Here is a 144,179-nt window from a genome sequence, read left to right on the forward strand (position 1 = left end):
ATACGGACAAACACCACCTGCTCTATGTATTTTCAGCTGCACAGAGGCACAAGGTAAGGATGCTCGTTGTCCCCACTGCTGTTCGCCCCAGCGATCGAACGACTAGCAATCGCGCTGAGGGCGGCTAAGAATTGGAAAGGGATCCGGGGAGGAGACAGAGAGCACAGAGTCTCGCTCTATGCAGATGACCTGCTCCTCTACATATCGGACCCGCAAAGCAGCATGGAAGGAATCATGGCGCTCTTGAAGGTGTTTGGAGCCTTCTTGGGCTAAAAACTGAAAGCAAAAGCGAGATCTTCCCGGTTATCCCACAAGGGGGAGGGGCAGAACTGGTGGGGTTGACGTTTAACCAGGCCCGGCCCAAATTCCGCTACCTGGGTATCCAAATCGTTCGTGACTGGACAGGGATCCACAAGTGGAACCTGACCAGCTTGACGGAGGAAGTTAAAAAGGACCTGGAGAGATGGAACACCCTCCCACTCTCTCTGGTGGAGAGGGTGCAGACAATCAAAATGTCCAGGTTCCACTTCCTGTTTAGATTCGTCCCGATCTACATCCCCAAGGCCTTTTATCAATTCACTGGACAAACTGTTTGTGTGGGGCAGGAAGAACGCAAGGATCCTAAAGAGAGAACTGCAGAGAACGAGATCCATGGGTGGCCTAACCTCCCAAACCTGCAATACTGGGCAGCGACTGCAGAAAGAGTAAACAGGTGGCTAAAGGAGCCAGAAGCCGAATGGGTACTTATGGAGGAGGGCTCCTGCAGGGGGACCTCCATCAAGGCCCTGGCCACAGCGGCACTCCTATCCCTACCTAACAAACATTCAACGAGCCCAGTGGTGGTAGCAACACTCTGGTCGTGGAAGCAACTGCAACAGCATTTCGGGTTAACCGAAATGTCCGACAAACCCCCATTTTCAACAACCACAGGTTCACACCGGCTACTATTGACGCCATCTTTAAAAGGTGGAGACAGGATGGGGGGACGCTGACAGTTAGGGACCTGTACACCAACAACAGGGTAACAATGCTCGAAGATCTAACAGAAAGTTACAGCTGACGGTGGGGAAACAAACTTAGGTGCCTACAAATCAAAAATGTCCTACGAAAGGAAAAGGACGTACCCACGAGCACCATGGCAACCACTGCTAGAAGACCTGTTGGATGCGGACATCCAAAGGAAAGGGAACTGTGGTGATATGTACGGGCGACTGCTAAGGGGGGCCAATACCCAACTGGACGAGATGAGGGAGAAGTGGGAGGAGGACCTGGGGTTTGAAATAGGGTGGGGACTCTGGAGCAAAGCACTGCACAGGGCCAACTACATCTCTACATGTGCAAGACTAAGCCTAATGCAGCTAAGTACAGAGCCCATTTAACCAGAACCCGAATGAGCAGGTTCTTCCCGGAGGTGGAGGGTAAATGCGTATGGTGCCAAGGAGGCCCGGCCAACCACACCCACATGTTCTGGTCTTGCCCCAGACTTGCTGGGTTTTGGACATCCTTCTTCGAGGCAAAGTGTTGGGGATGAGGGTGAAGTCTTGCCAAGAATGGCAGTCTTCAGGGTATCAGACCAGCCAGATCTATTCATTGGGTTGAGGGCCGATGCCCTTGCCTTTGCCTCCCTAATTGCCCGCTGGAGAATCCTGATCAGCTGGCGGTCAGCAGCACACCCAAAGCTACAGACTGGCTGGCCGACCTATCGGAATTTCTAACACGTCACTGAGCAAAGAAGATTCTCCTGAATTCCCGAAGGGATTTATTTGTGACTATTTTATATTCATGGCCCTTAGCTCTAGTCTTACCCACAAGTTTCACACCGATTTTCACACCGATAATCCCACTTAAGTGCTGTTCCAGGACTGGAATTGCCCTTGGTCTCTTTTGGCGTCAGGAGCGATGCTCAGGAGTGATCCCTCTCCTTTTCCATGCACATTTATTCATGGAGGAGAGCTCGCAGGATTCTATTGGAATCCCGCTTCGACTTCCTCTTTTTGTCAGCAGGAAGCACTTAGCTGCTTTTGATCTGGTGAGGACCTGTCAATCATAGCAAGAGTGTTCATAAATATTGTGGTTGGCATCAAAGCAGGGTAACGGAGATGCTTTCAAGCATGGAGGGAAAGATCAATAAACAACCCACCAAGCAGCCACCTCTGGAGCAATACAACCGTCAATCAATGGCTAATGCAATGTTTGCTGTGTGAAATTGAATGGAAGATTTGCATTTCGAAAGATGTCGAGGGATTTCAAGCCCTTTGAAGTGTACTGGAGTTTAAAGTAAGCATCTGACACTTATAATAGCTGCTGCGAACAGGAAAGTGAAAATGAATTGATTTTTCACCCTAATGACTCTTTAACTTTCAGGCAGGGATCTCTGATGGAAAGAGGGTTGTGTCTGATTGGGGCGTCTATTGGGGATCTGATGGGGGGGGCTGGGGAGGATCTGATGGGGGACTGTCAGGTGAGGGGGCAGGATTTGCATTGTGGAGGGGAAGGGGGCATTCCAATGGACTTTGGGGGGCACCTCCGTTATGCACTGATCCCCTTGACTCACTGCGGAGTCCACCAAGTCAGGGCCATGCTTGAAAATACCTGATCCAATTCACGACCACTTGAATCCCAGCTGAGCGGCCTGGAGCATCATGGAGACATGGCGAATTGGGTTTCCAGCCTGTTAATCAAATGCAAATAGATGTCAATGACTCATTTGCATCTTCCCGCCGACGTGGAGCTTGTAGCTCGCTGGTGCTGCTGGCGGGGAACCAGAGCATTGGAATGGATTGGCACTTTAGGCCATCGCTCAATTCTCTGCCGGATTGGGAAACCCTCTACCAGCGCCAGGTGGCAGTAAATCCACCCCTTAGTCATTTTTTGGGTGGAAGTGAGGGCTTAAGTGGGTCGGTACAGACTCGATGGGCCGAATGGCCTCCTTCTGCACTGTATGTTCTATGTTCTAATATTGAAAATTTAAAACATCACCCTACTATAAGTAGGTCCTACTTTTGGTTTTCTTTCTTTTACCTTACGTTCACTGTGATATTTCATTACATAAGCCTCAGATTAGCACTGAGTCAAACAAGAGGAAAGGAGAAACAGGTCTCTTAACCACATCCTACCCACAGAAGTACTTAAAATGGTATTGCCACCACCACCCCCTGTGAGTTATTCTGCCCATTTTGAAAATGCTCAAATGTGCGATGTTACAATCAGTGGTGCGGTTACTTGTTTATCTTATTAGTGGTTCCCAAATTTGACACATTATTTGAAAACATAAGCTAATCCCGTGTGGCAACATAGTACTCCATAGCCACCAAGGTTTGGCTCTGTGTACCTTTTATTTGCAGTTCAGGATCAGACTTGTAGGCGCATGGTTTAATCTACCAGGTTGCTTTTGATCTATGGAAATTGGAGGATTTAACAGCAAAATATTGGGGACGTCTCACAGATTTTAGGGTCTTGAAATCCAAGAAAGCAAGAAGATAACCAGGGTATACATTTGTGAGGTTCTGCACCTTCTCCAACAAATGGAGTAATGCCTGCCTCGTTTTGGATTATTACAAGTTTCAGGTCTGCCTTAGATATTCCCTTGGATTTAAAACAGAAAATGCTGAAAATACTCGGCAGGTCGAGCAGCATCTATCGGGAGAGAAACAGAGTTGATGTTTCAAGTTGATAACCTCGAAAAGATGCAGATCTAATGGGTTTTAAGCAAATGGAAAAGGGGTGCGTGGAAGAAGGAAAAAAGGAAAGGTCTGTGATCAAGTGAATGACAGCAGAGATTATAGAATTTACAGTGCAGAAGGAGGCCATTTGGCCCATCGAGTCTGCACCTACCCTTGGAAAGAGCACGCCACTTAAGCCCATGCCTCCACCCTATCGCCTACCAAGTAACCCCACCTATCCTTTTTTTGGACACTAAGGGCAATTTATCATGGCCAATCCACCTACCCTGCACATCTTTGGACTGTAGGAAGAAACCGGAGCATCCGGAGGAAAGCCACGCACACGGGGAAAATATGCAGACTCCGCAACGACAGTAACTCAAGCCGGGAATCGACCCTGGGACCCTGGAGCTCTGAAGCAACTGTGCTAACCACTGTGCTACTGTGCCGACATTAAATGATAGCAGAGTTGGTGGTGCAGAGCCAAAGGGAGTGTTTATGGGACAAGTAAAGTAACAAAAGATGTGCCTAAAAGAGGTGTGAGTGACCGAAGGATGAGCAGCTGCTATATGAGAGCAAAAATAAAAATTAGTAAAATCAAAGTCTGCAAAGTAAAGGGGGGAAAATGGGGGCAGAGATTATGATCTGAAATTATAGAGCAGAATGGATTGCCAGCAGTGAATGCAGTATACTAAACTGAAACAAGTATGAGTAAATCACTGCTTATCTTGAAGGGCTGGGGCTTTGGAGGTTGAGGAGAGAAAATAGACAGGTGTTGCGTCTCCTGCACTTGCATAGAAAAGTGCCATGGAAACGGAGATGGCATCAGGGGTGGTTGAGAAAATGACCAGGGTGTAGCAGAAAGAATTGTCCCTTGGCAATGCAGAAAGGGCAGAAGGAGGGAAGATGGTGCTGGCATCATGCTTGAAGTGGGAGTCATACCAGAAGATGATTCTTTGAATATGAAAGCCGGAGGGTGAAAGGCGAGGAGGGCAAGGGAAGTCCTATCATGATTCTACGAGGGAGGGAGTGGGTGAGAGCAGCAATGTGAGAAATGGGACCGACCTAGTCGAGGGACCTGTCAACCCTGGAGGGGTTTATGCCTTGGTTGAGGAAAAAGGAAGACATATTAGAACAGATGTGATGGAGATGGGGAAACTGGGAGAATGGAATCCTGTTGGGGGCAGGAAGTGAGGAAGCGAAGTTGAAGTACTGTGGGAGTCAGTGGGCTAATAGTAAAATATTTGTTGATAGCCTATCCCCAAAAATGGAGACAGAATGTCAAGGAAGGGAATAATATAATAATAATCTTTATTGTCACAAGTAGGCATACATTAACACTGCAATGAAGTTACCGTGAAAAGCCCCTTCTGTTGAAAACTCACCACTATTCTTAGAAGTCCCCCGATACCAAAAAGGGCCGACATTCTTAAATGGTGAACAGGGATTCTCACTCCCTGTCTCCGATGCAGGCTTCAGTGGGTGCTATTCAGGTCAAACTATGTTTTCAAGTTATCCCCCAGTATAACCCATACCTTCACCGAAGATTTCATCTACTTACCACTTAGTAGCATGATCGCGATCCTTAGCATTGCTAAGTAAGTAAAGTAGACTTTGGAATAGCCATTTTTTCAGATTAAATTAAGTTATTTTATTATTATTTATTTTTTTTTAAAGCTGAAATTACTTTCTTTACAGAAAGGAAAAAGATCTTGCTTCTGGGTCCTTCTGGTTGGTTGAAGGGGACCTTCAGGCCCAACTTGACAATCAATCTTCTTTTTTAAAATCTAGTCTTCTTTAGATGTATTCACTGTTCTGCTCGGTTGCTATGTCCTATCTTTCCCATGTACCGAGGTATGAGAGCTGGCCTTGCTGGCTATCTCTGAGCTGACTCTAAGCTGACTCTGCCTCCTCTTTAAATTCTAGTCTTCCTTAGATGTATTAGCTATTTTAGCTCGGCTGCTTTGCCCTGTCCCTTTCATATGGCCGAGCTGACTGCAATCTGACTCTGAGCTGCTTGGTCCTTCTCTGCGTCTCCGCCTCTCTGCTTCTCTCTGAGTTATGGTAGTTCCTGCTCTGGTCTCTGGGTTTATATTCTCTTTCTACCAGTTATTAAGTTTTTATGACTTTATTGTAAAGCAACTTTTTTCACTTTGATTGTAAAAAGTATCTTTGATCTAAACATTCTAATACAACTAAGTATTCATTTTGACATGGCCTCACCTCTCAGGTCTCTGATTACATTGTTTCCTTTGTGATATTCAAAAATGCTTTGGTTTCAAGGGGTGTGAATTTTGGTTCCTGTCATTTCTATAGTTTTATTTTCCAATTGTGTCCCCAGCTCATAATTTTGACTTTTATTTTGGCTTTAAATTATGTTTCTCGTAAACTGATAGTCTCCAATTTTCTTTAATTTACCTGGTGTTAGCAGAATTTCACACCTAGAATTGTCACCAAATTCAACTGAACCTCATCCTTTCCTTTCCAGCTGCTTACTGAGATAGTTAATTCCAATGAAGGTGTGAACCATTGTTTTTAGCTTCATACAAAAATCCTGCTTGTTTTGTTTGCTCAGCCTGCTTGACTAAGGCTATCTGCATTTTACAATCCTCTCCTGGCAGCTGCTGTTAACCCTTTGTGGGATCTTGCCCTGTATTCTCTCATGTTTCTCTCAGACCAGATATTGCCAGACTTCCATGTTTCAAATGACACATCTTTCCATATTATCAATTACACCCGTCGCCGCATTCCGGCGCCTGCTCGGGTACACAGAGGGAGAATTCAGAATGTCCAATTCACCTGACAGCACATCTTTCGGGACTTGTGGGAGAAAACTGGAGCACCCGGAGGAAACCCACATAAACACTGGGAGAACATGCAGACTCTGCACAGACAGTGACCCAAGCCGGGAATCGAACCTGAGACCCTGGTGGTGAAGCAACAGTGCTAACCACTGTGCTATTGTGCCGCCCATGAGGGAAGAATCAGAGATGGACCACGTGTAGGTGAGCGAAGGTTGGAGATTAGAAGAAGGAAATGCCACTGATATAATATTCAATGTATGCTTTTGTACTCTCTTGGACACTTGTGCTGGTAACTTCCACAAGTGGTCTGAGCATGTTCCGGAGTCCACCTGTATTGTCCAACATCAGTTATACAATAGTTACCCATGGGTGTCCACTTGCAATCGGAACAAGCTATTGCGTCTTTCCCCCATGTCCTCACATGTGTCTTTCTGTTCTTTCTGAACACAGTGAAAATCATATTACTGGTTTGAAGTCGAATGTAAACCATTAAACTGCTTTATTTCTCAGGCAGCAGTGAACATACAGAGCGACAGTTGTAATCAAACCCCGCTTACTTCATCCAATATTTACTTCTTTCCTTGAAACATGAGGAAAATAAATAACGTACACACCCTGTCTCCTTTTCTGTGCTTGCTTTCGGGTTTTTGGCATTTTGCCCATCTTTCAAAACAAGTTCTGAATATAAAAACCGAACTCTTTATCTTACCTGCCAACTCCAGGCTTAGGCGTGAACCTTACAGTCTCTTGATTAAAACCTGACTGATTGCCTGTGTAATACTGCCATAACTCTGGTTTTGAAATTTGCTGACCTCAAACTTAAAATGAGCACCAAAGCATTCCATATTAGTAAAGGCAGAAGAGAGACATTCACTATGCAAGTGCAGGAGACATTGGGTACTTTGCATCTCCAAATCAAGGTCTAATGCCTATTAAAGCTGATGCCAGGGCATCTGCATTCGGGAAAATGTGGCCTACCCAGCAGTCTCTAAAGGGATTACCATAGGCTGGGATTACCATAGGCTGGGATTACCATAGGCTGGGATTACCATAGGCTGCCACCTCAGAAGTAAGTTTGCAAAAACAAATCCTTCAATGCATGTGGAGGAATGTTTCTCTCAGGTCCAATGCAATGCTGAAAATCATTGCGAGCTCCCAATTCTTTCTCCCCCTCCTTGATCTTTCCCTCCCTCCCAATTACTCCTTCCTCCTGATCTCCAGCCTCCATCCCATATTCCACCTCGATTAATTATGAAATAGTGAGGAACTCCGTGGATGGCGAGATTTTAATCAAACTGCTGGCAGCATGGCCTCTGCCTTTGGGGCTCACTGACAGACCTGTGATTTGTAAGATAATTATTTTGAAATACATTCTTTTGCCAAATGCTTCTGGGCAAGTATTCTTTCGGCTTATCTGAGAGAAAACAATTCTGGCACACCATTTAAGTTTGGGTTTGCATTTGGATGAAAGGAGTAAGTATGAGCTGGGGCACTGAAAAAGACCCTGATTTTGACTTTAAAAAGGCTTTTTTATGGGTCCAAAGTATCAATTTAACATTCTAGTTGATAAATTATGCCACGTGAAAGGCAGAATGTACCACCTCATTAAGGCATCCCAAAGTACTTTGCAAACAGTGACTTTTTGATAAATATTGGCCAAGACACCAAGTAGAACACCCCTGTTTTTCTTCAAAATTGTGGCAATTTTTTTGTGCCACCTACGCATGAGCAAAGATGAGTTTTCAGTTTAATGTCTCATCTGAAATATGACACCTCCAACTACAACGCTTTTTCAGGATTGTTTTGAAGTTTTTATTGAAGCACCGGAGTTCACCAAGGCTCAGAATGCAAGCTTAGAGTTTTGTAAGTGGGGAGTGATGCACGATCAATGACCACTAAAACGAGGTTGTAGTCCAACTGAAGGCTTTAATAAGCTAGATGTTTCCCCCAGCAGCTCAGGTACAGAATGAGGGCTGCTGGGACGGCACGGGTTCTTATACCCCGCCTATCAGGGCGGAGCTATTATACACTCTAGCCAATAGCAAGCATATTGGTTCTACGAATGGTACTTCAGCCTCTCAGATACCGTAATATCTATAATACCACATTCACCCCCTGTTAAAAAAAAGTCCAACGGGGGTGGTGGCCAGCAACTACAAAACATAACAACATGGTATAATTAGTTATGGAGGTACCGTAATACCTCCGTACAGTGTTTAGTAACTATTTACAAGTCTGGTAGCGATGTACATTCGGTGTTTTATATTTACAGATTACAGTTAAAATGAAGCAATCAGTCGATTGGTCCTGGCCCTGGTCGTCCTCTGTGATCGTCGGAGTCTCGATGGTGACTCCGGTGGAGGCTCGGGCGTCTGTGACTCCGGGAGCATGGCTTCGATCTCCATGGCAGCTTTGTCACCCCTAGACGGCGCTGGTGGGGAAAACGGCTGACCTGGGGAGGGAGCGCCTGCGGGGGGGCGTTGGTGGGTGGGGGGGCCTAGGTAGGGGCGGCGGAAGGACCGATCCTCCTGTAAGGTGCTGCGGTAGAGGGGAGGGTGGAACTGGTGGCTGGAATGTGTGTGGAGTTCCGGCGGGCGCCAGGTCCCGTAGGGAGACCGTATCTTGTCGGCCGTCGGGGTATGCCACGTAGGCGTACTGGGGGTTAGCATGGAGCAGATGGACCCTCTCGACCAACGGGTCCGACTTGTGCGCCCGCACGTGTTTTCAGAGCAGGATGGGTCCGGGTGCTGCCAGCCAGGTCGGGAGCGAGGACCCGGAGGAGGACCTCCTAGGGAAGACAAGGAGACGTTTGTGAGGTGTCTGAATGGTGGTTGTACAAAGTAGTGACCAGATGGAGTGGAGGGCATCCGGGAGGACTTCTTGCCAGCGGGAGACTGGGAGGTTCCTGGACCATAGGGCCAGTAGGACGGTCTTCCAGACCGTTCCGTTCTCCCTCTCTACCTGTCCGTTACCCCGGGGGTTGTAACTGGTCGTCCTGCTCGAGGCGATGCCCTTGCTGAGCAGGAATTGACGAAGTTCGTCGCTCATAAAGGAGGACCCCCTATCACTGTGTATGTAAGCGGGGAACCCGAACAGTGCAAAGATGCTATGGAGGGCCTTGATGACGGTGGAGGCGGTCATGTCGGGGCAAGGGATGGCGAATGGGAACCGGGAGTACTGGTCAATCACGTTCAGGAAGTACATGTTGCGGTCGGTTGAGGGGAGGGGGCCTTTGAAGTCCATTCTGAGGCGTTCAAAGGGACAGGAAGCCTTTATCAGGTGCGCTCTCTCTGGCCGGTAGAAGTGCGGTTTGCACTTCGTGCAGATTTGGCAGTCCCTGGTGGTTGTCCTGACCTCCTCGATGGAGTAGGGCAGGTTGCGGGTCTTGACGAAATGGAAAAAGCGAGTGACCCCCGGGTGGCAGAGGTCCTCGTGGAGGCGGTCCACTTGTGCAGTGGCACATATGCCGCAGGACAGGGCATCAGGAAGCTCATTTAGCTTCCCAGGACGATACAAGATCTCGTAGTTGTAGGTGGCGAGTTCGATCCTCGACCGCAAGATCTTGTCGTTTTTTATCTTGCCCCACATTATCAAACATGAAAGCCACCGACCGTTGGTCCGTGAGCAGAGTGAATCTCCTGCCGGCCAGGTAATGCCTCCAATGTCGCACAGCTTCTACTATGGCCTGGGCCTCCTTTTCGACTGAGGAGTGGCGGATTTCGGAAGCATGGAGGGTACGGGAGAAGAAGGCCACGGGTCTGCCCGCTTGGCTGAGGGTTGCCGCCAGAGCTACGTCGGATGCATCGCTCTCAACCTGGAAGGGGAGGGACTCGTCGATGGCGTGCATCGTGGCCTTTGCAATGTCTGCTTTGATGCGGCTGAAGGCCTGGCGGGCCTCTATCGACAGGGGAAAAACTGTGGATTGGATCAGGGGACGGGCCTTGTCCAGATAGTTGGGGACCCACTGGGCGTAGTAGCTAAAAAACCCTAGTCAGCGTTTTAGGGCCTTAGAGCAGTGAGGGTGGGGGAACTCCATAAGGGGGAACTCCATAAGGGGGCGCATGCGTTCAGGGTCGGTGCCTATAACTCCATTTCGCACTACATAGCCGAGAATGGCTAGACGGTCGGTGCTAAACACCCATTTATCCTTATTGTATGTTAGGTTAAGGATTTTATCGGTCTGGAGAAATTTTCGGAGGTTGGTGTCGTGGTCCTGCTGGTCGTGGCCGCAGATGGTGACATTATCGAGATACGGGAATGTTGCCCGTAAACCGTACCATTCAACCATTTGGTCCATCTCGCGCTAAAAGACCGAGACCCCGTTAGTGACACCAAAGGGAACCCTTAAGAAGTGATAGAGCCGCCCGTCTGCCTTGAAGGCAGTGTATTTGCGGTCACTAGTGCGGATGGGGAGCTGGTGGTAGGCGGACTTGAGATCCACCGTGGAGAAGACCTTATAATGCACGATCCTGTTTACCAGGTCGGATATACGGGGGAGGGGGTACGCGTCCAGCTGCGTAAACCTGTTGATGGTCTGACTGTAGTCGATGACCATCCTATGCTTCTCCCCTGTCTTTACCACCACTACTTGAGCTCTCCAGGGGCTGTTGCTCACTTCGATAACCCCTTCCCCCAGCAGTCTTTGGACCTCGGACCTGATGAAGGTCCGGTGCTGGGCACTGTACCATCTGCTCCTGGTGGCGGCAGGTTTGCAGTCCGGGGTGAGGTTCGTAAACAGGGAAGGCGGGTTGACCTTAAGGGTCGCGAGACCGCAGACAGTAAGGGCGGGTATAGGGCCGCCTAATTGGAAGGTCAGACTTTGAAGGTTACACTGGAAGTCTAAACCCAGGAGTGTAGCCGCGCAGAGGTGGGGAAGGACGTAGAGATGGAAATTTGTGAACTCCCTTCCCTGGACTGTGAGGTTTGCTAAACAAAACCCCTTTATCTCCACTGAGTGGGAACTGGAGGCCAGTGAGATTTTTTGATTAACAGGGTGGATGAGGAGGGAACAGCGCCTTACCGTATCGGGGTGTATGAAGCTCTCCGTGCTCCCAGAGTCAATTAAGCAGGACGTCTCGTGCCCGTTGATGAAAACGGTCGTCGTAGCGGTTGAGAGTGTTCAAGGTCGAGATTATCATAGATTATCATAGAATATCATAGAATTTACAGTGCAGAAGGAGGCCATTCGGCCCATCGAGTCTGCACCGGCTCTTAGAAAGAGCACCCTACCCAAGGTCAACATCTCCACCCTATCCCCATAACCCAGTAACCCCACCCAACACTAAGGGCAATTTTGGACACTAAGGGTAATTTATCATGGCCAATCCACCTAACCTGCACATCTTTGGGATGTGGGAGGAAACCGGAGCACCCGGAGGAAACCCACGCACACATGGGGAGGATGGGCAGACTCCGCACAGACAGTGACCCAAGCGAGAATCGAACCTGGGACCCTGGAGTTGTGAAGCAATTGTGCTATCCACAATGCTACCGTGCTGCCCGATTGATCCAGAGTCACCATGGCCAATCGCAGTAGTTGGGAATTCTGTTCAGGCAGTGTGTGGTCGGCCGAGCTGGGCTCCTGGGGGTTCATCCAAGGTGGCGTCTCCCATTGGTCGCACATGGCTGGGGGTGCACAAAATGGTGGCGCCCATCCCTCAAGTGTGGCGTCCGTGGAACAAGATGGCGGCGCCCGGGGTCCGCACATGGCCGTGGGATATGGGGGTGGCGGCGACCGCTGGCCACACGGGGCCTGTGGAGAAGTTTGTGCTGGCAGTCCGGATTCGCCGCTGGAGACCGCGGCCACCGCTCGGGCCTGACATACTGCCACGAAATGGCCCTTTTTGCCGCATCCCCTGCAGGTCGGGAAAGTAGACGCGGGCATTCCTGGAGGCCACGTCCAGGGAGCCTGCAAGAGCCCGTACCTCCCTAAGACCCATGGTGTCTTTCTCTAACAGGCGCTGGCGGATTTGTGATGAAAGCATACCTGCCACGAAAGCAACCCGGACTAAGAGTTCCGTGTGTTCGCTCGCCGAAACTTGAGGGCAGCCGCAGCTTCTGCCCAGCACCAGCAGTGCGCGGTAGAATTCCTCCAATGATTCCCCAGGGGTTTGCCGTCTTGTTGCAAGCAGATGCAGGGCGTAGACCTGGTTTACCGGGCGAATATAGTGTCCTTTTAGCAGCTCGATTGCTGCATCGTAGTCTTCCACTTCCTCGATGAGGGTGTAGTTCTCCGGGCTCACCCTTGAGTGCAGGACGTGCAGTTTCTGCTCTCCCGTGGGTGCGTTTTCTGCCGTCTCGAGATACCCTTTAAAACATGCCAGCGCTTAAAGATCGCCGCTGAGTTCGCCGCGTGAGGGCTAAGTTGCAGACACTCCGGCTTGATTCGGTGCTCATCCTTTCTTCTTAAAATCTAGCTTATTAAATTGATGCACGATCAATGACCACTAAAACGAGGTTGTGGTCCAACTGAAGACTTTAATAAGCTAGATGTTTCCCCCAGCAGCTCAGGTAAAGAATGAGGGCTGCTGGGACGGCATGGGTTCTTATACCCCGCCTATCAGGGCGGAGCTATTATACACTCTAGCCAATAGCAAGCATATAGGGTCTACCAATGGTACTTCAGCCTCTCAGGTACCGTAATACCTATAATACCACAGGGAGTTTGATAAAGTGGGAGGGTTAGAGGTGTTTCTTTCCCATTGCTTTTTTAAAAATCTTACTCACCCTTTAGGATTGGTTGTTATCCTATGATAAGGAGATGGGTTTGCTGTTTGGTGAGAATGTGGGTAAGTTCTACCCTTTACCTAGGGTTTAAAACAGTTCACAACTTGGTGGTTATTTAATAAAATATATAAAAAGCACCATAAATAAGTAAATAATGTAATTAAGTAATAATTTAAAACACATTAAGATGGCAGGGCAGGTGATGTGTCAAGGCTGCAGTATGTGGGAGCTTCTAAATAACATTGTGATCAAGGGCAAACACGTCTGTAATAAGTGTTTGTGGCTTGAGTAACTTTGGCTCAGAGTCATTGAGCTGAGACAAGGATGAAGTTGGGTGACGTAACAGACGGAGAAATAGCAGTCTTGGTGATGCCGTGGATATGAGTACCAACGAGGCAGGGATGTCCCATGTCCCCTCTTCGGTTTGCCCTGACGATAGAGCCCTTGACCAATGTGCTGATGTGCTCAGATTTATGGAAGGGGATAGTGAGGGGGGAAGTGGAGCACAGGGTGTCGCTGTACGCCAATAATCTGCTGTTATATATTTCGGACACAAGCTCTTCGGTGGGGGCATAATGGGTCTGCTTAAGAGATTTGGGGCGTTTTCGGGATATAAGGTGAATTTTGGGAAAAGCGAGTATTTTGTGGTGTCTTCTTCAGGGGTGGGGGTTGGAATGGGGGGGTTGCTGACTGGGGTGGCAACAACCAATATCAGGGATTTAGGGGTGCAGGTAGCCTGGGATTGTGCGCAGCTTCGTAGGCTGAACTTTCCAAGTCTTGTTGGGAGGGTGAAAGCGGATTTATTAAGGTGGGCCAGTCTTCCCCAGTCGCTGGCAGGTCAGGTGCAGGCAGTTAAGATGAACATTTTGCCGCAGTTTTTATTCTTATTTCAGTGCCTACTGGTCTTTTTGCCAAAGTAGTTTTTTAAGGGGGTGGACAGATTAGTTTTGTCATTTGTTTGGGCAGGGACGGTGGCCAAGATTAGGAAGGTGGCACTTCCGAGGGGCCAGCAGTTGGGCCTTCTGAACTTGTTGTATTATTACTGGGCGGTGAACGCGGAGGTGTAGGGCTGGAGTAGGGAGGCGGAGGCTTTATGGGTGAGGATGGAGGCGGGTTCTTGTAGGCACCGCTTCTGTTTGCCCCAGGGAACTATTTGGGAAGTCCTGGTGGTGGTTGCCATATTGAGTCTTTGGAGGCAATTTCGGCAGCACTTTAGGTTGGAAACAGGGCCAAGGTTGATGTCTCCCCGGGGGAATCATGGATTTGAGCCGGGAGGGTGGATGCAAGGTTTCGGGGATGGAAAGAGAGAGGGGTGAAGGAGATCAGGGATTTGTTTTTGGAAGGGCGGTTCGCAAGTTTGGAGGAGTTGAGGGAGAAGTTTTGGTTTCTGCGTGAGGAGGGTTTTCGGTATATGCAGGTGTGGTACTTTGCTAGAAAGGTTTCCCCGACCTTTCAGATATTGCCTGCCTCCTCATTGTTGGAGAAGGTGCTGTCGGTAATGGGTTGGAGGGCGGGATTGGGGATGGAGCTGGGGGAGGGAGTGTGGTGTGAGGTCCTGCGGAAGGGGAATGCCTTAACCTCGTGCGCAAGGCTGGGATTGATACAGTTGAAGGCGATGTACAGGATGCATTTCATATATCATAGAATTAACAGTGCAGGAGGCCATTCAGCCCATTGAGTCTGCACCGGCCCTTAGAAAGAGCACCCTACTTAAGCCCATGCTTCCATTCTATTCCCGTCAGCCAGTAACCCCACCTATACTAACCTTTTGGACACTCAGGGCAATTTAGCATGGCCAATCCACCTAACCTGCACATCTTTGGATTGTGGGAGGAAACCGGAGCACCTGCAGACATGAGGAGAAAGTGCAAACTCTACACAGACAGTCACCCGAGGCCGGAATTGAACCCGGGTCCCTGGAGCTGTGATGCAGCAGTGCTAACCACTGCGTTGTGCCGCCCTTGGATGAGCCAGCTGTTTGAGGGAGTAGAGCAGTGTTTTTCAAACTTTTTTTCCGGGGACCCATTTTTACCAACTGGCCAACCTTCGGGACCCACCATTTTTGTTTACTTTTAATGCGACAGGTGAGCCTGCTTGGCCCTCACGGTCTCACTTGCTTTATCATTCAATGGTACATTTCTGTATGGGTTGTTCATCAGAGGTCCTGGAGCTCACAACACCACTGCTTTGTCCCACTGTGGATTCTCCTGAGCCACTCTCTCCAGCAGGTTTAGTTGTGACCTGGCCTGTTTGTGTCTTTGGCCCTCCCATCCTTATTACAAAATGATCCATTTTAAATCTTACAGTTCTGTTGCTTGTTTGCTGCTGACAAAATGAAGGAATCGCAATCGCGCCCAGAGCACATGACATCAATGTTCGGGGCTTGTGGACCGCTCTCTACCGTCGCTTCAGGCAGGAAGACTGCATTGAATTTAAAAAAAATCTTCTCCTGGGTCAGCACGCTGACGTCAGAAGACGGTGTTTCTCTCTGGACTCCGGCATTTGCATTGATGAGCGGGCACGCATGGGCAGCATGATCGGCATTCTGAAATGCCGGTCACAGCCATCATTTTTAAAGCCGGTTGCAGCCGGCATTTTTGATAGCCAGTTGCTGCAGCCATTGCACATTAATTCCTGTGATCGGGGATACCACGATGGATAGCTCCGTGACTCTCCCGACACCCGTCCCCGACCCACCCACAGGTCGCGACCCTGACTTTGATAATGACTAGGGGAGCCTGGGATACTTTCAAACAATGTGGGAGGGGCCCGGCTAATATGTGCATATGTTCTGGTCTTGCCCAAAGTTGGAGAAATTCTGGGGGTCGTTTTTCAGCACCACGTCAGCCATCCGGCATGTGGATTTGAAGTCGGGTCCCCTGGGGGCCATATTCGGGGTGTCGGACCTGCTGGAGTTGCAGACAGAGAGGGGGGAGGGGGCAGATATTTAAGCCTTCGCCCCGTTGATTGCTCACAGGCAGGTTCTGTTGAGTTGGAGGTCAGCTTCTCCACCCTGTGCCTCGACATGGTTTGGGGGATCTAATGGAGTTCTTACATAATAATAATCTTTATTAGTGTCACAAGTAGGCTTACATTAACACTGCAATGAAGTTAATGGGAAAATCTTGAGAAGGTGAAATTTGCCCTGAAGGGGGCAAGTGAGGGGCTCCGCAACGGGTTTATTTTGCATTTCGGAGAGCTAGTTACGGTCAACTGTTAGGGGGGAGGAGGCAAGCATGGAGATTGGTACAGTGCTTATTGTATTTGAGGGTGTAATGTTTCTGTCTTGTTTTGTAAAACGGTAAAATGTGAAAAATTCGAATAAGAATCATTTTCACAACGGAAGTGAATAAGAGTACCTGTATTCCAGGATTACCCTGGAATAATGAGCAGTAGGTGAGAGCAGGAACGGAAAGGACTTTATGTGGTGCAGCCAGATCTGGCAGGGAATGACTAAATCTGTTCAAGTGTGTGGTACTCGGACTTGAGGGAGCAGAGATGAGGGTTGTGCCAGGGTGAAGGGCTAAGGTCAGAGAGAGAGTCGTGGTTTTAACGAGGTCAAAGGCATTGAAGATAAAGATGGAACAACAAAGGGGTAAAAAAAGAACATGGCAAAGAGAGAATCGGTTTATGAATGGTCAGGCTATTTGAATTTGCTCTTCAATTTCCCCTGCAGTCGATTGAACGCAGAGGCAGCTACCCATCCCCGGCCCGGGCAGGGAGAGGTTCACGGGCTTTTGAGGGTGTCTGTTCCCCAAGCCAGCTTGGCTCTTTGTTGCTGCCGGGCTGCTGCTGATCAGAGGGGCGGAGGCTGGCGAGGGGCGGCGGCTGGCGAGGGTGCCCCCAGGGCCGGGTTATTGGCTGCGCGCTGTCAGGGACGGGAGGAGGAGCGGAGGCCGGGGCGGGAGAGAGGGAAGGGCTGCAGCAGCCTCCGCCCCCCCCGGGCGCAGACGGCGAGAGATTAAAGGGGGTGGAGGAGGAAGGCGACGGCTTCTTCTTCTTCCCCCCCCTCGCTGTCCCCGGCCACCAGGACCCCATGCCTCCCGGTGTGAGATGCCGGGGAGTCGGTGCACAGAGGCGGCAATGGAGAGGGAGCGGCTGAGCATGTAAGGAGGCAGCCGGGAAGGGAAAAGGCCTGCGTGTGCCCTCCTCGACATGTCGGAGAGCGCGGGCAGCGTGAAGACGGTGAAAGTGTGGCGGGAGGCCGCGCTGCGCTGCAGGAAACTGCGCAGCGACCTGCGGCAGCTCGGCCTGAGCGGCCTGAGGCTGCCCGACAACCTGGGCCAGGTGCACGTCCTCAACCTGGCCAACAACTCGCTGCAGGAGCTGCCCGAGGGGCTGGACGCCGGCTCGCTGGCCAACCTGCGGGCCCTCATCCTGCGGAGGAACCGCTTCTGCCGCCTGCCGCCGCCGCTGTGGGCCCTGGGCCAGCTGGACGAGCTCGACCTGGCCCACAACTGCCTGGGCCAGCTGCGCGGCGAGCTGGCCTGCCTGCGCCGCCTCCGCAAGCTGTGCCTCAGCCACAACCAGCTGCGCCTGCTGCCGCCCGAGCTGGGCCTGCTGGGCCGCCTGGAGGAGCTCGACCTCAGCTTCAACCAGCTGGCCCAACTGCCCGCCACCTTCGGCCAGCTGCAGGGCCTGCGCACCCTGGACCTGGACCACAACCGCCTCACCCACTTCCCGCCGCAGCTGCTGCAGCTGGGCCGCCTGGAGGAGCTGGACTTCTCCGGCAACTGCGTGCGGGCCCTGCCGCCCGAGATCCCGCGGCTGCGCTCCGTCAAGATCCTGTGGCTGAGCGGCCTGCAGCTGCCCTGCCTGCCCGACACCTTCTGCCGCCTGGGCGCCCTGGAGAGCCTGATGCTGGACAACAACGCCCTGCGCTCCCTGCCGCCCAGCTTCGGCGACCTGGGGCTCCTCAAGATGATCAACCTGTCCTCCAACCGCCTGGAGGACTTCCCCGCCGCCCTGCTGCAGCTGGGCAACCTGGAGGAGCTCTACCTCAGCCGCAACGGCCTGTCGGCCATCCCGCCCAAGATCTCCAACCTGGGCAAGCTGGCCGCGCTGTGGCTGGACAACAACAAGGTCCGGTACCTGCCCGACTCCATCGTGGAGCTGGTCGACCTGGAGGAGCTGGTCCTGCAGGGCAACCAGATCGCCATCCTCCCCGATTCCTTTGGCAAGCTCTCCAAGGTCAGCCTCTGGAAGATCAAGGACAACCCTTTGATCCAGCCGCCCTACGAAGTCTGCATGAAAGGGATTCCCTACATCGCGGCCTATCAGAAGGAGCTGGCCCTGTCCCAGCCTGCGGTGAAGCCCAGGTTGAAACTTGTACTGATGGGCTCCAAATGCGCTGGCAAGACATCGCTGAGGCGCTGCCTGGTTGGAAACATGTCGAGTCTCCCTGCAATCCACGGCAAAGGGATCGAGGTGACTCCGTGGGTGGCCGATGCGGAGAAGAATTTAACCTTCATTGTCTATGACTTGGCTGGGGACCAGAACTATGATCTTATCCAGCCCTTCTTCCTCTCTCCTGGCGCTCTTTACGTCCTAGTAGTCAGTCTGAAGGCTTACGCCTCCGATCGGTTTTACGAGTTGGTTGGGTATTTCTTGCACCTGCTCGGGGCCCGGGTCCCTCATGGCGTTGTGTGTGTGGTGGGTGCCCATGTGGACCAGTGCAATGAGAAAGAGGTGGAGGAAAAATGCCTGGACATCCATCATCAAATCGCCCTCCAAGAGAAGCGAGACGTTGAGGTCATGCAGGCTGTGGCCGAGAAGGTGGACGGGGCCCTGGGGCAGGAGTTTGACCTGCGAGCGACTAGCCCACACGCACCCTTTTATGGAGTTTCTGATAAGAACCTGAGGAGGAAGAAGGCTCAGGTACAGTACCTATTGAACAACCGCCTTCAGATACTGTCCCCGGTTATCGCTGTGAGCTGTCAGGAAGACCACATTGGAATTAACCGGTTGAAGGACAAGTTGCTTTCGGTGGCTGAACACCGGGAGATTTTCCCCAATCTGCACCGAGTCTTGCCCAAGTCCTGGCAAAGGTTGGAAGAGCTGCATTATAAACCGCAGGAGCTCTGGCTTTCCTGGTGGGACTCAGCCAGGCTGGGATTACAAGCTGGTCTTACAGAAGACCGACTCCAAAGCGCCCTGTCCTACCTGCATGAAAGTGGTAAGCTGCTGTATTTTGAGGACAGTCTGACTCTTAAAGAATGCGTCTTTCACAACTTGACCAAGCTGATCGACATCCTGAATGTCTTCTTCCAGCGCGATGCCTCTGTTCTGCTCCAGAAACTCTTGGCAGATGCCAATATCGATGAGCTGAGGGCAACACAACTCCATCATTATGTGGAGGGGTTCCTGCTCCATGGGCTGCTCCCCCTGCATATTATTCGACTGCTTCTGAAGCCACACATCAAAACTCAGCAGGATCTCCATCTGATCTTGGAATTACTGGAGAAGATGGGACTCTGTTATTGCCTCAACAAACCCAAAATTACACCTCTAAATGGTGCAGCAGTTTGGTTCAAGTTCCCCTGTTATGTGAAAAATGAAGTTCCCCATGCGGAAGCCTGGATCAATGGGTCCAACCTCACTGGACAACCATTTGCAATTGAACAGCTTCAAGTGGAATACAGTTTCCCCTTTTTGTTCCCACCAGGCTTATTTGCCAGATATAGCGTTCAGATCAACTCTCACATAGTACACCGGTCTGATGGCAAGTACCAGATATTTGCTTACAGAGGCAAGGTTCCAGTGGTGATCAGTTATAGACCAACCCAAAGTAGTCTGCAAGCAGACACCTTATCTATTGCTAGTCATGCTTCATTGCCAAATATTTGGACAGCGTGGCAAGCCATAATCCCTCTGGTAGAAGAACTAAATGTGCTCCTCCAGGAATGGCCGGGGTTATACTTTACTGTGCATGTCCTGTGCTCCAAGTGCCTTAAAAGAGGGTCCTCCAATCCTCACACTTTTCCAGGTAAGAGTTTCCGATAATTAGATGCAACTGTCTCAACATGTCACATCTATGTGTGATTCATTAAGCTTTCACTTGCATGTTTTATTTGTGCTTTATATTCATTAGACCGTTCCATTTTATGTTCAAAAGTGGGAAGTTATACTTGAAATTGTGAAATGTTGCAGCTCTCGACCCCCTTGCTGATTTTATAGCTACATAACCATGTTTGCTAATGCCACTGTCGATGATACTCCAAGTGTGGTCTATGGATCATTGGTGGTTCACGAGGATCCTGCATGTGGGCTGGTCCAAAATGCCAGTTACTTTTGAACAGCGCCACAGCCGAGGCCAGACGAGGGAGAGCAGAATCCTCATCCCCACCACCCGGGTGATGATGTACAACCAGAGCGTTGACTGTGTGCGAGCACAGGTAGCAATGAATGAAAGCAACAGCAATGTAGTTTCAAAAGGAGATTTGGTCACTGTTACAATATCTAACTGCGAGATTGGATTTGCATCACTTGGGCTGCAAACAAGAGGAACCAGCTGAACATGGAGCCCAATATAAGCCTCGAGTTCACAAACCTGGAGCCAAGATATCACCTCATTGGTGTCTCATCAAACGCAACCTCATTCTATTAATTGTGATGAGTTGTTTGCATTGGGAAGTAAATGAGGTAGAATCAGTCAGTGATTGCAGGGTCTTGTCCCGCCTCAGGTGTTCCATGGACAAAATTGTTTGCGAACCATTGTACCGAGGTGGCACAGAAGGGAGCCAAATGTTGCAAAATGACAATTGATAGACTAAGTCAGAGGTTTGCAATATCTTTGCTTCTGAGGCTTTTCATTCCACATTGTAAAAATTATATAGACCACCTGTAACCTGAAACCTGTGCCGCCCCCACTCACACCACATTACTGCTCCTACTGTTATCCTGATTCCCTCACTAGCTGTTCTTTGTACATGTCAGTCCAGGTTCACTGTTTCAGTCAAATAAACTTTGTTCCTCAGCCCCAATATTTTTACAATAGTAAACAAACATGTACAATTAAAGTGAAAAAGCCAATTGCTGACAGAAGTATCCAGGAGGTTAAGAAGGTTATAGTGGGACACTTAAATCTCAATGCAATCACGTAGAGTCAACATGGATTTGTGAAAGGGAAATCACATTTGACAAATTTATTGGCGTTCTTTGAGGAAGTAACAAGCAACATTGATAAAGGGGAACCTGAGGATGTGGTGTGTTTGGATTTCCAGAAGGCACATGATAAGGTGACAAATCAAAAGGTTATGATGCAAAATAAGAGTTAATGGTTTAGTGGATAATATATTAGCATAGATAGAGGATTGGTTAGCTCACAGGAAGCAAAGAATAGGCATTAATGGATCATTTTTGGGTTAGCAATATGTGACGAACGCAGTGCCACAGGAATCAGTAGAGGAAATTAACTATTTATAATTTGTATTCATGACTTGGACAGAATGTATGATTGCTAAATTGCTGCTGATGCAAAGATAGGTAAGATAGTAAGTTGCGAAAAGGACATATGGAACCTACAAAGCCAAACAGATTAAGTGAATGGGCAAAACTTTGGCAGATGGAGTATAATGTGGGAAAATATGAACTTGCCCACTCTGGCCAGAAGAAGCAGCATATTATTTAAATGGTAAGAGATTGCAGAACACTTTTGAGGTAGAGAGGGATCTGGTACATGATTCACAAAATTAGTATGCAGGTATAGCAAGTGATTAGGAAAGCAAATGGAATGTTGTTTATTGCAAAGGATTTGGATAGAAAAGTAGTGATGTTTAGACACTGTTGTACAGGGCATTGAGGAGACCACATCTGGAGCACTGTTAACAAGAGAGTCAAAGATTATCGGGGGTAGGGAATGTTAATTTGAGGCCACAATCTGATCAACCATGATCTTATTGAATGGCTCGGTGGGTCTACTCCTGCTCCAAATTCATATACTCATTGAACAATATTTTATTAAAGGCATTTTGCGCATATACATAGAAATATCAGAAAACCGATACAGAAACATGGGTCAGCCACAACCCCTGATAACTAACCCACAACTCCCGCCCCTTAGTTTTCCCTCATCTCTTTCACCCCCCCCCCCCCTCCAGAAGAAAAATCAGGGGGAAAAAACTGGCTCCTCCCCGCCCCCCCCCCCCCCCCCCCCCCCCTCAACCCCTCTCACTGCCTGAAATTGATAAACAGCTTCCACCTCCAGGTGAACCCCTCCTCCGCTCCCCGTAAGGCGAAGTTAACCTTTTCCAAGTGCAGGAATTCTGCCAGGTTGCTCACCCACCCCTTTGGCAGCTCTTGAATCCCGCCAGTTCAACACAATCCGTCTCCACCTATTAGGGAGGCAAAGGCCAAGACACCAGCCTCTCTCCCTAACTGAACACCCGAATCTACCGACACTCCAAATATCACTCCCTCGGGACTCGGGGCCATCCTTACACCCAGAATCTCAGACGTTATGTCCGAGAACCCCTTCTCCGCATCCATAGCCACCACCCCTTCTAACTCCTGCCCCTCTGAGGGCATCGTAATGACATTGAGCAACCTGCGCACATTTATCGACGGCTGCCATTCCTTTACAAATTCCGTTTGGTCCTCTGCTACATCCCTGGCATACAGACAATAATATTTTATTCCTGGCAACTGCAGGACAATCTTGAAGGTACAATCCTAGCTGGAGGGCAACATTGGGTGTAAACAAGCAAGTCTGCCAGGTAGATGACGACTGTTAACACTCAAAAGTTTGGCACGCAAGTGAAGGATGAATGAGGTCAGACAGCAAAGGGCAACCAGCAGCCTTTTAACCAATCTACGTGTGACTTGACACTTTCAAGGCACCAGGGAAGAAAATGGCGGGGGGCTGTAGGCTGCGGGAGGAGGGATATCATGCATTCTATTTAAATGAGCTTGCAACATGCTTCTAACTTTCTGATAGTGCCACTCCTAATGGGTTCCAAATGTTCCACACTTCTTTGTCTTCCATGAAAACAGCAATTTGCTGCTTCACTTCAGCACCTCCTTCCAGTTGCCCCTTCTTCATTTAACTGGCAATCGCCACCATATGTATCGCAAATGTACTATAAAAAATCTAATATAAGACCGGACTGCTGTTGGCAACTGCATGGAAATGCCATTGGCTAATTTAAGCAGTAGAAGAACCATAGAAGCTCTTGAGGTGCAGACGGAGGCCATTCGGCCCATCGTGTCTGCATCGACCTTCTGAAAGCGCACCTTACTTAAACTCCACACACTCATCCAAGGCCAGAATTGAATCCAGGTCTCTGGCCCTGTGAGGCAGCAGTGCTCACCATGGTGCCACCATGCTGCCCTGTTGTTGCAGGTGAGGATGTGATGGGGGAAGGATTCAAGGAGTGAAGACAGCAGAGAGCTTGATCTGAGCTCAATGACCTGAGATTTCTGTCTCTTCTCATCGAGTTGGGGCCTGGGCACAGCGGCACCTGTCAATCGTATTTGGGAGGGGCAAACCGAGTCTGACTCCAGGCCAGAACTGTCAGTTTACAAAGCGTTTAACTCAGTTTTGTATTTTCTTTCCTCGGGTTGCATGCAGCAGTGGTCATGAGACTTCCCCTTTAATTCCAAGAGGTTCCAGGACAATTCAACAGGGTGACAACTTTAGCAGCGCACAAGAGTTGTGAATTTCCATATAGAGGTCTCCTCTTTTCCCTCATGGTAAAATATGGGATATCTGCAGGAAAGCTGAAAATGGCAGCAGACAGACACCGGCTAGGCTGTGCTGCTTCTTCCCGGAAGTGACTGATTAATGTACACGACGTGCCGGATCCCCTGCGAACCAAGTCCACGTGTTCTGGTCCTGTCCAAAATTAGTGGGGTTTTGGAAGGATGTTACGGATGTATTGTCTCAGGTGATGGGCCCTGATTTCTCCATGGGTAGCTATCTTCGGTGTGTCTGAGGATCCTGGTGTCATGATGGAAAAGGGGGCCGATGTCATGGCTTTCGCCTCCTTACTAGCTCAAAGGAACATTTTGGTTAATCGGCGTGCCGTAGAACCGCCAAGCACTGGGTCATGGGTACGGGATCTTGCTGAGTTCCTTCATTTGGAGATAATCCAGTTAGCCATTAGAGGTTCGGATTAAGGGTTCTCCGTGAGATGGCCTTTTCAAGAACTACTAGGACACTGGAGGGGGGATGGGAATAGTAATTTTTGATTAAGAGGTGGTGGGGGGGGGTTCATTATTTTGTTTTTTTAGGAATAAAAAGAAAATATATTTTTGTTGAGGTTGTACTTATTGGTTCCTATTGTATTGTTAATATGTTAAGTGGTGTGCGTTTTTTATATTTTTTATATTCTCTCTATATGTTTGGATATACGTTCAATAAATGATCTTTCAGAAAAGTGCCCTGCTTCTCTTCAGACTTGTTGACCTCTGGGTACAATTAGTCATCAACATTCATCAGTATTCATTAAATTCATTTTTTGAATTTAGGATGAGGTGCAGATTTAATCTATAAATTGGAAACCATCTGTTTGCTGGCCTGAACTATTAAGAATCCTAGGGTTTAGTGAGGAGTTTGAAATTATACGCTGTGATTTTACCAGCCCTTGGGATATGGGCTGGGAGGCAGGAAGCTGGTAAATGGCAGAGGACGGCATTGGGAGGAATGCGAATGGCCAATTAAGGTTAACATGCCTATTGATGGCCATTTCTATGCCTCTGCCAGCATCCTGCTGTTGGGCAGGTCATCTGGGACATTGAGGCATGCCCAGAGGCTCCCCAGGAGTTGCCTTTTTTTAGTAATGCTCGATGGTTCACTAAAGAGACTTTTCGCAATGGCTTGGGCGGTGATTGTATAGCTACTCGTAAAGGGCAGCAATAAGGAGAAATAAGCAGCAACCTGCTCATCTGTCGAGCTTTCAGTGATATTGAGAAATTGCCTGGCAAATTGTTAGTTTTCACTTCAACCTGAGGGGCACGATAGTTAAAATCTCGCTGTGGTGGAGGAGAGCTGAGCGGAGAACCGAAGGTTGGAAGAAATGAAGAAAGATATTGGATTGGACGTGTAGGGGGAGAGGACTCTGGTCTGTTATACTGAAGACCTCTTTGCAGGTAGAACATGGTTGTGAGAGGTTTGAACTGCAGGATATCTGCAGTAGTGACCCATTGATTTCTACAGCGCAGAAAGAGGCCATTCAGTCCATGTTGCTTGTGCTGGCTTGTTACAGCAATCTCAAACTAATCCCAAAGGCCCATTCTCCTGCCATAGTCCAGTGTCCTTCTACACTTCAAAATATTTATCCAATTTTCATCAAGATTCATTGGACTCGAGCCTTTCCATGTGGCAAAGCATGCCGTGCTCCAACAAGTCTGCACAATTTCGCCTAACCTCACTCCTTACTCTCATGGGGCCATTTTAAATTAATCATTCCCCATCAATGCCAACGCAACCAGTGGAAATAAGTCTTTTGTCAAAACTGTTCATTTCTGTCAAATCATCTCTTATTCTTTCTTGTTCAAGTGGAAACAGTCTCACTGTCTGGACAGGCACAACTACAGAAGTTGTGGGGATGCGATGGCGTAGTGGTATTTTCCCTAGACGAGTAGAAGAGCGCCCGTATAGGCCAGAGCCAGGTGAAGAGCGGCCTTGTGCAGTTTTTTGCTTGGGGATTTTCTTTAAAGCTCATCGGTATATATGCATGTATGTGTGCGTGTGTATGTGTGCAATTTTCCAATACCTTTCTTCTCATGATGTCCCAAAGGGTTTAAGTGCAGACATTGTACATAATGTATTAAAGCTGCAATGAGATGAATGATCAGTTGATCTGTTTCTGGTGCTGTTGCTACAGGGAGCAATGGTAACCCAGAAAACCAGGAACAACCTGCTATACATATACTACTAGTAGGAAGGTTTCCCCCCATATTTAGTGGTGGGTGGAGCCTTGTTTCGATGTCAAGCAAAAGGCAGCAACTCCTGCCAGTGCGGCAGGTTCTCAACACTTCACTGATGTGTCAGCCTTGATAATGTGACCAAGCTCAATCGTGAGATCTTGAACCCATGCTCTTCTGTCTCGGGTGAGATGCTGCTAGGATCTGGAATTTGCAAATGCATTCAATTGCTCCCTGCTCAATCTCTAGGCGATAGCCTGCAGTTCACTCAGATGAACGTGAAAAATAAAAGCTGTGTGGAGGAGAGGAACAGGCAGTTGGATGAAGGACAAATTTGAGAGTCCAAACTGAAGGACATAGTAAAAGGAGCAGCCCCTTAAACGGAAACCGCAAATGAAGCATAAAACATCAAATCTAAATGTGCTTAAAAGGGTAGATAAAGCATCCAAGACCCTGTGACTCCATCTGGGCATGGAAGGTCTCGATAGTAGCCGTGGGAACTACATGCTTCCCCCTCCAGGGACACCCAGCCATGGTAGAGGGCAGCTTGGTAGCATAGTGGTTAGCACAGTTGCTTCACAGCTCCAGGGTCCCAGGTTCGATTCTGGCTTGGGTCACTGTCTGTGCGGAGTCTGCATGTTCTCCCAGTGTCTGCGGGGGTTTCCTCCGGGTGCTCCGGTTTCCTCCTACAGTCCAAAGATGTGCAGGTTGGGTGGATTGGCCATGATAAATTGCCCTTGGTGTCCAAAAGGTGGGGTGGGGTTACTGGGTTACGGGAATTGGGTGGAGGTGTGGGCTTGGGTAGGGTGCTCTTTCCAAGGGCCGGTGCAGACATGATGGGCCGAATGGCCTCCTTCTGCACTGTAAATTCTATCTATGAAATGATCCTGCCGGTTGCCTGCTGCCTGGACCTGTTTCTGGCAAGTTTGTCCAGGCCCAGGAACTGGTTCACGGGGAGGTCCTCCTCCCTCTCTGGGTGCTGATTTGACTCCATTGGTCATTTTATTAAACCCTTGTATAAATCTTTGTGTGTGTGTGTGAGAGAATACCTGAACTGTGATTCCGATCCAGCATACATGGGTGCTCGTTGCCTGGCTTGGCGCGCACGGTTGCTTGTCATCTGGACCAGCATAATTATTGGAGGCTGTGAGAAGGGAATTTGATTGGTCTAAAGGTCCACTTTGAACAGGCTGAAAGGATGTGCTTGTTTGGGTATTTTGCCTGATGACCTCAGTTTAATGGTTAACTGTTCCAGATAGGGCATATGGTGTGATGGATGATAGTTTCCGTTTTAGTCCTCCTGTGTCTCATTGTTCAGTGGCTACTGGCCCAAAACTGAGTCCTATAGGCTGAAGTGTGTTTCCTTCTATGCTTAATCTTTGCTGTTGTGAATTGCAATGGGCCTGGTGAGTTGTCACGGTACAGAGGCTTCCCAATGATGTTCAAGTATAGTGACCATGTTGTTAATGCCAAACCATATTCGGCAAGTTCTGCCTGTACGACACTTAAACTGCCTCATTGCAAGCATTTGTTTTTGAGCTGCATGGCCAGTTTTCTTTCTCTTTCCCCTCCCCCACTGCACTGCTGCCAACATCCATTAGTTTGCTATATTGTTCGTTTTGGTGTCTGGCTTTGTTTTCTACTGAGGAATGTATTAGGGAGGCACTGACCGAGCAGACATTCCTTTGGAAAATGTTCAGGGGGGCTCGCTGCTTTCAATTTAAGGATCAGACTAAATGTTGGTCTTCATTGAAAGCTTTGATCAGGAATGTATTCTTTGTGGTCACTGAGTCAGAACCAGGTGCAGAGTCGCAAGGCTTTTAAAAGGGCTGTAAATTACAACACGGTGACATTTCTGAAGGTCGCCGTGGCTTCATGCCCCACTCCAGAGACTTGAATGAAATGAAATGAAAATTGCTTATTGTCACAAGCAAGCTTCAATGAAGTTGCTGTGAAAAGCCCCTAGTCGCCACATTCCGGACGCCTGTTCGGGGAGGCTGGTACGGGAATTGAACCCTGCTGCTGGCCTGCCTTGGTCTGCTTTAAAACCCAGTGATTTAGCCCAGTGTGCTAAACCAGACCCTGAATGCATGGCTTCAGGTTTTAATGAAAAAATAATGATGTCTGAAGGATGCACGCTGTTATTAATACGTAAATTGGCCAGCGAACTGTAGTGAGGAAGAGAGACTCTGAAATGCGAATTTACATGAGTTGCTGGTAACTTTGCACAGCATTAGCTTCACTAAGACAGCTTAACTTCTCTATGGTTTTCATGAATTTGCAATGGCTAATAAATTGGCCTTTAAACTTGGCATAAAGTAAGTTTGGGCAGCCCGGTCGCACAGTGGTTAGCACAGTTGCTTCACAGCTCCAGGGTCCCAGGTTCAATTCCTGGCTTGGGGCACTGTCTGCGGAGTCTGCACGTTCTTCCCGTGTCTGCGTGGGTTTCCTCCGGGTGCTCCGGTTTCCTCCCACAGTCCAAAGATATGCACGTTAGGTAGATTGGCGATGCTAAATTGCCCTTAGTGTCCAAAATGGTTAGTTGTGTTACTGGGTTATGGGGACAGGGTGGAGGCGTGGGCTTAGGTAGGGTGCTCTTTCCAAGGGCCGGTGCAGACTCAATGTGCCTCCTGCACGGTAAATAAATTCAATGATAAGTCTTGTAATGACAACAAGCACCTTCTTAATGAGAATTTTAAATTGCCAATCAATTTCTCTTGCCTAGAAATTCAACATTTCTCAGTGTAGAGTCTCATTGTTTCAAGATATGAATGGTTTGTTTTAGATTTTAAAAATATCAAATTTTTAAAAATAAATCTTTTCCTACTTTCCTATCCTTTATCTTTCTTTCTGTCACCTAATTAGACATTTTCACCTTCTTAGTGCTTTGTTCATTTCTCAATCTGTAAATCTCATTAAGTAGATATATTCTTTTCTCTGTTGTTCGCTGAGATCCTCCACTGCATTATCAGCTCACACTTCCAACCACTTTGTTAGCAAAAGATTTATAAGACATAATATAGATGGGCAAGTCTAACAGGAGATGGGGTCATGTCAACAGATGCCCTGTTCCAACATCTGCAAATGAGTGGCTTGCTAGTCCATTGCAGAGGGTAGCTGATGGTCAACCACTGTGTGGGTCTTGAGCCATAAGTGGACGTGACTAGGATACGGACCGCAGAATATCTTCGCTAAAGGACAGTAATAAGTCAGTGAATCATAGAATGGTTCCAACACAGAAGGAGACTTTTCAGCCTGTCATGTCTTGCTGGGGTCCTCTCGAGGAGAATTTTACCTCATGCCATTGTCCTTTTCCCCCATAACCACACAATTTTTTTCCTTTTCAGATAATTCCCTTTTGAAGGCCGCAACACGCTCTGCCTTGCTCCACAGATGAGGAAGGATTGTTTAATGACCACCGTTACTGATGCTAGCTTTTATTTCCAGATTTATTCCTCCAGTGGGATTTGAGCCCACGTCCCCAGAGAATTAGCCTGGGCCTGTGGATTATGAGAGCAGTGAAATTACCACCAGGCCAGCACCACCTCTCTGCCTCCCCACACCCCAATACCCAAGTGCAGTTGGTGAACTGCACTGGTCAGGGTTGCTGTCTTTCGGTTGAGGTGATAAATTAACCTTTAAGGTAGATGCAAAAGATCCCATTTAAAGAAGAGCAGGGCAGTTCTCCCCAACTTCCCTGGCCAACATTTATTCCTCAACCAGCATAGTTAAAACAGATTAACTGGTTATTTACAAAACAAGAATAAAGTATTGCAGGGTCATGTTATTTTTCATTGCCATATGAGGGCCCTTGCTCTGCACATATTGACTGCTGTGTTTTCCTACCTTGCAGCAGCTTCAAAACACATGTTAAGAATGACCATTTGGCTGTGAGGTGCTTTCTGACATCCTGAGTATGTGAAAGATTGTTAATGAATGCAAACTTATATATTGCATTTTAACCCCTATAAACTTATCAGTTAGTAGGCACTTCACTTGAAAAGCAGCAAGTTATAACGGGTGCCATTGGAGTAGTCTGGCGCCGCAGTGTCAATATTGCCTTCAGAGATGGGTGTGTTTGTGCTGTGTCATACTCACTGGCTAGAGGATGCATCCAAGGCGCCAAAAATGGAAAACAACTGAGAAGTGAACAATTACACTTAAAGCTGCCCAATTATGTTTAAAAAAATCAGGCCTAATTAAAAAACTTATTTATAAAACACTGGTTAGTATAGTTATTGGAATAAAATTTATAATTGGAATGTTTAAAGCTAACTAATTTTTCTGTTCCTCCAGTGTCCTCGGTGGTTTGTGATGTCTCTAGGTTGTGCATTCAGCTACACGGAGGCATTCACCACAACATTAATTTAAAATTAAGCACCATAATAACTTGCATTTTATAGCGTCTTTAACATAGTAAAATGCCCTAAGGCATTTCACATGAGCTTCACGCTTCATTTCGTATAATCAGATCAAACTTTACTGAACCAAAGAAAATATTCCAATGGGTAAAATCAATGATGTAGGCTTTAAGGAAAGTCCTGAAGGAGGAGAGAGGGGTGAAGGAGTTTAGGGAACAAATTTTAAGGGTTGCGGCCTCGACAGCTGAAGGCTTAGCCATTAATGGTACGGCCAGGAGAAAGAAGAATGAGCAAGGGGTCGGAATTGGAGGAACGCAGAGTTTGCAGAGGGTTGTAGGCCCGGACGAGACCATGAAGCGATTAGAACACTGATTAGAATTTTTTAATCAATGGTTGACTGGGAGCCAATGTAGAGGGGTGAAGGGCCAGTGGGACAGCAAGGTTTTGGGTGAACTTGCTTGGTTACAACAGTAACAGAACAAGTATTCTATCTACTACTGAAGATTTGTTATTGTTATTGTATATCAGCCTGGTGCAAAGATCCAAGGGAGGAGATCCACACTTTGATTCACGATGTGGCGATTGACTAATTTTCATTTCTGTTCACGGCTGAACTTCAAACCATTTTTACTTTGCTGCGGGTCTGGAAATGGCGCGGCAAGCCAAGCAGGAGCCACCATCGTGAACAAGCAGACTGCAGCTACAGGTTTCACTTGGATGAATGCAGTGACAATGCACCTTTAACGTTCTGCAGTTCACCTCCATATCTGATGACTAAAAGAAGCTATGCGACTGTTGACAGCCATACCGTTGCACATTGAGCACACAGTGTTGATTGACTGATGTTGATTGACTGATCCTCACTGTCAGAACTTCCTTTGATCTAGATAACCTTGAAATGAAATGAAATGAAAATTGCTTATTGTCACAAGTAGGCTTCAAATGAAGTTACTGTGAAAAGTTAAACCTTCCACACTTCCGACACAAAGGAGTTAGGACATCCTTCCATCTGGGACCTGGCATTGAGTTCATCATTGAATAATACAACTTATAGCTCTCTGTCAGGGCACACTCAATCAGTTATCGAGAAAACACAGAGCCAACTTGCCCACAGCAATATCCGACCAACATCAATGAGATGAATAGCCAGCTAATCTATTGTTTGAGGAGCATTATTAGCCAGGGCACTTGGGAAGACTCTTGGTGTTTGGATAATGCTTTGGGGTTTTTATGTCCAACCAAGAAGACACATAGGCTTCATTTTACCGTCTTATTCAAAAGAGAGCACCTCCAGCAGTGCAGCACTCCCTCAATATTGCATCATAAAGCAGCCTGCGTTATGTGTTAAAATCTCTGGGTTGGAACTTAAAACCCGTTGACTCACAGGCAAGAATGCTGCTGCTGAGAAAAGAATCATAACTGGTGCAGTACAGAGTGCTCTCATGCAGTTGGGTTTCGGAGTAAAGAGTAGAGGGATCAAGTCTGCCTTTTACGATGCCTGAGCTGAGATGGTCATGATGAGATTCAGTGATAGGTGGAAGGAGAAAGTTGCTCAGAATTGAAAAATCCACAGTTTTATTCAGCTCAAAAATGCAAAACTCTAGATTAATTTGGTTACCAGGTAACTAGTACTTTTAGGAATATCTCCTTTTGGATATTTTAGCTTTTGAACTGATGGATAGGAGATGCCTGAAGATGGATTGGATTGGATTTGTTTATTGTCACGTGTACTGAGGTACAGTGAAAAGTATTTTTCTGCGAACAGCTCAACAGATCATTAAGTACATGAGAAGAAAAGGGAATAAAAGAAAATACATAATAGGGCAACACAACATGTAACTACATAAGCACTGGCATCGGATGAGCATACAGGGTGTAGTGTTAATGAAATCAGTCCATAAGAGGGTCATTTAAGAGTCTGGTGACAGTGGGGAAGATGGCCAATGATCGAGCTCTGTTACTGGAATGAACAGGTTGACTCTGGGATGGGATTGTAGCATTTTGCATTGAGAAAGATTCTTTACTGGCAATGGTGTCACACAAGTTCTTTTCTGGCAATGGTGTCACACAGTCCCTTCCATAAAAACAACAGTTTCTGGAATTAAGGAGCAATAATCTAATATAGTGTGTCATAGGCTGGCAGAGTGTATTTTAAATGGCTTACAAGAGTCACCTGAACCTGAGATTCTGCTTCTGACTATTTCCCAGATACTTTATTGTGTAAACATTAGAATGATGGGGGCATATATGATTTAGAGTTTGTATTCGCAATGACACTTGAGATTGAGGTAAGGTGATGAGCAGCTAGAAGGTAATGTGTACATTGTGCACAGTAAATTGTTTTGACTAACACATGCAGGCTGCATCCATCTGGGGATCTGGCACAATATGCAAAAGCTGTTGATGGTTTCTGGCAGTTTGACATACAAGGAAGGGATACCTAGTTACTTTGGGCTGACGCTTGGTAGGTGGTAGTCTCCTGAGATTACCGCTATTCAATATCAGAAAACAGAACTTTGGCTGCTGGAAAGATATTTCCTGAAGTCTCTGAATTGTTGCATCTCAGCTGTGCAAACTTTCAAGGGAGATAAGTTTACCATCATTTTAGACTGGGTCGTTACTGTTACAGTTAATTGAGTTCCGAGTGGTCCTATATTCTATTTTATTTACAGTATAGAATCAGGCAGCCCTGAGTGAGGCCGCTCAGCCCATCGTGCCCCTTCTGGCTTTTTGAAAGAGCTATCCAATTAGTTCCACTCCCTGCGCTTTCCCAATGGTGCTTCAAGTATCCATCTTCTCTTACTCTTCCTGTAAATCTTAAATGTCCTAGCTTTTGTCAAAGAGACATCGATTTAAGATGAAACGTAAGAGATTTATGATAGAGAGGCATTGTTAGCGAGAGTCTGTGGAATTCATTACTGGAATTAGAAAATGATGCAGAGCCCGTAGCAATGCTTCGATTATATAGATAATTGAAGGAAAGGATAATGGGATGAGCATCTGGACTGGGTCCATTACTCATGCGGAGGACCGACACCAACATTGATTTTTTGAGTCATTTGGTAACTTCTAGGGAATTATAGTCAGGTTTTTCATACAACTGTACAGAAAGGAAGGGGAATATTTATGCTAGCTCTCTAAAAGAACTATTATTCCCTATTTTTCTTTACCTGTTCTTTTCCCAGACCCCATTAAATTTTTATTTTTCAAGTCACGATCTGCTTCTGAAAGACTATGTTCTCTAAGCTCTTTGTGAAAAGAGGCCAATGATTGGATTTTTATTCACCCCCCCCCCCCCCCCCCCCCCTGTCGAGTTGAGAAGTGGGGAGGGAAGGGGGACATAGAAAATCCAGTGGGTGGCCTTCCAACAGTCTACCTTTTAAGTTCCTTATGGACCTTTTGAGTTCCTTATGTGACCAATGAATGGCCTCCTAGAGGAGATGGTGGTGTAGCGGTCATGTCACTACAGTATTAATCCAGAGGTCCAGGCTAATGCTCTGGGGACATGGATTCAAATCCCACCATGGCACCTGATGGAATTTTAGTTGAGTTAATAAATCTGGAATTGAAAGCTAGTCTTCGTAATGGCGACCACAAAACTATCATCGATTTGACATATCAACCCAACTGGTTTATTAATGTATTTTTGGGGAAGGAAATCTGACCACCTGGCCTGGTCCACATGTGACTCCAGATCCACAGTGGTGTGGTTGACTCTTGAGTGCCATCAGAAATGGTCTAGCAAGATACTCCAATCTAGGACAATTGTGGATGGGCAGCACCTACATTCCATGAAATAATAAATAAAAAAGAACTTAAAGGGCCTTATCCCTCTTCTGGTATTTTATTGATGTTGTTTGGGGTGGTGGGAGGGGGTTGGTGGGAAAGGGCCATGCCAATCGCAAAGCCAGACATCTGGAGCTGTATAGGCTATTTGGGGATGGGGGCCCCTTTTGCGGGCCCTGAACCGATCGGAGGCCCTCTTCCTCAGTGTCATACCCCCCTCCCCCCACCAGCCTCTTTCTACCCGAGCTCTCTTGCCCCTCACACCCTTTTGAGAACCCCTGACCCTGGACCCTTTGGTAGGTTGGGACTGCCAGTAGTCCCAGCAGGGGCCACTGCTCCCAGTTGGTGCTGCTGGGACAACAGAGTTGCAGGGCATCCGATTGGTAGCTCGCTGAGACGGGATCTCTTCCTGAGAAAAATTATAAACTTTGCTCCCAGCCTTAAATTGATGAAGGATTGCCATTGGGTTTGTGGGAGGGCTCCCCCCCCCCCCCCCCCCCCCCCCCCCAAGCCCCCAGACCTTTATAGCCTGGGCTACAGGGACCACAACACTGGGTAAAATCAAGCCCCAAGTCTCTTGTAATGTTGAATCGTAGTTGTGGGATTGAAGCCAGTAGAAGACATTGAACTGAAATGAATTAGCCACAAAAGAAACAATGGAATCCTTATCGCATGACAGCAATGCTGACCTTAAATCACATTTTACAGTGAATTACCTAATTTGCTTAGCGATTATGCAGTGGCTACACTTTCAGCAGCAACCTGTATTAAACCATGCTTTAATGTAATAAACTTTGCATGGTACTTCACAGAATTATAAAACAAAATAATACACTTGAGTCACCAGGGTCAGCAGCTATTTCAGAGGCATGTGGTGCTGGAGGAGATTGCGGAGTTCGGGAGGGGCAAGCCATGAAACGCGTTTAAGATTTTTAAAATCAAGATAATGCTTGATCAGGAACCAATGTAGGTCAGTAGGAGATGGAAGGGGACTTGCTGCAAGATAAGACACAGGCAGCAGAGCTTGGATGATCTCAAGTTTATGGGGGGTAGAATGTGGGAGATCAGCCCGGACAATGTTGGAATAGTCACGTCTAGAGCTAATAAAGGCATTTGTGCGGTTTTCAGCGACAAATGAGCTGAGAGGTAAAGTCAGGCGATGTTAGGGAGGTGGAAATAGGCGATCTTAGTCATGATGAGAATATGTGGTAAGAAGCTCATCTCGGGGTCAAATCTGACATTTAAGATTGAAAACAGTCTAGTTTAATCAGGCTCTTGGGGCGAAATTCTCCTACCCGCCCCGCCACATTTCTGCGCCGACCGGCCGGCGGGAGTCTCCGTAACACCGGCCGGTCAATGGGGTTTCCCATTGTGGGGCAGCCCCACGCCGTCGGGAAACCCCCCGGTGCCGGCAAAACGGAGACTCCCGCCGGCGGAGAATGACGCCCTTGATTAGGAGAGGAATGAAGTCAGTAGCTAGAGAAGGAATTTGGAGTGGGGACTGAAAATAAAGAATGTTTGCAATCTTCGCAATATTTAATTAGAGGAAATGTCTTCTTATCCAGTACTGGAAGCTGGCTAGGCAGTGTGATAATTTAGCAACAGTGGAGGAATTGAGAGAAGGTGGCAAAGGAGAGCTGCATCATCAACCTTTGGATGATATCAGTGAGGGGCAGCATTTAGATGAGAAGTAGCAGAAGACCAAGAATAGATGTTTGGCGGACATCAGAGCTAAAGTAACAGGAGCAGGAAGAGAAGCCATTGCAAGTGATAACTCTGGTTATGATTATAAAGATAAGAATGGAACAGTGAGAGCACCCAGCTGGACGAGTGGGGAGGCATTGGTGTAGTAAACTGTGTCGATGGTTGCAGACAGGTCGAGAAGGACAAGGAAGGATACATTTACCTTTGTCGCTGTCACAAAAGATATATTTGTGACTTTGATTAATGAGTCATTTTAGTGCTGTGTATCACAACCATCGTCCAGGTGAGGTTCTCCAAAGGTTGTTGATCTGAGCGACATCCTTCGATTTGTCATGATCCGCCTGGGATACCCAAAAAATGTTATAAACCCGGGCGAGGGAGGATGAGCTGGCTCCCTCTTTATTCAATCCTCTCTGCTGGTAGCAACAACATTTTAATATAATAAGGTTCTCTTTCCCGTGGGTAACTTTTCCAGACCCAATAGTTATGTTTAAAAAGGAACCAATTTAACCAGATTTCCTTGAGTTAAAGATGCAGTAACTTTATTAACTAGTGAGATAGTAAGGAGAAAAATGGTGTACATATGCATCAACTTTGATATGGATTAGAAGTGAGAACTGAGTCTGATAGTAAATATGAATAACAAGGTATACAGAACAGTCCTTGACTCGCGAGGAGTAGGTGATGAAGTGTGAGGGCCTTTACGATTTGATTCCAGAGTGGAGTTGACTTCATCAGGCGAATAATTGGTTCTTCAATTCTAGAGTTCTGTGGCTTGGCAGAGAAATTCCCCAGTTCTTTTTTCAGCTGCGATCCTTTTGCTGCTTGGGGCTGACTTCGACAGTCAGAGAGAGAGATATGAGATTGGACAGCACGGTAGCATTGTGGTTAGCACAATTGCTTCACCGCTCCAGGGTCCCAGGTTCGATTTCGGCTTGGGTCACTGTCTGTGGAGTCTGCACATCCTCCCCCATTGTGCATGGGTTTTCTCCGGGTGCTCCGGTTTCCTCCCACAGTCTAAAGATGTGCAGGTTAGGTGGATTGGCCATGATAAATTGCCCTTCGTGTCCAAAATTGCCCTTAGTGTTGGGTGGGGTTACTGGGTTATGGGGATAGGGTGGTGGTGTTGACCTTTGGTAGGGTGCTCTTTCCAAGAGCTGGTGCAGACTCGATGGGCCGAATGGCCTCCTGCACTGTAAGTTCTATGATAATCTATGATATACATGCAAAAATGTGCTCAGCTGGCTGTTTCTGTCACTGTATCACAAAACTTTGGTGTTGGTAGATTCATTAATTGTTTGGTGTCTTTAAGAAATTAGTTGAATATATGGATAGGAAATTGAATGGTTGTTAAAGAAAATACCGAGTGTGCAAAAATATAGTCACTGTTTTTGATAATGAATGAACTGTTGAACTTTTAAGGTCATATCTGCAAAATACAGACATTGTTTCAATGAATATTCCATGTAAACTGTACATAAAGAAACATAATATGAATAAGCCATTGTTTTAGAAAGACATTTATCAAAATTACACAAGTAACTAGCGAGATTGAGGGCTAGCCATGACGCAAAGACTAGCCGTGAGAAAGTTCGTGAAGATATTAGATCATGTCAGGGGGACATTAATTAATCTTGAGTAAATGACTAATGTTTAATTAACTTATCACCTTTTAAGTGATTGATATCTTTTTGAACAAATGAGGGAGCCTCAGCTGAGAATTCGAACCAATGAAAAATAAACAAGGGACTAAACTATAGATAAGGATTTCCTTAAGAGTAAGATCTAATGATCAATTGTTCTGTTCTGAATTCGTGCTTTCCGGAATTACTGAAGCATCCGCTAAATTACTTTTGTTTTTACGTGATTTCTTTATATTTTTCTTCTGTTTATGTTTTAACGCTTTTCCCTATGTCCTGACAAGTTGTATTATTTAGATCTAAGTTTTGATTCAGTTCTTATGCAAGTGTACTAAAGTGAATATTTAGCAATAAAGTCGTATTTTGGACACCTCCAATCATCCAGACTGTTTACCCTTGTATGGAAGATAAATAAGAGATCCTACAGTGTGAAAAAACTTTCAGCTGCTTATCCTTATAGAGCCCACACAGACACACTGGGATAGCTCTTTCGGCTAGCTTTTAACTCTTTCTTTCTATATTCCAAATGAAAAACAGAATCCACTACTCCGTCTAGGCATTACATGCAGGATCTTTTAAGATGAGGTGGCCATATGTTCCTTTGTTTTTACCGGAGATAGTAATCAGAATCTGGCTGCTTTTAGAAGTACCTGGGGCGGGATTCTCCGAACCCCCGCTGGGTCGGAGAATCGGCGGGGGCTGGCGTGAATCCCGCCCCCGCCAATTGCCGAATTCTCTGGCATCGGATATTCAGCAGGGGCAGGAGTCGCGCCGGTCGGCGGGCCCCCTTGGCGATTCTCCGGCCCGCGATGAGCCGAAGTCCCGCTGCTGGAATGCCGGTCCCGCCGGTGAGAATCAAACCACCTCTCTTACCGGTGGGACTAGGCGGCGCGGGCAGGCTCCGGAGTCCTGGGGCGGGCGGGCAGGCTCCGGAGTCCTGGGGCGGGCGGGCCTGTGCCATGGGGGCACTCTTTTCTCTCCGCCCCGGCCACAGCCTCCACCATGGCCGTCGCGTAATGACCCCCCCCCATCTGCGCATGTGAGCGGATGACGTCAGCAGCCGCTGACTCTCCCGCGCATGCGCGGATTTACGGCCGGCAAAGTCCTTTCGGCCCCGGCTGGCGTGGCGCCAAAGGCCTTTCCCGCTGGCTGGCCGCACGCCAACCACTCCGGCGCGGGCCTAGCCCCTTAAGGTGAGGGCTTGGCCCCTAAAGGTACACCCAGGTTCGATTGTGGCCTTGGGTGACTGACTGTGGAGTTTGCACTTTCTCCATCTCTGCATGGGTTTCCTCCGGGTGCTCCGGTCTCCTCCCACAGTCCAAAGATGTGCAGGTTAGGTGGATTGGCTATGATCAATGTGTGTGCGGTGTTACAGGGATAGGGTGAGGGAATGGGCCTAGGTAGGGTGATCTTTCAGAGGGTTAATGTAGACTGAATGGGCTGTAGGGATTTTATGCATTCCATGGCAGGGGGAGCTTGAAAGTAAGTTTGGCTGGTGGGATGGTGGAAGCAACTTATTGGATTGTTAGTGGCAATCACACACCCTCTGAGAAAATGTTTATTTAAAAGGGTTAATTTGAGTTCATGGAACAAACATTGTTTTGTGTTTAAAAACCATTTGTCCATAATTGCTGTATCACACCTGGAGAACAAGCCGTGTGCTCAGAAAAGCAACAATACATTAAAGGGGGAGGTTGGTTGAACTCCATGATACATTTTGGGGTTCTGAAAATGCCTCGCCCATAACAGCTATCAAAATGAAATTGAATAAAAAGGAACACATAGTGAGGTTATGGGGAAAGAAGTGGGACTAATTGGGTTGTTCTTTCAAAGGTCTGGCACAGACACTGGGCCAAATGGCCAACCAAAATGTAAGATACTATCATTCCAGTAAGTAAAGGCTGTATATTTTTACGAGTTTGTCTTTTCCATAATTGGTGTTCCTTTTAAACTGGGTAAGGATCACAACAGAATCAGGGGGTCATTTTTATCTTCTGAAATTCCTTGCATGCCTTCGGTTAAACTGTAAAGATTGAACTCTTTATCTTTTAAATATCTTATGACCATAATTACTGTCTCCCAGAATGAGTATTCCATGAAACTCCAAAGTAAGCACTACTGCAAAATCTCCCTTGTCGGACATATGCCGCCTTTTTGTTCTGTTCAGTATTTATTGCCACTGAATGTCTGAAATTCCAGGAGCAAAGTGGTTTCTGAGATGCTGCTTGTCATGAAGACATTTAACAATTTTGTGTTCTCAGTTGGGATTAATCCTGTTTTTTATTCATCTTTAACGGGCGTGTGGTTGCTAAGCACCAAGGATTTCATGATTGACCTTTGAAGCTGTACTTTGTTACCACATACACTGCTTTTTGAGTTATTAAAATCTTCAGTGCTATCGATCCACCAATTTATTAAATTGTTTAAAAAAAGAAAGACCTCAACTTGTCCTACAACTCTGAGCTCCTTTTTCCTGCATTCCAACCACTGTTGTACTGGAGGAAACATGGCAGCTGATTTACACACAAGATCCACAAACAGCAGTGAGATAATTGACCAGGCAATCCGTTTCAGTGGTGTTGGTTGAACAATACAATTGGTCAGGACACTGGAACACACCATGCTCTGAAATCAATTCTGTTGATTCCGCTCAAGAGGGCTTCTGACCAGTCGCGGACCCCCCTCCTCCCGGTAATGTTGGCGCGTTAACCTGGATTATGTGCTCAAACCTCTGAAGTGGGATTTCAATCCACAGCCCTCTGACTTGGTGAGCGTGATGCTGACCATCATGTCAGCTGCAATATTTTTTTAATAGAATTTTAAAGTTCCCAATTCTTTTTTCCCAATTAAGGGCAATTTAGTGTGGCCAATCCAACTACCCTGCACATAATCGGGTTGTAGGGGTGAGACCTGCGCAGACACTGGGAGATTGTGCAAACTCCACACGGACAGTGGCCCAGGGCTGGGATCGAACCCGGATCCTCGGTGCCGTGAGGCAGCTGTGCTAACCAATGCACTGTCGTGCTGCCCGTCAGCTGCAATATTACACAGATTTAACAACTGTGTTATCAAAACATATTCACCCGTGTCGGTTGTCATGGTTTGGGCTGCAATTCTTGCTATCTTAATCCCATGCAACCTGTCCAAATCCCTAATTGTACCGATCCTGTGCCACAAATCCAGAGAACATCAAGTTTCTCCGTGAACGCAATTTTAGCTGTTTATTTCTGAAATCTCCAAGTGTTTCTCTAATTAAAATGGACTTGCCTTTTATGTGGAACTCTTCCTGATCTCAGGACATCCCAAAGTGTTTTACAAGTTCTTATGAAGTGTAGTCACTGGTGCAGGTGTTTCATTACATTTTTATCCCCATTTCTGAAACTGCTGCCTATTATTTTCTTTGGGGGGTGGGTGTAGGGAGGGTGGGGGGCATAACTCGTTCCTTCTGTACAGCTGCATAAAGTCAAATAGATTCTCTGCAGCATCTTGGATTTCAGTAGGAATTACTTTTGTTGCATACTGACCATAAGATTGTCTGTTAATCAACTGTAAAAGGTTACAGCGGTGTTAATTGTTCCAAGTCGATGCATATCCTGCTGAATCGGCAAGTGGAAGAGCCTGACACCATTGGCACAAAAGCTGATCTGAAGCTAAGGGAAGCTCACACATAAATTAAACTCAGTGCCTCTGGCACGCGGCCAAGGCAGCAATGTGACTGAGTGATGTTTTAGGGAAGTTATACCCCGAGGCTTGCTCTTACAGGCCAACAACATTTCAGATGATTTTCCTGATTTACTTGCTGCTGAGGTACAAAAGAAAGAAAGGTTTTCACTTATTTTGTGTTATTTGCAACCTCGGGCTATCCTGCAGCACCTTGGAGCCAATGAACTATTTAGGGTAGGTACTGTTGTAATGTAGGAAACATGGCAGCCAATCTGTGCACATCAAGATCCCACAAAAAGCAATGAGATAAAAGTACAAGTTATTTTTCTAATATTGGCTGAATGATAAATATTGTCCTCTGCTCATTTGAATAATGCCACGGGATCTTTTACAGCTACCTGAGATGGACTCAGTTTAACAGCTCATCTGAATGACACCATTGAACATCAACCTAATAATAATCTTTTATTGTCACAAGTATGAAGTTACTGTGAAAAGCCCCTAGTCGCCACATTCCAGCGCCTGTTCGGGTAAGGCTGGTACAGGAATTGAACCCGCGCTGCTGGCCTTGTTCTGCATCACAAACCAGCTGTCTAGTCCACTGAGCTAAACCAGCCATTAGGCTGTGCGCCTTTGGCCCGCACTGCGCCTTCAGTCAACAGCTTTCTGACTGAGACAAGAAAGATGCTCTTGAGCTACAGCTGAAACTGTGGTATCCATTTGATATCTTGCAAATGCCCCATCTTGCATACCTGTGATGATGGTCTCCAAACTGAGACTCCCAAGAGTTTTAATACAAGAGCAGCACAAACCTTGTGCAGGGGATGTGGAGGATAGATAGAAATGGCAGCGTTCGCCTCTTCCTAGGTAGCCAATGCCCTGCTCAAAATAACAGGCATTTATTGGAAGAAAATATATGTTAATTTTTATCAGGGTGTTTCTCTCTTTCTCCCTTTATAAATCGCTTTTCTCCGCCCGCTCCTCCACTTTTTATTGTGTTCATTGAACAGAGGGACACGGCTGAAAATAATCAAAAAAAATAATTGCAATTGATTATATTTGATGGGCTGTGACGTGCAGTGGAACACTTTTAGCAAAGGATTACCTTGGGCAAAAAGTGACACACTGGCCACAGGACCAGTGTGATAGGAATTCAAAGAAGGTTTGATGTATCAGAGCCATGTATAGGTAAGTGGCTGGTGTGTGTGATGGGCAGGCTGGAACTTTACTGGAAGTAAGTAAAGCTGTACACATTGCACAGAAATGATTGCCTTGCTGGACACTGCAGGGGACATGGCTTTCTCTTCTAGTCCATTGTTATCATTTAAATTTGTACCTAATTATTCAGCCGTTCTCATGTACACAGTGACAAGCTCCTTCTACTCATCACCAGTGACTGAACGATCAAACTCTCGCCCTTGCGTCTGAAGATTGTGGATTCAAGTCCCACTCTAGAGAGTGACATAATCTCAGCTGACACGTCACTGCAAGACTGAGGGAAGGAAGCACGGCTCTATAGATGCACTGAATTTTGGATGAGACATTAGACCAAGATCCATCTGCCCTCTCAAGTAGATGTGAAGGATCCCATGTTATTTAAAGTTTGAAGCTGTCATTGTCAGATAATTTGGCAATACTGTTGCTTTTTGAGTTTTAAATACAGGTTTTGTCCATATGAAGGGAAGCTTTACTAAATAGGGTTATGATGAGTCAAGCAACTTCTAAGTACATAAATAATGTATAAACGGAAGTCTCCAGTTTTGGTTTTGAGCCCCGCTGGCTGCATCCTAGCACATTGGCCGATTGCACACTGTAGTTTTACTGACAAAAGGCCAACTCGATTAGCTTCTCTGTGGCAGGAATCAGTTGGCACAGCCTCCTTTATGGACACCTCATTCCACTCTTCCTGCTGTCCCCCTCTCTTTCACCTCTCTTTTCACCCTTCCCCATGTTAAGGCCTGGTTGAAGGAAGGATTTGCAGGCCTAGCTTCAGCAAGGTTCTTTGCTTTCTGGATGCATCAACGGAGTTATTGTCCTCTTAGTTGGAGGGGTTTTCCACTGAATTGGTTCAAACTCATTTCCCAACATCAGTCAAGCCTCCTCCTTGACTTGTTTAAACTGCTAACCATTTCCTTCAATGCCTTTCAAACTTCGGTATTCACAACTTCCATTTAACACCAGCAATCTTGTGACTTATAAGTGTACTGTAATATCTCAAGTCACTTCCGACTCCTCAGCACCTCCACACCAAAAGCTGATTCATTGCTGGTCATTCCTCAAACCCATGCTGCGATTTGATGGAGAATTCTGAGTAATCTTTTTGGCTGATGACCAAAACATTCTAGCTGGTGGCCATCAAATAAATCTAATTTTGGAATGTTTCTCCTTCCCCTCGACTTCCATCCATTTTAAAAACTGTGGTACAATTCCATGGATTTTAAACTGAACCGCCTTCATGGGCGGCACAGTGGTTAGCACTGCTGCCTGACGGCTCCAGGGACCCAGGTTCAATTCCGGCCTCGGGTGACTGTAGAGTTTGCACTTTCTCCCCGCATCTGTGTGGGTTTCCTCCAGGTGCCCCCACAGTCCAAGGATTTGCAGGTTGGGTGGATTGCCCATGTTAAATTGCCCCTTAATGTCCAAAAGGTTAGGTGGGTTTACTGGGTTACAGGGATAGGGTGGAGGCATTGGCTTAAGAAGGGTGCTCTTTCCAAGGGCTGGTGCAGACTTGATGGGCTGAATGGCCTCCTTCTGCACTGTAAATTCTGTGATTCTTGAGTGGACATTAAAAAGTTCCATCTAAGAGCAAGGGGATTCTCTCTGGTGTCCTGGCCAACATTCGTCCTTAGTCAACATATGAAACGGATGATCTGGTCGTTATTATGTTGATCATGGGAGTTTTCCCGAATGCATATTGGCGGATGTATTTCCTTATTACAACAGTGACTCCACTCCAAAACCACCTCATTGTTTGTAAAGTGCTTCGGGAAGTCTTGAGGTAGTGAAAGGCACTCTGTAAATGCAAATCTGTCTGTCTTTTCTTTAAAAGGTGCAGTAAATCCCTGTCCTTTTCTCACGGTGCACAGTTCCTGTTCTGTTTGTATGTGGGACACCAGAGATGGTACTATACAGGCACTTTGAACAATACATAACACTGCTTGCTGCCTACTCTGTTGCCGGTTTATGACCTAGTTACAATGACCCAATTTTCAGGGAGCCAATCGTGCTTTGGAAGAATTTGCTACTACCTTTTAATTTCCCTTGAGGAAATGGGAGTGTCAGTTTTAACATAATGGAATGTAGTTACTACAGCCAATGGTTTGGAGGTTTGTATGTCTGCGGGCCACATTTCCTGGCATGGCCGGTTTTACATTGTGAAACTGTGTCGACAGGCATTCATTTAGCTGCGGGAGTGGATGCCACGGAAGTTACGGAATCCTTTGGATCTGAATAGCAGCCGGGCGGCGATGAATGCCTACTGGATACTGGTGCACAGCACAAAACTGATGATAAATTGTCAATCCTATGAAGAAAACCAGGGGTAAATTTTACAGCCTGCTGCCGACGTTATTGAAGGACGCATGTAAAATAAATCGGGTGGCCTGCTTCCTGCCCAACCTCGACTTGTCAAGCACGTTACAGGGGTGGGTCAGGTGACAAGCAACCCGCCTGTCCTTGGGACTATTGAGGCCTTTAAATGACAAATTAATGACCACTGAAGGATCTCATTCCATTTCCGCCACAATAATATCTGGGGCAGGGGAAGGCTGAAGGAAGACAATGAGCTCGGCAGATTTCACTGAAGGGACTAAACGTGGGCATGAAGGGCGGGGTGTGTCTTTTATGGGGGGTCCGCTGTGCCTATCATCGGCAATCTTCAAGATGGCGTCCACTTTGTGCGCCTCAGGACTCCCTGTAATCTCAGCAATGGCCATCATTGTGTTCTGACACAGGTGGAGGATGGGAACAGAAATCTTACACTTAGAATCATAGAATAGAATCATAGAATCACTACAATGCAGGAGGAGGCCATTCGGCCCATTGAGTCTGCACCGACCCTCTGAAATAGGCCCCACCCTATCCCCATAACCCAGTAACCCTGCCTAACCTTTCGGGCACGAGGGAAAATTTAGCATGACAATCCACCTAACCTGCACATCTTTGGACTTGTGCAATGTGAGGCAATCTTCTGAGATTAATATTTAGGTACACTGTTGGGGCACAGAAAAGAGAATTGACTCTAGTGTCTCTCGTGAGCTCAAGGTCTTGATACCTGAAGTCAGAAACTGTTTGATTCCTCAGCACTGCTGCCCTTCCGACTGAATGGGAACGTTTAATCACTTGCTCCATGAAAGAATTATTAGAAAATTGGGAGAGGTATCAATCAAATGGGGAGTTTGAATATTGTTGGTGTTCAGGGCTTGCCTAGTCCTAGGAGATGTCCTGGGCAGCACGGTAGCAAAGTGGTTAGCACAGTTGCTTCACAGCTCCAGGTCTCGGGTTTGATTCCCGGCTTGGGTCATTGTCAGTGTGGAGTCTGCACGTTCTCCCCGTGTCTGCGTGGGTTTCCTCCGGATGCTCCGGTTTCCTCCCACAGTCCAAAGATGTGCAGGTTAGGTGGATTGGCTATGCTAAATTGCCCTTCGTGTCCAAAAAGGTTAAATGGGGTTACGGGGATAGGTGGATGGGTGGGCTTGAGTGGGGTGCTCTTCCAAGGGCCGGTGCAGACTCGATGGGCCAATTGGCCTCCTTCTGCACTGTAAATTCTGTGTTTCCTCATCTTGGGGCAACTTGATAGGAAAGCATCGTTCCTTGTGAATCAGACGGTAGAAGGTTTCATTTCTACCTCTGTTTGATTTACTTATGGATGGTGGTGCTTAGAAATGAACGCTTTACAACACAGCGTAATTGAGACGTTGTGATACCTTAATTACTTCTTTCTTAGGAACACGGGAAATAGGAGTAGACCGTTTATCCCTCAAACCTGTTTTGTCATTCGATTAAATCGTGACCTATCGGCTCCACCATTGCTCCTCTCTTGATATCCCCAGTTAATAAATATCTATTGTTTTGATTTGAAGTTTTAAGTGCACCCACAGCTTTTTGCAGAAGAAATCGTCAGATTCCCACTCCCCTTTTACATGAGAGAGTGCGTCCTAATTTCACTCCTAAATGGCCCAGCTCAGATTTTAAGGCCGGAATTTTCCGGCCGTAAACGCCGGTGGGATCATCCAGTCGTGGGTATCCCCACGGCAAGGGGTGCATTTGACGGGAACCCTTCCGTGGACAATACCTGGACCAGAAGATCCCGTCGCCGACCAATGGCGGGCCGCTTTCGCCACAGCGAAACAAGCGACGGATTGCGCAGAAATCACGCCCCCTTGTTCTGGATTTCTTCATTAAGGCAAATAGGCTGTCCCTATGTGCCCTATAAAATCACATTTATCAGGTTTAAATACAGTTGTGAATTGTTAATTAAAGGCAGTGTTTCAGACTCCAGTACGTTGACTGTAAGGAGCCGTGTTTATCCTTCATTCCAAGTGAGAAATGTTTTCATTTTGTCTTGAATTCTTCAAGTTCTGCTCTGATAAGCAATCCAAGCTCTAGTATGGAGCCTTACTAAATATGGTTATTTTACAGCCCATATTTGGATTTATTAGTGATGATTGATGCCTTCAGGTGGAAGTGGGAGAGTGCGAGTCCAATTTGGTTAAGCGTGTTAGTGATAACATTGACATGCTACGCCAGGGGTTGTGTTTTAACCATTTTTGGTAGTTTTCTGTGAAAATATTCTGGCTGCTTTACAGGCACAGGGTGTACTGGATCCCTGGCTCTCCAATTAATCATCTCTGAACATTAGCTTGAATAGGTTCCAGATTGTAGCCAGTAATCAATAACTATATTGTGACTGTGGTAGTCTGTCCCTGCTTTCTACCCCCGGCAAGTTCATTGAGGACTGTTAAAGATAATCACTTTTACACACCTATCTCATTTTCAAACACCTTAGGCGAGATTTTCCTGGAAATCGGCAAACGTGGGTGGGAAGTGGTGTTGAGCCCGTTGACGACAATGGCAGCTTTTCCTGCCGTATAGTGCAGCACTTCGTGCCAAATATGTTCAGCCACAGGTTTCGCGCCGTATCGCTGGCAGGGGGGCCTCTGATTCGCCCCACCCCATCATCACCTCAGTGCTGCAATCAGTGGTGCGCCGTATTTAAAGGCCACTCCAGCGCTCACTGACCACACTTCGTTGATTGTCGGGAAGTGATGACTGCCAAGAAATCCTCCCTAAGTTTTGGACTCCTCCCTGGGAAGAATGCTCAGTGAAATAGATGCCCAATGTGTGATGCCTTCTACCCATGCTCAGGAAGAAAACCAACGAGCAAGGTCACCAACTCAGCATGGAAGGTGGTGGTTATTGCGGAAAATAAAAAATTACAGTGTAGAGGTAACATATTGGCGTGGATTGAAAATTTAGCTAGCTAACCAGAAACAGCTGACATAAATGGGTCTTTTTCTGCTTAGCAGGGTGTGATCAGTGGTTTACCACAGTGCTGGGGCCTCAACTTTTTGCAATTTGTGTAAATGACGTGAATGAAGGGACTGAAGCTGTGGTTGCAAAATTCGCTAATGTCACAAAGCTAGGTAGGAAAAGAAATAGTGAAGAAGACGTAAGGAGGTGACAAAGGGATGTAGATAGGTGAAGTGAGTGGACAGAACTCTGGCAAATGGAATATAATGGGGGCAAATGGGAAATTGTCCATTAAAAAAAAATAATAACAAAATTTAGAGTATCCAATTAAGGGACAGGGGATTTACCACAGGGGATTTAGCGTGGCCAATCCACCTAGCCTGCACATCTTTGGGTTGTGGGGGTGAAAATCCACGCAAACACTGGGAGAATGTGCAAACTCCACACAGACTGTGACCCAGAGCCGGGATCGAACCTGGGACCTCGGCGCCGTGAGGCAGCAGGGCTAACCCACTGCGCCACTGTGCTGCCCTGGAAATTGTCCATTTTGGCAGGAAGAATAAAAAAGCATATTATCTAAATAGTGAAAGATTGCAGAGCTCTGAGGTGCAGAGGGATCTGGGCATCCTAGTGCATGAACCACAACAGGCTGGTACACAGGCAAAGCAACTATTTAGGAAAGCTAATAGAACGTTATAATTTATTGTGAGGGGATGTGAAGAGGATGTTTCCTTTTGTTGGAAAATCTTGAACTAGGGGTCACTGATGAAAGAATTTTTAAAAATCAATTTAGAGTCCCCAATTTAAAAAAAAAAAACACGGATTAAAAACAGGGGGTCGCACATTTAAGACCGAGATGAGACATTTCTTCTCAGAATCGTGAGATCTGGAACTCCCTTCCTCAAAAGACAATGGAAACCGAGATTTTGAATATTTATAAGGCAGAGCCAGATAGATTCTTGTTTAACATGGGGATGACAAGGGGGTAAAAGAGAATAGGCAAGAATGTGGAGTTGTGGTTACAATCAGATCAGCCATGATCCTATCGACTGGCAGAGCAGGTTTGAGGGGCCAAGTCCCTACTCCTGCTCCTAGTTTGTACATCTGTATGTATGTCCCCTTCAACATCCTCCTCATGGGAGGAAAGGTGAGCTTCTCCATTTCCTCAGGCAGTTCCTACCCCTGTTGCAGCGGCAGGTTTTGTTGGGTGCAGCAAGCAACCACAATGTGTGAAATCCTCTGAATTTTATTGCAGGGCTCCATCAGACCAGTTCAGGCACCGGCACCTCATCTTCAGAATCCCTGTGGTCTGCTCCACCAAAGTGTGAGTTGCAGCATCAGCCTCATTGTGACTTGTCTCAGCTGCACTCTGTGGCCTCCGCACCAGCATCATCAGCCCCCTCTTCAGTGGGTAGTCCTTGTCCCTGAGGAGCCAACCCTGCAGTCGCTGTGAACCCTGAAACATGTCAAGGATCTGAGAAGGCTCAGATGTAGGAATCATGCACACTCCCTGGGAATCGAGCACACACCTGGAGGAGGATGCTTTTTGTTTGGTTGCAGACCAGCTGAACATTCATTGAGTGAAAGCCCTTGCGGTTTACATTGTTCACGTCTTAATGCCCCAGAGATTTGAGTGCCACATGAGTGCAGTCGATATCACCTTGCACCTGTGGAAAGTAAGGGATTTACGCAAAGTCCATCACTCTTGCATCCTGGCTTGCCAGATCGCCAGTCAAAATGAATGTGGTTGTGAACCCTCGCGAAGATTGCGTCTGTCATTTCCTGGATGCACTTGTGTGCAGAGGCTTGCAAAATCCTGCAGGGATCACCTGTGGAACCCTGCAAGATGTAACTGGTGTAAACATTGAGCGCCACAGTTATTTCAGTGACACTTGCAGTCGATGTCTTCCAAGTCTCTGTAGTCCAAAATCCTGCAGCAGGTGGCAGCTGTGACTAACCAGTTCCCTGGACATGCATCCTCTTCGGCGACACTAGTTCGTGAACATCTACAGGTATGGTAAGTGCCATCTGTAGAACCTGGGTCTTGCGAGGTGCTTCTCAAGTGACGGCTCTCTGGGATCCATCCTTTGCGTGCAGAGCAGGCCCTGCCACCCTTTCCTCTTCACGGTTCTGCCTTTGGCGAGCCAGGTGCCTCCATTGATCGTGACTCTTCTGTTGCCTATGAGTAAGAAGAATGATAGCAAGATCACCAAACTCCATGTTTTGTATGTTCTGCAGTATCAAAGAGAGAGACATGATGATTAGCTTGTGTCTTCTAAGTCCACTCATTTCTCATTCCTCGCCTGAAGCTGCCTCTCAAAGCCCACTGACTCCATGTCCATGACCCCCACATGGATGTCCAGTCCTTCATTTGCATGCTGATTGTCCAACACACTACACCACCCTTATCCCTCGCCACATGGCCAAATAGCCACAACTTTGGTCACTCTACTGCATCCTGAGCTCTCATCTGAGGTGCAGGCATTATGCAAAGCTTCACTCCCAAGTCTTGCGCTCAACCTGGTCAATGGGGAGGCAATTGTCAATACGCATCTCAGCACACAGCCAAGGGTAAGAGTGTGTCTTTGTCAACTCTTGAGGGGAACGTTGTTGCTTGTCCAGTTGACCAATGGTACATGCATACTGCGGCAATCAGTGATTTTATAAGTCAGTGTGCCAGGTGTTAAATGCTGAGCAACAATCAGTGGCACTCATACACATAAATAGTGCTTGAGTGGGCATAATTGCGTGATACAGGCATGTCAATTGAGCCTCAGCTGCAACTGGGAAATGGTCACTAACATGTCTTTCCATGAGCCATGTCCTTGTCAACATCCTGCCTTCATAAGAGCCCCCACCACTTCCCCCAGATTTGATTGGAACCGTTGATCTATGAAGACTACTCACCCACCCATCACAATCCCCAGACGTCCCTTACCGGTGGCAGGGGCGCCTTCCCCAAGCTGGCAGCCGGGAGTCCAGTACCCTTCCAGTGTTACCCTGATCTCGCTCAAGTCAAACCTGGTCACCTCCCTGTCTGAGCAGTTACCCCCGGGTCAGTCCTTTCAATACACGGAGCCGCACCGCGAGTACTGCACTCACCTCCGAGCTCGCCTCAGAGGATTGCTTGTCAGGCGCATGCCTCTTGAAGCTAGTCCTAATTCACGCTACTTTGGATTGATTTTTGATGGAGGGGTATAATTCTGGTGTATAATGAGATGCAAGTGCATTCAAATGGGGTTCCCAATGTTAAATGGCAGGAAATGAGGTCTGCCATTGGTGGGGAAGGCGACTTGGGCCTTCTCGTGATATTTTCCACTCCTGTTGCCAAGACTGCCCTCGGCTGACGGGAGGGGAAATTCCTAGCCCTTGTGCAAACTGCTGGATGAATATGGAATGGTAGTGTTGTGGTCTGGTAATCCGAGATGAAGTAATCCAATTTGACTAAAGCACTGGTGTGAAACAGAATTCTGTAAATCTGGTTCTCTCTGGGCTGGCACCAGGGAAAAGTGATCACGGAAGCTGCTGGATTGTCATAAAAATCCAGTTTGTTCACTGATATCCTTTGGGGAAGTTGCTTCTTAAGACCCCCCTGGGCAACCAGGCAGCAATAAATGCATTCCACGATTGAAATGTTAAAAACCTGCAGCAAGAAAGCTGAACATTATGATGCATTTATGAGAAAACGGGGTAATAACCAGGGGGAAAGACAGTTCTCTTATTTTCATTTGGTGCTTGCACAGTTCGAAGTGGCGTATACAATGACGAGATTAATGGCAGAAACATTGATGTCCAAATTTCTTACAACGGCAGTCTGTGTATTAGGCTCAATCATACACAATATAGTGTGGAGATGGGTGGCAGCTTACCACCCCTAGAAGGAGTGCGTATTGGACCTTTTGAACATGCCAGCCGTGGAGTTAGCATCACCAGACGTGAATGGGTCACCAGCCAATATGTGGCTGCCGTGTCTAAAGGAGAATAGTTGGCATACATTGATCAAACGACTGTCTCTTCTCCATCAGTATAACGTAGAATTTACAGTGCAGAACGAGGCCATTCGGCCCATTGAGTCTGCACCGCCACTTGGAAAGAGCACTCTGCTTAAGCGCACGCCTCCATCCTATCGCCGTAACCCAGTAACCTCACTCAACCTTTGGAGACTAAGGGCAATTTAGCATAGCCATTCCATCTACCTGCACATCTTTGGACTGTGGGCACATCTTTGGACTGTGGGAGGAAACCTGAGCACCCGGAGGAAACCCACACAGACACGGGAAGAATGTGCAGACTCCGCACAGACAGTGACCCAAGCCGGGATTCGAACCTGGAGCTGTGAAATAACTGTGCTGACCACTGTGCTACCGTGCTCCCCCATCTGTCAGTTGCACCATGGATGCTACACCTTATCCTCCCCCCATTCTTTGGGGAGGGGAAGTCTACACTGGGTAGACATAGTAGGCCAGAAGGGACGGGTTAAGTGGCATACATCCGCTCATGCATCCTGTCAACATTGCAACCTACAGAAAGTGCAGCAATGGAGACCGGGCAGATCCCTTGGAACTAAAGCTGTTGGGATATGTGGGTGTGGAAAGGTCACTTTCTCCATGGCGCAAGTGTTCGTGTTACAAACTGGGCATAAACCAAACATTGCATCCTGAGCCTCTGCGGACATTACTGCAAGAGCTTAGTGCCCGAACAAATAGCTGATCTGGACCTCCAAGCAGCCAATTCAAATAGCAGTGCAGCTGTGAGGTTCCTGCTAATTTAGGCCTTAGAGCTGGCCAGGCCTCTGTCCAATGTTTTATGGAGCACCGCCTGCACTCAAGGTAGTCCGATTGCCACTCCTGAATCGTGACCTGTGAGGCCGCAGATTTCTCAATGACTGTCTGCTTTTCATATTAGGGCCATTCTTGCAATGTTTCAATCATCTTGGGTCAGTTCCACAATCTTACACATGGCCTCATTGTCTCAGGCCAATAGTCACAGCTGTGTGACCTCCGCATCTTAGATCTTCTGAATCAAGGTCTTCTGAGTCATTTATTGGCAGAAACTGAGTGTAGGTTGTCGGTGAAGTTCTAACACCTGTTGACATGCCCCGTGGGAGCCTGTGTTTGTGGAGCGATAGTAACCAGATTTTTTTGCAACAATTCATATTCGATTCAATCCAGACAGAACACTTATGAGCAACTAAAGCACAAATGAAAGTGGAGCAGCATCAAATGCAAAGTGTCTTAAAAAGCATAGAGAGAGCAGTAGGCCGTTCTGTTCCGCCATTCAATATGTCAGGATTGTTCCGCCATCTCAATACCATATTCCCGTTTTCTCCCTAATTCCCACTTTCTCCCCATATTCCCGCTTTCTCCCCATACTCCGTGATGCCATTAAAATAAAAAAAAATTATCTCTTTCTTGAATATATTAAGTGACTTGGCTTCCTTAGTCTTCTGGGATAGAGAATTGTACAGGTTCACTACCCGTTTAGTGAAGAAATCTTTCTTCATCTCAGTCCTAAATGGTCTACCCCATATCCTGGGCTGTGTCCCCTGGTTCTAGGCTCCCCAACCAGAGAAAACATCCTCCCCGCACCTGGTCTGTCCAGCCCTGTTGAATTTTATATGTTTCAATCAGATCTCCTCTCATCCTTCTACACACTAGTGATGCCCAGTCGAACCAATCTCTCCTCATGGGATAGTCCTGCCAACCCCGGCATCAGCCTAGTTAACCTCCACTGCACTCCCTCCATGGCAAATCTATCCTCTCTTGGATAGGGAGACCAAAATGGCACAGAATACTTCAGGTGTGGTCTCACCCAAGGCCCTGTATAACTGCAGGAAGACCTCTTTTTTTCATGTTTTCATCCGTATTTTATCCTATTAAATAAAAATGCAGCACGGTAGCATAGTGGTTAGCACAGTTGCTTCACAGCTCCAGGTCCCAGGTTCGATTCCCGGCTTGGGGCACTGTACGGAGTTTCCATTTTCTCCCCGTGTCTGCGTGGGTTTCCTCCGGGTGCTCCGGTTTCCTCCCACAATCCAAAGATGTGCAGGTTAGGTGGATTGGCCATGCTAAATTGCCCTTCGTGTCCAAAAAGGTTTAAGTGGGTATACTGGGTTACGGGGATAGGGTGGAGGTATGGGCTTCGGTAGGGTGCTCTTTCCAAGGGCCGGTGCAGACTCGATGGGCCGAATGGCCTCCTTCAGCACTGTAAATTCTATGATTCTATGAAATCCTACCCCAGGATGGCCAAGGAAGGTGCATTCATAACGTAGCCAAACAGGTTGAGTATCACCCGGCAAAATCCTTCCAACACACACAGTAAGAGCAGGAGAGACTCCTGGTCAGCCACGCTTGATGTGTAGTGGTACACTGTTCAAGCTGCAAACCTCTGCCGACCTGTTCCAGGGAGAAAAATAAGAAAGGTGCCACTAGCTGGAATTAAGCCAGCTCGCAGCAGGTCTTGCTACTTCTGCTGCCACAGATGCTTCAATTCCAGCTGGCTGTCACCATCACAGTTTTAGTACCCTGAAGGGACAGAGATGCAGCAGTTTTGTAAAAGCTGCAGTCATTGTCAAGGGCATTTCAGAGAAATGAGAATGGAGAGAACGAAGGACAGGGTTCCACCGGAGAGAATCAGAATTGAAAATGAGCACAGCAGAGGAAGTAGATGAGAAAGGAATCATTCCAGACAAATGGGTTGGGGCGTGCATACAAACCGGAAAAAGTACTGCTGCTGAGGTCGTATTATTAGGCAAGCAGCCGCCTCGAATTGCAATCCGGGTGACCAGAAAACAGTTGAATATAATACAATTGCTATAGAGTGCCTGTCTGAATTAGATGTGTTCTCTCATGGGGCCTTGGCATACTGTCGCAATGCAGTTATTGGCCATGTTTAACAGTTGTGTGATGTGTTACAGACCAAGTTATTTCTTCCTTTTATAGGAACTTACAGGGCTCCTTTTTATTAACCTCTGCAAACCGATGAGACTTGCTGCTTGTAAGCATTGGGAGAATTAGGCAGCTAAATATAAATCCCACTCTGGCTGTCAACTGTGCCAGCTACAAAACCTTTTTTAAATTTTGTTTTTGGCTAGATGCCGGTGTTTCAAATTGGTATGTTTCATTTATAATAAAGAGGCCTTAAGTATTTTACATGTATTTCTATATTAACTATATTAAAAATCTCACGTCAATATGCACTTCCTGACCATAAACCCTCTATAAATTTCCATCTGCTTTTATAATGAAAACTGTCCGTGTAAACTGGTCATGGTGTAATCCCTTCCACCAAGAGACTGCTATAGTGTTATTACTGGCAGCAGGGTAACTGTAGCATGATCAATTTAGTTAGCAGTTTATGTTAAATATGGGGAAATTAGGAATTTATAACTGAAATATAACAAGGGCCTTAAAATGAAGATTGAATTATGTCTTTGCGGTCTGGACTAATTCCCCGCCCCACTCACCCTACCCACCCTTTCATATCCATTTCACCCGAGGATTAGACTTGGGCCTTGACTCCTCATCCACGTAATGGCAGATTGAGGAGTATGATTTAATACCAGAACTGCACATTCTCCCTGTGTCTGCGTGGGTCTCACCCCCACTACCCAACGTGTGCAGCGTAGGTGGATTGGCCACGCTAAATTGTCCTTTATTTGGGGAAAAAAAATAGAATTGGGTACTTTAAATTTATTTTTTTAAATACCAGAACTGAAGCAAAAGCAGTTCAAAACCAGCAGATTTGAAAGGGCAGTATTTTAGGTGTGTTTGTGGTAGCAGTGGTAGCACTCTTACCTCAGTCAAAAATAAACCAGGTTGCTCATCTCCAGTAAATCTCAAGACCAAATCTGAACTTGTGAAGTCTAATAAAAGAAGAAAATACACGATAATTAGCATTTGTCAGCTTGGTTCTGTGGGAGCACTCCTGGTCTCTGAGTCAGAAGTTTGAGAGTTCAAGTCCCATGACAGGACTTGGATGCGTTGCAAACTGCAATTAAATGAATTCCTGGATGTTAATCACATGACTTGCCCCCACGCTCCAGCCATTAGTTGGTCAACACACCCATCCTTATGACACACTGCCTTCCTATGCCGAGACGACTCATTACCCAATTGGATGATGCTCGACTGTCAACGAAACAGCCTTTTTTACCCCCCCACCATTTTCATTTTTACATCTGGTAAAGAAAAATATTCAAAGAAAATAACACACAAAATCTAGTGCCTTGAAAATTTTTCCGCAGTGTTGCACACAGGAGTGTCCTGAAGATTGATATCCAATTCGGACAGTTTCCAACCCTAGGACTTGACCACACACATATGCTGTGGAGAGATAGTGGTGTGGTGCTAATGTTACTGGACTAGTAATCCAGAGCCCTAAATGAATATTCTGGGACATGGATTCAACTCCCCTCATGTTAACTGGTGGTGTTAGAAATTCAATTAAAAATGAAAGATTGTAATGGTGACCATTAAATATCATTGTTGTAAAAACCCCTGATTCACTAACATCCTTCAGGGAAGGAAATCTGCCTTCCTTACCTGGCCTGGTAGATCCACAACAATGTGGTTGACTCTGAACTGGCACTTAAATGGCCCAGGCAGTCACTCAGTTCAAGGGCAACTGGGGGTGGGAAACAAATGCTGGCCTTGCCAATGACGCTCACAACCATTGGAAAAATGCTCAAATTTATCACAAGGGACACGATTTCTCAGTACAATTGAGCCTCACTTGTGATCCTATGAGTGGTCTCTGAAACATTGGGTTTTCTGACAAGCAAGAGTGCTGTTGTGTGAGTAATTGGGAGTGGGAGGGAGGTAACAGCCTTGGGTTAAATGCTGTGTAGGCAGGGGGTCTACTGAATCCTTAGGGTTTTAACATCTGGCGATCTGCTGCGCACACAGTATTGGTGATAAGAGAAATCTTGAATCTGCAGCTTTCTCTAGGGGTACATCTCGGACAGACCAAAACGTAAATTAAGTTAAATATCAGAACTGTCAATGATCAATGTACTTTACTTAGGCCAATTTCAACAAGTTAAAAAGAGCAGTAGCTCAGGTAGATTGGATTTTAAAAAGATGGCAAATGAGAGTACATAAATCATGGGAAGTATTTAAACTGAAGATAAGGGAACAAAGCTTCACACAATTACATTTGCAACTAAGGGATAAACAAGTACACTGACCGACAATACACTGATTAAAATATTTCTAAACAATGCACGCAGGTAAAATCAAATGCCAATAAGCCAATAAACAGATATGCATGTATGCATTTATAAATAACACACAGATATAAGTGTATTGAGAACTAACACAAGTGCTCGCAAAAATTAATATGTGCAGTTAAATTAATTCAAGTGTAAAAGAGATGCATTTATCTAACTGACAGACTGGTGCATATAAATTCAGTAATATGATGATAAACCTTCTCCCCTCCACCGCTCTCTCTGCTCAGCATCCAGCAGCTGGGAGACATTGGTTCTGCAACCGGTGTCTTTTGCTACAAGCTCATTTGTCTCTGAGAAAACATGGCACTAAATCCTGCCTCCTCTGATCATACCCAAATTTGCTTGTATGTATATTCATTCATGGGAATCGCTGGCTAGGCCAGCATTTACCCCCCCATCCCTAATCGCTCTTGAGAAGGCAGTGGTGAGCTGCCTTCTTGAACCTCTGCTCCATCCTGCTGCCCAGAACCCACTGCGGGCGAATTGCGTTTGGCGGGACATTGAAGATCCTGCCAGCGGGAAAGACCGATAAATCCCATACATAGCCTTCGGAAAGACCCCTGGCCCTTTGGAGATGAAATAAGCCATTTCTGAGATTTAGAAACCATCTGTCAATCTATATTGGATGCTACGGGGAGGGGGGGGGGCATGTTAGTTTGATTGGAGTATCCTATGATTCCCCCCCCCCCCCCCCCCCCCCGCAGCTTCTTTTGCAGCGGCAGAGGTAGCCCGCCATCTGGTCCCGCGGAGTTTCCCATTGCTTGCACCCTCTGCCACCAGGGAACCCGCGATGGGGGCTTGCCGGCGGTGTTACCGAAAGACCCTGCCAGTGGGAATCGCTGGAAAATCGCGTCTCGTAGCACTTGTTTCAAGAGGTGCAGGCGATTTCTGTCCTGTCCAAGTCATTCACTTTGCTAACATGGCTAGGGACAGACTGGTCATTTATCGCATTGTAGATTGTGGGCCCTTGCTCTGTACAAATTGGCTGCTCTGTTTCCCCGCACTGCAACAATGAGTACACACGGGGTGGCACGGTGGCCCAGTGGTTAGCACTGCTGCCTGCGGCGCTGAGGACCCAGGTTCGATCCCGGGCCCGGGTCACTGTCTGTGTGGAGTTTGCACATTCTCCCTGTGCCTGCGTTGGTCCCCCCCCCACAACCCAAAGATGTGCAGGATAGGTGGATTGGCCAGGTTAAATGGGCATTAATTGGATACTCTAAATTTATTTTTAAAAAACATTGAGTACTCACTTAAATGGCTGTAAATACAAATTTGTTCTCACAGGATCATCAACATTCACTTGTGTGGACTTTCCACATAAAACAGGGATCTCCCTGCCCCTTCCTGCTGTCCAAATTGTTTATAGGTTTCTAGAATTCCATACTCTCATCCAAAAGATAGTTGTTCGATCCTGGAGTGCGACTGGGCACTAACTGGCTTTTTTGTTTTGAGGGGGGAAAAAAAGAATTGTAATAAATTTGAAAGCTAATTTGTGCTTCTTTCTGATTAAATAATTTCTTTTTGAGACATTGTTGGCTGAAAGAATTCACAGTTTTTTGACGGTGTGAGCGAACCACATTAACATTGACCTGTTACCAGGACAAATCCAATGTTGCACCAGCTTTGAGAACAGGGTTATTGTAGAGATCTACCATGCGGATTTAGTGGCACTTGCGACACTAAAACTCAGTAGAAATTTGAGTTAAAACTTCTCGGGTGCAAATAAGAATCATTTATTGCCTCTATTTGATTACAAATAAGTCCGGCTAGCAAAAAGGACTTAAAAGAGGAGCAACTTGTACACAACTTAACTTTCAAAATAATACAGAAATGGTTTCTTGCTTACGGCAAAACAGCTTGCATTTACTTGAAGAGTTAGAGTGGAAAAGTGAAAGTATATAGACAGTGAATAGTTTAGATCAAAGTATAATATATGAATAAAGATGGCTGTATGGGCCCTCACGGTTATACAAAATCATATCAGTCTTTAGTCATCTATCTACACCCCTATGTAATCCGAATTGGTTTGGGTTAGAATCAAATGAGTTTGATTTGACGGTTAGCTGTCAATCTTCAATGTGCAACATTAGTTTAAATGTTTCATGTTTGAATACTTGTGCTTGTTATGGAATGCGATTCTGTGCAGTTATCGCGACCAGCTTAAACTGGTCTTCTGCTGACTTAGCTGTTATCCGTATTGTGAACAATGGTGCCTTCATATTACTATGGCGTTGCTATACTGTTGATCTGATAAATGGTACAGCACAAGTATAGTGTCAAACTGTCTTGCAAATGTATTTGTTAGCTCAGTAAAAGTGCTGTTTTAATCTATAACGGGATTATGCTGTTTTGTGTATGTTTTGAGATGGCCTGAGGTTATGAGTGAATGTAAAATGGGTAAATAGCTATCTTTTACCTATCAGGTGTATTAGAAAATAGTTGGTTTCTACAGCTATTCAGTTTCCTCTTGGGGAATATTCAGCTTAGTTCGCCAATATTCTCCAGTTATTTTATATGCACCATGCTTTAACAAAAAGGCAACTTTATAACTGGATGCAAGAAAAAGAAGTTAATATCAGCCAGATTTATTCTGTCACTGATATTGATAAAAGGCCTTAATTGCGAACAATCCCCTTTTTTCTGTGTCTGTTTGGGAGAACTTCTCCATTTATCTCTCGGTAGAGCCGTATGCGGAGATTGCTGGAAGCACTGGTGTCCAGTGTCTCATTACATTGGATGCCCCAAGTAAACCTGACCCACTGTTGCAGCAACTCAACCATTTCAAGGTGTTTTTGTTACAATGTTGTACTCCTTTTGGAAATCTGACACAGGGAATTGCTGTCCATTCGTTGGTGACTCCAGAGCCAAGCCTCCGATTGATGGAGTGTCCAGTTTCTCGCCAATAGCTCTCTCGCATTGATGGATTTCGCAGCCTGACACCAGTGACGCTTGTTTTGTTGCAATCTCACGCTCTGTGTATCACTCGCCAAAGCTGAAACCTTTTGCCCCGGGTTAATCTGTCAGACTAACTTTATTATTTCCTGTCAGACTTTGCTGACAGAGCAGTCTTTGTAATAAAGGAACATTTGAGACCAATTTGGTTTTCATTGATTTCCTTGCGATTCTATGGATTTTTCTGATACAGTTCACGGCAAAAGGGGGTGTTCAAAGCTTCCTATGAGAAACTTCCATATCTCTGGCTGGGGAGAAGCAGTAGGAGGAGAGCCGACCACCTTAATAGATGGTGAATAGGGTTGGGAGAAGATAAAACCTTGTCGGGTTGTGAGTATTCAAGATTAGGAGTGAGATTCTCCGACCCCCCCGCCGGGTCGTAGAATCGCCGGGGGCTGGCGTGAATCCCGCCCCCGCCGGTTGCCGAATTCTCCGGCACCGGAGATTCGGCGGAGGCGGGAATCGCGCCGCGCCGGTTGGCGGCCCCCCCTCCCCTCCCCCGCGATTCTCCGGCCCGGATGGGCCCAAGTCCCGCTGCTAAAATGCCTGTCCCGCCGGCGTAGATTAAACCACCTACCTTACCGGCGGGACAAGGCGGCGCGGGCGGGCTCCGGGGTCCTGGGGGGGCGCGGGGCGATCTGGTCCCGGGGGGTGCCCCCACGGTGGCCTGGCCCACGATCGGGGCCCACCGATCCGTGGGCGGGCCTGTGCCGTGGGGGCACTCTTTTCCTTCCACCTTCGCCACGGTCTCCCCCATGGCGGAGGCGGAAGAGACTCCCTCCACAGCGCATGCGCGGGAATGCCGTCAGCGGCCGCTAATGCTCCCGCGCATGCGCCGCCCGGAGATGTCATTTCCGCGCCAGCTGGCGGGGCACCAAAGGCCTTTTCCGCCAGCGGAAATTAGTCTGGCGCGGGCCTAGCCCCTTAAGGTTGGGGCTCGGCCCCCCAAGATGCGGAGCATTCCGCACCTTTGGGGCGGCGCGATGCCCAACTGATTTGCGCCGTTTTGGGCGCCAGTCGGTGGACATCACGCCGATACCGGAGAATTTCGCCCTAGATTTTTTTGTTTATTCCCCTCAAAACACCAGTGTGTAGACCAGACTGGACTGAGACAAGGTCGACCGTTGAGTCCATTTTGGTTCAGCCCTTCAAGGAACCTGCAGTCCCACCATTGCCGGATCTAATTGTTAATTAATTAACAAGGTTAACTTTGGTCTTCCTTCGTTTCGAGACTGGAAGGAAGGAAGGGGAAGCAATTGTTTGTATACATATCTGATCATGCAAATTATTGTTGAAGTCTGGCACCTGGAGGTTGTGGTCTGGGAGGATCCTGTACATTGAGGGATATTTTCACATCTCACAAAACAATGTTCTTTTGGAAATTTGAATCAATTTACAAGACATAAAAGGCTTCTTACGACCTCTGGCCGGTCATATTCCTGGAGGTTTCATCATATAACCTTCCACTTCTAGCCGCCCCACCCAGTCAAACAGTTCTTTAATGGGGATCAGCTGCAATGTGCACAGAAGTGATCAAAGAAAGTGGGGGGAAACAAATGTTTTGTTTAATGCCCCAACAATGTTTCTCCTGGGTCGCTGCCAGCAGTGTCCAAGAGATTAATGCCTGGAGCTGGTGGGAGAATACTGGAGGGTTTGTTGATGAATAGTGTTTCCTCACATTTAAAACACTGCTTTGGAAATTAAAGCCTTCAATTGCTTAGTAGCCAAGAATCTTGTTATTAATGGAGTTGTCTTTGTACTTTTTCTCTCTATTTTCCAAGAGAAGAGTATGAGACAGTGGCAGGATTCGTAGGCTGATTGACAGACCAGACAGAATATTCATTGTAGAGCTGTAACCATCCAGCCAGTAGGCCAGTTAGCGCTGTATGGCAGGAGGGTTTTATAGCCACGCAGCTCAGACAATGGTCAAGGACACATGCACCCACCAGATGCAAGGTATCATACTGGCTGTAAACCAAGAATTTAGAGCTGAAACTCCAGTCCCATTCACGGTCACTGTCTGGAGTGGGATTCAAACCCTCTGTATTCTGACTCAAAGGAAGACTGCAGCCAAAGACTAGCACATTAAAACTGGAAGGAGCCTGCGTATGAATTAAAATTTGTTCCTGTCAGACATTCTGGTTGGAGCACTTTTTAATGATATAGAGGACGGCGTTCAAGCAAGGGTGATTTATGCTGCAGTAAAACTGATATTGCAGTTTGTAAATTCTGCCAAATAAATCTCACAGATCCAAATAGAATCATTTGTGTGAGGGAAAGTATTAACATTGTGTATTATATTTTATGTCTGCTGGATATAGGTGATGCTGGCACCTGGAAAACTAATGCATAACACGAAGCTCAACAATTCTGTATAAAGATGCCTCATTTAAGAATTTTCATTGCGTATCTATTTGATTTTTAACAGTACAATAAGGACATTAAAAATCATTTTTTGTTCAAACATTCATTTTTAGCTAAAATAACACTGAGCATGTGTCCCAGTGTCTTGGCTCATTTGCTATATATCCTCTCTCAGGGAACATCGGCAATGGAAATTTCCTCAATTCTGTCTCCAATTAAGTCAGAAATTGGCAGCAGTGCAGAGTTCCTTAATGTGCTCGCTGGCTCCTTGCACGTATTAATGTGACTTTTTACCTACATTCTCAGTTAATGGGCAATGTTAGTGATTTTACATGTCTGCTGGGAGTCTCTGATTGCTGGATGGGATTTAAATTTACTGCAGTGTTTCCTGCATTTACTATAATGGTATGATTGTGTTTATTTGTGTTTATTCAAGTTTTGATTCAGTATTATAAAATAAATTGCATTTGTATAGCACCTTTCATGATGTCAGACTATCCGAAAGTGCTTTATAGCCAAAGATGTACATGTGAAGTGTTATCACAATTGTGTGGCATGGGGAAAAGGCAGGGAAATTACTCTAAGACATAACGCTCATTTGGAGAGTCAGTGCGGACACAATGGGCCAGGTGGCCTCCTTCTGCACCATAACAATTCTGTGATTTAGGAAACACAGCAACCAGTTTGGGCAACATGAACAAAGAAACGTACAGCACATAACAGATCCTTCAACCCGCCAAACCTGTGCCGATCATGATACCCTAACTTTTTAAAAAACCTTCTGCCCTTACTCAGTCCGTTTCCCTCTATTTCCTCCGATTCATGTACCCATCCAGATGCTTCTCCAGTGTTGCTTATGTGCCACATCCTCTGGCAGCGCGTTCCAGGCACCCACCACTCTTGTGTGAAAAACGTACCCCACACATCTCTCTTAAACTTTCCCCTTCTCACCTTGAACCTGTGCCCCCTTGTAATTGACACTTCCATCCTTGGAAAAAGCCTCTGACTATCCACCCATCCTATGCTTCTCATAATTTTGTAGATTTCTATCAGGTCTCACCTCAGCCTCCGTCTTTCCAATGAAAACAATCCTAGTTTATCCAACCTCTCCTCATAGCCAACACCCTCGAGACCAGGCAACATTCTGGTGAACCTTCTTTGCACTCTCTCCAAAGCTTCCACTTCTTTCTGATAATCTGGTGACCAGAACTGCACGCAATACTCCAAATGCGGCCCAACCAAGGTTTTTACAGCTGCAACATGATTTCCCAACATGATTCTCCAACACCTGTACTCAATGCCCCAGCTGATGAAGGGAAGCATGTCATATGCCTTCTTAATCACATTGGCCACCGATGTTGCCACTTTTAGGGAGCTGTGGACCTGCACGCCCAGATCCCTCTGTATGTTAATGTTCCTAAGAATCCTGCCATTTACAGTATAATTCATATCTGGATTTGATCCTTCAAAATGCATCACCTCGCATTTGTCCGGATTAAACTCCATCTGCCATTTCTGAGCCCAAGTCTCCAATCTATCTATATCCTGTTGTATCCTCTTCAATCCAACTCCGCCAATCTTCTTGTCATCCGCAAACTTACTAATCAGACCACCCACATTTTCCTCCAGATCATTTAAATATACTACAAACGACAGAGGTCCCAGCACTGATCCCTGCGGAACATTACTAGCTACAGACCTCCAATCCGATAAACACCCTTCCACCGCTACTCTCTTCTATAACCAAGTAAGAAGTCTTACAGGTTAAAGTCCAACAGGTCTGTTTCGAATCACTAGCCTTCTTGGAGCACTGCTCCTTCCTCAGGTGAATGAAGAGGTAGGTTCCAGAAAAATATATTTAGACAAAGTCAAAGATGCAAGACGATACTTTGAATTCAAACCCTGGTAATTAAGTCTTTACAGAGCCAGAGAGAGGGGTAATCACAGGTTAAAATGGTGTGAATTGTCTCGAGCCAGGACAGTTGGTAGGATTTCACAAGCCCAGGCCAGATGGGGGGGGGGGGGGGTGTGTGTGAATGTAATGCGACATGAATCCAAGGTCCCGGTTGAGGCCGTACACGTGTGCGGAACTTGGCTATAAATTTCTGCTCAGTCCAAGCCAGTTCTGTATCCACCTAGCCAGCCCACCCCGAAACCCATGTGATTTTAGTTTTTGTACAAGTCTGCCATGTGGATTAACCCATGAGGGTTAATCTCCCAAGATATTACAGCGAGAAACCTGAATGAAAAATCATAGGCTTGTCATTTCAGTAGACTCTTTGTTATCGAAGATGATGCCAGGGTGGGGACTGATGTCTAATGTTTGACTAACAATCAACAGTCATCCAGGCTATTCGCTGTCCAGTGAGTGTGGGAAGGTGGTGGGCTGCAAGGTTGGGTGTGACGAGCTGCCAATGCTGGGGTAAGCTGTCGGAACTGGAACTTGTATGATCAAACCTTCAGGGATACATCCAACCACAGTTAGCAATCCTAATGCATGACAGAGAGCCAACATTTCTCCCAAATCCGGTCTCCAGTTGTAGCAGTGTCCTCCCTCTTCGTTGCACTAATTTCCAGCGTTTTATACATGTGCTTTGAAAACCATTGACTGTGGTTCAATCCCTGGTTTTGCGATCAAATTGGCTGGAATTCTCTGACCGTTGAGATTCTCTTTTCCTGCTGGCAGCGCACCCCAGACCGTGGGGTTCAGGGCGGTGTGGGGTGGCTTCAATGGGAAATCCCATTGACAAGCGGCGGGAAGATAGAATCCTGCCCCCAGCGAGAAGCATGCGGTGAACCAGAGAAACCACCCCTTTGTGACACTTGGACTGCAGTGATCTGTTCTGTTGAAACTGCTTGAAAGGCTAAGGAAGCAGTAGTTGGATTAATTTCCTGGACTATTTAAAAGATTCCTTTGCTAATTACATCTTGTCCCAAATCGGTAATTGCCAGAACATTTGTTGTTAGGAGTTGCCAAATGTCAATCAGACATGACCATTGCCCAACAAGGAAGGTGCTTCAGAATGTTGGTCTGTTTGTTCAGCCTGAAGGAGGATAAAGGTACCTGTTGCTGAGCACTTCTCCAGTAATGAGTGCCTTCCGGAAAGGACTGACCTCCAGGACTGACCTCAATGGTGCTGGTCACTGCAAATGATCTAATGTGGCTAATAGAGTATAGTTTCTCCACTGTCTTCCCCACTCAAGAACAGGATTTGTTGCACATTGAATTAATTCCTTTTTGTTTAGACCCTGTAAGAGTAACAGAACCCAATACGCAATATAAGATTTTGGGACTATAGTTTACTGTAAACATGTCTGGTATTTTCCAAATCTAGCCCATACCATATCCACAACATAAAATACCCACATTTAAAATGAGCAGTTGCTTACATAGGATAACCAGTTATTCAGCCCAACTAGTCCAGGCCAGGGTTTATACTCCACTTGAATATTCTCCCATCTATCCTCATCTAAATCTATCCTTGTAATCCTCCATGTCCTTCTCTCTTAAAGCCTTATCTAGTTTCCCTTTGGGTAAAGAATTGTCTATTGGATTTTTGGTGACTCTCTTGTATTGATACTTTCTAGTCACGCTTTTCCTCTTAAGAGGAAACATTCTCTATATCCATTTTATAAAAAACCTTTCCAATTTTTGAAGACCTCAATTGGATCACTCCTCAAGAGGAAGGAGACTCAGCCTGTCAATCCTTTCTTGATATGTGTAGCTATGCATTTCGGGTATCACTCTTGTAAATCGTCTCTGAACCCCTTCACTGCTGTCTTTGTGTCATTTGTATAATATGACAACCAGACCTCCATGCAGTACTCTGAGTTGTCAATCCTCCTAAAATGGCTCCATGTTTATCAGAATCGGCATCGTTCTCCCAGTGGCCAACTTCATCAACAACCACCAAGATGGGGAGGAGACCACAACTCCCATCAAGTGGGGATGTTGTTCAGCACCGTTCGTGATTCCTCAGATAATGAAGCTAAATGCAGCTACACCTGGACAATATCCAGGCTTGGGTTGATAAGTGGCAAGTTACATTCACGCCACATCAGTGCCAGGCAATGACCATCTCCTACAAGAGAGGATCTAACCGTCGCCTCTTGACATTCAATGACGTTGCCATCGTTGAATCCCCCACAATCAACACCCTGGGGGTACATTGGTCAGAAACTTAACTGGACTAGCCATATTAATACTGAGGCTACCAGAGCAGGTCAAAGGCTAGGAATCCTAACTCACCGCCTGAGCCCCCCCTCCAAAGCCTGTCCACCATCTACAAGGCACAAGGAGGGTAATGGGATACTCTCCACTTGCCTGGATGAGTGCAGCTCCAACAACACTCAAGAAGCTTGACATCATCCAGGACAAAACAGCCAGCTTGATTGCTCCCCCCTCCACAAACAGTCAAATCCTCCACAACCGGCGGACAGTGGCAGCCGTGTGTACCATCTACAAGATGCACTGCAGTAACTCACCAAGGTTTCTTAGACAGCACCTTCCAAACCCACGACCACTACCATCTAGGAGGACAAGAGCAACAGATACCTGGGAACCCCACCATCTGGAGGTTCCCGTCCATGTCTCTCACCACCCCAATTTGGAAATATATCGCTGTTCCTTCGCTGTCGCTGGGGCAATATCTTGGAACTCCCTCCCTAACAGCACAATGGATGTACCTACAGCTCAAGAACTGCAGCAGTTCAAGAAGGCAACTCACCACCATCTTCTGAAGGGCAACTAGGGATGGGCAATTAAACCTGGCCTAACTAGCAACGTCCACATCCCGTAAATAAATTTAGAAAAATAAAATGAGGCATTGCCACTCAGTGACATCACATCCAGAGCAGAATTGCCTAATCAAATTCAAACTTTAAACTGAAAGAAAAGCCAGACGGAGTCCGATTGGCTGGGCTTTTAGCGGGCTGCGATGAGATTGGTGGGATTTGAATTTCGTTGAGGAATTGGGCGCAAGCAGGGAGCATTAGGCCATGTCCACTGGGTGTGGGCGGGGGTTGTGATCACTTAATTTCATTGAAAACACTGGAGATTGGCACTTGTCAGTGTCACCACGTTCAATCAAACCATTGACCAATGTTTTATTTATCCCTACAATTAGTATTAAAGTAATGGCGCTACATTAGTAGGCAAAATTAGAGGGAGACGATGGTGTAGTTACTGGACTAGCAATCCAGTGGCCCAGACATGGGTTCAAATCCCAGCAGGCAGCAGGTGGAATTTAAATTAAATTAATAAATCTAGTCTCCATGACAAATCCAAAAATGAAACACTTGTCCAGACATATATATGCATGCACACAAGCTATTTCCTACCCAAACAAATCACAGACGTATTCTTGCACACAGAGCTTTGCTCATAAAGTATTAAACACATTCATTGCACAGGGACGGCACGATGTCCTTCAGGGAAGGAAATCTGCCACCCTTACCTGGTCTGGCCTAGATATGACTACAAATCTACCAGGACTGCCCACTGCAATGTGGTTGACTCTTAACTGCCCTCAAATGTTCTGTTCAAGGGCAAATAACAGTGGGCAACAAATGCTGGCCTTGCCAGCAATGCCCGCATCCCATGAAAGAATGAAGAAAAAATAATAATAATTTTCATGACTTTTCAGAACATGCATGAAATGCGGAGCTCCCAAAGTCTGACCGCATTGTGAGACTAAAGTGTAACATGGTACAAGATTAAGAACAATAGCCCAATCCGTGAAATTGAAGACAAATCCTCCATCAGAAATATTTTAAATTAATTTTGAATTTTCACATTGTAATTTGTCAGATATTCAATATGGGGTGGTAACACGCACCATCAAGTCTGACAAATGTTATACCAGCCATCAAGAGAGCAGGGACATCACAGTTGCATTAACACCCCCACTATGAGGTGGAGACTATATATGGGTGTGATATTTTTTACACAAGTTGTTGGTGTACGCAGAGCAATCCATAGATGTTATGTTGTGCACTAGAGTGCCTGTACGTAGCATAATCTTTTGGGCTGCATGTGTGGTATCTTATAAATGCAGTGCCCGTATCCTGTATACTGTATGGTAGTTTGAGTACACAGTCCCTGTGTCGTGAATCATAAAATTCCTACAGTGCAGAAGGAGGCCATTCGGCCCATCAAGTCTGCACCGACCCTCTGAAAGAGCACTCCCCACTCCCCCACCCTATCCCGTAATCCTGTAACCCCCATCTAACCTTTCGACATTAAGGGGCAATTTAGCAAGGCCAATCCCGTAATTTGCACATTGATGCGACCATCAATTCACTCGAGACGGGAGTAGAAGTAAACTGTGGCTTTAATCAACTTAGAATAGTGCCTGCCTACGACTGATCCAATACTGAGAACCACCTACAGGTCGACTGCTCTTTATACCTCCCTTCAAGGGGAGGAGCCATGGGCGGAGCCCATACAGGCCCCAACATGTTTCCCTATGGATAACGCCATACAATGGCCCATAGGAGAAGCCCACAAGGGCAACAGCATAGTACAGATACAAATACAAGGGCAACAGCACAGATACAAATACAATAGTGGATTATTGGCATAATACATTCACCACATTCACCCCCTGTTAAAAAAATGAAGTCCGTCGGGTGTGACTGGTTCATTAGTTTAGCCGGTCCGACGCATGGATTGTGCGCTGTGCTCGCCGAAGCTCTGGCGTAGTTGCTGGCCCGGGTGTCGAGCTCGTCCGTGCTGGCATCGGTAGTGAGGGTGCCGGTGTGGGTACAGACGTGGACTCCGGGAGCGTCTCTTCTGGAGCTTCATTCCTGTGGATCGGTGAAGGGGATGGCGGGTGGGAGGGAGCGCGGGAGCCATATAGGGGCGGGGGCGCTGGTCATGGTAGGTTGGGCGGGATATGGTGGGGGGGGGGTGGTGGTGGTGGTGGAACCGGCGGGCGCCAGGTCCCGGAGGGGGACCGTATCCTGTCTGCCATCGGGGTGTTCGATATAGGCATACTGGGGGTTGAAGTGTAGGAGCTGCACCCTCTCCGGCAGAGGATAGGACTTATGGCTCCTGACGTGTTTTCTGAGTAGGACTGGCCCCGGTGTCTTCAGCCAGGACGGATGCGAGGCCCCTGAGGTGGATCTCCTAGGGGAAACAAATAGGTGGTCATGAGGGGTCGTGCAAAGTAGGGACCTAATAGAGTGGAGTGCCTCTGGGAGGACCTCCTGCCAGTGAGAAACTGGGAGATTCATGGACCGCAGGGTCAGTAGGACAGTCTTCCAGACCGTAGTGTTCTCCCTCTCCACCTGCCCGTTTCCCCTGGGGTTATAACTGGTAGTCCTGCTCGAGGCGATGCCCTTACTGAGCAGGTACTGACGCAGTTCGTCGCTCATGAAAGATGAACACCAGTCACTTTTTATATAATTGGGGAAACCAAACAAGGTGAAGAGACTATGTAGGGCTTTAATGACGGTGGACGTGGTCATGTCGGGGCAAGGGATTGCAAAGGGGAAGCGGGAGAACTCATCAATAATGTTGAGGAAATATGTATTGCGGTTATTGGAGGGGAGGGGCCCTTTGAAATCGATACTGAGGTGCTCAAAGGGCCGGGATGCCTTCACCAGGTGGGCCTTATCTGGTCGATAGAAGTGCAGTTTTCACTCCGCACAGATCTGGCAGTCCCTGGTCATAGCTCTGACCTCCTCGGTGGAATAGGGCAGGTTGCAGGCCTTGATATAGTGGATAAGACGGGCGATCCCTGGGTGGCAGAGGTCATTGTTGATAGCCCGTAGTCGGTCATCTTGCGCGCTGGCGCATGTGCCGCGGGACAGGGCATCTGGGGGCTCGTTGAGCTTCCGAGGACAATATACTATATCGTAATTATAGGTGGAGAGTTCGATCCTCCACCTCAAAGACCTTGTCGTTCTTGATTTTGCCCCGCTGCGTATTATCGAACATGTAGGCTACCGATCGTTGGTCGGTGACGAGAGTAAACCTCCTACCCTTGATGCAGCTGAAGGCCTGGCGGGCCTCAATCGCCAGTGGGAAGATGGTGGCCTTGATCAGTGGGCGGGCTTTGTCCGCATAGTTGGGGACCCACTGGGCATAATATGAAAAGAACCCGAGGCACCTCTTCAGGGCCTTGGGGCAGTGGGGGAGGGGGAGTTGCAGGAGGGGGCGCATACGGTCAGGGTCGGGTACTAGAACCCCATTTTCCACGACGTAGCCGAGGCTGGCTAGTCTGGTTGTGCGGAAAACGCATTTCTCCTTGTTGTACGTGAGGTTTAGGGTTTGGGCGGTTTGGAGAAATCTGTGGTCCTGCTGATCGTGGCCGCAGATGGTGATATTGTCCAAGTACGGAAATGTGGCCCGCAGCCCGTACCGGACCACCATTCGGTCCATTGTTCTTTGGAACACCGAAACCCCGTTCGTGATGCCTAAGGGGACCCGGAGGAAGTGGAAAAGGCGGCCGTCTGCCTCAAAAGCCGTGTAGTGGCGGTCCTCCGGGCGGATTGGGAGCTGGTGGTATGCAGACTTCAGATCCACCGTGGAGAACACCCAGTAGTGTGCGATCTGATTTACCATGCCTGCAATCCGGGGAAGGGGGTACACATCGAGTTGCGTGTACCGGTTTGTGGTTTGGCTGTAATCTACAACCATCCGGTTCTTTTCCCTGGTCTTGACGACCACCACCTGAGCTCTCCAGGGGCTTTTGCTGGCCTCCATGACTCCATCCCGCAAGAGTCGCTGGACTTTGGACCTGATAAAAGTCCTGTCCTGTATGCTATACCGCCTGCTTCTGGTGGCGACTGGTTTGCAGTCGGCGGTGAGGTTTGCGAAGAGTGGGGGAAGGTCGACTTTTAGGGTCGCGAGGCTGCATATTGTGAGTGGGGGTAGTGGCCCCCAATCTTCAGGGTTAGGCTCCTGAGGTTGCATTGGAAATCTAGTCCCAATAGGAGAGGAGCGCAGAGGTCTGGGAGCACATATAATTTAAAATTGGCGTACTTAGCCCTGTATTGCTAGGGTTGCGGTAGTGCACCCTCTGATTTGCACCGAGTGCGATCCAGACGCGAGGGAGGTGGTTTGGTGCGCCGGGAAAATTGGGAGCGAGCAGCGTCTACCATGTCCGGTTGAATGAAGCCCTCTGTGTTCCCGGAGTCGAAAAGGCTAGGCGTCTCGTGCCCGTTTACCTGGATGGTCATCATGGAGCTCCGGAGGTGCTTGGGTCGCGACTGGTCCAGGGTGACCACCCTGAGTTGTGGGTAGCTGGCGTGGTCGGAGGTGCTGGGGCGGTTCTGCGTTGGCTGCCCTTATTGGGCGTACGCGTCGAGCGTCGTAGCAGATGGCGGCCAAGATGGTGGCCCCCTTTGGTCAAGCGTGGCGGGCGGTGAGGAAGATGACGTTGAAGATTGCGGCCCCCATGGATTGCACGTGGCTGGCCACGTGGGGGAGGATGGCCAAGATGGCGGCCCCCGTGAGTGGCACGTGCTGTGAGGGCTGGAAGATGGCTGCCCCCACGGATAGTACGAGGCTGATGACGCATCTGCAGGGGGTGGAGTCGGCAGACACGCTGCCACACTGCTGGCCTGTGAGTCTGAGGATCGGGCCTGTGAGTTAGAGTTCTGGGACCTGGCCAGGCAAACTTTGGTGAAATGTCCTTTTCTCCCGCAGCTGCTGCAGTTCGCGTTACGGGCCGGGCAGTTCTGCCGGGGGTGTTGGGACTGGCCGCAGAATTAGCAGGGTAGTCCTCCATGGTGGGCGGGCGGCCGCGCGGCACAGGCCTGGGGTAGTCTTTGGTCGGGGGTCCACAAGGGGGGTCACGCGGTCAGCCGGAACGCGTTAAGGCTCTGGAACGCTACTTCCAGAGAGGAGGCTAGCTTTACCGTCTGATGAGGGTCCCGGGTTCCCTTTCGAGTAAGCGCTGTCTCACATAGTTGGGCCGAACTCCCGCCACGTAGATGTCTCGGACGGCGAGTTCCATATGTTGAGTGGCCGTAACGGCCTGGTAGTTGCAGCTGCGTGCGAGGGCTTTGAGGTCGCGTAGGTAGTCTTCTAGCGATTCCCCGGGGCGCTGGCGGCGAGTGGTGAGGATGTGTCGCGCATAGACCTCGTTCACGGGCCGTACATAGAGGCGTTCGAGCATCACGAGGGCGTCTGCGTAGGAGGCGGCCTTGTCAAGTTGAACAGAGATTTGATGGCTCATCTGTGCGTGGAGGAGGCTCAGCTTCTGTTCGGCGGTGATGGAAGGTGTGGAGGAGGCTGGGAGATAGGCCTTGAAGCAGAGGAGCCGGTGCGAAAAAATTTCTTTCGCCTCCGCGGCCTGTGGATCGAGTTCCAGTCGGTCATGTTTGAGGGCCGATTCCATTGTTGCATTTATCAATTCACTCGAGACGGGAGTAGAAGTAAACTGTGACTTTAATCAACTTAGAACAGTGCCTGCCTGCGACTGATCCAATACTGAGAACCGCCTACAGGTCGACTTCTCTTTACACCTCCCTTCAAGGGGAGGAGCCATGGGCGGAGCCAGTACAGGCCCCAACATGTTCCCCTATGGATAATGCCATACAATGACCCATAGAAGGAGCCCACAAGAGCCCACCTAGCACAGATACAAATACAAGGGCAACAGCACAGATACAAATACAATGGTGGATTATTGGCATAATACATTCACCACACATATCTCTGGACTGTGGGAGGAAACCCGAGCACCCGGAGAAAACCCACGCCGACATGGGGAGAACGTGCAAACTCCACACAGATAGTCACCAAAGGTCAGAATTGAAACTAGGTCCCTGGCGCTGTGAGGCAGCAGTGCTAACCACTGTGCCACCCCCAACTTAATATGGTGTGTGTGTAAAAAAAGTTTTTTAAAAATATGCAGTCCTTCAAACAGCACTGCTGTCTTAATTTCATGGATTACAAACCCAGCATATGGCATGGCCAGTTGAAATGCTTAGCACGTAACAAATAACAGTCCAAGAATCAATATTACTTTAAGAAAGCTTTTATTCGCAAAACAAAGCAGCTGTACGCTGGTTTTTATGCTGATACACAAGTGGTGTATATTCTCAGAACTCCCTTTGTTGGAGATGGCGTGTCAGGGATCCGGTTTACCTCAGTTGTCCAGACAGCTGGTTGGTGATGCAGAGCGAGGCCAGTACCATGGGTTCAGTTCCCGTACCGGCTGAGGGTTATCCATGAAGGCCCCACCTTCTCAACCTTGCCCCTATTTAGGTAGAATTAATTTTGGTTGGGTCACCTTTTCTGTACAGCTGAAAACTATTCCTCATTGTATCCTGGCTCCTCTGATTAAAAAAGGATGGTTTGTTCCGTTGTGAAGGTCCGTGTGTTTGTAAGTGTGCTAAGTGTTGATGTCTTCCTGTATATTAGCTATTGCTATTAGACATTTTCTCTGTATTGATGCAAATGCCAGAGGTATAATGACTGAACTGTGTTGCTTTAAAGCTTTGCTCTCTTCTAATGTATCATGGCAGGTCAGCGAGCAGACCACGCTCTACATTTGTTGGATTGACAGGTTAATTAGGAATTGGCAGTAACTGGGGAACAGATACATTGGATAAGGAGCTGAGGCAGCACAGCATTTTAAGATTGGTTTACAACTATAAAAAGAGTGTATGTGATCACAGGAGGTAGAAAGTGTAGATTATCTTAATTATAAGAATCAGTGGTTTTTTTTTAATGAAATATTTTTATTAAAGTTTGCATTTTTACACTTTACAAGAAATGGATGAAACGGTTTTAATTTACAATTTACACATTGTTCAGTTTTGGCACCCTCCTCTCCCCCTCCCCTTTTCTGCTGTCTCCGGGCCCTATCCTAGGCCCTTATCTTCACTGTAGAGAGTTTGTTCTGACATTTGCTTTACTCTATAGCTTTGTGAAGGGACCCTCTGGGCCTCGTGTAGGTCTCTCCCTGGGTTTCCCTTTGGCGTTTCGTTGGGTCTCTTTCCCCCCCCGTTGCCCCCCTCGTTCCTGTCTGCTTTCTGTTATAAGAATCAGTGATGACAATTTTAAACTTTCCTATACTAGCTTGAAGTTGTTCCGTTATTTTAGGTTTATTTTAACTCGCAGCTTTTAGAGAAAATTGCACATGCAGAGATACATTGGAAGAGATTGGGATAGCTATAATAAATCAGACCAGGACTACGAGTGATTAAAAAGTGCAACACTTTCCAGAAATTTCTTACTAGTCGGTCTCCAATAGTGTTACACACAGGGGAATTGGTAGAGTCGAGCTTGATAAGTGGAATTATAGGGCAGGGGATCGATGGGGCATGTGCAAGATGCTACTCACAGCATGACTCTTATAGAATACTTGTGAGGGTTCACTTGTGTCAATTTGAGAAGTGGAGCTGGTTGGAGCTGAGAGACATCTCTTCAGGAGATGTGAGATGCCAAAGTGAGGTGGTAGGAATCGGTGGGAGTAGTTTAAATTTAAGAAAGTTTTCTTGGTAAATTTCAATATAACTTGGCTGATATGGTGTGTTACTGAACTAGTAATTGCAAGAGGACTGGACTAATAATCCAGAAAACAAGAGTTCAGATCCTACTCTGGGTGTGGGCTGTTTGAGAACTTTAATTTGGTTTTTTTAAATCTGGGGATAAAACGATCAGAAAAAGTGACTGTGAAACTGTTAGATTGATATAAAAACCCACATATCTTTCAAAGAAGTAAACCTACCCTTCCAACCCTATCAGGCATATATGATTCCAGCCCCATGTCAACGTGATTGACTCTGAACTGCCCTTTGAAGGAAGTGGCCACTGCGTGGTATCAAATGGCTGCATGAAGGCAGCCTACCACTAGGTTCTTGAAAGCAATTAGAGAAGGGCAATAAATACCAGCTTTGCCAGGGCACCCACGCCCTAAGAACTTTGTTCCCCAGCTACTGTGTATTAATTCTGTCTGTGACTAAATATTAGAGGTTGTGCAGTTGATGCAAAGTTTACCATTTTCAGTAAAACACATCACCCTAAAGCTGCTAACTCCTCTCACTGCTTCAATGAATTTATTGCTACAGAGAAGGAATCCGTCTGTGATGGATCACATAACCAAGTTCCTGGCAACCCGGTCACGTACGCTTACACTAAAAGCGCAAGGAGCTTCCAGAAGATTCTTGCATATTCTGAATTCTCTGGCCGAGTTCCCAGGCAGAGCAGGATTTCAGTGGAGCTCATAGCTACAGTAATGGAACATCCACAGTCCCGGATCTGGCATCTCAAATGGAACATTCCAGTCAACTGGAAGAACAAGTTCCCTGTAATTCAAACAATGTCTGCCTCTTCCCCTCGCACTTTCAGAAAATTTCTCAAAAGCCATCAATTTTGCCTAAGCTTAGGATCACCTCTCCTAAATTCTCCCTCATCCTGCTCTGTCTGAAAATTCGGATGAAGCAAGAACCTTCTGGAAGTTCTTGGGCCTTCACTGTAAACAAATTTGACAGGTTGCCACAAACTTGGAATATGTCTCATCCCACTAATACACCCTTGAATTATGACACCTATAGAAGATCATATGCTAAAAGTCGCAATGTAAAGGAGTACTGTTCTCCTGACTTCATTGTTAGCATTAGCACCAGATGAAAGTTAGATGAACTGGTAAGTTCACGTTGTTCCAGCTCCCTTTCCTGGCCCCATGTGGCCACTCCCTGGTGCTGTGATAAGAACACACACAAGAGGAGCAGAAGTAGGCCTTATGGTTTCTCAAGCAGATTCTGACCGATCTTGGATTTCAGTTCGACTTTCCTGCCAATTCCAATTTTCCTTCATTCCCCCTAGTCCAAATATATTGAATGTACTCAATGACGGCGAATCCCCAGCCCTCTGGAGTAGAAAATTCCAAAGATTCACAACCCTTTGAGTGGAGAAATTCCTCTTCCCTCCACAGCGCTACTGAACATAAGTGAAGAAAAGCTGTGAAGAAGAGCATGCAATGTGTCAGTTGCATGCAGCCCAGTTAAATAGGCCGGCTCCAATTGAAATTGTCTGCGGGGGTGGGGGGGGTTGGAATTCAAGATGGCAGCTGGGCACCAAGCTTCCTTAGGAGCTCCTCACAGTTCACATCTATCCTTCACCATTCGGTGCCTTCTTTGCCCTTCCTCCCCCAATCGCCCTACCCATTGATTCTAATAACGGGTGCATTTTAGCTTCTGTTCAGAGGTCTGAACGGCCTCTGCCTCCTAGTTTAAAATCTTGGCCGCTGCTCATGCCTATTAATTTATTTAATTCTCTAAGTGGTGGGCATTAACTAGAGTACGTATAAAGAAACACATACTGAGCAGAATCTTCAAGTCCTAATGCAGCGGGAAGCTTGGCGGGTGCGGAAACTTAATTTATCGTGAGGCCAGAAGGTTTCCCGAAGGTGAGTTGAACTTTAGCAATTAAGTTCTCTAGTCTTTAAAGGTGGGTTAAGCATCCCAGTGAACAATGTTGGAAAGTCCTTTTGCATGCATTAGCGTGTCATGCGTATTCATTAAAAAACCAGCTCAAAGAACAAAGAAAAGTACAGCACAGGAACAGGACCTTCGGCCCTCCAAGACCATGCTGCCTGACTAAACTAAAATCTTCTACACTTCCTGCGTCCGTATCCCTCTATTCCCATCCTATTCATGTATTTGTCAAGATGCCCCTTAAATGTCACTATCGTAATAGCTCACCGGAATTAAGTTCCCCAATGTCCGAAATTAAAATGTTCACATGCGTGACTGCACTATACCTGGCAAGGTGAACGTCTTCCACGATTAACAGTGAATTTCTGCTGCATTGTCCTCTTTGGGGATTGTCTGTAAATGCCAGCCCATGCTGGAGGTGGCAATGCAAGTTAAATGGAGGATGACCAAGAAGGGAGGGGATTTGCCATGCGGATGCACAGTCAATGAGCTGACCAGAGCTCAGGGCGGATGCACAGCTAATGAGTTGACCAGAGCAAAGTTACGTGTGGTCAGCTGTCCCGCCCCACCCACCCATCCAATCACTCCAACCTCCGCTCATGTCACTGAACTTCGGCTCCCGAACAGAAGATCCTGGCCATTGAAATTGCCCAGACATAGGTGTGATTGCGGTCGGAGGCTTGTGCTTTACTGTTTCACTCTGTAAATAAATATAAGAATCTTGCAATAAAATGGGCATCCCAAACAGCAATGTGCACTGCTGCTGGCGTACTGGCTGCACTGCTGCTGGTGTATTGGCTGCACTGCTGCTGGTGTATTGGCTGCACTGCTGCTGGTGTATTGGCTGCACTGCTGCTGGTGTATTGGCTGCACTGCTGCTGGTGTATTGGCTGCACTGCTGCTGGCGTATTGGCTGCACTTCTGCTGGCGTATTGGCTGCACTGCTGCTGGCGTATTGGCTGCAATGCTGCTGGTGTATTGGCTGCACTGCTGCTGGCGTGCTGGCTGCAATGCTGCTGGTGTATTGGCTGCACTGCTGCTGGCATACTGGCTGCAATGCTGCTGGTGTATTGGCTGCACTGCTGCTGGCGTATTGGCTGCAATGCTGCTGGCGTATTGGCTGCAATGCTGCTGGCGTATTGGCTGCACTGCTGCTGGCGTACTGGCTGCATTGCTGCTGGCATACTGGCTGCATTGCTGCTGGCGTATTGGCTGCACTGCTGCTGGTGTATTGGCTGCAATGCTTCAGAAGAAGATGAAGAAGATTACTCTGTACCTTATTCCTTTTGATTGCCCAGCCGAAGCGTTTGAACTATGTTGAACTGAATGCTGTGGGCGACCATGACTATTCTGAAGACACTGGCTAGTGAGTGCTGAAGGGCCTTCAGATCTGTCCAGTACCTGAAACACAGCTTCAGCATGCCAATGGCATGCACAGTGACATATGGTTGTCGGATTACTTTTATTACATCGCTCCTTTGCTTCATTGGTTGGATTCTTCATGAGAGTCACCTGGTTTCAATGGGTGTTCCTAGTCTCCGAGGGGAGCAGCTAGGTTCAAGTCTAGTTCAGGGAGGGTGGACTGGTGCAGGCTGTAAGCATCAGGGCAGCATCCTGGGAACTTTGCACGCATCTGCCTAAATCTCTCTAATCCTGCCTACCACTCAACCACTCATCTCTTTTGTTTTCTTTCTTCTCCACCTTTCACTGCCTCTGTGCTTACTTAAGGTCTGATATTTCTCTAAATTTTCCCCAGTTCTCCACAGATGCTTACAGACCTGCTGAGTATATCAGCATTGTCTGCCTTGATTTCAGATTTCTGCAGCATTTTGCTTTTATAGAGTCATAGAGGTCCACGGCACAGAAATGGTCCCTCAGCCCATCACGTCTGCGCTGGTCAAAAACAACCACCAAAGTATTCTAATCCCAACTTTGTCTATAGCCTTGTATGCCTTGGCATCGCAAGTGCACATCTAAATACTACTCAAATGATATGAGGTTCTCTGCCTCCACGACCCTTTCAGGCAGAGAGTTCCAGACTCCCACCACCATCTGGGTGAAAAAGTGTTTCCTCACACCCCCACCAATTTACGTATCATCTGTGAACCTACTGATCAACCCTCCTACATTCAAGTCTAAACCACTTATATAAACCACAAACCGTAATGGCCCCAACACTGATCCCTGCGGGACCCCACTGGACACAGGCTTCCAGTCAGAAAAACACCCCTCGACCATCACCCTCTGCTTCCTGCCACTCAGCCAGTTCTGGATCCAATTTGCCAAATTTCCTTGAATCCATGGGATCGTACCTTTGCTCTCGGTCTACCATGTCGGACCTTATTAAAAGCCTTGCTGAAATTCAAGTAAACTACATCAAATACATTGCCCTCATCTACACACCTGGTCACCTCTTCAAAAAAATCAACCAAGTTGGTCAGACATGACCTCCCATGCTGACTGTTCTTGATTAATCCCTGCCTCTCCAAATGCAGGTTAATTCTGTCTCTCAGAATTGCTTCTATTAGTTTCCCCACCATTTAGTGAGACTGACTGGCCTGTAGTTTCCTGGTTTATCACTTCAATTCTTCTTGGATAATATTACCACATTGGTAATCCTCCAGTCCTCCGGCACCTCTCCTGTGGCCAGAGAGGAATTGAAAATAATTGACAACGCACCTGCTATTTCCTCCCTTGCCTCACTCAACAGACTTACCTTAAACATCTTCATGTGGCTTCATGCCAGTTGCACATTGATGGAGTGGAAACACTTGAGGTTAATGAATACTCCTGAGTAATCTGGGGGTTATCGTAATTGCTCCACGTGTGCAGATGGTGTCTCCTGCACCTGTGGGAAACCCAAGCACCAGCTCATTCGGACTGGCATCCTCAGTGGCATAGTGTACATAATCACCTACCCAGGCAAACATGGCATCAGCCACCTGTCTTAAGCATTTGTGTGCCACTGACTCTACAAAGATCTGACGCAGCCCTGGAAGAAACCAAAGGTAAGTTGAGAGAAGTGGTGGCTTCGACAGTTACTGTAAAGTTACCAGATCATCTTCCAGCGGCCTGCAAATGTCTGTCGCCCCCTCGTCACGAGATCCTGATCCTTCTGAGACATTGTTGATACATATCCAGGAGACTGTTCCTCAGCCGGTACACCTCGCATTGAGTGCATTGTTGCCTGTGAGCTCTGCCTCTCTGCTCATCCCCTCTCTCCTGTGGAGCAACAGGTTTGTGAGGAACAGGCTATTGCTGATGTTGGTGTTGACAGTGGCCACCGTGGCCCTTGTCTGTGGTCCATAGTTAAATAGTGTAAGCGGCACCCATGCTGCTTTGATAGATCACAGCCCAAAATGTACAAAATTCCCAAAGTATCCTCTTAGTATAATATAGTGAGCAAAATCCTTTCACACAATTGGGAATCAAAGGAGCTGTGCTTTCAGTATAAATTGGGATATTTCCCTGTCGTTTCTTCAGCGCCCTCAATTGTCACTGCCTTGGTTTCACTGGCAACTTCCACGAGGCTTGGAAAATCACAGGATGGCTTGTCCGGGACAGCAGCAGATGTATCTAAAAATGAGGTGCCAACCTTGTGAAGCTGCAACACAGGACTTCTTACATTCCAAATGGCAAAAGCACCTTAGAGCTAAACGATCCCACAACCAACCATTCACTGAGAGAGGAGGCTCCTCAAATATCCCCATCCTCCATGATGGGGGAGCCCTGCATGTGCAAAGGTAAGGCATTCGCAACAATCTTCAGCCAGAAGTGCTGAGTGGATGATCCATCTCGATCTCCTCCTGAGGTCCCCAGCATCAAAGATGTGATTCTTTAATTTGATTCACTGCACGTGGATATCAAGAATCGACAGAAGACCATGTATACTGCAATCCTCGCAGCATTCTGGCAATAGTACCGAAGGTTTGGAAAGCAGAACTAGCACACCCCTAGACTGTTCCTGTACCTCTTGCAATATTGGTACCCACCTGACAATGTGGAAAATTGCCCAGCTATGTCCTGACACAAAAAGCAGAACAAATCTCACTGGGATTATTCTCACCCCATCAGTCTACTCACAAGTCATCAGCAAAGTGATGGAAGGTGTTGACGACAGTGCTTTCAAGCAGCACCTACTCGGCAAGAACCTGCTCACTGACTATCAATTTGGATCAATAAGTGGCAAGTGACAGTCACGGTACACTAGTGTCAGGCAATGACCATCTTCAAAAAGAAAGAATTTAACCATCATCCCATGCAACATGGTGGCACAGTGATTAGCACTACTGCTCACAGTGCCAGGGAACCAGGTTCAATTCCAACCTTGGGTGACTGTGGAGTTTTCACATTCTCCCCGTGTCCGTGTGCGTTTCCTCCGGGTGCTCCAGTTTCCTTCACAGTCCAGTGATGTGCAGGTTAGGTGAATTGGCCATGCTAAATTGTCCTTTCATATCCAAAAAGAGAGTTGGGGTTATGGGGATAGGGCGGGGTGAGGTAGGGTGTGCTCCTTTGGAGGGTCGATACAGACTCAATGGGCTGAATGGCCTCCTGCACTGTCGGGATTCTATAATTCAATTGCATTACCGTAACTGAATCCCTATAATCAACATCCTGGGCGTTACCAATAATGAGGCACAGAACTAGATTAGCCATATAAATACTATGATACCTCAAGAGCAGGTCAGAGGCTGGGAATTCTTTAGCGAGTAATTTGCCTCCTGACTCCCCAAAGCCTCTCCATTAGGCACAAGACTGGAGTCACAAGACACTTGCCTGGCTAAGTGTGGCTCCAAGCCTGGCTAAGTGTGGCTCCAACAACACTCTACACCATCCTGGACAGAGCAGACTGCTTGATCGATTTTCCGGGGGCGGCACGATGGCGCAGTGGTTAGCACTGCTGCTTTACAACACCGAGAATCCGGGTTCAATCTCTGCCCTGGGTCACTGTCTATGTGGAGTTTGCACATTCTTCCATGTCTGCGTGGGTCTCGCTCCACAACCCAAAGATGTGTAGGGTAGGTGGATTGGTCACGGGAAATTGTCCCTTAATTGAAAAAAAATTGGATACTCTAAATTTTAAAAAGTGATAAGACTTTCCATCCACCAACCTAAACATTCACTCCCTCCAGAAGTGTATGAAATCTACAAGATGCATTGCAGCAACTTGTCCAGGTTCCTGCAACCGTACCTCCCAAACCCACAACCACTAACACCTGGGCACGCAAGGGCAGCAGATACATGGGAGCACCACCATCTGCAAGTTCCCCTCGAAATCACTCACCATCCTGACTTGGAAATATATTGCCATCCCTTCACTGGACTGCCTCCCTAACAACACTGTGCATGTAGCTACACCACATGGACTGCAGTGGTTCAAGGAGGCTGCTCACCACCACCTTCTCGAGGGGAAATAGGAAGGGGCAACAAATGCTGACCTTGTCAGCGACACCCACATCCCATAAAAAAAATTCGAAAAGTGAAATCCCACAACCCATGTTGGATTTAACATATTGAAATCCAATCACCCACCTCTCCCCAGTGGGCGCTCACATACACCCTAGGGCCCTGCAATAAATGTGAAAGTTGATGAGTAGGAGCCGGATTCTTGAAGTTCTGTCAATATCGCAATTTTAATCCAACACCTGTTCCCAAACTCACTCATTTCCCCCCCCCCCCCCCCCCCCCCCCATAAGAATTCCACCCCATATTAACACTGCATCTTTTGTTCAAATGTTGCACTCAATGCATTCAGTTTATGGGAGAAAGAGCTTGCTGAGGGAGGGTGGGGGCTGGTTGCTGGAGAGACTTTCTCTGCTATCAGGATTCATTTTTCTAATTTGATGTAAGACTGCCAGGCTAACATATTAATTCTTGTCCTGATTAATTTGGGTGACATGCATCAGTTGGTCCACAATAATTTGACCTTCAATGTGGCAGTCCTTTTCTGGCTCCAGTACCCAATGGCATAGTGCGTATACCTGTAAACTAGTGGGGTGAAAACTGTGAATTCATTTACTTCCGAACTATGGACAGGTCATGAATTTTGCTATTGCAATTTTAAGTATCGGGTTTCCATAGAACTTCAGAACTCTTTCAGTCTCTTCGGGGATAACTTTCCATCCCTGCTTTTGGGGAGCGGGAACGGTGGAGAGGGGGCAGAGAACCCAGAAGGGGAACCAAAATCAGTGTTTTTCAAACATTTTCTCCCGGGACCCACGCCGGCCGACCTTTGCGACCCACACCTGCCGACCTTTGCTGCCCACACCACTTTTGCTTACCTTTAATGGCACTGGTGACCCTGCTTGGTTCTCACAATTTCACTCCAATCAGGTTCACAGGAGGAGAGGGCAATGCGCATATCCGGTTCCTTTGTGCTGACTTCATCTTTGTGAGAACAGAAAATCCAACCGCACACATGTAGGTCATCGTGAAGGGCAACAGCAACAAAATGCTTGTTTTACTCAGCACTGGATACCCCTGGGAGATGCTACTCCAGAATGCTGAGAGCCTCATGGACTTGTGGCGTGTTTTTAACTTGCTGTCGCAGGTGAAGTGCAGAAGTTCAGCCTCCTCATTTGGAGTCAGCTGTAAGTTAATAATTGACTCTGGGGTCTCAAACTCAAAGGGATCTTTCACCCACCTCTCTTCTCTTTCAAAATCTGCAACTTCTCCTCTGGAAAGTACTGACAAAAACTGTTGATCAGTGCATCCAATAGACAATGGCCTGGATTCTCCATGCCCGCGCCGGATCCGAGAATCGCTGTTGACGCCGAAAATTCCCGCCACGCCGCTCCGACACTCTGATGCGATTCTCCGGTCGGAAGTCGAGCGGTCGATGCGGCGCCGGCCGGGGGCTGTTGAAAGAGGACCCCCGCATCGATTCTCCCGCCGAGTTCCGCCGGGATCGTTCACATATGGTACCACCCGGCGGGTGCTCGGACCCGCGGCTGCAGTGGCCTTCCTGGGGCGGGGGGATCAGACTCCGGGGGGGAGCCTCCATGACGGCCAGGCCCGCGACCTTGGGGGGGGGGGGGGCGGCCCTACCCTACCCTACCCTACCCTACCTTCTTCCACATGGGCCCGCTGTATCGTTATGCCATGTTGCGCGGTGCTGGTGTGGAAACGGCCGCCACGCGTATGCACGGACCGGCGCTGCGTGGAGCACTCCGGTGCCGTGCTGGCCCGCTGTAGGCCACTGAATCGCTGGGCCAAGAGGCCAGTTGACACCAGTGTGAAACACTCCGGTGTTTACGCCAGAGTCAACACTTAGCCAGGATTTTGGAGAATCTAGGCCAGTAAGTCTATTGGGAGTTCCCTCACTAACACTGTTTCCTTCGATGTGTCGTAGCAATGTGGGGAACATGCAGTAGTTTTGGCTTTGTACTGGCACTTGCGAAACTTTCAATGACTTTTGGAAAGCATCTGTTTCTTCACAGTGCCTAAAGCAATCATCATTCTTCCCTTGCAATTTGAGGTTCAGTTTGTTTAGAAGTGAAAAGTTGTCTGCATTGTAAGAGATCGAGGGTGGAATTCTTCCCCCCCCCCCATGCCGGGTGGGAGAATTGCCGGGGCGCCGCATGAGTCCCGCCCCGGCACCCGCACGCATTTCTCCCCCCCCCCCCCACCCCCAAACCGGCGCGGCGAGAATCACGGCTGGCCGCTCAGAGAATCGCCGTTTGTAACGGGCGAGCGGCGATTCTCTGGCCCAAATGGGCCGAGCGGCCTGCCCAACACGACAGGTTCCCACCGGCGCCGTCCACACCTGGTCGCTGCCAGCGGGAACAGCACGGGAACGCTGGGGGAGCGGCCTGGGGAGGGGAGTTCCTGCACCCGGGGGGGTGACTCAAAAGGGGTCTGGTCTGCAATCGGTGCCCACCGATCGGCGGGCCGGCCTCTCTGAAGGAGGACCTCCTTTGCTCCGCCGCCCCGCAAGATCCATCCGACATCTTCTTGCCGGGCGGCCGCGGGGAGGACGGCAACCGCGCATGCGCCATGCTTTATACTGATTTAAGTTTTATCTTTGTTGTGAATGTAGGCTGTTCACCAGAGGCCCTGGTGGTCTGTACAGAGCTAACACTTGCACTGCTCTGTCCTGCTATGGACTCTCCCGAGCAGCTGACTCCAGTAGATTCAGATGTGAGATCTTGATCAGCAGCTACACTGCCTATTTGTGTCTCTGGCCATTCCTTGTAACACAATGATCCATCTTCATGGTCCCCTTGCCTTCCTTGGCAGCAGCTGGAAAATGGAAGAAGCTCTCCTCCCTGATTTCACACCAAAAGCATGCATGTACAGGGCTGGTGATGTCAAGTGGACGTGCAGGGTGCATGACCTGCTCACTGCTGCCACTTCTGGCTGGAAGATTGCATCATTTGCATTTAAAAATTGTAGCGGCTGGCCGCCATTCTCAATGTAAAAGCTGGTAGTGACCATTGGGCGCTTCGGCCTCGATCGGGACCACTGCGGGAACACCACGACCGATCGCTCTGAGACCCTCCCGATAACTCCCCGCGGGTCACAACCCACACTTTGAAAAACCCTGCCCAAAATGGCTATTAGGCCGGCGGGATTTCCCCACTTGATCCCCCGCCAATGATGTAATAAAGTCAGGGTCTCCATTTACATCAAATTTATAATGCAGATCAGGCATTTATTCCTGATTGTCCCCTCCATTTTGGACTGTCCATTCATGCCAACGTGAATCCCTCACAGCATGCACCTGATGAACAGAACCCACCAGAGGCGTACAGATGAATACAGCCATGGGGGCGGTGATGGGATTGGGGGTTCCATTTCTGTGTTGAGTAGGGGGGCTGGGATCCATGTCTGTGGGATGTTCTTTTTTTTTTACATCGGGACGCCCTTTAAAAATGGCAGCCCGATCTTTCTCCCATCAGCACCATGTCATGGGACCCGCCCCTTATTTTATTTTTGACTTGAGTTTCAAAAAATATGGTAGAAAAAGCGAGCCGAGCAACCAGTGGGTTATTCGCCACTTTTCCCACCTGAGTTGACACATAGCTAAAGACCGCCCTCTGTATTTCCACTGTCCCTTCTCCATTGTCTCTTGAAGTTCTCTCTCAAATATCTATCCTCTTCCCTTTCTAAAAATGACCAAGGATTTTGTTCCAACCAATGTTTCTGGTCAGGTATTCTGTGTACTCACAGCTTTCTGAACAGGGAACAAAAATCATCTTAACTTCCCTCTTCCGTGTTTGCAGCATCACCTTAAAAGGAAATATTTCAGAGCTGCTCTTTGACGTTGTGACTAGGAACAGTAGATATTAATTGCTCTTGTGGTTTTAGATGATCTATGAATTCCTCAAGTCAGATTGTGGCCTTCTAATTATTTCTGCGTATCTGTGTAATTCACGTGTAGCCATTGCTTATCCTGTAATCAGTCCCTAACACAGGCTCTATATGTTTCCTTGTAGACATTTTATATTTAAATCTGAAATCACATGCTTGTTAGTCACCAGCTAGAATATTGTACAGAGAAGGCTTGGCCAATCTTTTTGTGTGGGGGCCACATTTCGGGGACCATGAGCAGATTTCAGAAAGCTGAGGTTAAATACAACATTAAACGGTAATTTTTTTTTAAAAAGCTGACACATGAAAAGAAACAACTTGCTTCTCAAGAGAGTGTCAAAACAATAAATTTATCATTTTTTAAAAAGTAATAAATAAAAATGACCATTTAGAGAGTTCCCAAGGCAGTAGGAGGTGTAGACAGAGTTGATGGATGGGAGGTGGGTTTGCGTGATGGACTGGGTTGTGTTCATGACTAGTTTCTTACGGTCTTGGGCCGAGCAGTTGCCATATCAGGCTGTGATGCAGTCAGATAGGATGCTTTCTATGGTGCATCTATAAAAATTGATAAGAGTCAACGTGGACATGCCGAATTTCCTTAGTTTCCTGAGAAAGTATAGGTGCTGTTGTGCTTTCTTGGTCAAGGCGTCGACTTGGGTGGACCAGGACAAAATGTTGGTGATGTGCATACCTAGGAATTTGAAGCTGTCAACCTTCTCCACCTCGGCCCCATTAATGCAGACAGGGGTGTGTATGAAACTTTGCTTCCTGAAGACAATGACCAACTCTTTAGTTTTGCTGACATTGAGGGAGAGAGTGTTGTCGTTGCACCATTCCACTATGGTGTGTGGAGCTGGAGGTGAGTGAGAACCCCTCGACTGGAAGTGAGCCATTCTGACAGAGGCCTATGTTATTTTAAATGCAAGGATTCGCAAGTAACTAATTATGTGCTACCTTGACAGCATTTAGCCACATGTTCAAACAGAGGCATTTACCTTAACTGCAAAAGGGAGGGCTTTAACGTTGCTATTGGTTTCACCTTCTCTCTGCCCCAATGCACACCCGCCACCCAAACTTGGCGACCGGGGAAAATACGTCAGTCAGTGACACAACTGCCAGGGCCAGCAAAGCTGCCACAAGCGCAGCTGGGAAGAGAATAGACCAGGCCATTGAGCCAAGAGATTGGCTCGTGTATATTGTTACAGCAACATGTGCAGCTGTAAGAACTGATCCAGTACGAACAGGATCAGCCCATTTGCCTGTCACTGCAGGATGTGGGAAATGAGGTTTGTTTTTCCTAAGTTCCGTGCACAATGTGGGGAAGTGCTGTGTGCTGTGAGTTGCTTTATTTTTCACTCGGATAACCCTTTGAAAAGATGAAAGCCGTGTCTGTGAATGGAACCATGTCTCGCATGGACCTGAGCACTACGGCCTAAGTGATCAGTTTATTGATAAATGGAAGTCGAGTGCAAGTTGTTTAAAGAAAAAAGAATTGGCAGAGTCATGCCTCTGATTTGGCAAGTTTATTTCGAATCCCTTGTCGAATGACTTGCGAGGGATGTTTTGACTTATTTAAAAAGTCAATGGGATAAAACATTAAGAGGTGGGCCCCATAACATATTGCTGGCAGAGCAGCCTCTGATTTGCCTGCCCCAACAGCAACTTAATAGCTTGAGGATCAGGGCGCTATTTTTAAAGGCTATCCCAGCGGAAAGGAGTTGACCCTGGAACCCACCCTCAGCTTTGACCCCTGGCACTGCCTGGGCATTGACTCCCAAGCAGTGCCAGGGTATGACTCTCTTTCCCCCCCCACCCCCCTCGAGCGATGTACTCGCGTCTTTGGAGACCAGTCAGGTTTCAGGCCTTTCTGCCGTCATGATGATGTGAATGGTTTTTCTGACGAGTGAGGTGGGGATTGGGGATTCAGGTGTAGGAGCCTGATAATGATATGTTAATGAATGCAAATGATGTCCCCAAAGCTGAACTTCAGAAAATGTGGCAAGTCACTGATGGAAGGAGGGGCAATCGCGCCACATGTCCATGTCGATGTAAAATGCGATTCGCTCATTCTCAAGATATCTTCCACTCCCATTGCCGAACTCACCCAGCGCAATTAGGAGTGGAAAATCCAGGCCGAAGTGTTCTGATTTCTTCATTTAACAACTATATTCCTTTGACATTAAATATACTTGCTCGTACTATTATATAATATGTGTACAGCATACACACACGAAAAGTGTTTATCTTCCAAAGCATGAACTGCTGCATTTTATTGACCTAGAAAACATTAAATTGGCAGGTAAGGAATTGGGACAGGGGACAGTTGTTTTGCACTGTGTTGAGGGGTAAACTGATAGAAGCTTTTGAGTTGTAGGGTTTTGATGAAGTAAACCACTTCAACTCAAATCATGGCTGATTTGTGGCCGATCTCCATATACCTGCCGTTGGCCCATTTATTATCTTTGCTTAACAAAAACCTATCTTGGATTTTAATTTAACAACTGATCTATCTTCAACTGCCGTTTGTGGGAAAGTGTTCCAAACCTCTACCCTTTGCATGAAAAAATTCTTCCTAACGTCTCTCCTGAATGGTCAAGCCCTAATTTTTAAACTATACCCCCTAGTTTTAGAATCTCCAACCAGTGTAAATAGTGTACCTTTATCTACCTTGTCTTTCCCTGTTAATATCTTAAATACTTCGATCCGACTGCCCCTTAACCTTCTAAATTCTAGTGAAAACAGGCCTAATTTATGTAAAATCTCCCCGTAACTTAACCCCTGTAGTCCAGGTATAATTTTTGTAAACTTGCATTGCACTTCCTCCAAGGCCAAAATATCCTTCCTAAGATGAAGGAAGAGGGTATAGCAAAATATGCTGAGATATGGGGTAGATGGAATTGGAGGAGGCTTGCGTGGAGCAGTTGGGCCAAATGACCTGCTTCTGCGTTGTCGATTATTTGCCATACTGACAGGTGTAGGATTGAAGAGGAAATTGGGATTCAACTGGATGACTTGTGCTTAAAACAAAAACTCCTTTCCAAACATGATGGGCTGATTGAGCTGTTGGCATCCTGGAGCATGTTATCTGGAGAATTAACTGAAGTGTGGGGTTTGGCATCTTAAAAGTTCAAATTCGGAGTTTAAAATTAGTTATTTTAGAGATTGGTTATTTGATTCATGTGAGAGATCTCCGCAACATGCTGCCCTGTTTGACGGTAAACAGAGATTCAAGCAGAAAACGGACAAAGGCAGTTGGAATTCACCCAGCCTCCTTCTGTACTGTAACTATTCTCTGATTCGATACCTATCCAGTTTATTGGACGCTGACAGCATTGCACTTCCGACAACTGGTGAGCAGCAAAGTCACCTAGAAAGGAGATTCTGTTGCCCAGATTAGTTTGAGTATAATAGGGAGTAGCCTTCCACTTAAAGAAGAACTTGAATTTCAAAGCACTATACAAATGATTACTTTTGTAGTGCAGTCACTGTTGTAATGTAAGGGAACATGGCAGCCATGTTGTGCATAGTAAGATCCCCAAAACAATAATGAATTATTGACCCATTTTTAATAACATTGGTTGAGAGACCATTGCCACCTGAACACTGCAAGAACACCCTTGCTCCTCTTCAAAATAGCCACAATGTTCACCTGAGAGGGAAGACTGGTTTATCACCTCATGCAAAAGAAGATGCATCTGACAGTCCAGCATTCCCTCCCGACTGCACTGAAGAATCAGCTGGATTATCTGCTCAAACCTCAGGACTGGGACTTGAACCAACAATTCTCTGACCCTGAGGTGAGAGGTTGACCACTGAACCCTAGCTGTCATTTGGAAGGTTGTCATCTGACTGATCCCAAGCTGAAGGCTGTGTAAGATCAGGCAGTGCAGTTGTCTCGGAGCTCAAGACAATGGGGATGTTCAGGTGCAGACAGAGCTACTGATTCAATAATGATGTTTGACATGAGCAGCCAGCAGAGTTTGGGTATATGTAGCCTATCGCCAGGGGTGTAGCACTCCCATGACTGTTGATTGACTCCATATGTTGGCAATGCTTCTAATCGTGAGAGGCGCATGTTCCCGACTGTGGCTTGAGGGCCAGAAAACCAAGGCTTCCAGCTGGGAAGCTGCATATTCCAGCATAGGTCTCCCACAGGGTTAGCTGGCATTGGTGCAGAATCTTGGGCTGAGCTGAAATGGTGGTCCGTTGCTGTTTGCATGGTGGTGCTCTGAGATGCTGCCCATAGAACAGCCCCAGGAGGTTCTATACCAGAATCCTCATCATGCTGATTCCAGGGATGACGGGACTGTCATATGAGGAGAGATTGACTAGGTTGGGATTGTTCTCGCTGGAGTTCAGAAGAATGAGGGAGGGATTTCATAGAGACTTATAGAATTCTAACAGGACTAGACAGGGTAGATGCAGGGAAGATGTTCCCGATGGTGGGTGTGTCCAGAACCAGGCGTCCCAGTCTGAGGATTCAGGGTAAACCATTTCGGACAGAGATAAGGAGACATTTCTTCACCAAAAGAGTGGTGAGCTTGTGAAATTCATTACCACAGGAAGTAGTTGATGCAAAAACATTGAATATATTCAAGAGGTGGCTAGATATAGCACTTGGGGAAAATGGGATCAAAGACTATGGGGAGAAAGCAGGATTAGGCTATTGAGTTGGATGATCAGCCATGATCGTGATAAATGGAGGAACAGTCTCGAAGGGCCAAAAGGCCTCCTCCTGCTCCTATTTTCTATGTATCTATGTATGCTGGTTTTCTCTCAAGTAGATTCTGCAAGAAAACCCAAAAAAAGTTCCCAGTACATTGCCTTTTTTATGACTTGATACTGCCATTGTACTTTCGTTCAGGGGTTGTGATCTTTTGGGATTGTGGCTCCCTTTACAAGGCACTCCCACCCATAGAGGCACAGTGTTACATTTCCAAAGTTCAAGAAAGCTTGAATGAAATAGCGAGTAGTGATAAAGAATTTGGGGAAAAAAAGAACCAACGGTGACGTGAAGAAAAACTGAGTGGTTATGATCTGCAATGCATTGTCTGAAATGGTGATTGAGGCAGAATAAATCATGGCTTTTCAAAGGAAATTGGATATGCACCTAAAAGGAAACAATTTACAGGTCTACTGGGAAAGTGCACAGAGGTGGGACTAGGTAAATTGTTCCTGCAGAGAGCCAGTGCAGGCTAAATGGGCCGAATAGTCATCTCCTGAGCTATAACTATTAAATGATTCTATAACGGGAATATTCTCTGGCAATTAAGATGCGAAAGTGAAGTTTTCTGGGATCTATACTGGGCCTCAGCTTCTCACCATATGTAATTAATGCCGAGAGACTTGTGCATCCAACTTTGCAGGTAACACTACAATAAGTTGAATAGATGGGAGCAAGAAGTTACAAAGGGACATTGATTGATGAAGTGAATGGGCAAAACCATGGCAAATGGAGTTCAATGTGAAGAGGTGTGAGGTCATCCAATAGGGATCTGAGAAGGCTGGTGAGGCACTAGGAATTGTGAAAACGCAAAGGATGTAGGTGTCAGTGTACACATTAACTAAAAACTCATACATGGGTGCAAAAAGTATTGAAAACGGCTAATGGAATACTGCCATTTAGCTGAAAGGGGCTGGAATACAAAAGTGAAGAGGTTATACCTCAGTTGATCGGATTTGCATTGACGAGGGTACAGCACATATTCGCCAGAATGATGCCAGGACCGACATGGTTAAATTAGGGTGACAGGGTTGCAGAAACTTGGTTTTAATCCCTCGAGTTTAAACGGTTGAAAGGTCACATCCCATGTGTTTACCTCCCAGTTGTGGCTTTATAAATAAAGGGCATTTCAGTATTTCGTACAATCTTTAAGCCTCTTTACCTTCACTCATTTTAGTTTTAAAAAAAAGTGACCTGGGCGGCATGATGGGCCAGTGGTTAGCACTGCTGTCTACGGCGCTGAGGACCCGGGTTCAATCCCGGCCCGGGTCACATCCGTGTGGAGTTTCCACATTCTCCCCGTGTCTGGGTGGGTTTCATCCCCACAACCCAAAGTTGTGCAGGTTAGGTGGATTGGCCATGCTACATTGCCCCTTAATTAGAAAAAAAAATTATTGAGTCCTCTAAATTTAAAAAGTGACCTCTTTTACTAAGACCCCAAAATTCAAAAACTGCTCCATTTTTCTTTAAACATTATTTTGTAATTGTGACTATTGTACAGAGAGAAGAAAGATTCACTGGAGACCCTAAAGCAGGATCCTGAAATACCCTAAACTAGACTGTGCGTAAACCAGGGATTATGTGATTAGAGCCCTTAACTGTTTCAAATTGGAACGGCACAAGAATTAGAAAGTGTTGCCCTTCTTGATCTTGAAGGATCTTGATGGAGCTTGTATCCCAGAGCCCTGTGAATCCTTCTACACTCATTGTTTGCAGAGTTTTTAAGACGCACCTATGACTCCTCTCCTATCATGAACTCAGTTGGCGTGCTGGAAATGCTCCTCTTAGCGAACAGAAGGAGATTTGATAGAGGTCCCCATACTGTCCCCATTGGCAGAAAGGTAGAAAGAACCAGAGGAAACTAATTTAAGGTGATTGGCTAAAGAATCAATGGAGACATGAGGAAAAACCTCTTTACACAGGGAGTGACTGGGATCTGGGATATGCGCTGCCTCAGAGTGTGATGGCAGATTCGATTGTGTCTTTCAGAAGGGAATTGGGTACGCTTTGAGAAAAAGGGGGGGGGGGGAGTGTGGAACTAACTAAGTTACTCTTGCAGAGACCCACGTGGATACAAAGGGCTGAATGAGCACCTCCTGTGCTGTAACCATTCCACTGGCTGTCATGATATTCAGGTAAACATCATGGTACAAACATACATACATACTGATGGACAGATCAACGGACCAATCAAAACACACACCACACCACAGGCAAGAGCATACACAGTACAAAACCGGGAACACAACACTTCCTGGGCTTTCCAGCAGGAGACAGCTCCGGGCACAGAGCTCACAGCAAGCCACTCAGACATCCACCATGTGCTGAGTGCCACTCCAGGATAGTGTTAGGAATAGGTCCACAGATTCAAGGGTTATGATCGAACCTCGGTCACCAGTTTACCACTGTAAATAAATGTTAGTAATAAAACTGAGTTGTACCATTCGCAACCGTGTTCGTTCGTCTGTGTAGCAGAGTACCCAACACATCACTGGCATATCTCTTTTTTACTTCCATTTAAACATTAAATCCTCAGAAATGCCGAGGAAAGCTGCATCGTATTAAAAAAATAGGAATACAAAGGTAGCAAAAGCTCTGGCTGACCGAGAGCTTTTTCGTGCTCAGTACATTAAAAACCTTGACAGACCAGTAATTATTGCCTCATTACAGCCTTTGCATTTCCCACAATGCACACAGTTACTTTTAAAGGGCATAGTCAACTGCTCTTGTGTAGATAGCAAAACAACCAAATGGCTCACAGGAAGATCCCACTGTTGACGTATCAGGCCAGTTGATGTGTTCCGGCAGCATTTTTTAACGGAAGAAGTTTTAAATACATTTATGGGATGTCAGTGTCGCTGGCAAGTTCAGCATTTATTGCCCATCCCTAATTCCCCTTCAGGTGATGGTGGTGAGCCATCTTCTTGAACCACTGTAGCCCATGTGGTGTATATACACCCACAGTGCTGTTAGGCAGGGAGTTCAAGGATTTTAACTCCGCGACAGTGAAGAACCAGAGAGATCATTCTAAATCGAGACAATGTGTGACTTGGAGGGGAACTTGCAGGTAGTGGGGTGTCCCCACGTGTCTGCTGTCCTTGTTCTTCCAGTTGGCAGAAGGTGGTGTGAGGCAATGGCTATTTAAGGTAGTCAATCAAGCAGGCTGCTTTGCCCTGGATGGTGTTAAGCTTCTTGGGTATTGTGGAACAGTACTTATCCATGAAGAAGTGAAATATTCCATCACACACCTGACTTGTCGCTTGTAGATGGTGGACAGGCTTTGTTCTTAGATCCACAGTATGGCTGGTCCTTTAATGTTTCTGGTTGATGGTAGCCCCAGGATTTTGTTGATGGGGGATTGAGCAATGGTAATGTCATGGAATGTCAAGAGCAGTTGGTTAGATTTTATCTTGCTGGAGATGATCATTGCTTTATCTGGGGAGTTGCCATTGGCACTGAACGTTATACAATTACCAGCGAAGATCCCCACTTCTGAGTTTATGATGGAGGGAAGGTAATGTAGCAGCTGGAGATAGTTTGGCCTAGGACACTGCTAGAAGGAGGCTGAAGATAGCTGCAAACGCTTCACCTTGCTTTTGTACTGACGTGTTGGGCTTCCCCAGTATAGCATGCACAGAGTCCTGTATTGGAGCCTGATTAGGTTGGCACCTCATTTCTAGGTATGCTTGGTGCTGTTGATCAGAGAGCCTGCTGCTCATCATCAAATTCTGGAATGGACTGAGGAATAACTACCAAAGATCATAGAATCTTACAGCATAAGAGAAAGGTCATTCTGTTCATCGTGGGGGTGCCTGCCCCCGGCTCGTTGAAGGAGTTTGTCCCGAGAGGGAGACGGAAAGAAAATTTGCATTTATACATTGCCTTTCATGACTTCCAGGTGTTCCAAAGTGCTTCACAACCAATTATTACCTACAGTCACTGTTGTAATACAGGAAACATGACATGCAATTTGAGCACAGCAATGCTCCACAAACAGCAATGAGGCAAATGACCAGGCAAAAACAGGTCAAATGTTTTTGTGGTGTTCGCTAAATGATACATATTGGCTAAGATACCAGGAAGAACTCTCCTGTTCAAATAGCGCCATAGAATCTTTTACATTCACCTGCAAGAGCAGACAAGGCCTTGTAGGTTTATACGGTTTAAAGGTAAAGTCACCATAGACCCAGATGACCATAGGCTGCTTTCCCTATTACCCAATTTTTTCCAATGAAGGGCAATTTTGCATGGCCAACCCACCTACCTTGCACATCTTTGGGTTGTGGGAGTGAGACCCACGCAGACACGGGGAGAATGTGCAAACTCCACACGGCCTGTGACCTGGGGCCGCGATCGAATCCGAGTCCTCGACGCCATGAGGCAGCAGTGCTAACCACAGCGCCACCGTGCCTCCCAAGCTGCTTTCAGTTTTGAGGGGGAGAGCTGACTGGTGATGATTTAACCTGAGGATCACCACACCTCAGGCGAGGGACAAGGTTGAGAAAGTGGGCCTTCATATAAGATTTAAAGGTAGGATGAGTATCCTAACTTGATAAATATCCCATTCAGCCAATTCCCCAGTGTTCATTGACATAGATTGATTTCTAGATTTGTGTCTAGCAACACCTTGACTTTTAAATTCTAACCTAGTGTTCAAATCTTTCCACAACCTCTCCTCTCCCTTCTTTATAATCTCCTCCCGCCGTTCAGTCTTCCAAGATTTTCACATTCCTCCAATGCTGGCCTCATAAGTCGATGATTTCCATTAGCTCACTTTTGGCAGCTCTGGAATTTTTCTCCCACCGACAACCTGGTGATTGTTTTACTGAAAACAAAGATCAGTTGCATAGAGGCACTCAATGTAACTGAATTCATTAAGTTCTATTGATCAAAATAGTTGGCATTTTATTGGATTGTGGGTCAATGAGTTGAGCAACAAGAAGCTATTAAAAACCGCACCAGTTCATTACAGTAAGGCTGACCGTACACGCAGAAAGTAGGTTGAGCAAGCTCCAGTGTGTTTGGGTTATACTTCATTCCAGCTAATGTGCTGGTAGCGTTTTAATAAATAGAAAATCAAAAGACTTCAGGAGAGCTTCTTAACTGGTTCTTGTGTTTACTGGAATCTAGAGTTTAAAGCTCAGATTCAGATGTGTAAGCAGGCTCCGGAACATTCTATAGAACAATGGCATGCAGGCCATCGGCATTGCAGGACTCCTCGCTGATATCACTGACATATCAGTCTAGATTACATGTTCAAGTCTCTTGAGAGCAGTTTTAACCACAACTTACTACCTCACATACTGCTTGTATAGCCGATTGAACCATGACCCACACCCAAGTCCTATAATTGGACAAGACTAATCCTTGTAATTAAGTTAGAAATGGGAATTTGGAGCAATGTCATGTTGACCATTTTCAGTGAATCCCTTGAGTTGCACATGACCATGGTAATGCCTGGTGTCTTTGTTCATGGGACCCAAACACCCATTCTTATGAAATAATTTGGAAGAATTGGCTGCTTCCATTTCAAAGATGAGGAACCTGAGTTTTCTTCGCTGGGTAAAATGTCCCTTGCGAATGCCCAGAGCTGATTGGATGTAGTCCCCTGTTTCCGTGTGCTATGAGCTGTGTTTCATGCAGAGCTTTTTAAGTAGGTATTTCTGTTACCTTACATTGTGGGATGATGGGGATAATGTGACCAGGGTCCACTCCTGGTGAACTATGCTAGCTGGGAACACAGATGTGGAGATGCCACTGTTACACTATGGGGTTCAGGTTGCCAATACTGGTTGTGTATGTTCCAGGAGGTTCCACCACATGATCTCCCACCTTTCAACTACCCCACCTCCACCAATCTAATATTGCTCTTCATTGCCCCGAGGCATCGCCTTCCCACAGCAATTGGAAAGAGCACACCCTCTTTCTTATCTATTTGTATTAATCTTGACTGTTAGTAAAAGTCATCTTTTCTCTATCAACAATACTTGTGTAACTAATAAATGGAGCTGTTTAAAAGGGAAAACACTATTTTGTTTGAAACCCCAAGGCTTGTTCTACTGGGTTGCTTGCAGCAGTATCCTGGAGATTATTCTTCAATCCCTGAGTGTTCAAGAACAATCTAACAGGGTTTATAACCTATATAGGGTTGATTATGTGATCAGCACAGATGTAGATGTATTACTGGGAGCCAGTCATCTAAACTCCAATTTGGCTGGGTGATTTGAGAAGACACATCTTTTAACTTTTCTTAAAAGATCTGTGATGAGGTTGCACAGATTAGGAAGGAATTATTAAATGAACCCAGGCTGCATTCCCCAAGCAAAAAGGTGTGAAGTTTTTGATACGTGGGTCAGACTGAAGTTCTGTTCTTGCACACTCATCCGGATCTGAGGCTCATAGGTTCAGCTCCATTCCAGAGACATGGGCCGCGATTCTCCGAGCCTCCGCGCCGCAATCGCAATAGGTCCGCCGTGTCGCGCGGGGCCGGCGCTGCAGACGGCCGCCTCGCGCAAGCGCGGACCCACGGCTGGAATGCAGGGCCCCGTATTGGCAGCTGCGTGGAGCATTCCGGGGCCCTGCAAGCCCCCTTAAAAACGGAGAATCACCCTGGACTTCTAGAAAAAAGTCCGGAGTGATTCGTGCCCGCTTTCTCGCAGGCATGGGGACATAGCCCCATTATTGGGGAATCCCGCCCTTGAGCTGTAATCTAGGCTGACCTTTCAGTACCACAGTGAGGACATGCTACACTGTTAGATGTGCTGTCTTTCTGGTAAGACAGTTAAAACAAGTGTGCCCTGCTAGATGAAGAGAAAAGTTCCCATTGAGCAAGAGCTGTGAAGTTTTGCCAGTGTACTGGTCAATATTGACCCCTCAACTAACGCCTAAAACAGATGACATTTTCACTTCTGCTATTTGTGGGATCGTGTGTGGAAATTGGCCTTGACATGCCTGACATTACAATAGAGACCATGCTTCAATTGTTTGGCTTTGAGTCTGAGGTGGTAAGTGGTGCTGGAAAACTTCAATGACTAAAGAATGTGTATTAGTGATGTTGGTTGAATCTTAACTATTGATCAGGAAACCAGGAGAAATTCCGTGGTTCCAATCTTAGAATAGTGCTATGCAATCTTTTACTTTCACCTGAGAGGACAAACTGGTTCACAGTTTAATAATTTATCAGAAAGATAACATCTCCAACAGCCCAGCATTCCCTCAGTACTGCACTGAAGTGTCAATATGAATTGTGTGCTCAAGTTGCTGAAGTTCCTCATATCAGTGCAAATTCACTTCTAGGTTTAGCGAATGTTTGATGACATGGATGCTGGACTTTTTAACTGAATGAACCATAAGGGATTTGGAAAAATGTCAGATCTCAGCCAGTCGGATCTTATCTAGTCTGTACGTGCAAAGAAGCATTTCTATTGATGCTAATCAACAGTGTGTTTTTTTTAATAAACATTTTATTGAGGTATTTTTTGGCATTGTAACAGCAGCAATATAAACAATGTACATGAAAATATTAACATAGTGCAAATACCACCTCCCTCCCCAACAGGTCCCACCATTAATTAACCCCCTAATCTACGCTACCCTAACCCCTTCCTGACCCCTCACCTGGACCACAAACATCTCGCTCTTCCCCATATTAAGCTTGTACCCTGAAAACCGGCCGAATTCCCCTAAAAGTCCCATGATTTTTTCCATCCCCTCAACTGAAACATACAGAAGCAGGTCGTCCGCATACAGCGAGACTTTGTGCTCCACCCCTCCCCCCCGACCAGCCCCTTGAGGCCCTCAGAGCAATTACCAGCGGCCCTCTAGCCAACGTAAACAGCAGTGGGAGAGTGGGCATCCCTGTCTCGTCCCCCAGTGCAATCTAAAATAGTTCGAAGTCGTCCTGTCGTCCATACGCTAATCAACAGTGTTGATAAATAGAAGTGTTGAAAGTTTTCATGCACTGGATCCCATAGTTTCTGACTCTCTGTAGATGTGGAGATGTGATATGCTCTATTGCACACACCCATTATTAAAGGGATATTTACTTTAAACTCAATTGCCCCTGTGAAATAAGCCATAGTTTATGACGTGCCTTAACTTATGGGGAAAGAACAATGGGAGTGGAAGAAGTATTCACTAATCCTTCCCCCAAGTACATAGCTGTTTAGCACAGGGCTAAATCGTTGGCTTTGAAAGCAGACTAAGGCAGGCCAGCAGCACGGTTCAATTCCCGTACCAGCCTCCCCGAACAGGTGCCGGAATGTGGCGACTAGGGGCTTTTCACGTAACTTCATTTGAAGCCTACTTGTGACAATAAGCAATTTTCATTTCATTTCATTTCGTATCCTGACAAAATATTCCTGGCAGCCGTTTAGAGAAATTTCACATTGAGTAATTGCATGTAGCCTGCTCCATTACCGAGTGAGGTAGGTATGTCAGTGTTTGCGGTTGTTGCTTGGTGTAGGGATCAGTCTTCTACACTTTGATTGATAGGGCCATTACTTTGTCCAATACAAGCCAGGAGTTTTGAAGAATGTTTAGGGATATGATTCAAGCTGATATTAAACTTTCCTCATTAGAATTGAGGTTGCTGATCCCTAGTCATCAACTGTGACTCCTGCACCTTAAATCAGAAGGTTATGAGTTCAATCCCCGCACTGGACAGGGGCAGCATGGCGGCACAGTGGTTAGCACTTCTGCATCATAGCACCAGGGACCCGGGTTCAATTCTGGACTTGAGTTTGCATGTTCTCCCCGTGGGATTCCTCCCAGTGCTCCGGTTTCCTCCCACAGTCCAAAGATGTGCAGGTTAGGTGGATTGGGAATGCTAAATTGCCCCTTAGTGTCCAACGATTAGATGGGCTTACGGGGACAGGGCACGGGAGTGGGCCTAGGTTAGGGTGCTCTTCCAGAGGGTCGGTGCAGACTTGATGGGCCGAATGGCCTCCTTCTGCACTGTCGGGATTCTATATTCTTAAAGGTAGAGAAGTTGACTAGAGATCAGACAAACTATTCCACAGTTTATTGGAATCCGGCATGGACTCAATGGGCTGAATGGTCATCTTCTGTGCCATAATAATGGAATGACTCATGGATGAGTGAAAATAATGCATCTATCTGGTGTCCTGCTCCCTGCTCTAATTGGGAAGACATCTTTGCTTTGAATGGGAGTGGAGTCCTGCTGCTGAGCAGTTTGATTTTATTATTCCCTGTGTAGGAAATAATCCATTAACCTTCCGGTAACTTGAGTTGCATCGCTCTGTAACGTATCAATTTGCTTCAATCTGCTTGCCCATTAGTTTTTGTTTGCTTATGATCCTACATTAATGATTAGGGCCCATTAGGAAGCTCCTTTTGTTGAAGGTCAAGGATCCCTAATTAGCTATCTCAATTGCTGGTCTGCTTTATTATTCTAATTCATTTTCTTGCTTTAAACTCCAGAGCATACGCACATGCTGTTGTAAAAATATAATATCAGGATTTTACTGAAATAGGTCTTTACACTTCACAATTTCAGTATGAGTGCAAAATACAGAGTCTCACTGACTTCTTATCCAATATTACCTTTGGTCTTTATATTCCATGCAAACTACCAATAAATTATGGTCTGTCAAAAAATGCATAAAACCGACAACAGAATAACAATATGGAGCTAGCCACATAAAACCGACAACAGAATAACAATATGGAGCTAGCCAATGTACTTGGCTCTCCTAAATCTTTTCTAATTATTTCACACCCATAGTTATATTGCCCTCTTAAGGTCTTCCTAGAACATATTCAACAGTCATTGCGCACAAACTGCTTAATTTAAGACTGCTCACAAGAATAGATGCCTTTCATTTATAATTGTCTTTCACAATTCCAGGATGTCCTAAAGTGCTTTGCAATCAATGAGGCACTCAGTGTTTTAAAGTAATGTTACAACCCCAGTTAACATTATAACTGGATGGAAGATCCCAGCATGGAACCCTGGCTCAAAAGACAGTACCTGTTAGAGGAGCAACAAAGTCACAGGACCGCTAATTAGTTTCAACAAGAGAATTTGTTTTTATTAACCATGGAAAAATTGGATTGTTATATAATACTCCTCTTCTTCGCCCTTAGTTTAACAAATACACACAGCTTTAAAGATTAACATGGATTACAAAGTACATCTTATGATACAATAATCTCATTAACACTAAAGCCTCTTTTAAGCACACAAGATGACTGTGGTCAAATACATTCAATCAACTCTGAACCCAAGTTGGTGCGTGTGGATTTCTCCTCAGAATTCCCCCTAGATGATTGTCACATGAGAGCTTCCAAACTCTACTTCCAAAATTACACCTTAAGATCTTCTTTCATAATATTGCTTTCCCTAATTGGTTTGCATTCTGAAAACCAGACCAGGTTTTCCAAATGACATTTTTAAATAAAGCTTCTACTCCACTTTTAACAGGGAAATCAGTCCAGGATTTTGCAACAACCCCTTAAGATCTTTGTCTTGACTACTGTGCAAACTGCTCACAATTGCTTTAACTCTCAATTACCAGTTGTATTAAAATGGCTTCAAATGTTTCATTTACCTTTAAAGGTTGCTGTCCCACTTTAAATCTGGTCATTTCAATTGTCTCTTAACTCAGAACACTTTGTTTACTCTTCCTTGAATTCTTCTGAACAATATTTTGGTCTCTGTTCACTTAACTCCAGACTTCTTGAACACTTCTCTTCATTTCTCTAGTTTCCTTTAACCAGCCGCAGTTCAGACCTCTGCACTTGTTTTCTTAATCATTACTTCATGGTCTGGCTTTTCTTCTAGCAAAGCTGAGAGAGATGTTCCCTCTCTAACCTTCTAAATCGACTGCTTCTAGCAGAGCTGTGAAAGCTGCCTTTTCTCTCGCTACCTATCTTCAACCGCAAAGCAAAGCTAAAACCTGAAAGCTTCGCTACCTTACAAGGTCCCAGTTGCTAAGCAAAACCCATATCCTTATGTATTTTGTTTATTCTTCACACCATAGCCCACTCTAAGCACAATAGAAACACAGTTCAAACTTAACCAACCCCCATACATACAAACACCCTTGTCCAGCATGAATCTAACTATAGGTTTTGCCCTTTCAGGCACAGAAACATTAAATTAATCCCACTTAAAAATATACCTTATTTCAAATATTTGCCCAATACAAGTCCCTTAAAACCACATTGTAGGAATCATATACGTACAAATCTTCCATTTGTATGCATTTTATTGGATGCAGGAGAATTAAGAAGGTTGAAGTTGATTAAAAGTCAAGCATGGGTGTTGTCTGCAATCTTTAATGATTTTGTCTCTGTCCATCTTGTGAAGGAGGGGAAACTTGTGTTGAGTATTTAACCTGGTGATCAAATCCAAGAAAGTGCTAAAAATTGCCAATATGATTCATCGACTGTTGAGAGAAAAGATTTAGGGCACGATTTAACTAAATGGGAACAAAGTCCTATATGAGCGTGTTGAGCCGCGCGATTCCCGGTGTTCGCAGGTCCAAGAAACACAATGCTATAAAACATCACTTGCGTTAGATGGGGGCCTCAGCGGGGAACACGCGACTGAGGCTGCACATAGCCCCATTTTGTGCACTGAGGTGCTCTGCTCGCCATTTCGAAGTGGGTCCTGATCTCTGAAGCCCCCAAAGTGATCCCTGAACCAAGCCCCAATGCACTATGGGGTGCGGGGGGCCCACCCTCCGCACCCCTCCCAACATCCGCGCAGGGCACACCTGGCCTGATCGCCACCATGCAAAAAACCCAGCTTGGCACCTTGGCAGTGCTAACCTGACACCGTGGCAGTGTCACCTGGGCACCTTGGCAGCACCAGACTGGCACCCTGGCAGTGCCACCTTGGTAGTGCCAGGCTGGCAGTGGCACCCAGGTGGTACTGACAGGGCACCAGGCTGGCAGTGCCAGGGTGCCTGGGTGGCACCAGCAGTGTCAGGGTACCACACTGCCCAAAGGGATGCACCCGGAAGCCCCCGAACCCCTGGGAGAGCCCCATGAGTGCCATTCCATCTGGTCCCCGGTTGTGGGCACTCGCCCGAGGTTCCTGAGGTGGAGATAGATCCCACGCCTCGGGAATCTGCTCATTACAGTAACCCTAGCTGTCTCTCTCTAATATGGTAACTTTTTTTAGATCTCGCGAGGCGTTGGGAGCCAGGTCTCCCAGCTACAATCAGCCACGCTGCGCCATGGCGAGCTGCTTTTCGGGTGCAGCCTGGCCGTAGAATCGCGACCGTCATCTTTTGTATTGTCAACCCAGAAAAACTATTCTGTTTGATTATTATCAACTGGATTTGTTTCAGGCTGGATTTTGGCAATATCTATTAAAAAGCTTTCTCCCTTGTCCTTCTGGCAAACCATTTTACAGGGAATTCTCACATTGAGGTATAAATGCAAACATACAAATATCATGTCAGCTATGATATTTGTAAAGTTGTTACCTGGATTGCTGGAGCTATAATTCAATAAGTCTATTCTGTAACTAGAAAAGAACAATTACTTCAAGATGTCTTCATCTATACCCTATAAGATAGTGGTTTTTCTATTCATTGACAATAACTTGTCGCAGAGGGAGGTATTTTTAACTTTCACCATTGGTAGAAGGCAAGCAGGTGCCTGTTCCATATGTATGAAAAGGACAGTTGAGCAGGATGTAAAATTGTTGGCCAACCCAATATTGCCTCTTTTACACAATGATCCAAAATTAGAATTACTCCCAAAATGGAAATCACAAGCCAAATTCAGAAACAAGTTTTCAATGTTTTAAAGGTTTGCTTTCCCAAGCTGGCCATGAAGGGAGCTTGGGAATTGAGATATTTTGCTTATAGCTATAATGTAGTCAATCAGTAGGAGCTCTGTGTACTGTACCTGCCCAACTCTTTGGCGGGCTTCGGGATTACTTTTATATTAATCCTTCAAACGAAAACTGCTAATATGAGTCTAAAACGACGGGATTAAACTACTTTAACTAACGAACCTTTCTTTCTCTCCCTTTTATCAACAGGGGAGCTTTTGACCCAATCCAGGCCGGAAGGAGTGACTGAGATCATCTGTCCCAAAAATGGGAGTGAGCGTGTGGATGTGGCTCTGGTTTATCCTCCAACCCCCACTGTGATCAGTCCCTGCTGTAAGTGAGCAGTGGGCCTCCCTGCTAGTCCTCATCAGAAACAATACCTTTAACATTCTGTTCAAATATTTGGCAGACAACAAGGGTTTGGCAAGAATAAGGTAGGGTATTCAAGCTTGAAATTATGGATTTTATAACATGCTCTCCAATCCCCCTCAATGTGGAAGACCCCAAGGAGTCTAAATCACAAACAAAAATCGATTTGGGATTTTATTTAAGTTGTTGATCTTCCAATTGAATTGAGGGATACGGACCCCGGAAATGTAGATGATTTTAGTTTAGACGGGCAGCATGGTCGACGCAGGCTTGGAGGGCCAAAGGGCCAGTTCCTGTGCTGTACCTTTCTTTGTTCTTTGAAACACAATCCAATGGTTTGATTTATCATGTAGCAGATGAATTTGGGATCAAGCAAATACATGAAAAAGGACAACAGAAGAACAGCTGTCTTATAGTGCAAACACCATCGATGCCCCCTCGCTCTCTGTCATGGAATTCGAATCTCCCTGCAAAGGCAAAGCAAAAGGAGAAAAGGGCCATTTTGGGAAAATAAAAATTTGGGCAAGTCCCTTTTTGACCTCCCAGAGGTAATCAAACAAGAATCAAGGGCTCCACAATTACTGGTGATGCTAGTCTCATTAACTCTCACCCCCTTCTCTGACTTGCCGGAACACATCCAGCTACCTCAAGAACATTTGCATTAAATCACTCCATTTCGGGCCACTTGTGGTCAATGACTCAATTTTATGTTAACTTTCTGCTTGAATACCTTTTACTGATTGTTCTCCTTGCCCATCTAGTCTAAGTAATCCATCCACTCAGACAGAATACAATACCTGCATTGTTTTCAAACACTGAATCACAGACTTAAAGAATGTCTGCCTTTCGAAGGTCAAAAGTCTGGTCTATAAGTTAACTGTCAAGAGCAAAATTCCAAGAGTTTGGTCCAGCAATGATGAAGGGATGGCGATAAAGATCTAATTGGGGATGGAGGATGATTTGAAGGGGATCTTGCAGATAGCGGTGCTCCTATGCACCTGCTGCCCTTGTCCTTCTAGATCATGGAGTTTGGGAAATTCTGCCTTGATAATGAAAGGCTTTCAATCTAGGTACCTATCGAACAATCCTCTTCAAGGCCTCAATATCCCCAAGCATGAAGGTAATCAAATCATAGCACTATTCTAAACATTGCCAGACAATGGCCTTGTACAAAGGAATGATTTTATTTCGGAACCACAGGATCATACAGTACAAAAGGAAACCATTCACCTCGTCTAACTTGTGCTGCTCTCTGGAAAATGTTCTCCAAATAGTCCCATTCTCCCGCTCGAGTATAAATCCCATTCTCCTTTTGAAAATTACGATTAAATGTACTTCCACCAAGGGCGGCGCAGTGGTTAGCATTGCTACCTCACGGCGCCGAGGTCCCTGGTTCGATCCTGGCTCTGGGTCACTGTCCGTGTGGAGTTTGCACATTCTCCCCGTGTTCGCATGGGTTTTGGCCCCACAAACCAAAGATGTGCAAGGTAGGTGGATTGGCCACACTAAATTGCCCCTTAATTGGAAAAATGTATTGGGTACTCTAAATTTATTTTAGAAAATGTACTTCCACAATGCTGTCAGGAAATACAATGCAATCTAGATCATCACAACATCATTGACTCAAGAAATTCTTATCTCCCTTCTTGTTCATTTGCCATGTACCTTGAATTAGTGTTTTTGGAAGATTTCTTTTAATTTAAAGTGCCCAATTCTTTTTTTTCCAATTAAGGGCAATTTAGCGTAGCCAATTCACCTACTCTGCACATCTTTGGGTTGTGAGGGTGAGACACACGAGGAGACTGCAAACCCCACACAGACAGTGACCCGGGGCCGGGATTGAACTCGGGTCCTCAGCACAATGAGGCAGCAGTGCTAACCACTGGGCCACCGTGCCACCCTGGAGAATACATTATTAAGGAGGTAGCAGGACATTTAGAAAAATTATAATACAATCAGACTGAGTCTGCATGGCTTTGTAGACAGGAAATCATGTTTGACTAATTTATTTGAGTTCTTTGAGAATGTAACAAGCATGTAAATAGGAACTTGTAGATATGGTGTATTTGGTTTTCCAAAAGGTATTTGAGAAAGTGCCATATGGAAGATTTTAGCACAAGATTAGAGCTCATGGTGCCGGGAATTATATATTAGCATAGAGGATTGGCCAGCTAATGGGAAACAGAGAGGCGAGATAAATGGGTCATTTTCAGGTGAGCAATCTAACTAATGAAGTGCGATAGAGATCGGTGCTAGGGCCTCAACTATTTATCATCTACATTAATGACTGGGATGAAGGACAGATTGACGGCATTGCAGCCACATTCGCTGATGATTATGAAAGATAGGTAGAAAAACAGGTGGTGACTGGGTACAAAGAATCTGCAAAGGGGTTTAGCTGGGCTAAATGATTGAGCAGAAATTTGGCAGATGGAGTATAATGTGGGAAAGTTTGAGGTTGACAACATTGGCTGGAAGAATAGAAAAGCGGATTCTTCTTTAAATTGAGAGAGACTGCAGAACGCTTTTTCTTTTAACCTTTCCGATTAAGGACCGATTTTTAGCTTGGCCAATCCACCGAACCTGCACATCTTTGGGTTGTGGGGGTGAGACTCATGCAGACACAGGGAGAATGTGCAAACTCCACATGGACAGTGACCCAGGTCCGGGATCGAACCCAGGTCCTATGCACTGTGAGGCAGCAGTGCTAACCACCACCACCATACTGCCCCAACTGTTTGCGATCTTAACAGTAATTGTATTATTAACTTCTGGTTTTATTTAATTGTTATAGCTACCCAATTAACTTTCAATAGCTTCACAATGGTGGTCATGATTCTTCAATGACTATTGAACTATGAGCTCCAGAGCTCCCACCCTGGTCCTTCTACGAATCAGCAGCCTTTCATCTGTAACTGCATGATTTATTTTTATTTATTCGTTCATGGGATGTGGGCATTGCTGGCTGGGCCAGCATTGATTGCCCATCCCCAGTTGTCCTTGAACTAAGTAGTTTATTTGACCACTTCTGAGGGCATTTGAGAGTCAACCACATCGCTGTGGGTCTGGAGCCACATGTAGGCCAGACCAGGTAAAGATGGCAGATTTTCTTCCCTAAAGGACATTATTGAATCAGATGGGTTTTTTACAACAATATCATGGATATCATTAGACTTTTAATTCCAGGTTTTCATTGAATTCAGATATTAACATGTGCCGTGGTGGGATTTGAAGCCGGGTCCCCAGAGCACTATCCTGGTCTCATGATTACTCGTCTATTGAAAATACCAGTACGTGATTGCCTCCTCATGCATGCATGCCTTGAATTATCCCAAGCTCAAAAGCATTATACTACACTTCTATATATTAAAATGCTCGCCTCTTGGCCCATTTTTCAAATATGTTTACATTTACCTGCAGAATATTGGACCAGATCCCTGAATGATTGGAATCTGGTTACAGGAATCCTTGGAAGTATCAATGCATTGACTCTGTGGGAATTGCCCAGGAAATTCCGATGACCAATTCCCCTGTTCCCTTTGAAGTTCTGAAAATGTCTCCAACTCTGAGTTAGAGTTGGAGACTTTTGACGTTCTGACTTACTTATCCGGGTACTTACCCAGGAAATGTTAGACAGAAAAACCCTAGTCTAACTCCTGAGTAACCATACAACAGCCCAGTCCCACCAAACCGGCCTGACTAACACCTCCTATTACCACTAAAATGACCTGCCTCTGACCTGACGGCCCCTCCCGACTCACCTCACCCAGCTGCCATCCTACCCACCTGCCAACTCACCTCACCCACCGACCCACTTGCACACCTACACATTCACCCACACTCTCACACTCACTCACACACCCTGATATGCTGTGAAGATTTGGGACCTTTAAACACTCCAGAATATGAAAGCGAGTGCCATTAAATACAGCTTATCTTTCCCGGGTGATCCATTGTTACGCGGACGCAGTTGAATTGAAGGTACGCGCTGCATTTTGGAAGAAGCCGGTATCAGAGGTCCCAGCCAGAAATGCAGAGCTCTGCCACAGAAAAGAAGGAGCAGACTGATTGTCGTTGCTCGGAACATGCGGGCCTTTTATTTTCATCCAAGAACCTATAACCACTGCCCTAATGCTTTCATCCAGATCACTGACAAACATTTTGAAAGCCATTACTGATCATAGAATCCCTACAGTGCAGAAGGAGGCCATTCAACCCATCGAGTCTGCACCAAACCTCCAAAAGAGTACCCTGACCTATTCCTACACCCTCCCTGTCCCTATAATCCCATAACCCCAACTAACCTTTTGGACACTTGAGGGGCAATTCAGCATGGCTAATCTACCTAACCTGCACATCTTTAGACTGTGGGAGGAAAACAGAGCACCCGGAGGAAACTCACGCAGACACTGGGAGAATCAGACAATCACCCGAGGCCAAAACCGAGCCCGGGTCCCTGACGCTGTGAGGCAGCAGTGCTAAACATTGTGCCACTGTGCCGCCCTGGGAACTTTTCTAATGACCATCTCTCACCCAGAACCACTATCAATAGTAACTGCCCTTTGGCTAATGTTATGGGCCAGGGTTTAGAGAACCCCAAAGTGTATCATGGAGTTCACCTGACCCCCAAGCTTTTCCTCAAAGCGAAACTAAAAAGCAGAGCCAGAGCTCAGCTCCACCCACACTCTGACATCACTGCAGCCACTTGAGAAGACAAACATTTCTTAAAGTGACATTCCCATGACACTAAGCTAATGTAGGTAATTCATTGACCCACCTACAAGACATATTGACAGGACCAAATGAGGGTGGAACTTAAAATGAACACTATCACTACAGGCAAAGTACTAGGAAAACGAACAGGTCTACCGGCTGACAAATCATTGACCTGATGAACTGCGTACTAGATTCTTAAAGTAAGTGGCTGCAGAGATAGCGGATACATTGGTTCTAACCTTCTGAAATTCCCTAGATTCTGGAAATGTCCAAATGGAATGGAAAACGGCAGATGTAGCAAGATTCAAGAAAAGAGGGAGACACAAAGCAGGAAAATGTAGGCCAGTTAGTCTAACATCTGCCATTGTGAAAATGCTAGAATCCATTATTCATTCACTGTTTTAATTTTTCCAATTAAGGGGTAATTTAGCGTGGCCAATCCACGTACTCTGCACATCTTTGGGTTGTGAGGAAGGGACCCACACAGACACTAGGAGATTGTGCAAAACCCACGCAGACAGTGACCCGAGGCCGGGAACGAACCCAGATCCTCAGCACAATGAGGCAGCTGTGCTAACCGTTGCACTACCGTACCACCCTGGAGAATACATTATTAAGGAGTTAGCAGAACATTTAGAAAAATTATAATACAATCAGACTGAGTCAGCATGGCTTTGTAGACAGGAAATCATGTTTGACTAATTTATTCGAGTTCTTTGAGGATATAACAAGCAGGATATGTAAATAGGAACTTGTAGATATGGTAGTCTGGATTCTCCCAAAATGAGACTATATACCCACGCCGGTGTAAAAACGGTGGGGTTTTACTCCCGAAATACCTTGAAAAAAGGTAAAATAATTCTTTGCCCAGCAGGGACCCGGAGTAAATCTCGCAGCTTTTGCTGCAGATACGGGGCCCCCGCACTTCTGGGTCGGAGGCCGCGCATGCGCACAGCGGCGGCCTGCAGCCGTGGCGCCGTGCTCCATGGCAGGCTCGGACCGCGGAGCCATACCGAAGAAGATCAGCCAATCGGCCGCGCACCCAAGCCTCAACTCCCACACATTTAATCCCCGACCGCCTACAAGGCCCCCCCGGTCTCCGATGCACCCGCCCCCGACCAGGGCAGCCGCGGACTGAGTCCGCAGCTGCCATGCGAGCAACCTGACCAGCAATAGGTGGTTAGTTCCACGCCGTCAGGAACTCGGCCACTCGGGAGCGAAGGATTGATGAGCAGGCCTCTGGCAATGGCCCCCCAGCGGCGCAACATACTCCACGGTGTCGCTGATTTTCAGTGCCCAGAGAATCGCCACCGGCGCCAGGCCCGATTACGGTGTCAAACTGGATTCTCCGCCCCGCGCCGGCCACGTTTCCCGCGTCGGGCTGCGGAGAATCCAGACCGGTGTATTTGGTTTTCCAAAAGGTATTTAATAAAGTGCCATTTGAAAGATTTTAGCACAAGATTAGAGCTCATGATGCCGGGAATTATATATTAGCATAGAGGATTGGCCAACTAATGGTAAATAGAGGTGGGATAAATGGGTAATTTTCAGGTTAATCTGTAACTAATGAAGTGCAATAAAGATCAGTAATGGAGCCTCAACTATTTATCATCTACATTAAAACTTGGATGAAGGGGACTGACTGACGGCATTGCAGCCACATTCGATGATGATGCAAAGATAGGTAGGAAAGCAGGTGGTGACATGGGTACAAAGAATCTGCAAAGGGGTTTAGCTGGGCTAAATGATTGAGCAGAAATTTGGCAGATAAAGTATAATGTGCGAAAGTTTGAAGTTGACAACATTGGCTGGAAGAATAGAAAAGCAGATTCTTCTTTTAATTGAGAGACTGCAGAATGCTGCGGCACTAAGAGATCTGGGTGTCCTTGTACATGAAGCACAAAATTAACATGCAGGTCCAGCAAATCATTAGGAAGGCAATGGCGCTGTTGGCCTCTATTAGCAGGGAAGTGGAGTATAAAAGTAGGAAAGTCTTGCTGCAAATATATCGGGTATTGGTGAGGCTGCACCGAGAGTACTGTGAACATGTTTTGGTCTCTTTACTTAAGGAGGAATATCCTTGCTTTGGGGAGGTTCAGTGAAGGTTCACATGGCTGATTCCTGGGATGAAGGGGCTGTCTTATGCTGAAAGGTTGAGCAGGCTGGACCTAGAATCATTAGTTTCGAAGAATGAGAGGTAATTTTATTGAAACATGTAAGGTCCCGACGATGCTTGACAGGATGGCTGCTAGGAGGATGTTTCCCCTCTTGGCATTCGGGGAACCAGTTTAAAAGAAAATGATCCCCCATTCAAGACAGAGATGAGGAGGAATTTCTCTTAGAGTTGTTAATCTTTGGAATTTTCTTCCACAGAAAGCTGTGGAACTTGGTCATTCAACATATTCAAGGTTGAGTTAGATTTTTGAGTGTCAAGGGACTGAAGGTCAGGCAGGAAAGTGGAGTGAAGGCCACAATCTGACCAGCTATGACCTTATTGAATGGCACCAAGGTTCAGTGGGCCAAATAGACCCTGTTCCTATTTCTAATTATCTTAGGATCCCTTTGAACAGCTTACCCATAACTGAAGTTGAACAAGCAGGACTATAGTTTCCTTGTAGGGTGGCACGGTAGCACAGTGGTTAGCACTGTTGCATCACAGCGCCAGGGTCCCAGGTTCGATTCCCGGCTTGGGTCACTGTCTGTGCGGAATCTGAACATTCTCCCCGTGTCTGCTTGGGTTTCCTCCGGGTGCTCCGGTTTCCTTCCACAAGCCCCGAAAGATGGTTCCTTTTGAAATCTAGGAACCAAATGCACCTTTCCCCAATTTGTGGGAAGATCCCCAGAACTAAATTGAGTTGTGCAGTGCGAATCAGTTATGTCCATAACATGGCCTGTCTTTCAGCTAATTATTAGTTTGCTGCAGGCTGCCCCAATGCAGTATCTAGGTTCCAGGAAGCTGCCATAAATAGACATTGGTGCAGGGGTGATGAGGCTGATTCTCTATATCCACAGATGTCATGACCACTGTAGGTTATTTCATTGGACAATACCATGGGTTTTCTGGATGTGGGAAAATTACTTTGTTTTCTTTCAGGTGATGGGTATTTAATTTGATTAGTTTTTATATTGCAGGCTTGTGTCAGTATAAGACTTCACTCTGGGGTATAGGTATGTTCTTCCCCATTGTATTATATTGGCATCTACTCCATAAGCTGACCTTAGTTCTGCCCCAGAGTCTATAAAGAGGCACCATAAGAGCTCATGAATATTGGTGTTACCGTGAGATAACTTTATAACCATCTATGTGGATAGATAGTAATTATTCTTGGTTTGAGTGTAATTTTTAGGATCCGTTTATTCAGTAAACATATTTATCGCCGTTGTGACTGATAGGCTTTGCATCTGTGAACATACTGGGCGTTACTGTGAGCCTAGACTTTGAGCTTAACCTGTCAACGGTGCCTCAGTGACTCATAATGGTTCCACACTGACTATAATAATAATCTTTATTGTCACAAGTGGGCTTACATTAAGGGGCAGCATGGTAGCATTGTGGCTAGCACAATTGCTTCACAGCTCCAGGGTCCCAGGTTCGATTCCGGCTTGGGTCACTGTCTGTGCGGAGTCTGCACATCCTCCCTGTGTGTGCGTGGGTTTCCTCCGGGTGCTCCGGTTTCCTCCCACAGTCCAAAGATGTGCAGGTTAGGTGGATTGGCTATGATAAATTGCCCTTAGTGTCCAAAATTGCCCTTAGTGTTGGGTGGGGTTACTGGGTTATGGGGATGGGGTGGAGGTGTTGACCTTGGGTAGGATGCTCTTTCCAAGAGCTGGTGCAGACTCGATGGGCCGAATGGCCTCCTTCTGCACTGTAAATTCTATGATAATCTAATAACACTGCAATTACCGTGAAAAGCCCCTAGTTGCCACATTCCAGCACCTATTCGGGTACACAGAGGGAGAATTCAGAATGTCCAATCTAACAGCAGGTCTTTTGGGACTTGTGGGAGGAAATCAGAGCATCCGGAGGAAACCCACGCGGACACAGGAAGAACGTGCAGACTCCGCAGTCACCCAAGCCAGGAATCGAACCCGAGATCCTGCCGCTGCGAAGCAACGGTGCTAATCACTGTGCTACCGTGCCACCCATAAATTCCCTACTTTGCCATTGTACACTCCACTATGTGCAAATGTATCTTGCAGGGTATCTCATCAAAAACTGTGTGTACAGAGTACATAATGACCAGCAATGGGATCATGTGCAAGTATCAGGTCTGGTGCTGCACATTATCTTTTCCAAAGCTTATTTTCAATGTGAAATGAAACAACAAATGAAAACCTATAAAGCAAAGCTGCACCAGATGCTGTTTGAATCTGTAACCTTGTTCAAAGTCCCACAAACCCAAAGATCTTTGCTCAACTCAATCTCCATAGCATTGCCCAATCGATGGTTACATCTACATCATTTGGCCAAAGTTTAATCGATGCAATGCTTGGCTGATTGAAAGCTGAAGCAGATTGGTGGTCCAATTTGCTATACCTTGCAGTGTATCATGAACTAGAAAGGATACAAGCCCTTCACAATAGGGGTGTCTTGGCTTTCTGACTTCAGGAACTGTTTGCGTATACAGCTCTTGAGTTATCCAGTTTGCTTCACTCGCCTGCTTTTTCCTCAGAGTCTTTCCAAATCTTTCCGTTTTCAATCTTAACGGTAATTTTCTCATTGTTTTGGGTGGGATCTTGCTGAGTTCAATTTGCTGTCACTCCCTGTATAACAATAGTGACTACATTTCAGATACTTAAGCAGTGAAGTATTTTGAAACGCTTGATGTGTAAGGTGCTATGTAGATTAAAGTTTATTCTTCTTGCACCTGTTTTCAAGGTTGTAATATCCCACTGACTCCGGTTAGTTGCATAGATACTCCATGGTCTCTGCAAAGGTCCAATGAAGTGCAAGTTAGGTGAATTGGCCATGCTAAATTGCCCCTTAGTGTCCAAAAGGTTAGCTGGGGTTACGGGGATAGGGTGGAGGTGTGGGCTTAAGTAGCGTGCTCTTTCCAAGGGCCGGTGCACACTCGATGGGCTGAATGGCCTCCTTCTGCACTGTAAATTCTATTATTTTATGATTCTATGCAGACTATGACTGTGCATGAGAGAGCTCCAGCTATGAAATAGATTTTTGCTTACCCTGAAGTTCTTTAAAATCCCACCCAAGTGGATGCATTCCAGTGAGTGCAGTCACTCCTCAATTTAGCTTAGCGTGAACTCGATGTTTTAACGGTATATGAAGCGTTCTATGTTTTAACTGCTGCTGTGGAAATTGTCTGCGGGATAGACAGGCATGTAAATGCTATTCACCATTTTTTTCTACAGTGCCCGATTACCTTCGTACAGAAGGTTTAATGTTAGTGCAAAGTGTTGAGCAAATGTTAATGGATTCATTTTGTACAAAACCCGAGTTGAGGCCTGATCTGACGACATCTGAACAAGGCTCTCTCCTACAGTCTCACATTGGTATACATCAGAGGAGGTAGCGATCAAACTGTACCAATTCTTTGACTCCCTTGGACACTGCATCCAATTTTGCTCACAGAGTCATGCAGTGCAAGGGGTGCAGTGCAGAGAAGAGCTGTTTTGATTGGACCTCTAAAGAGAACAGCGAAGGGAAAACTTTAAAATCAATAAAAAAAACAATTGTCTGCAATAGTGAGGGGACTTCAGCAACTTTTTGCAGAGATGAACTAAGGTGGCCGAATGGTCTTTCTCCTCCATTATATTGTGTTAGGAATTACTTTGTACCAATGCTACATATAAGACCATAAGACATGGGAGCGGAAGTAAGGCCCTTCAGCCCATCGAGTCCACTCCACCATTCAATCATGGCTGATTTCAACTCCATTTACCCGCTCTCTCTCCATAGCCCTTAATTCCTCGAGAAATCAAGAATTTATCAACTTCTGTCTTAAAGACACTCAACGTCCCGGCCTCCACCGCCCTCTGTGGCAATGAATTCCACAGACCCACCACTCTCTGGCTGAAGAAATTTCTCCTCATCTCTGTTCTAAAGTGACTCCCTTTTATTCTAAGGCTGTGCCCCCGGGTCCTAGTCTCCCCTGCTAATGGAAACAACTTCCCTACATCCACCCTATCTAAGCCATTCATTATCTTGTAAGTTTCTATTAGATCTCCCCTCAACCTCCTAAACTCCAATGAATATAATCCCAGGATCCTCAGACGTTCATCGTATGTTAGGCCTACTATTCCTGGGATCATCCGTGTGAATCTCCGCTGGACCCGCTCCAGTGCCAGTATGTCCTTCCTGAGGTGTGGGGCCCAAAATTGCTCACAGTATTCTAAATGGGGCCTAACTAGTGCTTTATAAAGCTTCAGAAGTACATCCCTGCTTTTATATTCCAAGCTTCTTGAGATAAATGACAACATTGCATTTGCTTTCTTAATTACGGACTCAACCTGCAAGTTTACCTTTAGAGAATCCTGGACTAGGACTCCCAAGTCCCTTTGCACTTCAGCATTATGAATTTTGTCACTGTTTACAAAATAGTCCATGCCTCTATTCTTTTTCCAAAGTGCAAGATCTCGCACTTGCCCACGTTGAATTTCATCAGCCATTTCTTGGACCACTCTCCGAAACTGTCTAAATCTTTCTGCAGCCTCCCCACCTCCTCAATACTACCTGCCCCTCCACCTATCTTTGTATCATCGGCAAACTTAGCCAGAATGTGCCCAGTCCTGTCATCTAGATCGTTAATATATAAAGAGAACAACTGTGGCCCCAACACTGAACCCTGCGGGACACCACTCATCACCGGTTGCCATTCCGAAAAAGAACCTTTTACCCCAACTCTCTGTCTTCTGCCTGACAGCCAATCGTCAATCCATGTTAGTACCTTGCCTCAAATACCATGGGCCCTTATTTTACTCAGCAGTCTCCCGTGAGGCACCTTATCAAAGGCCTTTTGGAAGTCAAGATCGATAACATCCATTGGCTCTCCTTGGTCTAACCCATTTGTTATCTCTTCAAAGAACTCTACCAGGTTTGTCAGGCACGACCTCCCCTTACTAAATCCATGCTGACTTGTCCTAATCCGGCCCTGCACTTCCAAGAATTTAGAAATCGCATCCTTAACGATGGATTCTAGAATCTTGCCAACAACCGAGGTTAGGCTAATTGGCCTATAATTTTCCATCTTTTTTCTTGTTCCCTTCTTGAACAGCGATTTTCCAATCCTCTGGGACTTCCCCTGACTCCAGTGACTTTTGAAAGATCATAACTAACGCCTCCACTATTTCTTCAGCTATCTCCTTTAGAACTCTAGGATGTAGCCCATTTGGGCCCGGAGACTTATCAATTTTTAAACCTCTTAGTTTCTCTGGCACTTTCTCCTTTGTGATGGCTACCATATTCAACTCTGCCCTCTGACTCTCCTGAATTGCTGGGATATTACTCATGTCTTCTACTGTGAAGACTGACGCAAAGTACTTATTTAGTTCCTCAGCTATTTCCTTGTCTCCCATCACTAGATTACTAGCGTCATTTTGGAGCGGCCCAATGTCTACTTTTGCCTCCCGTTTGTTTTTAATGTATTTAAAGAAACTTTTACCATCATTCCTAATGTTACTGGCTAGCCTACCTTCATATTTGATCCTCTCTTTCCTTATTTCTCTCTTTGTTATCCTCTGTTTGTTTTTGTAGCCTTCCCAATCTTCTGACTTCCCACTACTCTTTGCCACATTATAGGCTTTCTCTTTTGCTTTGATGCATTCCCTGACTTCCTTTGTCAGCCATGGCTGCCTAATCCCCCTTCTGATAACCTTTCTTTTCTTTGGGATGAACCTCTGCACTGTGTCCTCAATTACTCCCAGAAACTCCTGCCATTGCTGTTCTACTGTCTTTCCCACTAGGCTCTGCTCCCAGTCGATTTTCATCAGTTCCTCCCTCATGCCCCTGTAGTTACCTTTATTTAACTGTAACACCTTTACATCTGATTCTACCTTCTTTCTTTCAAATTGGAGATTGAATTCGACCATATTATGATCACTGCCTCCTAAGTGTTCCCCTTACTTTAAGATCTTTAATCAAGTCTGGCTCATTACATAACACTAAGTCCAGAATGGCCTGTTCCCTCGTGGGCTCCATCACAAGCTGTTCCAAAAAGCCCTCCTGTAAACATTCAATGAATTCCCTTTCCTTGGGTCCACTGGCAGCATTATTTACCCAGTCCACCTGCATATTGAAGTCCCCCATGATCACTGTGACCTTGCCTTTCTGACATGCACTTTCTATTTTGTGGTGCATTTTGGGCCCCTGGTCCTGACCACTGTTAGGAGGCCTGTACATAACTCCCATTATGGTTTTTTTGCCATTGTGGTTCCTTAACTCTACACACACAGACTCCACATCATCTGACCCTATGTCGTTTAGTGCTATTGATTTAATTTCATTCCTAATTAACAAGGCAACCCCGCCCCCTCTGCCCACCTCTCTGTCTTTTCGATAGGTTGTGAATCCCTGGATGTTTAAATGCCAGTCCTGAACCCCCTGCAACCACGTCTCTGTGATGCCTACCACATCATACCTGCCAGTCACAATCTGGGCCACAAGCTCATCTACCTTGTTCCGTACACTGTGCGCATTTAAATATAGCACCTTTAATTCTCTATTGACCGTCCCTTTTTGTTTTCTTAGTGTGGTGGACCTTGGTTTACTGAGCCTTTCCATACACTGTGTCATATTTTGTGAGATGGGGACTATCGGAACCTCTCCCGAGTTCTGTCTTTTCGTGCTTTTTTGTATTCCTAAGCAGCTACGCTTTCCACTGATTACTTCACCTCTTGGTTCCCTGACTTTCCCTTCCCCCCCCAATCTTTAGTTTAAAGTCCTATTGACCACCCTATTTATTCTTTTCGCCAGAACACTGGTCCCAGCTCAGTTCAGGTGGAGACCATCCCAACGGTATAGGTCCCCCCTGTCCCAAAACTGATGCCAGTGTCCCATGAAAAGGAACCCCTCTTTCCCACACCACTCTTTCAGCCACGTGTTAACTTCCCTTATTCTTGCCTCCCTATGCCAATTTGCACGTGGCTCGGGCAGTAATCCGGAGACTATGACCCTTTATGTGGTGTAAGTGCAGCGCAAGAGCTGTTCTCTGGTGTTACACACAAGACTATGTTAAGACTTCTCTTTTTTTTTGTTCTCTTAATCAGGTTGACATTGAGCTGACGTGTTTGTGACCAGTCGTGGAATGTTTATTTGCCTTGGATATGTGGAAGGAAAGCGCTAACCTGCAGATGCTCTTTAACACTGGATTCAAAGCAGCTCCAGGATGGGCACAGGACTTTGGAAATATTGCACCCGATTGCCTGAACGACTAATTGTCTACAGAAAGGATAGGGAGAGGTTTTCCCGTCCACTCTAAGCAGTCCCAATTGGATTTGGAGCAAGGGATTTTCGTCATTTGAAAGCAAGTTCACCTGAATGCACCCATTCTTCCAACAGACAGCGCAGATGGAGGGTGTTCCATGCTTATTTCTGAACGGGTGGCTCCTCAGGGATTTTCTTTTGCAGTGTTTTACTGAAGCCATACTTTCAGTGTTGTCTAATTAGGAATTAAATGCCAAACACAACTGTTTCGCCCTCGAGTCTGGGGCACCGACGTCACGGTGTCTGTGGAAGCACATCAGCACTATTTTGTTTTTTAAACCCACTGAAAGATTTAATTTGGAACTTTCAAGGAACTGTTTGTGCAATACTCGGTGGAACAAAGCAATCCTATTCACTTTTATGTTCATCCTCACAATCATCCTTCTGCTGAATCACAGTTGAACGAGATCTCCAATTGATCCTGATCCATCTGCCAGATCGCCCTACAGACAAAGGATTGGGTCGCAATGTTTCTGTATATTTGTCTGGGGTGTTCATTAAAATGGGATCCTAGGGGATCAAGAGCTGTTTGGAAAAGGCTTTTTATTAACAAAAGTACGATGCATACAACATCTGCATCATTCAGTCTATCTGTACCCTGTCCGTGTGTGTTCTGCCCTTCTCTGTGGGAGCACTCTCATCCCTGGGTCAGTAGATTGTATGTTCGAGCCCTTGAGCACATAATTCAGGCTGCCTCTAAAGTGCAGTGCCGAGGGAATACTACACTGTCGGTTTGTCTTTCAGATGAGATGTTAGACTGAGAACTCTACCTGCCCTCTCTGTTGAAAAGATCTAAAAGCACTATTTGAAGACGAGCAGGGATGTTCTCTTGCTGTTCTGGGCAATGTGCGGCCCTGGATCAACACTACCAAAAAGTATAAAAACCTGTCGTGGGATAGTTGTGGGATCTTGCTGTGTGATGGATATTGCCCATTTTTGCACACAAAATAGTGACTACATTTCAGAAGGTATTCTCTTGAATTCGGGACATTGAGCATGATAAGACAATTTAGAAAGAGACATACTTTCTGATGCAACGGGCTTTTTGAAATTGTGTATCTTCGAAGCCATTTTTAAAATATGTATACATCTGAAAAGGAGGAAAATCAGTGCATTTACAAATCTCCTTTTTTTAATGTGTTGGGAATAGAAAAGCATATTGTGATGGATCAGAAACATTTGCACATCAAGCCCTCTTGGATAAAATGAAACTTATTAAAACGATCAGTGGAAAATTTTCATGCTTCCATTTTGTGATTTGTGCTCTGCAGGCACACAATGTGCAACGATTGAATCAGGTTTACAAGTTTGCCAGTGCTGTAGGAAGTTGCTTTGATAGGTATTGTTTTTAATATTTGTTCCCAGGATGTAATGAGTCTCACAAGACCACATTTCTTACCCCTGCCTAGTTACCATGAAGCCATTGGTTTTACAGCTGAGGTGTTTGTAAGGCCACTTAATAAGACATTGAGTCTTTGAGGTTATGTATCTCATAAAGGCCGGGGGGGGGGGAGTTAGAGGCATGGAGTTAGAGGCATGGATGTCCATGGCTACTAATGCCCTCTTAGGCCCTGGGACCGGAGAACCAATGTATTGGACAACACTGTACAGTGCAACATGAGAAATCAGTGTGCACTAAACAGCAACAACCACACCTAGCAACTGTACTGTCCAACACAGCCAGACAGTTATTTATTTGTTGAAATATTTCAGTGTAATTCTATTGTGCCACCTAAATCACATTGCAGTCCTTGTCTTCCACCTTTTATAATGGGGTTAGTCACTAGTTGACCATTTAACAAATGACAAATTTGACTGCTTGAGAAATGGAAAGTGGATATCTGCAAATCTTCACAAATGAATGATGCATGTATGTAATGCCAGCATGCTCTCTGACTACAGCATAGGCACAAACCAATATTTCGTCAAATGGTAGTTCTACCAATTGGAGCTTCCCTACTGCCACCATGGCTGGCACCAAACCCTGATTTCATGAACACCTGTTTTAATATCCAGTCTGTGGGTTTCTGTTTAATTCACCCTCAGGATATGGGTATCATGAGCATTGCGAACATCTGTTGTCCTTCCCGAGAGTTGCCCTCAAAAAATGTTGCTGGCTGCCTTTTTGAAGCATTGGTTGAGGTTGGCACAACTGAGCTGCTGACTGGACCTCTTCAGAGGTCCAAATTGACAAGGATCTGTAGCCACACATAGACCAGACTGGCAAAGGCAGGTGGGTTTCTTTCCCTAAGGAACATTAGTGAGCCCGTTAAATTTTTATGATAACCTGTATCACTCATCACCAGCGACTTAATATCAATAGTCATAGCCCTTGGCGGAGAGGCGTGCCTGTGGTGAAGCTGGCTTCCTTCTCCTTTTATGATGCTCAGTTTGTTGCTGTAATTGTTCCTCCTTTTTGCCATTTGCTCATTTTACGGGTTGGTCCTGGTTCTAAATTCAAACATGTAACCAGAGGGTGCCCCTTCTATCACGTGACAAGGACTTCTGCAATTGGTGGCAGCCCTGAAACAATTTCTCAGCTTTATACAGATGCTGGTGGATCTCCTGTGCATTCCCACTGTTTCCTGTTTAAATGCCTTTCTTGACGCTGTCCATTTAATCCCATTACTCTTTTTTTATTAATTAAAATACCCAATTCTTTTTTTCCAGTTAAGGGGCAATTTAGTGTGGCCAATCCACCTACCCTGCACATCTTTGGGTTGTGGGGGTGAGACGTACACAAATACAGGGAGAATGTGCAAACTCCACACGGACAATGACCCAGGACCGGGATTGAACCTGGGTCCTCAGCACCGTGAGGCAGCAGTGCTAACCACTGCACCACACTGCCACCCAAATCCCATTACTCTTTAATGGGTTTTGGACTTTACCTTTATCTCTCGACAGGTGCTGTGTGACCCGCTGAGCTTTTTCAACATTTTCTGTTTTAATCGGGGGGCAGCACGGTAGCATTGTGGATAGCACAATTGCTTCACAGCTCCAGGGTCCCAAGTTCGATTCCGGCTTGGGTCACTGGCTGTGCGGTGTCTGCACATCTTCGCGGTGTCTGCACATCTTCCCAGTGTGTGCGTGGGTTTCCTCCGGGTGCTCCGGTTTCCTCCCACAGTCCAAAGATGTGCAGGTTAGGTGGATTGGCCATGATAAATTGCCCTTAGTGTCCAAAATTGCCAGTAGTGTTGGGTGGGGTTACTAGGTTATGGGGATCGGGTGGAGGTGTTGACCTTGGGTCGGGTGTTTTTTTCCAAGAGTCGGTGCAGTCTCGATGGGCCGAATGGCCTCCTTCTGCACTGTAAATTCTATGTTAATCTGTGTTAATTTTCATTGTTTCTGGTCGCTCCAGCTAATGCAAACACTAAATTATAAAATGATGGACTTGTACTGCACAGAAGAAGGTCATTCAGCCCATTGTGCTGCTACTGGTTCTTTGAAAGAGTGATCCAATGAGTCCCACACCCCTATTTCTATGCTAGCCTGCAAATCTTTGTTTTAAGTATATATTCAGTTCTGTTTTTACTATTATAGTTTTTACTATATAGGGGCTGGTTTAGCACAGTGGGCTAAACAGCTGGCTTGTGATGCAGAACAATGCCAGCAGCGCGGGTTCAATTCCCGTACCGGCCTCCCCGAACAGGCGCCGGAATGTGGTGACCAGGGTTTTTTCACCGCAACTTCGTTGAAGCCTACTTGTGACAATAAGTGATTATTATTATTAGTGAATGTACGCAATTGTAATATGTTTGTTACTGTTAGTGAATTTAGCACCAACCTTTTGTCCATGCCTATTTCAGTTTGGGTAGTTCAAAGGCCCAGTACCAACGATCTCGCTGACCCTGCGCTAGCAGTGTTTTTGATTGTGAAGGAAAGGCTTCTCAATTTCCCAAGTATGACTATTAATGGACAAAAGCAATATTGACCGTTGTTTAGAGGTAATGGTCTGAACTTTACTTTATATTCAGCCTTCCTGCTTCCATTCCTGTCATTTGAACGTCTGGTAAGGATCCAGAAGCTGATTAAAATGACCTGAAACAGGGATTGCCAGCGTTGACCTGTGAGGGGTCACAAACAAATAGCGAGAATGATAAGGAAAACCTCATGGGAAAATATTTTGCGGGTCATGACCACTCGCATCTATGTGTTAATACTGATGTTAAAGCCCTTGTCATTTGCTGTGACGTGTTTGTCCTTGAGAAGGGTGAGTTGTAAAATAGGAGTGGAAAATTCGGTTAAAATGTGAACATTGTATTGTCAATGATTATGAATTTAGAATCAATGCATTCCTAACATTCATCCAATTGTTGACATTAGCATAGCTTGATTGAATTTGTTTTCCAAACAACAGGCACTCGAACTGAAGCCCTGACCAGCAGTCCTGAGCACCATTCTTGTAAAGTGTGGAACATGCTGTGATGCAAAATGACTTAATTCTGAACTGCGCAGAGATCTTGGCTATTGCCACTTTCCGTTTAAGACCATGTTCTGTCATCACATTTGAATTATTTGTGGAAAACCTGAATAGGTTTATCCGTATCAGATATCTTCACATCCTCTTTGACCACAGGCGAAGTTTCAGAGGGCTGGAGAATAACCAATGTTGTTCCCTTGTTTGAGAAAGGAGCAGGGATAATCCAGCAAATTATAGGCCGGTGAGCCTGACATCAGTGGTGGGGAAGCTTTTGGAAAAGATACTGAGGGACAGGGCATATGCACATTTGGAGAAAAATGGACCAATTAGTGACAGCCAGCATGGTTTTGTATGGGGAAGGTCATGTCTCACCAACTTGATTGAGTTTTTTGAAGAGGTGACAAAAAAAATGGATGAGGGAAGGGCTGTGGATGTAGTTTATATGGCCTTTAATAAGGCGTTTGACAAGGTCCCACATGGCAGACTGGTACAAAAGCACATTAGCTAGATGGATACAGAACTGGCTTGGTTATAGAAGACAGAGAGTGGCGGTGGAAGAGTGTTTTTCAGAATGGAGATCTGTAGCTAGTGGTGTTCCGCAGAATCAGTGTTGAAACTTCTGTTGTTTGTAGTATATATAAGTGATCTGGAGGAAAATGTGGGTGGTCTGATTAGTAAGTTTGCGACCGCCATGAAGATTGGCGGAGCTGCTGATAGTGCTGATAGAGGATTGTCAGAGGATACAACAGGATATGGATAGATTGGAGAATTGGGCACAGAAATGACAAATGTGAGGTGATGCATTTTGGAAGATCAAATTTAGGTATGAATTATACTGTAAATGGCAGAACCCTTGGGAAAATTAACATACAGAGGGATCTGAGCATGCATGTCCACAGTTCCCTAAAAGTGGCAACACAGGTAGCCAAGGTGATTAAGAAGGCATATGGCATGCTTGCCTTCATCAGCTGTACAGCATTGAGTACAGGAGTTGGGAAGTCATGTTGCAGCTACATAAAACCTTGGTTAGACTGCATTTGGAGTATCGTGTGTAGTTCGCGTCACCACATTATCAGTAGGACTTGGAAGCTTTGGTGACAGTGCAAAGAAGGTTCACCAGGATTTTGCCTGGTTGCAAGGGTGTTGACTCTGAGGAGAGGTTGAATAAACTGGGATTATTTTCACTGGAAAGACCGAGGCAGCGAGAAGACCTAATAGAGGTCTACAAAATTATGAGAGGCTTAGACAGAGTGGCTAGTCAGAGGCTTTTTCCAAGGATGGAAGTGTCAATTACAAGGGAGCACAGGTTCAAGGTGAGAGGGGGAAAGTTTAAGGGAGTATGCGGGGTAAGCTTTTCACGCAGCGAGTGGTGGGTGTTTGGAGCCAGAGGATGTGGTGGAAGCAGGCACATTGCAACATTTAAGAGGCATCTGGATGGGTACGTGAATAGGGAGGAAATAGAGGGATGTGGACCGAATAAGGGCAGAATTCTTTTTTAAAATTAGGGCATCATGATCATCACAGGCTTGGAGGGCCGAAGGGTAAGAAGTCTTACAACACCAGGTTAAAGTCCAACAGGCTTGTTTCGAATTACTAGCTTTCGGAGCACTGCTTCTTCTTCAGGTGAATGAAGGGGTAGGTTCTGCAAGTGTCCCAGGATGTTGCTGTTATGTACACTCTGGGAAGCATGGCACACAAGTGCATAATACGCAGTGGTGGTCGCACATGAATTGACCATTCAGGGAGTAGAACGTTAATGAAGGGCACTCCCTGATGCCCTGGTGTGTGCAAGACGACATGCATGCTATCTAATACCCCTGGACCTGGGGCATCCCAGTGATGGCAGAGAATCCTGCAGCCCAGGCATCTTGGTGGGCCTGTTCCAGCTCAAAGTTGATAAAGTCTCATTCCTGGGCAAACAGGGCATCCATGACCTCAGGGTTCACTTTGGGGCTGTTGTTTGGGAAATGCCGCACAAGTCCCCGCTCGAGTCTGGAATGACACGGTTGCATAGAAATTCAAGGCTGCGGTGACCTTCGTGGCCACCGGGAGCAGATGTCCTCCTCCACGGGGTGCCAAGTCCACAAGGACATGGCACGGGTGCCGCACTGTCTCTGTTGAGATGGAGTCTCTTGCGGCACATGCTGTCCATCATCTCAAAAGACCAATGACACTTGAACGCCTTGGCAGTCACTGGTGTCCCCTCTGGGTTCCTCCTCGGCCTGATAGGCGGACGGGCCTTCAGGGTGAGCGGCAGCCCCCTGCTCATGGGGTGCCGTTTCCAGCCTCCATCGACACTGCTGCTGCCTTCTCCGGCGTCTGCCTGCATCAATTGCCATCAGCATCGTGAAGGCAGCCTCTGCAGCACAGACATAATCAGCTATATTGTTATATCTTTAAGGAATTGGAGAAGGAGCGAGACCGACAATCAGTTAGGGTTCCACCCTGGGACCCTCAAATCCCCCAAGCTTTCCCTACCCTTGCATGTTCCACCTTCTCTCAGAGTGCCTTCCATCAAGCCAGCTGTGCTGGAAAACCTTATTCTGCAGACTGACCCAGACCCCTGCTGGGAACATTGGTGGGACCGTGCTCAGGTGCCCTCCCTTGACCTGCACACTTACCTTATGGTCACGGGGATATCTCCAGTGCCAAAGCCCAACTCTTGAGTGTTTGATTGTTGGTTGCTGCCTCTATCGTGCTGACCTTTCCAGAGTTCAGGCACAGTGTGCAGGCTTCAAAGTTTGATTGAAATGCGATGCAATAATCATCGTCTGAGAAATGGCACGTCTACCTACAAGAAGCCACGAGCAAAAATGGTCAACAGTAACAAAGATTAAAAAATCAACTAGGTAACATTCCACATATCACACTAACAATTAATCAACAAGGAAACGTCACCGTTCCACATGAAATGAAATGAAAATCGCTTATTGTCACAAGTAGGCTTCAAATGAAGTTACTGTGAAAAGCCCCTAGTCACCACATTCCGGCGCTTGTTCGGGGAGGCTGTAACCAATACAAAGCTATATCAGCTCATTTTCACAAAAAAATAAACGCACAATATTATCCCTCTCAGATTCCTCAACAGAATTGGAGGCTAAGTCTGAGGATGTGTTATCTTGTTCAGAACTTTGTCGTAGAAATGATCTGTTCAGCAATGCTTTGCTTGTTTCGCGTATCAGTTCGGTCATTCGCCGTCAGTGAGCTGCAGTTGTGCATCCCCATATTCCACCGGCACTCAAGGTGCAGTTGAACATCCTTGACTTCCAATGTGTTTAACCCATGGTGACGTGCCAGTTACATGCAACACTCACCATACCAGCAACAAAAACAACAGCAATCCGCAAAAGTATTTCATCAACATATTCATCAGGTTGCTCATTTGCACCAGGTCCCACAGCGCCTTTTTGCTTCCAAGCTGATTGCCTTCTGGACTCATACCTCCCCCTGAGCCCGGTGTTCCAGGTAGCAGCAAACTGTCTGCAGCACCACTTGAGAATATTTTGTTTTTAAACGGTCAACAGTACCTTTATGCAAAAAGATGTAAACAAACTTCTTAGCAGTCCATAAATCATGCTAACCATTATTTTGTAAAATTTTAAAGTATCCAATTATTATTTGTTCCAATTAAGGGCCAACTTAGTGTGGCCAATCCATCTACCCTGCACATCTTTTGGGTTGTGGGGGTGAGACTCTCGCAGACATGGGGAGAATGTGCAATGAAGTTACTGTGAAAGGCCCCTAGTCGCCACATTCCGGCGCCTGTTCTGGTACACAGAGGGAGAATTCAGAATGTCCAAATTACCTAATAGCACATTTTTCAGGACTTTTAAAAAATATATATAAATTTAGAGTATCCAATTCATTTTTTTCAATTAAGGGGAAATTTAGCGTGGCTAATCCACCTACCCTGCACATCTTTGCATGGGTTTCGCCCCCACAACCCAAACAAGGGGGGAATACGTAAACTCCACACGGACAGTGACCCAGGGCCGGGACATCGGTGCCGTGAGGCAGCAGTGCTAACCACTGCACACCCATGCCACTCCTATGCTAACCTTTAATAAACAAGGCTTTGTGCCATACACAGACAGTACCTTTCTGTTACAGAATATCAGTGCAAACACAAAACTATAACAGTTCATTCGTACAAAGAAAATCAACACACTGTATTCCCCCATGCAGGTCCTCAACAGAATGGAGGATCCTTGCTGTGCGATCATTTTACATATCATTTCTGTCCATGAGTCTCTGTTGTTAAGGCCTTCCCATACAGCCTAATTTAATTGGAACCAAAGCTCGGTATCCACATGTTCCACTGCCGTTCAAAGTACAGTAAAACAGCCTTGACGTCCAGCATGTTTGACTCGCGGTGATGTGGTAGTCAACATGCAGCACTCACCACACTCAATAAAATCACCAGTAATCTGCAAAAGCATCTCTTCAACACGTTCATCAAGTTGCTCATTCGGTTTGATCTGCCTCTCACTCTCCTTACTGCAGCTCCCATCAATAGATTCCCCAGCAATGGGAAAACAATTGCTATTGGAGAATCCTGCAGACAGCCCCCAGGCAGTTGAGACTGCAAGCAGTAACAAACACAACCTGCAGCATCACTTGAGAATATTTTGTTTATTAAATCGTCAACAATACCTTAATACAAAAAAGATAAAAACAAAACTACTGAACATCCATCTATCACGCAAACCAAGGAAAAAGCACCGTGCCACACAAGCACATCGCTACAAGATATTGGTACAAACACCAAGCTACAACAGTGTATTTATACAAAGAAAACCAAATGCACGTTAAACATTAAACAGTCAACAGTACAATAAAGTCACCAACAATCTAAAAGCATTTCTTCAACACCTTCACAAGTTGCTGAGTTGAATTTGATCCGCCGCCTATTCCCCCTCTCCAGCACCTGGAGTAGGTCATCTTACTTCCTCCCTTTCCTTGCTCCAGGCCACAGAATCAAAAGAGGCGGCAGCAAACCAATACACAGCCTCCAGGTAGCCGCAACAGCATTTGGGTCACTCCGCCTCCCTTTCTCTTCACCCCTGCCCCCCCCCCCCCCCCCCCCAATCCAGAAGCTCTCAACAGTAGACCCTCAAAGACGTGAATAATCAGACTGGAAAGTCACAATAACACAGAGCACACCAGAAGAGTGAAAAAGCATCTCGTTCCCCCTCTCCAGAATGGGCAGCACATCATCTCACTCCCTCCTTTTCCTTGCCCCAGGCTACAGAAGCAAAAGAGGTGGCAGCAAGCAAACACACATCACCCAGGCATTAAACTTTGAACAGTCAACAGTACGATAAAGTCACCAGCAATCTGCAAAAACAGTTCTTCAATACCTCAAGCATGTTGCTCAGTCACATCGATCCGCCGCTCTTCCCCTTCTCCAGCACCTGGAACAGGTCATCTTACTTCCTCTCTTTCCTTGCTCAAGGCCACAGAAGTAAAAGAGGTGGCAGCAAACAGACTCAAGCCTGCAGGCAGCTGCATTTGCATTATCCACTACTCTCTCTCCTTCCTGCAGCTCCCAGCAGTAGATTCCCAACACTGGAATATCACACTGGAAAGTCACACTGACATAGAGCATGAGAAGAAAGCACACCCTTCCGCTTCTCCAGCACTAGTGACAAGTCTAGTTGCACCCTCCCGTTCCTTACTCCAGGCCACAGAAGCAAAAAGGGGCTTCGGCAGACTAACACACAGCCTCCATCCAAGCAGTAAACATTGCAATAATTCTCTCCCCCTCCCGTAGCTGTAGCAGAAGACTTGTATCAAGGAAAGTCATTCAAGCGCATCATAACAAAACATTGGAAAGTCACACCGACAGAGAGCACGGCAGAAGAGAAAAAGACCATACCTTTCCCTTCACCAGCACTGGCAGTAGATCACCCTACTGCTACCCTTTCCCTTGCTCCAAGCCACAGAAACAAGGGGATGTGTGTCTTTGTGAAAGGATCAAGAAAGGGCACTGATTTAATGTAATTAGTAAAATTAGTGTCCACACCCTAGCATGATATGGGGCTTGGAGGGGAATTTGTAACTGGTGATATCGTCCCCAATGTGTCTCTTACCCTTGGTCGCTAGGTGGTAGAGGTTGAGATTGGAAGATGCTATTGACACTTGGTGAGTTACTGCAGTGCATCTTGTACATGGTGTGCACTGCAGCCTTGGTGCATTGGTGATGGAGAGGGTGAATACTTAAAGGGTGCCATCATCTTCCTTGAGCTGTTGCTGTTCAGCCAAGACTCTGGAATTTACCCAAGAATGTGAAAAAACTTTCAGCTATATCCTAGTCATAAATCTAACCGCACTTTCTCCAAATAAGAAACAATGCGTTGGAAGACTGAAAGAGCTTACATTTATGGAGCACTTTTCGTGAACCACAAGACATTGGAAAGCACTTCACAGCTGCATAAATAGTTTTAGTAGGTTGGTTACTGCTGTAATGCATGAAACACAACAGCCAATTGGTGTACAGCTGAGTTCTACGAACAGCAATGAAAGGACGACCAACCTATTCCTTTACTGATGCTCATTGAGGGATAAATGTTGGGCAGGACACGGGGAAGAACTCCCCTGTTCCTCTCTGAATGGTGTCATGGGAGTTTACAGTCCTGAGAGAGCAGATAGGGCCTTGGTTTAATGTTGTCTCCAAAGGACAGCATCTCCCCCCTGAGTACTGCACAGCTAGATGCAGCCTGGATCATGCACTCAAGTCTCAGGGCTGGAACTTGAACCCACAACTTTCCGTCTCAGAGGTGATAGTGAACCAAAGCTGACGGAAATCCTTCAGCAAACAATCAAGCAATATCTGCTCACTGGTGCTCAGCTCTGCCAGAAGCACTTGGCTCATCACAGCTTCAATCTTGACATGCAGGTGGGAATTGCTGCCCTGAATATGAAGAATGCTTTCGACTGGGCCTGGCATCAAAAAGTGCTTTCAAAAGCTAAGATCAATAGAAAAAGCTTCCAGTGGCTAGAATCATGATTATCCTCAGCCTTAACATTTTTAATGCATCACTGTCCAAAGTAGGGCTTTCCTCCACTATCTGTCCCCAATCTCGCACTTCTATCTCCTTCCTCTGACCTCTGCATCCATCCTTCCCATGGCCTTACTAGTGACATAAGCTATTGTAATCTCCCCATTTTGTCCCATCTTTAAAAACCTCCCTGAAAGCATTTTTTGGCCCACAGTTTGGTCATCTCTCCTAAATCTCACGCCTTTATTACCACAGTTTCTTTCCTTTCATCTATTTATTTCCTCTCTCCTGGGAATGTTTTCCATCGTAAAAGCCTGATATAAAGGAGAGTTGTTCAACCTGCGACCCATGGGCCACATAAGGCCCATCCCAGCCCCACTAAACTGACACCCAAATCAGGTAGTTTAACTCCACTTTTGCTTATATTTCTCATTTGCTAGTTGGCTGTGTAAATAGGCTTTGAAAAGATTATTCATAACACTATTGCCTCATTGGTAGACAAATCAGAGCATTGAGATCTGTTAGTATCAACAGCTTGAGATATTTGCAGAAAGAGTGGGAACAAGTCTATAAACTGTATACGCAACCCCTGCACAAAGCAATAAGTCTAATACGGTTAGTGTTGGCATCTCTGCTTGGATGTACTGTGGATAGTGACTTCCCATAGCCCGTGGTCAGTCCTTTCCAGAGCTGTTTAGCACAAGAAGCGATTTGTATACTCTTTTTAAAATTGTTTTCTCATTGGTAATTTCCAACCAAGGCCATAGCTGGTGACACAGAAACAATGGGCTGAATGGCCTCCTTCTCTGCTGTAAGATTCTACTACATCTATTGGGCTCAGGCGCTCAGTGACATTGAACAATCCTGTGTTCGCAATCTCAGGTCTATGGTGGACACAGAGTCCCACAGTGCAGAGCACCAAAGAAAAGTCCCAACCTGTATAAAAGCTCTGCCCAACAACTAAACTGAATGAATCTTCCTTGTGCCTGCACTGTCAGGCATGGTGGAGATCGATGGTCAGTGTGAAATTAAATACGGGAGCTCTGTTTTAGTTTCAATTGGTCCCTTGATTTGGCTGGGCCAATAAGCCCAATTAATAGTTCTTTGGTAGTATAGAACTTGAAAAAAGACATGTTGTTGAAACTTTTTGTCTTGTACTCATCAGGATAATTCACAAGAATACCAAATGTAAAGTGAACAACATCATGAGAAGAGAGGACCCCTCAAAGTATAAATCGTTGTTTCCTTTACATTTGGTATTCTTGTGAATTGTTCTGATGAGTACAAGACAAAAAGCTTCCACAACATGTGTTTTTTTCCAGCAATACTCAATCTCAACTAATTTACAGATGTGGAGAGGAAAGAAAAATAAACGAAAACAAATCCCCAGTCCCATGGCAACTGAGTCTGAATATATGACCCTTGCACTCATTTTAATGAATCTCTCCAGGAATTCAGTAGACAAACTAGCAGACAATCTCCCTGGAGTTTAATCTCCAATTTCTAGGGGCTCCAGCACTTTTGGAATGGTTAGGAAACCCTACCCTTGGCCATTGCACTGAATCAATTAAATGAAACTCTTGCATCACATCAAACAGCACAGGGGCTATGTGACCTGCCCTGTCTGCTTTCATCTGTATACGGCACTGAAGCTTCAAGTTAGCAAGGAGAACTCTGTCTTGGCATGAGTGCTTGCGTGTCTTTTGTTCCCCCATTCGCCCGTCCCACTCTGTCCCTTGCAAGTATGGACAGAACCCCAGCCCCCAATATAAGATACATCCCTAAAATATCCCACAGTCTATAAAATGTAATCTCGATGGTAGCTGAGAAAACAAACGTTCATTGTACACTGTGAATCAAATTAATGTTAATGGAAAGAAGGGAGGCATGGAATTTTTGGCTGGAGTTGACTTGTCACAATTGCAACACACTGCAACAAGCGAGTGATTCAGAAAGTTGCTGCCATGGAGACCATAACAAACCAGAGTAAAGCTGGGTTAATCATCCCTTCTGAAAATCCCACGTTCTGAGTGCACAGTTTGGAAGAAAGCTCTGGATTCAGGCTGCATATCCAGGGAATCGGAATCTATTCTACAGGGCACCACAGTTTGTGTACGTCAAACATATGACCTGAAATGTAAACAGCAGTTTTATATATGAACATATTTTCATTGTCTTGAGATGCCGATCTCTTCGGGAGCAGAGGGTCACATTGGAGTGGGTGTTGACACTTCAGTAAAATGGCTGCCTGATTCAGGTGAAGCTGTGGATTACACGCCCAGAAGAAGAAACTCTTCGTACCTGCAGAGGTAAGGATAGAAAATCAGGTTTGCTGTGCCCATTGCAACAACATCTTCTGTTTATATAGCAACTTTAACATAATAAAATGACCCAAGGCATTATAAAACAAAATATGACACTGAGCCACAAAAGGAGATGTTAGGACAGGTAACTAAAAACTTGGTCAAAGGGATGGTATCTTAAAGGAGGAAGGTGAAGTAGAGGCATAGAGTGGTGGAGGGAAGGATTTCCAGAGCTTAGGAAGAGGCAGCTGACGACATGGCCACCAATGGTAGAGCGAAATTGGAGATGCCAAGAGGGGCACAGCTTTCTTGGAAGTTGCAAGACTGGAAGAGATTACGAGATAGGGAGTGACCAGGCTTTGCAGGGTGTGAAAATGGGGCTGAAGGTGTAGGTATAGGTTGGCGAGAGTTTGAGTGCTGGATGAACGTGATTTGGCGTAAGTTAGGACAGGGGCAGCAGAGTTTTAGAGAATCTCAATGTTTTGGACAGTAGAATGTGAGCGTCCAGTCAGAAATGTGTTAGATTTATCAAGGCTGGAGATAACAAAGACATGGATGAGGATTCAGCAGCAGGTGAAATGATCGGTGTGGAAATCAGGCAACGTTATGATGGTGTGGGCACATGCCTGAAAGCTCATAGAATCATAGAAACCCTACAGTGCGGAAGGAGGCCATTCGGCCCATCGAGTCTGCACCAACTCTTCGAAAGACCATCCTACCTAGACCCAATCCCCCGCCCTATTCCTCCAACTCCACTCTAAAGGGCAATTTATCATGCCCAATCCACCTAACCTACACAACTGAGGGAGGAAACCAGAGCACCCAGAGGAGAAAGACATGGGGAGAAAGTGCAAACTCTACACAGTCACCCAAGAACGGAATTGAACTTGGGGTCCCTAGTGCTGTGAGGCTGTAGTGCTAACCACTGTGCCACCATGCCACCCTCAGGGTCAAATATGGCACCAAGGTTGTGAACGGTCTGGTTAATCCTCAGACATTTTTCTGGGGGGAGGATGTAGTTGACAGTTAGGGACCAGCGCTTGTGACCAATGACAATCAGTGGGATTCTCCATCCCGGAATGCCCGGTATGCGTTCCCTGATGGGGGAAAATCGGGTCCCCGCCCGATGCACTGACCACCCCCCACCCCCACCCCCGATTCTCTGGGTCCCCGCGGCCGGGAATTACATGGGCGCGGATCACTTGTGGTTTTTACCAGCGTGGCCCTGATATGGTGGACCTTGCGGTGGGCCAAGGGGGCAATGGTTGCCCCCTTGGCCCACCATGCCAGGGCCACGTTGGTACAGCCCATTCGAGGGCCCCCCCAAAAATGCATTGCCTTCCCACGCCTCGTCTACCAGAACTCCCCCCCCAACCCCTCCACTGCCACCTCTCTCCCTGCAATAAGGGGACACCTCACAGGGGCCCCTGCAACAGGGGCATCGAGGCAATTTGGGGATGCGGAGCTGCTGTGTGGAGGGGCGGGGTCGAGGCCAATTTGCGTTGCTCTGGGAAAATCCTTTTTTATTCTTTTATGAGATGTGGGTGTCACTGGCTGGGCCAGAATTTATTGTCCATCTGTAACTAGCTTAAGAAAGTGGTGATGAGCTGCCTTCTTGAACCACCGTAGTCCATGTGGTGTAGGTACACCCACAGTGCTATTGGGGATGGATTCTCATGATCTTAATCCAGCACTAGTTGTACGGCAGATGGTGGTGTTTCCAAATACCTGATGACCTTCCTGGTTGCAGGTTTGGAAGGTGCTGTCAAAGTAGGATTGGTGCGTTCCTGCAGTGCATTTTGTTGATGGCACACACAGCTGTTAATGTGCATCAGTGGTGGAATGAGTGAATGTTTAAGTTGGTAGTTGGGGTGCCCATCAATCAAACTGTTCTGTCCTGGATGGTGGCAAGCTTCTTGAGTGTTGTTGGAGCTGCAGTCATGCAGACAAGGGGAGGATATTCCATCACACTCCTGACTTGTGCCTTGTAGATGGTGGACAGACCTTTGGGAGGAAGGAAGTGAGTTACTTGCCACATAATTTCCAGCCTTTGACTGTTCTTGTCACCCACAGTATGTATATGGTTAGTCCAGTTCAGTTTCTGGTCAATGGTAACCCCCAGGATGTTGGCACTGGGGAACTCAGTGATTCTAGTGCCATTGACTGTCAAGGGGAAATTAAGATTCTCTTTGTTAGAGATGGTCATTACTTGGCACTTATATGGCATGAATGCTTCTTGCCACTTATCAGCCCAAACCTGAATGTTGTTCAGGTCTTGCTAAATATGGATTGCTTCAGTATTTAAGGAATCGGTAATGGTGCTGAACATTGAGCAAACATCAGCGAACATCCCCACTTCTTACCTTATGATGGAGGGAAGATGATTGATGAGCAGCTGAAGATGGATGGGCTAAAGACACTAACCTGAGGAACTCTTGAGAGATATCCTGCGACTGGCCGTCAATAGCCACAACTTTCTTTGTGCTGGGTATGACGAATCATTGACTCCAATTTTGCTAGAGTTCCTTGATGCCTTACTCGATCAAAAGCTGCCTTGATGTCAAGGGCAGTCACTATCGCCTCACCAGTTCAGCTTTTTCGTGCATGTTTGGAGTAAGTCTGTAAGGAAGTTGTAAGAGTCCTTCCTTTTGATTTCCCTTTGTTCCCGTTTCTTTTGTTTTACTTTATTATTTTTGGTCCATGGACTCAAAATCGGAAGCAGTGGACTTAAGCTGAGGCCGCCAGAAGTCAGGATAGTGTGTTCCAGGATTTGCTTTTGGAGAGGAGAATAAAGACTCATCGGCGCCGAAGGAACCTTAAGAACCAGCTTTGGAGGAAGTTGGTTCGATTGGCTAGCTGGTAACTTGTGAGTTGGCCAGAACAGTGTTCTGGCTGACAACAGTCAGTGATTGGTTCCTGCATGAAGCTTCTGAGAAAGCTGGGGAGAAGTGATTAGACCTTGAAAGGAGCAGGAGCTCTCACTCTGCTGGAGTAAAGGTCTGCTTTATTGTTCTAAAACCAGTAAGTGCCCGGCACATCTTTACTATATCGTTGAAATGATCTTAAATCTACTAATAATGTAGAAAGCCTTTCCAGAGAAAACTCTCTCAAGTTTAGAAGGAAGAAGCATTGAAGTGAAAGCTTGGAATCCTGAAAGTTCTTTGACTGGAAACCATCCTGGTGCATTGGAGATTTTTATCCTTTTATGTTATCATTCATTTTCTTCCCTCTCCACCACCTTTTCCCTCTATGTTACTGTGTTACTAATTATATCACTGTTAATTAATAAAAGGTTATTTGCATGTTAAATTGAACAAATCTGGTGACTGCAGTTTATTGGACTCAGCCAAGGTCCTCAGGTATTTTCAAATAACTTCTCATTTCACTTGTGTTGCGACTCTGGGTCAAGTGGAGCTGGAATGAACCACGCACTGATCCAAGGTGTGGTGACCAGGTCCAGAGTTGAGTATTTAAAAAAATGTATTTTTATTGGAATAATTCTCACTCTCCTCTTTCAGCTTAAACCAGGCTGAAAGTCCCCAAATTCTTCAGTCTTTCCTCTGACATTCAGGATTGGTCTCAGGACCCTCCTCTACACTGCAAGACCTCCAGCATCCCTCACCTCACATTTCTTGGTGACCAGACTGGGCATAGTGCGCAAACTGAAATCTTATCAGAGCACCATGCAGTTAGACCGCTAACTCCTCGAATTTCTATTCCACTGCTTTATGATGTAGTTCAGCATCCTATTGGATCTGTTGATTGTTGCTCTGCTCTGGATTGGCATGTTTACTTAGATTCCTGGGCACCATTCACTCTGCAGCAGGCCAAGCTGGATGGCAGATATCTAGCCAGGCTCATAAAAGAGTTGTAATGTGGGGCGATGGTGGCACAGTGATATTGTCACTGGTTTTGTGATTCATAGTAATGCTCTGCAGTCTCAGGTCCAAATCCCACTATGGCAGGTATTCAATATGAATTCAATAAAAATCTGGAATTAAAAGTCTAATTGTTGATTGGCATTATTAAAATCACAGGGAAGGAAATCTGCCATCCTTACCTGGTCTGGCCTACATGTGAAATCCAGATCCACAGCAATGTGGTTAACTTAAATGCCTTCTGAAATGGCCTAGTAAGCCGCTCAGTTCAAGTGCAACTGGGGATGGGAAATAAATGCTGGCCCAGCCAGCGAGGTCCACATCTCATGAATGAATAAAAAAACAAGTTCTCAAAGAGGATCATTGTTCAAACTAGTAATTACATTCATGAAGGGATTTAAACATTTTTAGCCTTGTCTTGCCATCGTCAACTGTGATGACCTTTAAATTAACAGTAAATAGTGGGGGAGATGGGTCTACAGGAAGACACTTCAGCAATTGAAGTGAATTACATCAAGGAAGTTTTTAAAAAACTTAGTTTGTTATTTGTACAGCAATAACTGGAGGCTGTAGGTGAGCAGGCAACGTAGTTGTTTCCTCAGGCTGGGGAATCGAGAACAGGGGAGGGGGGAGGCAACATCCTCAGGATAAGGGGGTCAATCATTTAATAAATTTCTTCACTAAGAGAGTTGTGAAGCTTTGGAATTCTCTAGTTGTAGATGCTCTGGCGTTGAGATTTTCAAGAATCATGAGGTGGTTGGTGCAAGTGGAAGGTGGTGGCATAATGGTATTGTCACTGGACTAGTAATCCAGAGACCAAGGTAATGCTCTGGGGACCTGGGTTCGAATCCCATTAGGGCAGATGGTGAAATTTGAATTCAATAAAAATCTGGAATTATCTTCTAATGATGTCCATGAAATTATTGTCATTTAAAAAGAGCCCACCTGGTTCAATAATGTCCTGTGGGGCGGGGTTGGGGGTGAAATCTGCCATCCTTACCTGGTCTGGCCCATGTGACTGTTGACTCTTCAAGCGAGCAGCTAGAGATGGGCAATAAATACTTGCCCAGCCAATAACGGCCACATCCCATGAATGCATTTTAAAAAAAGCAGAACTTTTGCCTTGACATGTTTCCAAAAGCCCTTGCACATCAGTGAGTATCTTTTACATTTGCTCCCCAAAGCCAAACCGTTCAAAAGTATTTTCTACTCAGGCTTCTCCTGTTGCTCAACATCCTCTTCGCCCCTGTGATGACTTTGGGGTGTTGAGGGTTCCATAAAATTTCAATTCTCAGTTTTCATACAACAACAAAAAATTGTAAATGGCAGAACCCTGAAAAGAAAACAGAAGGTGAAACATAGTTGGTCAGTCAGTATCCGTGAAGAGAACGGCCCTGTTAATGTAACACATTGTCATGTATCATACAAAGCCAATGAGAGGTTTTGGCGGGGTGCAACCATGTTTCAGTTTTGAAGAAGGGCATATCGCTGAAGAAAAAAGCTTTTGCTTGAACTGTGTTGCTTCTGGCTTTTTTCCGATTTTCTTTGTGATTTTTATACTCTGGGTCTGTCCCAGTGAGGACATAAATGCTTCAGAGTGTTTGTGGAACTATCCAGAGCCTTCAAAATCGGAAGAACCTGTGTAGTGTACAAGAATTCCACTGTAGGTTCTGTACAGCTGAGCCTTATCTTCAGACTGGGGACAGCCGCCAATGCTCGAGCTTCTACCGCTAGTAAAGTGCCCCACCTGGTGGCTTGGTTAAATACTCACAGAACAACTTCAAATAATCCAGCGCCATCTACTGCAACGACTGAACAGGTAAACTCAGGCAACATTCAGCAAAGACAGTGGGTGTCCCTACGCCTCGCTACATCTCTGCCCACCCCCCACAACCATCTCTAACGATTGCCAACAATTAAACCAATGGATGACTGATGGATTTTAGTACATTATTTAACTGTTAAGAATTGCTGCCCTGTAAAGTTGAGTTATAAACACTTTATTGCCTGTTGATCTAAGCTTCACGAGACAACGTTTTATTGATGCCAGGTCATCATCAGTCACTTAGTTGGTGAGCATCACTGGGAGGGGACAGGCAGGTTCGGTAATTAAACCATCCAGAATATCCTGACGCCCACTCCCTTATACTGAGGGGATTCCTATCTTCTGGCCTCTTTGGGCTAAATAATATATTCCATGCTGCTTTCAGGACTGAATGAAGTTTTTATTGGTCATGTAATATTCTGATTGATTTGTATATATCGGGATAAAATTAATACCCAGCCAGAAAGACAAGCCCAAATTAATGATGGCCAGGGTCAATAACAGGTCAGCCGTGTCTGACAAATTTAATTGAGAAAATAAAATATATTTATAATGGACAACATGGTATAGAACCTTACAATAAAACAGCATAGCAGCAGGCCATTCAGTCCTGTGCTGCCTCTTTGAAAAAGTTACCCAATTAGTCCCTGCACTTTGTAAATTCTTCCTTTTCAAGTATTTATTCAATTCCCTTTGAAATGTGCCACTGAATCTTTCACCCCCCGCCCCCCCCCAACCCTCCCCTCTCCTTCGGACAGTGCATTCTATGATTCTATGACTCCATCAAAACTCTTTATAATGTTGAACACCTCAATCAAATCTCTCCTTGTCTTGGATGTATATATGATTTTGAAAAAGTCATTTGATAAGGTGCCACATATGAATCATAGAATCCCTACAGTGCAGGAGGCCATTCGCCCCATCGAGTTTGCACCAACCTCTGAACGAGCACTCGACCTAGACCCTAGGCCCACTCCCCCGCTCTACCCCGTAGCCCCACCTAACCTTCGGATGCTAAGGGCCAATTTAGCAAGGCCAATCCACCTAACGTGTGCATTTTTGGACTGTGGGATGAAACCGGAGCACCCGGAGGAAACCCACACAGACACGGGGAGAATGTATAGGAGGTTTATTGATAAAACTAAGACGTGTTTACATGTGTTAAAGGGAGTGTGGTAGAATTGATAGTAAGTTAATTCAAGGACAGAAATATGTGAGTGGAGTTACTGGATGTCTTCCAAACAGGAAGGATTTAAACAATGGGCTCCCTGGTGCCTAGTGTTGGGACCATTGATCGTCTCAATTATATAGAATTGATCTGTGTTTAGGTGTGGAGGGGCACAATATCAAAATTTGCATTTGATGTAAAATAGAGTGCATGTTTGACTATGAAGAGGATTGTAAGTGGCTTCAAGAAACATGGACAAATTAGTAGACCAGACAAAGGTACTAATTTAATTTAATGCTGAGGTATAAAGGGAGGAAATATAAATTATGGGCGCAATTCCCCAGAAAGATTTCTGAGTGTTTTAGTGAGCGAGAATTGCTGCAATCTTCCCAGCGTCTGGCACAGCGAGGCCGGCAATGCTATTCAACGTTAATTGGTCCACTTAACGAGGTCTCACAGGCCTCTTGCATAAATGAAGGCCGGCCAGCTGATTCGCCAGCACCGCGCTCGCCAGCCCCCCGCGAACAAGGTCAAGCAGCATTTAAGCTGCACTTGCTCCCTCCTTCGGGGTCGTGCCCTGGGGGTGACCGGTGTGACCGAGGGCAGGGCGGTCACCCACGCGGAGGCTAGCGGATGCCGCAGAGGTGAGGAACCACCGGGCTCCACCCAGAGGACAGGTCAAACGTGAGTTGTTATTGCCATTTCTGACTGACCGTCTGACCACATGTTCATTCTCCCGCAGGTCCTCGGTGCACAGGAGAGCTTGCCGGCAACGCGTGGCACCGAGGTGGTGACTGTTATGGTGGTGACCATAGCGAAGAGCCTGGTGCACGACGTTGTAGCGAAGAGCCTGGTGTCCAAGTTGGGCTGATGGTGATGGCCATGGCTGAGGATCTCGACAGAATGTCTGCCTCACTGGGGGATGTCACCCAGTATCAGGCTGACCTTGATGGGACACTGCAGGACATGTCCTGCTCTCAGATGGAAATGGCCGAGGTACTGCAGAGCTTGTCCCAGTCGCAGGCGGGCATGGCTGAGGCAGTGCAGAGCATGGCTCAGTCACTGAGGAGCATCGCTGAGGGCGTTGACACGATGGTACAGGCCATGGGGAAGCACCAGGGCTGGCAGAGCCAGATGATGTAGGGGCAGCCAGGGCTCGAACCAGCTGTCCCATCATCCCAAGGTGAACCCCAGGGCCAATGGGCACTGAGCGGGAAGAGGGGGCACTGAGTGCCAACCCAGACCCGTCCCATGGGGCAGTGACGATGGCCACCAGCTCCTCCGAGTTCCACCCCTCTGACTAGGGCGCGTCTCAAAGCCAGCACACGGGGCAGGGCGGGACAGCTGTGCCGTCGACAAGTCAGCCGGGGCTCACCAGCCCCAGAGCCCCCAGAGGACGCCTGCCAGGGGCATCGAAGGCCACAAGACGAGGTAAGCAGCTGGCTGCCTCCACATCTGATGTGCATCCTGGGGACACACCTGGACGTAGTGGTAGAGCTCGGAGGGCCAACAACATTGAAGTTCACTGAGGCACCGGGGGGGGGGGGGGGGGGTCAGTAGGGAGTAAGGGAGCTGGGGGTGAGGGAGGGGGCAGCACCTTCAGGAGGGGGGGGGAGAATTGTCAAACACAATAAACACCTTTGTGCACAACCAGTATGATGCCTCTGTCACTTTCTTCCACAATGCTGGCTGACCCTCGGACCCTTCGTCCATCTCTCCAGGCATCTCCCCTCCCCTCTGGCACCCTCCTGCCGTGGACATGTCCCCGGAGCTGTGTCCCATCCCCTGGGTGTTCGGATGTTGGCTGCTGCGTGTGTGGTGTTGCCTCCAGCAGTATTCTGGTCACAGTCTGATTGGGATGCTAGGCAATGACTCCCACATGCTACATGGCCCGCCCACCCACAGGAATCCACTTGCATTGTGTGAAGTGCTCACTTAACCACAACTGCCAATTCCCTATTAGCAATAACCTTCAGTCGCACGGCCAGAGGCCTCAGCAGTCGGTGGGGGTTATAGGTGACCGGTGGGCAGACGGGCAGGGTCAAGGTGATGCACGATCAATGACCACTAAAGTGAGGTTGTAGTCCAACTGAACGCTTTAATAAGCTAGATGTTTCCCCCAGCAGCTCAGGTACAGAATGAAGGCTGCTGGGGCGGCACGGGCTCTTATACCCTGCCTAGCAGGGCCGAGCTACCATACAGCTTGACCAATAGGAAACATACAATATCTACCAATGGTGTTCCAGCATTACCAGGTACCGTAATACCTCTACACAGACTACCACACAAGGTTTGCCCCCAGAACGGATACACACAATCCAGGGTTGGCATGGTGGTGTCACAAGTGATTGCATCCTAGCGCATCCCCCCCCCCCCACCCTCCCATGGCAGTCCACCCTTGCGGATAGTTCCCCCCCCCCCCCCCCCCCCCCCCCCCCCCCCCCCAGCCAAGGGTCTCCAACCTCTCGACGAGCACTGGAGTGGCAAACCAAGCACTCTCAGGCTCTTTGCCTGTGAGCAAAGATACCTGCCCACTCACCTCCTCAGCTGCCCACAGAAGCTATTCCGCTAGGTTCAAGTTTTAAAAAGGACTACTAATCGGCGCCAGCATGACCACTTGCTGGGGAGGCCGCTGAATCACGGGAGACCGTTGGATACGGTGTGGCTCTCGTTAGGTGTATGGAAATGCGGTTTAAGTGGTGATAATTGGTTTCTTGACACGCTATGGTGAGACCCCGATTTTGCCTAGGGGAGCTGGCCGGTTGCATTGCAAACTAGTGCCTGGCGCAGTTCTCATTTTGGCCTCTCCCGCTATTCACTGGCTTAGTTACGCTTGAGCAAGAGCATAGTGAGGCTGGAGAATTGCACCCTATATGTTTAAAAAGAGTGAGGATGAATAGAACTTAGAGTTCAGATATATAAATCTATCAAGGCTTGATTGAGGTGTTCAAAATCATTACGAATTGTGGTAGAGTAAATAATAATAATTTAATAATAATCTTTATTGTTAGAAGTAGGCTTACATTAACACTGCAATGAAGTTACTGTGAAACTCCCCTCGTCGCCACATTCCGGCGCCTGTTCGGGTACACGGAGGGGGAATTCAGAATGTCCAAATTACCTAACAGCACATCTTTCGGACTTGTGGGAGGAAACCGGAGCACCTGGAGGAAACCCACGCAGGGAGAACTCCACACTGACAGTGACCCAGGCCGGGAATCGAACCTGGAGCTGTGAAGCAACAGGGCTACCCACTGGGGAAATTGTTTCCAGTTGCAGAAGGATCAGTAGCCAGAGAACACAGACTCACAGGAATTGGCCAAAGAACTTAAAACAATATTATCATAGGCAGCAAGTTGTGACCTGTGATGCACTGCTTGAAAATGGGAGGGCATGTTAACAGTGGTAAAACAAACATATTGAATCCTGGGTTTTATAAACTGGGGCAAAGAATACGAGAGGAAAGAGGTAATGTAGCACTGAGACTCATCTTCGCCTTAGAATATTCCAGGTGAATTCATGCAAGTCCATTATAACTCCAACAGTATCGACATGAACAGTATTTCTGATGGATCTGCAGTTCTGCCACTGGTTACTGTAGATGACTGGGAGAACATGCTCAGACATTTACTCAGATTGAACCCGGCTGTGTGTGCCAGGGTTGAGAAGGTTAAGAGATGCACTGAGAGATACGGTCTGATAAAGTAAATAAGGGAAAACGATTTCCATTGTTCTGAAAGTTGGCTTCCAGGGAAGATAAGCCTAAGATCGAAAGGGAAACGTGAGGAGAATATTATTTTACACAGAGAGATACTGGGACAAAGAATGTCAACTAAAAAACAGGGTTGGAACAGCATTCATAATAGTTTTTCAAAGGGAAATGTATAAATGCAAATGTTTAATTCTATGACCTTGAGTTTGGTATGCCAATAGCTCTTGGCGTTCTGATTTAGGATTTATCCGTCAATGAGGTAGCATTGCTCAGTGTAAACCCTTTCCAAACCTCCAGGCTTAATTGTTCAAATTGGCCAAACCAGCATGTAAGAAATATACTTATTGCAGGCAAGCATTAAGTGCGACATGCAGACAGGAAAAATAGGTGTCACGCCAACCTCACGAATGGCATTGAAATAATTGAGGTTGAAGTTGACAGAAGTCTGGGGGAAGAAATTTTCCTTTGATATCATTCGAAAATGCCGCCGGGACTGTGCAGGGAGCAGCCCAGGATGCTGCCTGCCCCAGTGAATCAACATAGGTCTGCTTGGAGAGGTCCTACACAAACAAATCTCTCCCTCAGGGCATCTTAGTAAAGATGTGGAGATGCCGGCGTTGGACTGGGGTGGGCACAGTAAGAAGTCTTACAACACCAAGTTAAAGTCCAACAGGTTTGTTTGGAATCACTAGCTTTCGGAGCGCTGCTCTTTCATCACTCACAAAGGGTTATACCCTGGATTTGTTTATGGTCTGGGGTCCCAGCTGCTAGTATTCGCACGAGTGCTTTGAATTCGGACCATTTTCCACTGAACAGGGGCAGGAAGCAGGGATGTCTTTTGTCTCTGATCCTGTTTGTTCTGGCGATAGAACCACTTGCCATGGCCCTTAGATCTTCCAGTAATTGGAGGAGGATAAATCGGGGAGGACCTGTGTCTTTATATTACGGACACAGTATCCACTATGGATGAGATAATGAAGCTGCTTGGGAGCTTTAGCTCCTTCTCTGGGTATAAGTTGAATCCAGATAAGAGCGAGTACTTCCCAATTAGCGCCCTAGGGAGGGGAGCCTATCTGTGGATGTTACCTTTTCGCCTTGCCAGATCTAGCTTTCATTATCTGAGAATATGGGTGGCCTCACTTCATAAATTAAATTATACTAGTCTGGTTAATGGGGTCAAATCTGACTTAAAGAAGTGGGATAACCTCCCCCCGTCTGGCGGGCAGGGTCCAGACTTTTAACATGAATGTGCTCCTGAGATTTTTATTTCTTTTTTAATTCCGCCCCATTTTTCTCCCCAAGGCCTTCTTTGTCAAAGTAAGACCCCAAGGATTCATAGGGTGTTCCTCCAGAGAGCTAGGCAATCAGGAGGCTTGGCTTTACCCAATGTATTACAGGTAGAGCATTCCTTATCTGTAATGCTTGGGGCCGTGTGCGTATCCGATTTTGAAATCTTTTGGATTTTGGAATACACAAAGAACAATACAGCACAGGAACACGTCTATTGGCCCTCCAAGCCTGTTCATGATACCACCCTTGGACAACAACCCTCAGCCGTTCCGAGTGCCGTATCCCTCTATCCCCAAAGAAATACTGCGCAGGTGCAGCACGTGTTGGGAACTGCGCATGTGCGGAACGTTGGGAACTGCGCGTGTGCGGAATGTTGGGAACTGCATTGGGAATGCCCAGGAGTCTTGTGGGATTTCCCATTTGTGATGTCACATCAGTGCTCGAAAAACAGTGCGGATTTCGGAATCTTTTGGGTTTTCGGATAAGGGATGCTCAACCTGTATTTTATTATTAGGCAGCCAATATTGAAACGGTACTAGGGTGATTTAGTAGTTTCGTGATCCGGGTTCCATGAGGGGCAAAT

General features: G+C 46.4%; 1 protein-coding gene across 3 annotated transcripts; it reads left to right on the forward strand.

Moving 5' to 3' along the window:
- The first annotated feature begins 17,102 nt into the window (after positions 1–17,102).
- On the forward strand, positions 17,103–119,233 carry mfhas1 (multifunctional ROCO family signaling regulator 1). 3 transcript variants are annotated; one of them, XM_072517019.1, is made up of 3 exons: positions 17,106–20,177; positions 103,683–103,805; positions 117,780–119,233. In XM_072517019.1, exons 1-3 carry the CDS (start codon positions 17,348–17,350, stop codon positions 117,782–117,784), a joined length of 2,958 nt encoding a protein of 985 aa, XP_072373120.1. In that variant the 5' UTR covers positions 17,106–17,347; the 3' UTR covers positions 117,785–119,233. The 3 variants fall into 3 exon arrangements, 2 of the variants coding, with proteins under 2 accessions (XP_072373121.1, XP_072373120.1); XR_011949174.1 differs by having other exon boundaries at positions 17,107–20,177; positions 103,683–103,906; XM_072517020.1 differs by lacking the exons at positions 103,683–103,805; positions 117,780–119,233 and adding an exon at positions 20,283–20,760 and having other exon boundaries at positions 17,103–20,177.
- Positions 119,234–144,179: the final 24,946 nt, after the last annotated feature.

The sequence above is a fragment of the Scyliorhinus torazame genome, chromosome 9 (assembly GCF_047496885.1).
Source record: "Scyliorhinus torazame isolate Kashiwa2021f chromosome 9, sScyTor2.1, whole genome shotgun sequence".
NCBI classification, from domain to species: Eukaryota; Metazoa; Chordata; class Chondrichthyes; order Carcharhiniformes; family Scyliorhinidae; genus Scyliorhinus; species Scyliorhinus torazame.

What these genes read in the sequence shown, in the direction of transcription:
- mfhas1 (XM_072517019.1), top strand. Translation starts at nt 17,348, where the DNA reads ATGTCGGAGAGCGCGGGCAGCGTGAAGACGGTGAAAGTGTGGCGGGAG. An exon ending in CAATCCTCACACTTTTCCAG is followed by an intron (nt 20,178 to 103,682) that starts GTAAGAGTTTCC and finishes TTTTATCAACAG; the next exon opens with GGGAGCTTTTGACCCAATCC.